We start from the raw sequence: 144,179 nt of genomic DNA, 5'->3' as shown, positions 1-144,179 counted from the left end.
TCTCATCCTGCCGGTGTCAGCTTTGTTCATCATGTTGGTGGTGACAGCTGAGGTGTTGGGTGGCATGGCCCGTGAAGGCTGTACAGCAGACCCACAGCAGCACATCCTACACGAACGGAGTGGAGACCCAGGAGCACTTGTGCTCCTGGGCCATCCTTAAATGTCAATTTTGAATTATCACTCAATCACCCTGGTGGTGGGGGTGTTAATCAGGTTCACCTGACAGACATCACTAGGCAGGAAATGCCTCTAAAAACCAATCAGGACAGGAAAAGCACCGAGTAGTATATAAACCACCTAAACAATGGCGTCTCACCTGGTTTATGTTCTTCACAGAAAGGTTTTATAGTCTTGTAGAGTCTTAAGTGGGGAAAAAATGCCTCAGAACCTCTTTTACAGTATAAAAATATTGACAGTCAGGATATCACATGGTCTTCTGTTTGTAGTAAAGTACTGAGGCCTTTGCTTGAATACTGTGAGATACTATGACAACTTCAGGCTTGATGATTTAACTTTGGAAAGTTTAGTAATCATGTAAGTTAGTAATTTCTTTCTAGCATTAAAATGGGTCTCTTTATAGAGGTGTTAATGCTCCCAGAGTCTTTCCACGTACTTATTGATATGTTATTTTTAAGGGTTTGCTATTGCTACCTTTCTCATAGAGTTCCTGGAAAGACAAGTCTTGTGCATAATGGAGTTCTAAAACATGCACTGGTGTTTCACTTATGTCTGGTGAACTACTAACCATCCTGTTTATTCAAGGCAAACTGGCCAAAATTACTGGGAGGGATCAGAGGGAATAGGGCTACTGTTGTAGCCTTTCTGTGAACAGGGGACCTTTCATACATCCTGCTCTTGAGAAGGTAAACCAGTTCAAACAGGGGGTATTCCTGGAGTTGCTTTAGGAGTATCTTGCCAGAGCCAAGAATTGCCCCAAATGCCAGCCTGCAGCTGCAATGATCAGTCCCTCTAGTATTTTGTAGTTATAAATTGAGTTTTGCCTGTTCCTTTTTGTATAGGAATCCATTAGCTTTAGTACTCCTAAAACTTGGCTGGAACTGATCCATGTGAAATAATCAGAATGTTTAACCAAAATGAGTGAGCTAGTCTGCATCTGAGGGCTTACTGAGTCCTTGGCATTTGGTATATATGACACTTTCTTTAAGGAATCCTCTTGTATCTGCTGTTAATAGGCTTAGGAATTTGGAGCCGTGAGGCAGAGGTAGCATGTTTTTTTTTTCAAGCAACTATTTTAGTGTTCACTTTATTTTGGCTTTATTTTTTGTCCCAGAAAACCTCAGCTTAGATGAAGCATCTGGTTCTCTGTTAAATTTTAATTTTTTTTATTCCGTTCTACAGCTGCACAAACTGAAGCTCAAAGAAACTGAGTGTCTTGCCCAAGGTCAGACTGAGTTGGTGGTTGAGTCAGGAATAGAACTCAATTATGGTATTTAAAAAAAACACAACAATAACATGCAATGGCTGTAATGAGAGGCTTGGAAGAAAGTTGACAGTTTAAAATTGCTGTCAAGTTTCTCTCTTTTCCCTGTTCTTGAGAGAAATCTGGCCTCAGATGACTCAATTTGAAGGGATAAGCTAGTTATGAAGTAAAGCCAGTTTTACTTAACCATCCATATACTAAAACAATTTTGGATAATGGAAGCCTCCATCAGTATGACTTGGGCCCTTTTTAGAACATGCACTGACCCTGAGGAGTAGCTTCTGAAGTGTCTACTCCTGTCCTTTTTCCAGTTGCTTGTGTTGATGCTTAGTTGGAATCTGGCTGTGATGAGCCAAGAGTGGCTGAGAAACTTAGCTGTGGTTTCCTAGTGACAGGAGTCTGGTGAACAAGGATGCATTAAAAAGGATGCAGGAAGGAAGGGAGGAAAGAGGTGCCCAGGGTGATTGAGTGATAATTCCAAAATTGACATTTAAAGTGGTTTTTTCGTTATTGAAGTCCTGGATTAGCTTGAAGAACACCATGCCAAATTCCAAGTTCTGCATACAATGAACTAAAGGAGGTACATACTGCATGAATGTACAGGAGCTCCGTAGTTGATGTTCTTCAACATGCCTGTGCCCTGAAAACTCTTACTCACGCAGTTCATCTTATGAACAGACCCAGGGTCTTCTCAGAGATACTGATAGGAACAGCCTGCGGAACTCCAGAGCGAAGTTAAACTCCACGCTACAAATACTGTGGTTTTTTTCACTGCTTCAACACTAAATATTTATGGAGGACAACCTCTAATCAAAGACTTGTTCATACAGAGCCCTGTTTCTTAGGGGAGCAAGTTTAACAATGACACGTATTGGTCTATTAAAGTGTCAAACTCTACACTCAAAGAATTCACTTGGTCACCTGCAATCTAAGATCAGTTTATGTCAGAGTCAGTTTTTTGCACAAAGGGCTGCTCTTGATCTTTCAGTACAACTTTCTTAGTACAGTTAAGAATTCCCTGCAATGTTATTTTGCTATTAGTTTCTGTGAAGAGAGTTTAAATGTCAAAAAATTTGTATATTCTTACCTAAGATGAGGAAGCAAAATTTATTTTTTTTTTGAGTGCTGTTTTGTCAGTGGAACAAGGAAACTGAGAGATTGATTAGAAAACCTTTGAGAGTGGATTTGATACTGATCATTTGCTGGTTTCTGTCCTCTGCACTGTTAAACTGAAGTCACTCTCAGAAAGTGGTCATGATGTGAAGCCTCACCCATGTCAGTCAAATCTTTGCAAGATACGATCCTAAAAGTTCATTTTTCTAAGAGAAATGTTTGAAATACAGTTAATGCATAAGCAGAGTCATTGCACACAGTTGTGCATGGGATGTTTCGAGTGTGCCCATACATAACTTTGAAGATAGAGAGGAACAACTTAGTGTACAATTACTTACGTTTTTAAGAAGTTGGTCCAGTAAGAGATATTGAAGTCTTCTACTGGTGTTATTGTCATCAAAGCCTTGCAGCTGCCTGCAGCTGTATTTAGGGAAATGCTCTGCAAGGTATTAGCTGGAAAACCAAACTTTAGTCACATTCCTGTCCTGCTTGTTTTCATTATATCTGTTTAGTTTGAGTTCCTGCAGGTGAGGATGAATATTGCACCGTGTTTGGTACATAATTCAGAGTACAGAACTTCACTGCTTTGTATAGGATAGCTAACGGGAGAGGGAGGTTCTCGTTACATCTCTTTGAGATTCACTTGGGAAGGAGGAATAACAAGCATGTAAAGTTAGTGAGGTGTCTATGCTGGAAGGCTTGTGCCAGTCTGTCTCTGTCTGGCCCTTGTGATTGCTGCATTGCACGAGAAAGCCACTTTGGTGTTGGTTCACCAGATTGTTTTCATCTGTGCACGGTAGACATCCATTGTATAAACAAGTTGCCTGAACCATAAAGTGGCATTAAACTCACCAAGGCTTTATGGTCAGTGCACAGCTATGCAACTTGATCTTAATGCTGAATTCATCAGAAAAACTGCCCATGAACCTATGTTTCCAGCAGATGTTTCTGTTTTTTAAGCAGAGACATTATAATCTTTTATTTGTCTTTCATTTCTTTCCATGAAAGCACAGTAGGGACAGTGTTTATCCCTGGTGATCAGATCTGCCAGGTTGCACTCCACCCTTAGACATAATAATTTTGCTGAACGCACAGATCTTTTCTGAAGCTGGTTTTAAAAGGGGGATGGGGAAATAGCCTTAAAAGAATGAGTTTCCCAGGCTCACAAATTCTTGATGAATATAAAATTGTGGATTGTAATACAATGTATTGTCTTTAAGAAAGCAGTGAATGTGATTTGATTTAATTCTACAGAGACTAAGTTGGCAGATATTCAGAAATGTTCAGTCTTTTGCAAATGTAAATTGGTCCGGGTTTATTGTCTTCAGTGGGATTATGATGATTATTTCTGCTGAAATTTTTTTCCAGCTCTTTTCATACTAGGTTAACTACAGATTTGTTGGAGTTGTTCCTGGTTTTACAGCAGTGTTAATGAGATTGGAGTGGGTCTATTGTCCCAATAAGTAAAGTAAATAAAACACTATTGAATGAACTCATAGCCTGTAGATAACGTCACCATCCAGGAAAAATCTTAAGATGATAATAAGGATACTCCTACGTGACAGGCACTTGAGTTTAGCCATGCAAATCCAGTGTAGTTGGAGCCCACAGAACTGGAAATGTGAGATCACTCTTTACAAAATAGGCTGAAAATCTTTAGCTCCTCTTTATGCACTTATATCAAAATCTGGATTTTGAGTGTTCTGTGAGAGGAGCTGGAGACCTGAAGATCTAATAACTTAATTGAAATGATAGGATCAAAGTTAAAGTGGGCTGAAAATCTGGTTGATTTTTGGCTATGGAGCAGATTGGGGAAATAGTTCTTTTGACTGAGAAATCCATAGACAGCTAAAGAATCATACAGTGTAAATTTGGTTTTGTTTCAAGTACAACCTGGTTGCAGCACCTTTGATATCTTGGTTATGCAACAGATGGTTAATTGGATTAAATTATGTCTTCTTGCCAAGACAAATTAGCTGTGGTTAGTTTGAGATGATTTTGAGCATTCAGTAATACCATTGAAAACAATGCATGTTGTTGAGAGACCTTTGAAAAACTATGTGGCAAATTTCAGGGGGTAAATTGGTCAAAATCTGCCAAGGTGCTGTGAGCTCAGAGCTGTTACCTGATCAACCCAGCAGAGATCCAAGAGCTCTGTGGGGCTCCACAAGGCAGCAGGAATGTGTATGTAGGGAGATACATATTTAATTTTATATTTTAGTAAGAACAGTAGCAGCAGCTAGTGTCTACCAACTAATGCAAATTAAAGGATAGATTCTGCTACTACTAATTCTAGTACTACAGTTGTAACACTTGTATTCAGGGTGACCTTATACAGTGTATACAGTGTTTTATGTTGCTTCCTTCTTCTGTTCCTCAGGCTGCAATTCCTCCCTTTTGAAGTGTATTGAGAACTTCTGATTAAAACCGTCAGTGTAATAATTATGCATTAAAATGCTAGTAATAATAACCAACACTTCAGTTCCCTTAAATAGGGCTGCATATGTGAGAGTTTGCAGTTACATCTTCCAAGTCCATAGTTTGAGGTCCTGGCACATCATATCATGTGTTTAAAGGTTCTGATGCCTTCCAGCTTGCACAGATTGATTCAAGAAAGATCAGTTTCCATGAAGGCATCTCAACTTTGTAAGTCAGTTTTCACCAGTATTTGATCCCCACCAGAAACAGTGAGAACAGTTCATCTCTAATCAGACCAGTAGATCTTCAGCCACATCTTTCATACAAAGTTTGAGTCTCTGTTAATTCTTGATCCTCCTTTGTTTCAGGTTTCTCTTTAATATATAGTGCAGATTTGGATTTACTTTCAAGTTTGAGTATTCTTGTCTTCTGACCAGAGCAGGGAGGTTCTGGGCTTCTGCTCAGACTGAGAAATGTTTTCACTGTGGTATGAAAAGAAGACAAGCTTTGTTTCAGTTTTACAGTCTCTTCTCTGTATGCTGCATTTTATTTCCTTCATCTCTTTCCATGCTTACATTTATCCACTGCATCTTTCAGACACTTTCTCTCTGCCTCCCCAAATCCTACCTGGAAAGCCACTACCACCCACGATGTTTACCTGGTGGCTAGTCAGGAGTGATGCAAAACTGAGTTCTTTGGCAGGCATCTTCCTCTGCTTTTGGCCATGTGCAGTACTGTAACAATTTGGCATGGGCAGAACAGTTCAGCACTCAGCAGATGCAAAGGCATTTAGTTGCCCTGACTCACATAGAGCTATGCTGATTTACACCAACTGAAAGCCTGCATTCATCGTTGTTTTTTCCCCCAGTTCCATGCTAGTTTATCAGCTGAGGGTCTATCCAACTGTCTTTCATTGATGCATGGTCATGTCTACTAAGAAAAATGTGATGGTAATGTTATATCCTGTCAGGGACCACTTGTTGTATATGCAAGTGTTCAAAGTCATGTTAGTAGACTTCAAAGGATATACTGCATAATCAGGCAAGCTGCTTGTGAACTGAAGGTAAGATAAATCTTCAGTGGCCTAGTAAGCAAAATAAATAACAGTGTATTGTGCTTACATTTGACTGTCCTCTGTGATTCCTGTTTGCAATGTCTCTTTTAAGCTAAGTACTAAAACAAGCATATTTAGTTAGTTAGAGGGATTTTTCAAAATGCATGAGAATGTACATAAAAATAATGGGCTGAATCTAGTCTTGCCAAGCTGTTCCTTTTGTTTATTCTGTATCACATAAATTTAGCTTGCTAAATGTAAGCATGGTTTCTTTCCCTTCAGAAGTAAATCCCATACCCAGTAACAGGAAAAAGAACTCACAGACTTCTGTGAAGAAATGGCTAATTGTCTTGATCTGGTTTCTTCAATCCTTTTTCTTTTGTACCAGTGCTGGGTCCATTCTGTAAGTTCCTGTCTTTCCTTTAGGTCTTTTGCTTGCTGTGGTGAGGCCTTGCACTTCACTGACTTCAAAGGTCCTCTGACACTTTCCAGTGAAAGCTTCCTGAGAGACTGTAGAAACTATAACAGTTCTCTGTCACTCCCTATCTAATAAATTCATTCAAATAATAGAATAGACCAGTGGCACATCTTTTTTGTCAATAGATTAGACTCCATTGTGCTGTAATCTTTATATTTGTCCCAAATAATTTACAAGTTACAAGGTTTAATGATCATAAAGCACCTGTAGATAAGGATTGCTCAGAACGATCAGAGAATTAAAATTACACAGACTGTGAAAATGCATGAGAACTCAAACATTTCTCTCTTTTCTGTTTATCTTTACTTTCTGTTTGATGCCTCCTACCTGCTTTCCTTTTAAAGACTTGGCTAAAGGGGCAGCTGATGAAAGAAAAGTATATACTTTCTTAAGACAGAATCTGTATCTGGACTCATTGCTATGTTATGTGACCTAGAAGTAGCCAAATCTCAAATCTTTAAGACCAGGTCTTGACTTTGTATGCAAGAGTTACTGTGGAGTAAATTCATCCTTCAGCGTGGGTTGAACTTAGAGTAAATCATGATAGTGCAAAGCATCACTTCCAAAGAATTGATAATATTTAGAAATGAGAATCTGGAGCCTCTTTTTCCTGACTAAATGGCAGAAAGTGTATCTCCTGGGATAAACATATGCTGTTGTACGAGATTTGAAAAAGTCAAAAATGTCATTGCTGTACCTGGTTACAACTTGTTTACACCCTTCCTTAGACCCTATATTTAATTTTAAAGCATCAGACTGTAAACATGAAAGACTGCTATTTGAGTGTGGCAATATGTCCCCTGTCATACGTTTAACATATGTGGTGATATGTCCCTGTGTGTTAGGGATTGCAGAAAGTAGGACATTCTAGCACAAGGAGTAGTATTACTTTAGGATGTTGTGTTCTTAGAATTCAGGAGGTTTAGATATTAGAAGCCAGGATACTGTGGGCTTTTTTCTCCTCTGTAAGATCTTCATTCCACACAATTATATTCACTATTCATAAATGCTTTGTGTAGTGCTGCTTAATGTAGTACCACACTGGCTTTTGTAAAAACTTTTAGTAATCTATTACTAGGCCCAGCTGCATGGGGCAGCTTAAATGTGAATTTGCAAAACTTTTTAGGGGCAAAGGTGATGATTTGCAGCAGGTTTCTAATGTGTCTACTTCAGAAAAATTAGAACTTGGGTTTTAAATGTGACTCCCAAATGCTGCAGCTGTATTACTCAGCACTTGTTAGACCACATATAGAATACTGCATCCAATTTTGGATCCCTCAGTATAAGAAAGGCATTGACAAAATGGAGTTCAGGAGAAGGTCATGAGGATGGTTGGGGGGGCTGGACATATCTCCTGTGAGAAAAAGCTGAGTGTACTCTGCTTGTTCAGCCTGGAGAAGAGAAAGCTCCAGGATGACCAAACAGCAGCCCCCCTGTACTCATGAGGTAACTAGGAAGATGATGCCAGGCCCTTTACAGGGATGCATAGTAAGAGGATGAGAAACAATGGGCACGAGTTGAAACATGAGTCTCAACAAGAGAGGTTCAGACTAACTGTAAGAGAAGCTTTTACGTCACGGGGGACAGTGAAGCAGTGGGACAAGTTTCCTAGAGTTTCTGGAGTTTCCATCCTTGGCAAGATTTTGCATATCCTAGCTGGACAGAGCCCTTGAGCAGCCTGGTTTGCCTTTGTAGCTGACACAGCTTTGAGCAGGAGATAGAACTAGAGACCTCCTAAGCTCCTCTCCAACCTTACCTATCCTACAATCCTGTCTGTTTTGGATAGTAGTTAGTAGTTGTCCTGAGAAAAATGCTTGAGATAGGGCTTGTAGACTTTAAGAAAAGTCTAGCTGTCTAGTCTAATAGCTAGTCTAATAGCTGTTACGCTGATGTTTAATTTTCTCAGGACCAAGCAAAATGCTAGATAAGTTTTGAACAATCTTAATGACTGGGATTCCTTTTCCAATACTTGTTTGGAAAGTGTTCTAGTAGGAGAAACTGACCAATTCAAGACAGGTTTATCTCCCCTCCTTGCTAAAAAAAGGTATTGTCTTATTAACATATCCAATTCTTTCTGCTAGTATAGGTCACCTACAGTCCAACAGCCCAAGATACAAATTCAACTTCATAGCAGATGTGGTGGAAAAGATTGCACCTGCAGTTGTTCACATTGAACTTTTCCTCAGGTAACACTTTCCATTCTTTTTGTTTTAGTTCCATTGTTTAACAAAGGTCTACAAAGTTTTTTCAATGTAGTAATTTTCCTTTTGTATTTGTGATGTTTACAAAATACTCTGAAACATTACAGCAGGCTCATTTATCCAGAGAACCACACATTTGTGTGTTTTGTTCCTGTGCAGTAGATTTTATTGGGTTTACAGTACTTTACATACTGTCTGCCCTGAAATAATTCTATTTCATCATTGAAGGTCTCTTCAGCCTTCACTACCATGTGTTGCTTGTTATATTATCATCTCAGTTTAAATAAATTAAAAAAAATAATCCAGAAGGTAAGATGGAAAAACATAGCTTTTTGTTGCTTATACTACTTTTAATGAGAGGTGATTTTATTTTGGCAGGGAGAGCACTAAGAGGTAGAATGTTGACCAGATGTAACCTATCTAAATACAGAAATTACTTCTGATGGGGGGGAAAAAGTGCTAAATTTGCTGACTAGAACATACCAGTATTCAGTGTACTGAAGCTGGAGCTGAGGTGGCAAGTTCAACATTGAGTGCTCAAAACAACCTAGGAGGCAGGTTTAAATGAGAGTGCTAAAAACAACCTGCTGTCAGAACAAATTACTGCAAATATTACATGTACTCCATTACCTGAATGTCTTTCTACCTGGAGTACTCTGACTTGGCATAGGCCTAAGAATTTGTTGGAGAATTTTTATAGACTTTTTTAATATGCAAAATCAAGAAAATCATGTTTTTGGAGACATAGCTTCATGCACATGGTGACTGGTCTTTTGAGACAATGTTACAGCTGTGTAGATGTTTAAGACCTTTTCCTATGTAGTTAAGATTGTTTGTGCTTTACCTATAAGTAGATGTTTGTCCAGCACTAATCCTGGGCACTAATTGTGATACATCTTCCTGGGATTGGCTCTGATTCTTTACTGCTGAACAGGCCAGAACTTTCCAACAATATCCTAATATGGACCACATCTTGGAAGAAAGAAGAATTTGTGGGCCTTTTCCTCCTTTTCTACCCAGGCACTTTCTGTTCCGCCATCAAATCTAAGGTCATTACTACAGTTGTTCAGAGAGAAAAGTCATAGTACTTTAGACAGTTTATAAAGTTTTTTAACTGTCTGTGTTGCAGAACATGTTGTTTCCCACCAGGTTCTACCCGTTGCTAGTCTTTTTCATTTCTTTCACATTTTTAGTCCTTTTGTCCTCCAAAATAATTTTCCTTTTGGTTTTCTTTTTCCTGCCAGCCTATGCTTGGGCTTCATGATCCTCTTAGACCTCGCTTCTTCCTTTTATGCCTCTGTCCAGCTGCAAGGTTCCTTCTTCTTCCTCTTCCCTTTTCCCAGTAGAGGATCAGTCCATTTGTCAGACCGATTATTTCCTGTCATTGTTTTCTTCTCGTATAAAAACAGCAACTACTGGGATCAGATGGGCTCCTGCTTCTTTTTTGTTTGGTCACTTGGCCTCTGTGTAAGGAAGCCTATAGGCAGAATTGGAAACCAAAGGAAAAGAATCCTGCTGGTTTTCTGTAAACCTCAGTTCCCCACTGACTAAAAGAAGTCACAATTTTCAGTAGAGGATCCGGTTTTTTTGCAATTCTTTTTTAATTTAATTTTTGTAAGGGTTGTAAAATTCACCATCAAATGCTTTGTTATTTCTCAGGGTGAAAGGTGGTAAATGATGTCTAATGCAATCTTCTCTTGTGTTTCCCTTATGACATACAATTACTTGCTTTTTGTACAGGCACCCTCTCTTTGGTCGAAATGTCCCACTTTCCAGTGGATCTGGGTTTATTATGTCTGATTCTGGTTTAATTGTGACCAATGCCCACGTGGTGTCAAGCACCAATGCAATATCAGGGAGACAACAACTGAAAGTGCAGCTACAGGATGGAGATACCTATGAAGCAACCATCAAAGACATTGACAAGAAATCTGACATTGCAACAATAAAGATTCATCCTAAGGTGAGTGGCATAAAGAGATGAATGACTTCATTTGGCAACTCTATTTCAGTTTCGTTTAGTACAGAGCAATTGGCTGGAATATATGTTTAGGGATTGCCTGGAAACATATCTGTGGGAAACAATTTCCAGGCCTAGAAATTTTTCATATCTTAAAATTAAATTACTTTGTATTCTCTGCTAGAAACTGCTAAAAACTAAATAAAAAAAATGCAGCTCATTTCATATGTGGCAAAATTCTGCTATCTTTACCTGAAGACCCAGACTATTTTGGCTAATCCTTCTACCTTTGTGCCAATATGCAAGGACTGCAGGGTGGTGCATAGTGTAGAGAGAGTGGCAGACTGATCAACAGCTGTTTTGTATGCTGTTTTTAGGAGGAGGAGGGAACAATCTGCTGAAAAATGGGGAAATCTCTTTCAGAATCTTGGTGGCTTTTTTTTCCTGGGTGAAATTGCAAGGAACTACTGCTAACTGTTTCTGAAGACAATTTAAAGCAGCAACACTCCTGGCATATGCTTTGGGTATATGATAGTGAGTGGCTCTTCCATTAATGTCATGGAAAGTGTATGTTGCTAACTTGTTGCTAGTTTTTAATCTTCCCAATCAGGTTATTTTCAAGTATAAACTAATGCATATTTCTTTCTTTCATTTAAGAAAAAACTACCAGTGTTGTTACTGGGACAGTCTGCTGACCTGAGACCAGGAGAATTTGTGGTGGCAATTGGAAGTCCATTTGCCTTACAGAACACTGTGACAACAGGTATTGTCAGCACTGCTCAGCGAGATGGCAAAGAACTCGGCCTGCGGGACTCAGACATGGATTACATTCAGACAGATGCTATTATTAATGTAAGTACTAGGCATGTGATGAGTTTCCCTTTACAGTCCTTCTCTACCAATTCAGTATGGAAATGCCTGCTTTGAAAAATGAATCCACTAAATAAAAGCAGCTTTGTTTAAAATCAGTGATAGACTCTTATTTTATATTATAAGAGACTATGCAGTGTCTATAAGATGTGCTGTGAAAGGTATGATGAATAAAACTACCCTCTGTGAGGTTGTCTGTTGAGATACTGCACAGGGCAGACCTTTCTCATTCTGTAGATCTTGTGCAGTAACACATGGTTGTATCAACCAGCAGTAAATCAATACATTTCTCTCTCTGCTTGCTGAGTTGCTCTGGCCAAAGCAAGCTGTAGAACAGAGCCAAAGTTTCTTTCATCTCTATGCATTAGAACCAGATGGAGTAATCAAATTGATACTATCTGCTTCAATTTAGTGACAGGACAACCAGGTAAGAACTTAATTAAAGGGCTGGGTTTTTTTTATTGTTATTCCTCTTTTCCCTCTGCACATCACATACTCCAAGTAGGAATCCAGATGTGAAATAACATAAAGACTGAGATACAGTTTGGAACTAAGTGTCCTAGCACTGTGTGTCATATAGAAGTACATGAAAATAATGACCCTTCAGAGCAACCTGGAGGGACCCAGAGAGCTTAAGTGAAGTCCTTGGGTGTGTATTTAACTTGTGCTGATTCTGAGAAGAGCACTGCATGCATATCTGGAGTAGAAAATAGCCTGAAATGTTATAGTTTAAATCTGTTATACATTGAAAGGAAAATATTTTCAAGATTTATTTGTTGGACTCAATGTCAAATTTGACATGTCGTAACACAGCATTTTACATTACGAAGTGCTTCACAAATGGTTATTGTCACAGATTTGAGAGAAATTGTATAGGGGGATAAAAGAGTGTAATTATTCTTTTGTGCTAAGATATGACATAAAAGTGAACTTTTTCAAAAAGCGTTGTATGATCCAGGAACTGAACCTTTTCAGACATTTAATTAGAATTACTCTCTTCAGTTGTTTAAGGAGACTAGGAAAACTTAGGCAAGATGGGTAACTTGGGAACACACACTGAATTGGTGGCAGAGACAGAATTAGAACATGGAATTCTTGACTTCTTGCTTAAACACATTTTTCAAGCTCAGACTCCTTCCTGGTGTGTACAGTTAGGCATTCACTGCCCTCCAGAGCTAATGGGCAGGTTTAGTCAAGGATAGCAAAGCGTGTCAGATAACACTAGACCAAAGGAAGAGTGTGATAGCAGAGGAGGTGAGGATAATGGCAATATGCTTGAATTGCTTTGCCATCTGAGACCACAAAATGGTGGAATGGAAGATGATCCCTGGCATAAGGATGCTTTGTGCTTAGCTAATACACTGGTTTACTCTTGAGAATGGGAGGAGTTTGAGAGCTGGTCTATTCAGAGCATTCCTGTGGCTCAGCCAAGACTTTCCTGCAGGAATGTGCATGCAGCTGCCTTCTGAGAAATGCTGGGACAGCAGGAACATGGGGCAGGAGAAAACAGGGCCATATGTTCCTAGATGGAGCTATATTGCATGTGCTGTTCTTTCATTATCACATCCTTCAAGCAGAAGACAAGTGAATGAAAGATGATGTGCTGAGGAAGGCCGAAATTCATTTTCTTGGTTCCTTTGTGTCAGTCAGACATAAAAAATCAAGTGTGCAGCCTCTGATCAGTGGAGAGGTACTATATAAGGAACCAATCTGTTTGTTTAAATTTGAAATTTGAAGCTATTTTATAAACTTTGTCTACTTTATTTTCCTGAGAATCTAAGATTTGTGCAGTGCTATCTAAGCATAAACAGTTTGTGTCTCACACTGCTGTCATACATCACTTAGCTTTTGTTTCTTTTGACTGGTAAGTTGCTGCTCTTGGCTGTTCAGCAAACCTGCTTGAAAACTCTGGCCTCACTCAAAAACAAACTTGTTGAGCCAACGAAGATGGACAAGCAACTTCCCCAGCTCATTTCCTGTGGTCCTGTTGCATGTTTCCTTTGAAAGCCATTAGGTATTAGGCAATTTTGGGCTGCTCAGAGCTGCTACATGCTGTCCCTAGAGAGGGTTACATATCTGTGTTTACTAAATCAATCCTTATGTACTAGCTACCTCATAGCAATATGCTGTGATTAAGTATGAAAAAACTGCATTCTTCTCCAGTGGAGAGTGAGAGACTGTCAGGGTTACAAACCAAAGTGATGAATAAAACTGTATGAGCATCTCACTGAAATATAACTTTAAATAACAATTAATTATTTCAAAACCTTGTTCTGACAGTCTTCAGAAGAATCAAAATACTAGTTTTTAGCTATTTAATAACTCTTCTTAAACTTATGATCTAACTTCTTGGAGTGGTAAGTTGTAGATCCTAACTCAAGGCTTGTTTATGAAATGAAAATAATTCTAATGATAAGAGCTGAGGAATGGGTGGGGTAAAACCTAATCTTCTGTGATCAATATTGTGCCCATCAGTGCTGCCTGAGAAATGACCTCCTCTCTTTAATTTACCTACAAACAAAATACTGTTGGAAATTAGAATTGCATTTCCTACAGTGAAGCACTAATTTATTGTTCCCTTATGTCATTTTTATAGTATGGAAACTCTGGAGGACCTCTAGTTAACCTGGTAAGTCCATGTGAATTGGTTTTGTTTGTTGGTTGGTTTGTTTAGTTTCAAGCTAGTTTGAAATAAGTGGGAGAATGTTCTTTTGGAGAGATTCATAGGTCATACCAGCTTCCATTTGTTCAAGCTAATGAAGCCAGTGCAAGCTATGCAAATTAGGTCTCAGTTCATACACCATAGGAAAACATTTCCCCATAGAGCAGAGGAAATTTTACACAGCAGTGAGGAATATGGGACGTGGTATGAGCAGTTATGCTCACACTGTGAAACCTGGGATGCACAACAAAGATGAGACCTAACCTGCACAACTATTTTAAAATAGATGCCTTTAAACCAGCCCTGGTTTTGCAGGTCAGTGAACTGTGGCTGTAGTGGTAGTAGAGAGCACTCTTGCTGAGTGGTCCTTGGATGAACAAACTGTACTGTAATCTCTCTGGCCATCCCAGTTAAATGCAAAATGGATAATGAATCAGAGCCCAGATCCTCCCTTACAAGTAATGTTTATTTCTGGAGCGATTACAACACTCCAAAATTTCTTATGCAAGCTTTTAACGTGAAATGCTAGGCAGTGAGCTGAACCGTGTCACTTCAGAGCAAATTAATTGGGTGTTGTCTCTCAACAGGATGGTGAAGTTATTGGGATTAACACTTTGAAGGTCACAGCTGGAATTTCTTTTGCTATTCCTTCAGACCGTATCATTCAGTTTCTCACAGAGTCACAAGACAAGCAAAGTAAAGGTAAAGTCTGCAAGAAACAATGACATCTTCCAATTATCATCCTGATCCTGGTGAAGTGCCAGAAGACAGGGTTCTGGGGTCCTGTTACTGAAAGAACCAGCATCATTTTACAGTATAGAGCACCACAGACTTGGAAATAGAAAACAATTTCACAGAGGTGGGAGAGATATTTTATTACTGAAACACCCAAGGAGCAGACAGTATCTGTATAAATCTGGGAAATAGGGCCTCTGAGGATAGTGGGGACACAGATGAGTCATCAGTGTCTCAAATGATCTTGAGAACAGATGATGACTTGATGAAGGAGTCTTATTTATTGACCAAGGAAAAAGGAGATTAAGGTGTACTGTGGAGAATAAGGTGAAAACCTTTATAAACACCTGTCCACAGATGGAGTGTAGTGTATGCCTTGTCAGTAGAACCTGATCTTTATTTTAACATGGTCATCTATGTCAGTGCTATTATTATGATAGACTCTCAGACCCTGGTGCAAGAAGGGCTGTGTACTAATTTGTGAAGAAATACATGGGAAGATGGGAGAGAAACAGAAAACAAAAATGGCCTCTGCACCAAAGAGCATATAAATCTAAATATACTGACAACTGCAGTACTTGGGACTTTTTTTATGTGCCTGCATTGTATCTGTCACCCTGTTCTAGGTGTCATAGTAAATGCTGCACAGCTGAAGCTGATCTAATAATGCTGCATGCAGGCCAAATCTTGCTTGCTCTTTTGCTTGCCAATTTATCTCTCCACACCCTGCTACTCATCTTTTATCATGAGCGTTGGCTGCTGCTTCTTCTCTTGAATCTTTTTGCTATTAATCTTGTCTTCTCCTGAGTTCATCCAGTTCCTGATGCCAGGGTTGTTTCCCCACACCATTGTCCTCTGTGTTCTTTCAAATTCTGTTATTTCAGAAACTTCCCTTAGTTAGAGGTTTTAAAGTTATGCATCTCCTTGTATATATGAGACCATCACAATTCTGATGAGTCCCCTCATCTGTGTTTTACTTAATTCCACAAATTATGTTGTTTTCACTGTTGATTTGAGGGGAGTTATGGGAGGTGTAGATGAAAGAAGTTGTTAATTATGTGCTGAAAAGTACATTTCAAATTAGCTGACATAATTTGTTTTTGGCCAAGTCAAAAGGCCTGTTTATTCACCCAGTTTACTTACTGATTGTTGGCTTCTGAAACAAACAGGTCTGTACCATTAGTGGTTACCCTTCAGAACCAAACTTCTCATCCCAAACCAGGGAGGAGCAGTGGCTCACCCTGCAGGAATGGCCTTAGAGGCACAAACACAAGCCTTGAGCAGAAAGCCCACCATCTACCAGTGGGTTCCTGGTAATGGGCTGGAAAGTCAGTGAAGGTTAGAGATGCCACTGAAATCAACCACCTTGCTCCTTCAGGCACCTTTGCCTCTGGAAAATGATGTGCCTGCTGAGCCCAGCTAAGGGCCCAGAGATAACTTTGACTATGGAACCCCAAGAAAAAAACATTGTGGAATATTCAAGTTTATATTGTGATTGTAACGTACAGATTTTTAGGTTTTTTTAATCATTCGCATTATTACCTAATCAAAAGGATTCACACTTTCTCTTAGTGTTGGTGTGACTGTCACTGCAATTTTAATGTGTGGTTTTTGGTTTTTTTTTTTTTTTGGTTGGTTGGTTAGTGTTATTGTTTTTCGTTTGGGTTTTTTTGTTGTTTTTGTTTTTATGTATTTATTTATTTATTTTGCTTCTCTGAATTACCTCGTGTACCTTTAGGCTACAGGCAGAACAGCTGTTTAAAAGTCATTTAAAATCGATGCATCTCTTGATGCATAGAGATATTTTCACCATATATTTGAACCCTAGTTTGTAATTTTTAGGCCTTTACTAATAATTTTCAAGCTTATTGTATATGTGTTATTTCTTGGCATAATGAATTTATAAAGAAGAATTTTGGGAATTTTTTTTATTATGTCTTGTTTTGCTCCAATTATATTGCAGTAGTTTCACTGGAATCTTCCCTTATGGTACAGTTAAGTCATAGGAAGAAGCTTAAGGATATTACCATATTACTCTTAATACCATATTGCCTGAAGATGATAAAATTCCCTTAGGATACCCCTCTTTCCAGATTTACTCTGGAGATCAGATAACTATCAGTTTTATATAAAATATAACTAAATTCTTTAAAGTGCCATCCGTTGTACATTTCTGTAAATATCTGATCTACTAAAGTACAGAAGCAGAGAGGAAGAAAAGGAGAGGATGGCATTTAAATGAAGTATTTGCCCTGACTATTGTTATCTAAAAATTTGATATTACCTAATGCATCCATAATACATAATAATACCTAATGTATTTTCTACCGAAGATTTACCACACTGCATAGAGATTTTGTCTGTTGAATTGTCTGAAAGCCTGTACTAATTTTGAGTTTATCCTCCTTTCATAGTTAGGAATTTCTAAACTAGTGCATGAAGTGTGTCCATCTATATCTCAGTTGTAACCAGCTGTGTATTCTGTCTTTACCTCTGGAAGTAATTTATCCTTAAGCATTGACTGATTCTTTTACTCCAGTGTCTTTTTTTAGTATCTTGTAAAAATTTCTTACTTTCAGTTTTGGCTCTATCATCTATTCCTAGTTTAGACTTGGGCAAAACAGTAAAACTAGAAAGTGTTTAAACTTGTATCCTTTAGAATGGAAGAGAATAAGTTAGCAACTTGGCAAAATATTAAAGAGAAAATTCAGCCTAAGAGGTCAGCCTGGCCTCTTATATTATGTTTGCAGAAAAAGAATAAACCTTGTTTCAGATGGGCAAGGAGAAATGGGGGAGTTCTGCATTGGCCACATCCAACAAATGTTTCTGTGAATTCTCATTTACATCCTCAGGACACTGTGTTAGTTGTGATTGAACTATATGCTTCTCTATGTATTTGGATGATTATTACTGATAATTATTACCAATAATCACAGGGGCTGCTTAGGAAGCTTGCTGAATATGGATTCAGACTACTGATTAAATTCAGCTGTACAGTTCTTATAAAAGGCATACTGCACACAGTTCACATTATAGACTTGAGCTGTCCCCGGTTTCTGTTTGGCAGTGGAATATCATCCATGCTTTCAGGACTGCTCATGCAATCTGCAAGATGAGCTTCGAGTGCAAAAGTAAATAGCAGAGAAACAGGAGTTTCACCTGCCACTTGAATAAAAAGTACAGAATCCATTTCTTCACTTATAAATCTTGGTGAAATCTTGGTGCCACTGAAATCAACTGCAAGGAGGATACTCCTGTGCCACAGTTGCTCTTGCCCATAAGAGTTTGAGTAGATGACCCTTTAGTTTGGATTTATCAGTTCTTTTTGCCATGGTTTATAAGCCATAAACACTCTTGCCTTCAGCTGGTGTTTATCTGTCAGGTTTGTATCTCTACTGTTACAAGATCAATAAATAAAGTTTAACAGTAGAACAGATGTTTTCCATACTGTGGAATAAATCTCTGTAAACAGTGAACCAACTCTAGATACTTGGGGTTAGCTGCTTGTGACTTTCTATTAACACAAAACAGATTTAAGTTTAAACTAGTGGTTGAGGTTGGTTTGATTGACTTTTTACCTTTGGAACTGGTATTTAATCTGACCTGGTGTTTACAAAATTAAATGAGATTTGAGTATCTCTCTCTCTGCTGTGCTCTGCTCCAACTTTAAGCCACAATGGTTTTGCATTTGCTCAACCTGAGTTTTCCAACATACAAACCTTCTTTTAACTATTACTGGGACTGCACACTTGTGATGTACTTCTTAGTACATCAGTTGTAAAACCTCACTTTATTCCTGTTCTCCTAATTATTTTTCGTTCTGCCTCATGATTGCTGCTAAAGTAACTCATAGCTCACAGATGTTAGTTTTACTTTGTGCAACTGCTACTTGCAGTGTGGTAAACTTACTGCAGAGAGAGGGCAGAAGGCCTTTTTGAATTTTAACGCATGAACAGGGGTGAAATAATACCACAAAGATGAAGATAGAATGAGACTTTTAGTTTTGAAGTCTTTAGTTCCTAGATTTATTTTTTTTCCCTAAAGCATTATGTTTACATGTATCATTAGGCACTGGGGAAATAATTCCCTTTGACTCAGCAGCATTTCTGCTGTGGTTTTTCATTCTTGCTGGTTTGTTTCTTCCAAATTAATTTCTTTTGTCCCTTCTTTCATTTTTCATTTTTCTTTCACGGGAACATTCCTGTCTCAGCCCCCAGAGTATCCTTTGTGCTTCTGCGTGTTTCTGTATAACAGAGGCAATGACCAACAGCAAATTGTTTAATGCAGAGAACTGTCATTAGAGAGTCTGTCACTGATGTGCCTTTTGAAGGGCACATTTAATTATCATCATTTAACTATCCACATAGCAGGGGCCAGGGGATTATCTTCAGGTGGGATAATTATCACGTTTGGATATTTTTAAAAAGTGAAAACTTACGTGTATGCCATGCAGACTAGAGAAGCAGTATGAGCTTGTTCATGGCCCTCTTGAGACTTCGATTTTGAGTAATTGGATTTCATGACACTCTCACAATAGCTGATTTGGATCTTAATAGTTTCACTTCAAAATAGAAAGGAGGCAGAACATTTCAGAGGAAAGCAGGGCTGACAGTTACAAATGTAAGATTGTGTAGAGTGTAGTAAATCCAATGTTTAGTAGTCAACATTTTCAGTGACCCTGATGGGAATATTGGACATGCATAAGATTCAGAACTAGTTCCTTTACTTGGGAGTATTTTTCTTGGAAAGAATAAGAGTTAGAGGAGTCCGTGTACATCATCTTTTTCCTCACATGAGAACCTGGAGAAACTCAAAGATCTTGTGAAGCACTTGTGCTGGAACAAGTAAGGGGAAATATTGTTTCATACCGGATGTAACTAAGCACTGGAGCACTCATTTCAGGAAGTCATAAGTAAAAAAATGCATTTTTTTTTTCATAGGACAGCTGTGCAATATTATGACTACTAAAAGCCAACTACAGAAATGTGGTGTTCTGCCTAAAGGAGTGAATTTTCACCATTTAAAATTAGAGTCCTGGCTAATTATAGAGTAGTTTGCATTGGCAGGGACTTTTAAAGGTCATCTAGTCCAACCCCCCTGCAATGGTCAGTGATGCCTTTCACTAGATCAGGTTGCTTAGAGCCCCATCCAGCCTGACCCTGAATGTTTCCAGGGTGGGACATCTACCACTTCTCTGGGCAACATGTTCCATTGTTTTACCACTCTCATCATAAAAAATTTCTTCCTTATATCTGGTCTCTGTCTCCTCGCTTTTAATTTAAAATCATTATTCCTCATCCTGTCACAACGGGCCCTGCTAAAATGTTTGTCCCCATCTCATATAAGTCCCTCTAAGTACTGGAAGGCCTCAGTAAGGTATCTCTGGAACCTTCTCTTCTCCAGGCTGATCAGTGCCAACTCTTTCATCCATTCCTCAAAGCAGAGGTGCTCCAGCCCTCCAAGCCTTTTTGTGATCATTTTGGCTAAGATCTACGTGTTGGGTTTTTTTAAAACTTGCTTTTCATTCTTTGGGGTGAGAATAACAAGCCATTTTGCTTACAATCAGTGTGAGTCTTTAGGTTGTCCTGTCTCAGAAAGGTGGAAATTTAAATTTCTTTAAATCTCATTTCTACATTTTAATGAGAACAGCATATGATTAAATTGTCTTGACAAGTTTCAGATTAAATGGTGGTAGGTTATGAAATTTTCCATTTGCTGAAAACATGTGGTACTAGATCACAGAAATTTCCTGAATTTCTTGAACGAAAAATTCTCACAGAGTGTAAAGAGCTTTTCTCTTACCTTCACTTCCAGGGAGAGGGATTGTCATTCTGTACACCAAGGCTAACCAGAGTTTAAAAAGTAACCTCAGTGTAGATGCTTATGATTTTGTTTAGCTTTGTTAAGCTGATACATCCTGTTTTAATTTTCAGGTATTTTAAGTCATCAGAGTAGTTACTTTTGTCAATGTTTGCCTAAATTTCTTAAATATCCTCTGTGTTACTTTCAGATGGGAAGAAACGTTTTATTGGCATCAGAATGCTGACAATAACACCTGCGTAAGTATCTTAAAATGTATGATCATGCATACAAGATGTGGTCAGTAGTGGCTCAGAACTTCATTCAGCTTTCATTACAAATCTCCAGAGAATCCAGAAGTGGTCATTAGTTTCTAGGAAGTCTGCAAATGTTTTAATGATATTGGTGAAATCTGTGTTCTGAGACTTGAAAATTCTGTAAATACTGATAGTGGTGGATGCCATGTTCATAGCTGAGGGAAATTAGGAAGAGCCTGAACACAGATTTTGGCTCATGATGAGGAGGTCTGGAGTTATACCAGGTTTTATGTGACATTTAAACAAGCTGCTGCTTTCAGGTGACTGTGAGTGCCAATGACAGATCAGCTGACAGGGGGTTAGTTTGGGTTTAGTTTTATCAGTGGATGCCATGTGACATAAGATTTGGTGCCTAACCATTAGCAACTACTTTCCTTCCAGTCAAAATGCTGAACTAAAGCTCCACGCCTCCATGTTAACAAAGCCAGAATATGGACACCCTCCTGCACTTCTTTACTGTCTGTTGTCTCTTACATTGCTTTGTACCTTGCCATTACCGAGATATATTCTGGGATAACAAACGAGGGCTCTTACTGGTGTTCCTTATTCTGGGATAACAAACGAGGGCTCTTACTGGTGTTCCTTCCCAGCAGTAGGCACATTTCCAGTGTGGCAGTTGACTATGAAATTAAACAAGACAATTTCCAGCTGGGTTTGTAGTGGAGCCATTTTTGTTTATCGGGTTACACTCTTGCAATCTTCCCTGAAGGGTCAGATCCTCAGCTGGAATGAATCAGTGTAATGGCATGAACATCAAGGAAGGAAACTCAAAATGTTCCTTTGAGTAATTGTGAAGTGAACACTGTGAGATTTTACGGCTTTTTTGGCATGTAATGAAGCCGTGTAAGGTGTCTGCAGGCCTTTTTATCAGAAAAAGACTACTTCCCTTTGTGTATTTGCTTTAGTCGTTTAATTGTTAGCTTCCTGAGTAGAGTCAAGTGAAGACGAATCTTTGCAGCCATTTTAGTTTGCTTTCCATGTTCAGGACCCCACTTTTTCGTGGCAGATAGCAGAGTAATCCATCCTTGATCTAAACCCTTTTGTTTCTAGAAATGGGTTTTAACCCACGCTATACACAGACCTGAAATGATGTCATCAACTCTGAAATGAAGGGATGTTTGTAGAGCCTTTATTTTGCAGCTGGTTCCTGTCTTCTTTCATTAAAAAGGGATGCACAAACAATTCCTGAAGAAAACTTGAGGAAACTGAAGTTTCCTTGGAAAACTTTCATAGTTCTGATCTATCTGCTGGCTGAAATTATCAAAGGTTCTGTTGTTCCAGACAAATTAGGAACAACTTGCAAAATAAAAGAAGCAAAATAGTTAGCAAATTTCTGCCCCATCACCAGCCTTAACTCTTTGGGCAGAAATGTCTTTTCTCCCTGTACACACCTAGGACAGGGAGTGCTGCTGTCCTTCTGCTCATGTACAGGGCCCTCTGTGCTACTGCTACAGAGAGCAAAAGTCAGGTTGTTGCAGAAGATGTATGAGACCATTAAGTAGTTTTGATTCTCGCAAAATCTATGTAAATTGTTTAAATCCAAATTCAAATGCCCTACATTTTCATCACAGAACAAGGGGCAAACAGTTAATTGTTAAGTCTTTCCTCTTTTATCACAAAAAATTTAAGAATAAATAAATAAAAGTTTTTGAATGCTTCTTCTTGTGTGGTGTAATCAATGACGTTTTCTTCTTTTAGCCTGGTGGAAGAACTGAAGCACAACAATGCTGATTTTCCTGATGTCAGAAGTGGAATTTATGTACATGAAGTTGTTCCAAACTCACCTTCTCATAGGTATGTAGAGCACATTATTTTCTTCACCATGTTTATATCTCCAAATCGATATGAATAAGGTAATATTTCTGTTTATATTTAAGCAATTTCTCATACCAGTCTTGATCTGTATTTAAACAATTAAAAATTGTGCCTTTAGCTTTGAAATATTTGTGCTAAGATTCTACTCACATCTACAAAAGTGAAATATTTCAATATCAGAGCTCTTTAAATCATGAAATTGTTTAGATTGGAAATGACCCTTAAGATCATCAAGTCCAACCGTTAACGCAACACTGTCGAGGCCACCACCCATGTCCCTAATGCCACATCTACACCTCTTTAAATACCTCCAGGGGTGGTGACTCAAGCACTTCCCTGCTCAGTCTCTTCCAGTGCTTGAAAACCCTTTCTGGGAAGAAATATTTCCTAATATCCAATCCAAACCTCCCCTGGTGCAACTTGAGGCACCCCAAAAACCATGGACAAATTTTATTTTTGTAAGGTATACTGAATATTAATAAATAGAAATTTGGATTAAGTTTAAACTGGAGACAGGATAACATTCACATAAGACTGTCAGAGCTGTTATCTGAGACAATACTTCATCTTAGAGGAAGAAACTATTTGACAGAACAGTTGCAAAATAAATAAAATGTATCTAAAAATTATTTTAGGAATTATTAAAAAGATGATAAAGTAACGAAAGCAGCTATTCTGGATTACATTTGAACAGCAAGAGAGAAATAATTTGCCAGTACTTCAGCTGGTGCACTCTACTTCTCTTGAAATTTTGAGAGGAGTTTAATTTCCAATGGTTGAAATAAATACTGGAGACATAAAAGCATGGTCTTGTAAATGGATGAAGTGAGTCAATAATGGATAAAAGTATTTTCTGTTTCTCCTTTGCTGTAATTTTGTGGAAGTCAAAGGGAAAGCGAGACTCATAGTTTTTGCTGTTTCAGAAGGAAATCCTCAATGAAAAAACCCAAAACTGATTTTGTATTTATCAAGTACTACTCGTTATTCTTTTGCAGTCAAAAGGGTAGGATTTCCCTTCAATGGAAACAAAAACAAGTAACAGTTTATCACATCAGCAGAAGAGGTGGTGAATAGCTTTTGTACTTTTTCTCTATGTGGAATACATACTTACTGTCTCTTTCTTCTTGTCTTCGAAGAGGAGGGATCCAGGATGGAGATATTATTGTGAAAGTCAATGGGCGTCCTTTGATGACTTCCAGTGACCTGCAAGAGGCTGTGATGAATGAATCACCTCTACTACTTGAAGTTCGACGAGGAAATGATGACTTGCTATTTAACATTGAGCCTGAAGTTGTCATGTAAATAGAATTGAGGAAGCTCTCACCATAATTAAACTCACGTATTCTGGAACACTAGATACCTCCTTTACAGCTACAGTAATTATACTTCCTGTTGACTAATGACAAGGTGGACTTACTTAATTGCCTGAGCCATTTCTGTACATAGTAGCTAGAATGACTTAAGCGATGCCTTTTATAGAAGACTTAAATTTCAAAGAGACTTAAGAACTGTCTTCTGGGGAGGAGGAGAAAACCAAATTTTGGATAGCTGGTAGAAATGGGGCCCACTTCCAGTTCCTTCAGGTTCAGAGCAGGTTCAGTTCTGCATTTTGAAAGACCAAAATACTACTGGAAGTGAGGAAGCACAAGAAAGGGAAAATTATTCTAAAACTACAGTCATGGCTGCAGCAGACCCAAGCTATTGCAATGCATAATTGAGCTAATTTTTTTTTCTATGTAACTTTTTTAATGTGAACCTATTGGCAAAGCTTGTATTTGTTCTTAGTGCTTCTGTGCTCCATGTCAATGCAGGTAGATTAAATCTGTAAATATCGAAAGGAACAAAAATGGTATCAGGCTATAGAGTGTTACACCTAGGTCATGCAATTTTGGGATATAGTAAATGATTCTTATAGAATTAATGCCTTATTATATATAAATCAAAACGATGTGCTGAACAAAATTAAGTTTGAGAAAGTGCACAGTTTTTTTAAGAATTTGATACAAACTACTTTTGCATTTTACTGGTAAGCTTTGCTGTAAAGTTGTTACACTACTTTTGGCTTAGACCGTGTATGTTTCTACTGTAAGGAGATTAAAGTTTACACAAATATTGTATTGGTGCAAACCTCTTTTTAAACAAGTCAGTCTTTCCTGTCTCTTCTGTCTGACTGGAATAGATTCTCCCAAGAGAACATTTTCTCGCAGAAAATTGGGTCCTGATGTTGTGACAGCCCTTTGCATCCTGTGATATAATTATGCTGCCCTTATTTAGACTATGTTTAGAAATGCTTTGCACACAAGTCATTTATTTACACGTTTTTCCATATTTATGAATTGTGCTTTGATGTCACTTAGAGAGTATCTAGCTGGGATGCTGTTGTCCTCAGTTCTGCCTGTACGTGACAAGAAGCAGAAAGGAAGAACTACAGAGCATGTGAGACTTTTGAGTAATAAACCCAGGAGAGAAATTGCTAAGAGCTACATCCAAATCTCCTAGGTACCCTAAACCAAACAACTCTATTCTTCCTTACTGAATATTGCTACAGTTCCCCTAGAGGCAGAAGAGCATTTCTTTCTGGAGCATTTTCTACAGCAAGTTGTGCTTTTGTGCTTTCTAGGTTTGGGTCTAGTGTCTTTGTTATGCTCTGCTGCCCCAAAGATTAATTCCTTTTTGCATCAAGAACCTTCCCTTTTGGTTGCCATCATGTCTAGATTTTCTGGTTCTACCAACTGACTTGTGTGTAACCAGCCTTGCCTCTTTGTGTTTCTATGATGCCAGACATGCAGAAAAGAGCAATCTGTTCATTCCTTGCTGGCTGACTCTTGACTGCAATGATGCAGTTCAAAGGTTGATGGGGTATCCTTTTAAAAATTAATAGTGTTTCCATCCATCACATTATTGCCTGTGCCTGTACTAATGGCATCACCCCTTGCTGTTACTAAACAAAGAGCTGTTTTCATCCCTAAGGTGCTTAGTTGTACCTGTTGAATATTCCAACTCATTTCTGTTAGTATACAACCTCAGCATCCAGGCTTGCGAAAAGCATACAAGTGTTCTGAACTTAGGATACCTGTAGCACGCAGAAGGATCCTGTCATGGCTAAAGTCAAGCCTAACCATCCATGTGTGCCATGCTAGTACCGACATTTTACAGCTTGTGAGAGGTGTTTGTTTGTGACCACTGAATAATAGTAAAGAATTTATAGTATTTCTGAGTGTATTGCTAATTTTTCAGATTTTGGCCAAGAAGTTGTTTGGTAGGAAGACCCACAGGGTGATCAGCTTCTTTTATTGAAGAGACACTTTTTGGCTTCCAGATAACATGTTGCTGATTTTGAAATAAATTGCATAACAACTTTTATTACAGCAAGACTAGATAGAGACTGGAAGTGACATAGCAGTATTAAAAATTGAATACACTGTTGTTGGTGCTGGCTAACTGCCTTGGCCTTTTAATCAGGTCACTGTGTGTGGGGAGAAAGGCTGTTTCCTTACTCAACAAAAAATGTTGCATTCTACCAACAGTTTCTGTTTTTTCTAAGCTGTTTCCGAAAACCTTGTGGAACTCACACATCACATCTAATGCTCTGCAAGTGCCATGGCATTGTAGCAAGATTTCACTCTGAGGTAACGAAGGTCAGATGAGGTTCTTGTAAAAAGCAAGCATTGTCATTCCCTTTGGCTGCAAGAGCATCTGTATCATTTCATCTGTGGTGTGACCCTTGTCTGCTGAGACACGAGTAGACTTTATTAATTGCCACTTGTCCCCCTAACATCAGCCAGAACTGCAAAGGGTAATTACTCAAAGATAGAGTCAGCACCTACTGATGCCAGCAGTTAGCGGTAAGTTTATGACCCAACTTTGATATCTCTGTTTCTTGGCTAAAAGAAGGTAAGATGGCAGTCAGTGTCCCTTTAAAACAAAATGTTCTGGCAGCCTTTCTGTTATAAGCAATTACTGGCTGTGTCTCTCAGGACGAAAAATAAAAAAAGGAAAAAAGTATGATCTTCATCCCTCAAAGGAACTGGACTGGCAGCTACAGCTTTTCCAAGTCAAAGTTGGGTCATTGTCCTCGTTACTTCTGCTAGGCCTAATCAGCAAAATAAGGAATGAGAGAGAGAGAGAGAGAGAGAGACACCAGCGGCAATACAACAGATATGAGTATTTCAGGATGCTTCTATGCTGCAGCCCAGCAAGATCTGCAGTGGGAGCTGCACAGCCCCACCAGCAAACTAACCCCTGTGGGTGAGCTCCTTCTCACCTGTCCTGCTCATCTGTGCCTGCAGTGGGGCTGAGAAAGTTAAGGACAACTTCTCAGGCTCAATGTTCAGTACAAAAAAGGAATGAGAACACACCATGCACAATAAAGTACCATTCACAAACGGAGATCGTACCTGTTAGGAAGACAAGGTACAGGTGGGACAGAAAGCAAGAAAACAGCATAGAATAAGAAAATAATGATATCCTTAGGAGAAAAAAAAAAAAAGGGTTAGGTCAGTTGCTTTCTTTCCTATAACTAAATGGGCATGACACTGGGCCAGACTGCTGTGCAGCTGTCAGGTACTTGCAGACCCCTTTCTGCAAGAGATGGCATCTTATAACTCTGCCCTCAGAGCAGTATAAAATGGGTAACTGTGGCAATGGATTTCCCATATGTAGGATGGAAGAAGTCCTGTCAGAGATGGACTAGTGAAGAAAAAGAAAACAGCTCAAATGTTATAGAAACAGAAGTTTTTAATGTGGTTTAAACAGGTTTTAAAATGGCTCTTGCTTTTCTGCAGAGTCATTGCTCCCTTTTCCTGACACCCCCTGTGAGGGACTTGTCTCCCATACAGGAGTGTCCTGGGAAGATGTCCTGAGGTGTTTCTTATTGGTCCTTGTTAACCCCTTCCTATTGGCTGTTGACTTTTTACCTGATTGGTTTTTTTCTATGTGACCCTGAACTTGTGATTTGTCCCCTTTTGACCCTCCTAAAAGCCTTATAAACCCCTACCCCACAATAAACTTCCTCTTTCATCCGTCCCTCCCTGGTGGTCTGTGAGCTCCTTACGGGGTCATTGGGCCATGTGGCAGGGGCAGGGGGGAAGAGCATTCACCTTCCAGGTAATGGGCTGGCACCCAGAGCCTGAAGGTCTCCCCCTCCCACTAATCCGTCGTAGGTAACATCCCAAAACACCAGTGATTCTCCCCAAGAAGAACCAGTAATGGAGAGAGAGCCTTTAGAATGCAGTCAGTGTGGCACATACCTTGTCATCTCCCCGGAGCCCCACATAGCAGCTCCTGTGGCTGATTGATTGTGACTCTCTGTTCCCCAGTATATGAGTGCTCTAACACATTTTTACCTCTGATATCAGTTAAAAAATGTCACTTGAAAGAGAGAGGCACTTTCTACTTGCAAGCAAGGAAAAACAAGGGAATTCCTTTATAGGGTATCCTGTACCTCTCAAGGAACTGGGCATGAAATGAGGTGCGTGAGTCTCAGGGCTTGCAAAGACTCATGCTTTTACACTTGCTCGTGTGCAAGCTGGTGATTTGCAGGCTATGGCTGCTGTGTTGTCCAGAGCACTCTCATGGTCTAGCAGTTTTGCCTGCTGCAGCTCCAGGAACTTTGGCCTGTGGAGATCTTAAAAGTTTTGAAAAGACAGCAGAAATAAAAGTTATGGGGAACCTCAGTGGTCACACAGAAGATGAGTGCATGGCAGCTCTTCTGCGCAACGTGCTCCCTGCTTGCTGTTCTGTATGTTCTGCATGTTCTGCACAACCACACAGCAGCCAGCAGTCCCTCCTTTCTGCACATCTTCTGGGACTGCCTCTGCACCAGCTATTCCATGAAAAGCTCTTCCCCACAGCATCTGCTGCAGGGGTTATTATTAATGCACCTCTGCATTTTGCCCTCAGCAGCAGCTGCTCTTTTTGCTCTTCTCCTATGGCTTTGCACCAGCTATTCCATACCACTGAATATCCCAGACAGTGGTCTTACACTCTTTTAAGTTTGTTTTGACTGCTTGTTTCTTGCTTGAGGCTTTGTTGGTTTAGCAGAAATCAGGAGGAAGGAGGAATTTATTTTTTTTTGTCTCCCAAGCTCTGAAGTCTGGAGTGCTGTGCTGAGCATTTCAAGTCCATAGCAAAATACTAGGGCAGTGGGTTGATGAAAAGTTTATTTAACCACAAGACACTGAAGTATATAGAAGGTGATGCTGCTTGTTTAGGCACCACCAGCCAGAAATTGGTGTTCAAAGACATACAAGGCTGAGGGCTTACCCCAAAGTGGGTGTGTATGGACAGTATGGGTATGCTTTCTGCACCCACATACAGGACTGAAGTCTGAGGATTGCTTTGAAGTAGGAAGAAGACTTAACAAGGGAAGGGAAAGGGAGTTTAGCATTTTTTTTTTTTTTATTCCTCTTATTTACTTGGCTTTCTGTAATCTTCATTTAAGTGGACATGCCCAGGGAAAGCCTCCAGGTCTGTGTTTATTCTGATCCTTATTCCCACAGTAGCAGATTATTTTTGCAACTTTGGTGTTCTGCAAATAGTAGATTTGGTCTTTTATCCAGGCTTTCCCAGAGCTAGTGTCGGCACAACAGTTTGATGGAGCTTTGCTGTAGAAGAACTTTCCAGGTTGATACCATGGGCTGTAAAACAAGGCAGAAAGAAAAACCACCGCCAATTAAGACAGAACTGCTTAGAAGACCTTGCTGGCTGGTCCAATTCTCTGTCTTCTACCAAACGTTAGAGACAATGTTATATTTAATTTTTCTACTCAAAAGTGGACAACATTATATTCACTAGCAGTGAACTAATGCTTGGGGAGAACAGAGCATGGATAGAGGAGAGGAACTTCAGACTGCGGCAGTCACAAACCAAAAAAAAAAAAAGAGGAAAAATATATTTGTTTTTTCTCTTTTGATTTTTATCCTCTGGGGAGAAAGGTCAGACAGTGCAGGTCTGCCACTCGTTCTCCCTTCTTTTTTCCTTCCCTCTCTGTCAGAAGGCTCCCCCAGAGACTGTGAGAATATGTCAATATTCAACAGCATTTCCCCTATAAAGATCTCTGGAGAATAACAGAAGCAACTACTTGCTCTTTCTTTCTTCAACAAACACTGGCCAGGCCTTCACAAACAGCCAACTGAGGCATAGTCAGGAAAAAACAAGTTCTTAAAGGAAGCAGTCGCCAAGGAAAATAACTGGGCAGCATGAGGGTTTTGGTGACGCAGCTGCACAGCTGCGAAGTTCAATGACTTCTCAGTTGCCTCCATCTGAAGTTGTGCTCTGCTATGAAATGATCTTCTACCTCTGTTACTATAAATAGCCAGGCATGATGATTTGCTGCTTGAAATCTCAGGAACAGCTTGGGAAAAAACAAAACCAAACCTTAACAACTAACCCAACACACAACAAGAAAACAAAAAGCCTTCAAGCTTCTTCTCAGTAAGATGATAAATGTCAAAGAGAGACTGAAGCTAGAGAGTATGGTGCTAATGCTTTTTTTGACGACAATTTTCTAACATCTCTTGGTCAAGAGGATGTGCAGCACTACAACAGTAGTGCCATCTGTTCTGTTCTTCTGTGGGAAGAAGTTCCCCTCAGGGTTGGTGTCATGTAGACTGCTGATCATTTCATCTAAGCTACATGGCCAGATGTTCCTTAGCATCAGGGGAAAGAAACAATAGCTTTCCTCTTCTCACAAAGTAGCGGTTCAAAACAAGTCCAAAAAGTTGTACCCTAAAAATATTTACTATGAAGCCTCTTTCCTGTGAAGAGGCCTCTGATAACCTGAACTGATGTACATGTCTGCACTGTACAAATCTGAAGTTAGGTGAGACCGACTTGCAACCCTACAATCTTAAGCCAGATTCAGAATAATACAGGGTTTCACCTTTGGTTACTAGTTAAAGTTCAGTCCTAATTCCGAAGGAGTGAAATGAGAAATCTCAACTTTGTTCCTTGTCCAGGAGAAGTAAACCAGAAAATTCTGTGACAATGGGAGAAATGTACTTTATGAGTTTAGTAATATGTGATATTTCATGGTATCATGTAGGTTTGTCTACATGAGCACAGGATGGGTTTTCAATTGAAGGTAGCAAAATGTTGGATCCTGCCTTGGTCAGGTGTTCAGCTCACTACACCATGACATGCCCACCAAAGCCACCTGGCAAAAGTTATCCTATCAGAATTTGAAACACATTAATTACATTTGCCTTTCTAGGTGTTTTACTTCTAAAGCTGTTTCACCTCTAAAGCTGTTTCTTTCCTGTCTATAAATTCAGATGCAAGGAACATAGGAAAATACACGTAAACCAACAGAAATGCTCCCAAATACCTTTTTTATGTAAATAAAAGTACCTGAGCTTGGAAGTCTGGCATGTTGGTAGTCTGTGGTTGGACACCAGCACTCTGTTTCCCTCTGAAAGTTATGCATGTCACCTACTGAAAACTCTATATCCCTCTGGAAAACTAGCTATTGCTTACATTTGGGGCATAAAGCTGCCAGTTGTGCCTCTACAGAAAGACTTCAACATCTGAAATATGTTACTCCTCTGGGATTAAATATTGCCATTCTGGTATACTAAAATATTGCCATTTTGGCCCATAAATCTTACATTGAAATCCGAATTTAGGGAAAAGCAGAGAAATTTTTGTGGTGGTTTAAGGGAGTTCTGATGCTTTGAAAAGCCCTTTACAGCTTCTCAGTGGTTTGGGATGTCAGATGTTATATGAAGAGGAGAAATCAGTGGGCAGAATCTGAGAAAGTGATGAGAGGTGCAATGATGAATATATGCCGTTGTTTGGTGCATTATCCCCAAAAGATCTGTACATATGGTCTAAGTTTTTTCTGGGTTTGTTGCCGTAAATTTTCTCAGTGCTCCTGATATTTTTTAAGGAATAGTTGTCTGACATTGCTGTTCAATATCTTTAGTGTTATTGGCATGAGGCTACACAACCACAAACAGAAATCAAATGTAGTATGAGGGAGCTCAATGGGGCTTTTGGGGTTTGTGTTTTTTGTCTTGTTTTGTTTGGGTTTTGTTTGTTTGTTTGTTTTGGGGGTTGTGTGTTTTGGTTTTGCTGGTTTTTGTTGTAGCAGCAGCTGCAGGAAAAGATAGACACAGCATTAAATTCTGACAAATGGAAATTGAGCAGCCTCTGAAAGCAGCCTGGCAAACTTCTGTATATCACCACTACCCTTTAGAATAAAGCAAGCTTTTCTACAGCTTATTTAAAGTAATAACGTAATTTAATATTCGTGTTGAAAAGAAAAACAGTAATCTTTACACATTTTTCATTGGTAGGCATTATAGATTTGCTTCTCATTGGAACAGTATTTGAAAAACTTGCTTTTGAAACTGGTTTGGGGTAGATTTTTGTGATTCTGCTGGCTGCTGCAGGCCAGTCATACATTTGCCTCTTTATGTAACTGTGAAGGCTGTGAGAGTTTGCAGCACTTGCTATTAATTACAGTAGCAGGGGAGAAGTTATATCCCCCTGCTTGCTGATGGCAGAGCTTCTTTATTCACCTCCATCCGACCAGGTTTGAGAATGTTTCCTTTTTTCCAGAAAACTTTGATTCTTGTTTAAAGTCACCCACATTCCTCTTCTAACATGTAAAAAATTACTGCAGTTATAGTCCTGTTCAGTTCAATGAGCTTTGGACGATAAATGCAAAGAGATTTTTAGGCTTCGGGTAGTCAGGGAGGTAGCAAGTTATGCAGTTAGAAAAATCTTAGATTTTGAACAAAAGCAACTCTTGGCACAGTTTTTCATTTTGCATTTGCAACACGGGTTTATAGTCACAGATGTACCTTCTGTGAAACCAAGCCTCTGTGGCCTTTTTTATCTTTAGAGAAAAAAAAAGAAAGGAGAAGTCAAAGAGTGAAAAATGAGCTCCCCACCATCCCACTTTCTCTATTAGCACGGAGGAAAATGAAGGAGAAGAGAAAAGCAATCATGGCCTGAAGCTCAGTTTGCTCTTCCTGGGGTTAGGAGTAGTTAGATGATGCAGAGGTTTATTTAACAGTCTATATCTTTACACAGTCCCATTCCCATGGCATTTGAGGTCCAGATTCTCCAGAAGATCTAGGTGGTATGCCATGAATACCTTATAGATTACATGATTCGCTGTGTGTGGCTTATGGGCACTATATTTCCTGGAGACTGACCATAAGACAAAATTTATGTGCGTGTGGCAGCATCTGACACCACAGCACTGGTTTATGTCCTGATTTAGGGGAGAAGATGTCAGAATGTAAACATCTTTCTTGGAGCAAAGATTTCCCTCAAGTTCGTCTCGATGCTTCCAATTACAGTGACACATTTTGAGACTCATTTATCTTCCTACAAACAGAGCAGCAGCTCAGACAGAAAGAAAATAAAATGTTTTACATCTCAGAGCAAATAGAGAAGGTAAAGCAAGAGGTGACAATTTTATTTCACATATTATAAAGCACAGAAATTTGTTATCAAGTCGATTCTATATCTGAATCCTAGACTCTATGCGAGTGGTAGGTAAAGAAATCCCACCAACACCTGGCAAACAGACGACAACAATCACAAGCGTATTTTGATATTGTACACGATTAGCTAAGTTTTTAATGGCAGCTATACGGTAATAATAATTTAAAAAATGTATTTTCACTCTGTAGTAAGCATCTTAAGCTAAAATCACAGCATTTTGAGAATCTGCTTCATACCCAGCTGTTAAATTTATGCAAAATAGGAAAGTTCTGCATGAAATTAAGGCTAACTGCTTAGAAATGTGTAGCAGAAGTCTTTCTGCTGTTGGAACCAAAAAATGCTCTGCTTGTTGTCACTGATAATTCTCCACCTCTAGTTGTGCCAACATAAACAAATAGAAAGTCATATTGATTGTAACATTGTACACACAGTAGGTTTGGTTTAGGTTGAAATTTTCCCCTAGAAACAGAATTTTCCCTGAGAAATAGTGTGCTATTTTACTTTCTTGTGTGTGTGTGTGTGTGTGTGTGTGTGTGTGTGTGTGTGTGTGTGTGTGTGTGTGTGTGTGTGTGTGTATGCAGAGATTAGGAGGATTAGAAAAGGGGGGTGTTAGTGGCATAGAGGGTGTTTTGGGTTAAACCCAAGACTTAATCCCATGGCTGTAGCAATAGTATTTTGAAAAATCATTTTTCAGCTGCTATGGTAAATGTTTCTAAAAACAGAGGAGAGGTTTATAGTCTGTTACAACAATGAATCAAAATAACTCTGCTCATTTTCCATGCTAAGTCTCAAGAGCCTTGGTAAAACACCATGCTGGTTCATTCGAAACAGGAGAGTGATTGACAACGTAATGCAACTAAAAACCTGAAAGTGAAAACAGGTAGATTAGTTATCCATTAAATTAATAATCATCTGCTTTTCAGTTCCAGACACTGGAGCTGCATCTGCTTAACAAATAAAGTGTCTGTGGGTCCAGCACAAGTACACCATAGAAACCTAGGGCCTGATCCTAAAACCTGGGAAGTAAAAAATATTCTTGAAGTTAAGCACATGATTAATACATTAGTGAACACTGAGATCTGGTCCATGCTGGAATTCTCATGTTGCAAATACTAAAAAATCCCTCCAAATCTCTGTAACTGAGTGATCATGATCTGCCAGTGTATTTCATCTGCCATTAGTAGCAAGTCCATAGTAGCCCTGATCTCATGAGTGATGAAGACAATAGCATACACACCTAATTCACTCCAGGTTATAGATACCATAAAACATACACCATGCATTCATTTTTTATGTGCATATGCAGTCTGTACAAATACAAGATACAAAAAGTAGAAATTTATGTAAATTAGAATATAGAAATTGTAGAAGTATTCACCAGGGAAATCAAAGATCAAATATTAATTTTGTGGCTATCAGACATTAGAAAATCTGGTTCTGAGAACTTCAGAAGAGTTGTCCTTATCCTTGATCAGTTAAAAGCACTGCTGGAAATATTGACATTAATGCAGAAAACAGTGTCTAACAGATATTTGCTTCTGTGATTAGTACAGACGTATTGTTTAATGAGATAGTACCAAATGTGACAGTCAGTTCATATGATAATGATGAAATACTTTACAGTTCAACAGTAGTTCAGGATAAAGTTAGACAACTGTGTCTAGAACTAGGGCTTTTTGTTTCCTTTCTTTTTCCTTTTCCCTTTTTATTATTTTCTTTCTTTTTATTTCTTTTTCTTATTTTATCATGAGGTTCAAATAACTTTTAGCTGTTTTGAAAACTGTCTAAACTGTCTAATAGTTAATGTCATCTTTCTGTAAAACTTAGAACTGTGGTGATGCTTCATGAATTGCTCCAAGTGACACTGGAAGATCCCTGACAATTTCAAGGGCTTCTAATTGATGAACATATAAATAAGCATCGAAGCATGGATTTTGATGCAATTTTTAAGACAGACTAATAACTTTGCAGCTGAAAAAATGAACTGAACTTGTAAATTATAAATTTCTGGAATTAAGAGGATGATTTTGATTGCAGTTTGTGCAAACCACAGGAAGGGGAATCACGTGGCAGTTAGAGAGTGAGGGAGGAGGTGGCCATGGTAAAGAAGCACATTTATACAGATAAAATGTTTTCTGCAACTTTTTTGAAAAGTAAGGGGTTTGATGTTTAGATCTATTGCAGACTGTGATCACTGCTGGACTAGTTGCTCAACTCTGCTTCAGTTCCTGCATCCATTAGGTGTAACTGGTAACAATGCTAACATGAAGCACCCTGAGAGCTTAGAAAAATAAGATTATGCTATCAAATTGCAAATACTGTCTCTACTTGATTGAAAACAATGAGATTGAATGAGCTTGTGTGGTCTGCAAGAAGACAGATGTCTAAATGGACATTGCCTCCTCTCTGATGTTCAGTCCCTTCACTGAAACCTTAGCTCATGGCTGTGAATATGAGCTTTTATAGATGTCTGAATTTAGTGTCTCAGCAGGATAAAGACAACATACCCAATTAGTGAAGGTATTGTCTCTAAGCATCTTAACGTTTAATTTGGAGTGATTTTTTCAGCTGACAGTTTAAATTTCAATGATATTTTTTTTTAAATCCTGGTAAGTTACCTTCCATTCTCTAACATGTTTTGTTTTTCTGCCTTAAATTCATACTCTGTTTTCCCTTTACCAGAAAGAATCAATGTTAGTAGCATTTCTTTTTTTTCTATATGTATGTATGTTTTCTTTGTGTGTCAAGTCTAAACTAGAAAATTCTCATAAGTTTTTAATATTCTTATAATCTAAAGACAGAAGAGTAAATATAAAATTAAAGTATCCCTTAGGACGTTTCTTATCTAACTTTCATAAGCAAGTGCCATGCTTTTTATCACTGGAAAAACTTAAAGCTGACATGTTAAACAAGGTAAATTCAGCCTTGCCGGAAGATCTTCCACTTGCTTATACCTTTTGGGATGAAATTTCCAGGGTTTGAGTCAAAACACAGAGAAGTTAAAGGGCAAGGATGCTCTCCACTTTTTATAGGACTTGGAGGAAAAAATCACATATGGATTCCAATGGGGAACACTTTGTGAACTGTTACCTGCTGCTCTCTTAATTATACAATACAAAAAACTTGGAGTAACTTATGAAAGATAGTTGCATTAGTACTTAGACATCTGGGCTCGTGAATTCGATTTGTTGCCTTCCAAGTCGACAAGTAACAAGTGAGGGCACGTTCTTGGGGTTGGAACTAGATGGTCTTTAAAGTCCCTTCCAATCCAAACCATTCTAGGATTCTATGAGTTACCCATAAGCTGTATCCAGTGCTTGAAAGGTGATGTATCTACCAAATTGTGTTCAACCAGGTAGGAGTGAGCCCATGGTCAGCAGCTGGTGGGCCTGACACACGGTGCTGTGGAGTAATGCGTTAGTGTGCAAAAATTGGGCCTGTGTTGGCAGATCTTGTCTGCACAACCGCAGCAAATATTTGTCTGACAAGGTTGTCCTTTCAGAAAACAGCTTCCATTGTCAGCCAGCTACAAAGTAACTTCACATTACAACAGCCAGGGACAGGAAAAATCTGCATAAACATCTTTTCACATTAACAGTGTTTTGATTCTGGAATATCTGAAACCTCTGAGGGCTGTTGGAGTGTTCGAGCTATGAAAACCAGCTTTTAAGGTGTGCTAGAAGTGGCTAACTACAAGTCACCTGTCAGCCTCCTCATAAATCTGTTAGAAAGCAGAATATGCGTAGACTGGCTGACATTCTCTATTTTTATGCATGGAATAATATAGCAGCAGGTGATTTTAATATAAGGCAAGTAATTTGTGCACATTATACAGTATAAACTCATCAGGCAGCTATTTTGATACTGGCAAGACTTCTGAGCAAGCCAGTATTGAGGAGGAAAACAGAAGACAAGATTTATGCAGTTTTCTTTTATTCCTCAAGATGCAAGAAAGCATCTAGCCTTTCTGCTAGTAAAGTGTTTAGAAGGCCCATTAGCGATCATACCAATGATGTATGTTTTATGCTTCACCAGTTAGATCAAGTTGTCAAATTAAATAATCTCTAGCTTTGTTATCCTATCTTTCCACTCCTACCCATTGCTTTTTGCCAAATAGTTGCAGCAGACAAGCTTGGGTAAATGTCAGGCAAAGAAAGGCAGGATTTATGAACAGAAAAATCTGAGAAATTCTAACTTTTTAACAAGAGTAGCTACATTGTTATTACCTACATTAAATATTGTAAATCAGAGGAGAGGGATTTCGTGAGGCAAGATTTATTTATTTGCTTATAATGAAATAAAGGTAAACAAAAAAACTTCTTTATAGGATAGAAAACAGTATTTTCCAAAAAATAAACTTTCATTTTTAGTAAAAAAATGCCATTATCTGATAAATGCTGATTTTATTTTCAGTGGTGACACTGAGAAGCAATATGAAAAAGGCAAAGAGTAAATCCAGACACCAGTCTCACTTCCATATTTGTTGCAAGTACAGATAAGGTCCTAGTCTTTGTGATTATTTGCAAGCTGTTGAGAATTGGACTAAGAGCAACAAAGCCCTTTTGCATTCATCATGAAACAGCTATAATTTTATGCGAAGGAGTGACCTGGATTTGAGCCAAGTGGCCACCTGGAAAATATACAGCCAGTTTTAGGATCTGTATAAATTACTAAGTTGACTCCTTCCGAAGAAACAAAGCTAAAAGTATTCAGATCCCTTTTAAACATTACAAGAAGTAAATTGCAGATACATCAAACCAAATGGACGACAGTCTAGTTCTGGCCTGGTCCAACCTGTCCTGTCCTGTTCTGTCCTGTCCTGTCCTATCCTATCCTATCCTATCCTATCCTATCCTATCCTATCCTATCCTATTCTATCCTATCCTGTCCTGTCCTGTCCTGTCCTGTCCTGTCCTGTCCTGTCCTATCCTGTCCTGTCCTGTCCTGTCCTGTCCTATCCTAGTCAGAGTTGTACCCAAGTTTTCACTGAAGAGATGGGCAACAGTATTTTGCACTAGCATTTCCTAAATGATGAAGGTTTTTTAGACTATAGATAGCCAATGCTGCTGTCAAAGTGAGAAATATGAAGTCACAAGCACCTGTGATTACTTGAAAGAGTAACAGAGCACACAGTTCCATAGAAACAGCCTGGATGTCATGTTAATTTTTTCTTGGGTTAGTGAAGGGGTATCTCAAGAATCAAAATAATAACCTCTTATTCAAAATACCAGATCCAACATATAATTAGAATAAGATGCAAGAGAAAAATCTGGTCCCAGCCTCTAATACTGTGAGAGCATGTCAGTCAACCTCCAGTGTATAAACACAGAACTAACAAAATTATATTTTCAATACTAATGCTGCAGCAGGTTAAAATTTGAATCAACACCAAAGCCAGTTTCATAAAGTTTGTTATAGAGCTGGAAGTATTGATAGAAACATTCAACTTTAGTGATTGCTCCTAGCCTCATAGTGTGGAGATGCATTTTTTGATACACAATGAAATTATTCTCATGACCTGTCTTGCAATAATATCCTGTTGTTCAAACAGGAATTGAATATGAAATAGATATATCTTTTTAACTCCAAAAATTGTGGCAACTGTTTCTTTACAGCAGATATTTTGTTCCTCTTGGATAATCTCCAAATTAGAGGTGGTCCATTATAAGAATGCTTTTTAAAATCTTTGACTGAAAACTGAAAAAGTAACCCATAACATCATAGCCTTGAATCTTAAGTCTGTACTTACTTCTGCAATTAGGTCAGATCTTTTTCCAGTTCCTTTTCTAAATCCATTTATGGTGATACAGAAGGTCGTATGGCCAATAATGGAAGTTTAAGAAGGCTCCAACAGAATAGCTTTAATCTGATCCTCAATAGTGTGTAATAAAATTCTATCCTTTAGTGAAGAGTTCGCAGATCTCAGAAAAGAACCTTTACACCCCTACTTTCCAGTTCCAAATAAAGTTGTCACAGTACTGATAAGACTATTATTAGGATTTTCCTTTCTGGGGCATAAATGAATTCAAATCACTTTTTGAAAACTAGGCATCTGACTGCTGCATGTACCACAGTGACTTGGGTCTTCTTTCCTACTGCAGACTGGAACTGCTTCAGGAAAGCAACTGACCTTACTCTGTGTGTGTGCAGCCTGTACCCCAGCTCCTACTGAACTCTAAATAAGTGCGTTGACTCACACACTCACCCTGACTTAGCCTGAGATAGTGATTTAATAGATTTCCACAAAGCTTCGAGAATTTAGTCTGAGATTTTTTGCGTGTCTGGCATACGGCTTAACACACAAGCAAAAGTGTGGGAATACATTTTTTTGCCTACTTCTCCCTCATCAATAGTAAAAGACTTCATCTGTAAAATTGGCCAGAGTGTAACAGTGGAGCCACAGAAACAGAAGTCAATGAACGTAGGTAGTCATGAACTGAGCAGTTCTTGGATCAGTCCTACACCTTACCTGGAAACCCTCATCTCCATCTCAGCTTCCTTGATCTTCTGTTGAAGGCCTTATGGCAGTGTGGGCTCTGAGCAGTATCTGTCAGTCTGCCCCATACAGCAGATGTGCTGCACTCAGCCATGTGCTTACTTGTTAAGAGCAAGAAGGGACAGCAATTTCTTCAATTCTGTACATACTGGAACATGAATGCTGTGGAAAGGGGTTTTTTTGTTGGTTGTGTTTTTCCATATCTTCTAGTTCTTCCTTTCCACACAGGAGAAGGATTTAGTTCCATTCAGACTAGTTGACCTTTAAGCTCTCAACAGATCCCTTTCATGAATTACAAGAAATACGTTAGCTAATTGCACTGGAAATAAGAATAGGAAAAACTGGTATTTCTTACTCAGTGGTCTGTGAATGCTGTGTTATTCCTGCCCCAAGGGGAAAATCAAAAATCTCATTGGATTATGTTACGAGAACTGGGGTCTGAGAAGATATCTCAAGTAAGTTTTAACTGAGATTAAGTACTGAGGTCCAGTATTGCAATGTTGAAATGTCTCTCCTCAAGTGCCATCAATGCTGAGAAACATCTAAATTCCAAAGATGTACAACCTACAGCTGTCTATCCTATGTCAATGCAATTGTGATGAGACTTAGTATACAATACATCAAAATCTATGTAGGATGTCAGAGTCACTGCTCCAAGCTTGCTCTTGCAGCTGTTCTTGAAAAAGTGCTGTGCTAGGGTATTTTCTGACTTCTTGTTGTATTTTCCTCTTTAAAAAAGACCCAAACAACAAAAACCTGTTTAGGAGCCAATATACCCTTTCAATACAGCATACTTGTGACTATGACACTTGCCCAAGAAATGTGGAATCAGGCTTTGATTGCATTCATTGGTTAAGGGAATTCAAACTAACATCTCTCACCCCCTAATAAATTGGCTTAACTAAACCTCTGTCAGAGAATATGGCAAAAACTATTCTTATGTGAAAAAGGGGTTTAAGAGTTTCTGAACAAGGGCGTAGTAAGACGCACAACCTTAGCTTAGTTGACAGAGTGAGCTAGGCTTGGTCCTTGGGTCTTAGTGAATGTTATCCAAAGATAGTTTTAAATGGGATGCTCCTTGGGTGCTTGGGGCCTAGTACAGAGTTCTGAACTCATCTCTGGGAGCAAGTACTGCAGAGCAGGTCACCTGGACAAAAAGTCCCTGTGTTATTGTCAGCTTTAGACCTTTTTTTCCATCCACATGATTTTTTTTTTTAATTTGTGCTTAGTTATTGGCCATTTTTAGAGATCTTTCTCCAAGAACAGTGGAAGTGAGCCCTGAATGGAACAAAGTCTTAAATCAATGTGAAACACTTTCAGAAAGAGGTGGTATATACACATCCTTTCTTCTTTGTGGGTGGCTCCAGAGAATAATGATCCTACTTCTTATACAGAGGTAAAAGGGCAAGACAGGGGAAAAAATCTGACCCAACTGTAAGCAGCTCAGAGGGAGGAGTGTAATGCAAACAGTTCTATAAGATGGAAGTCACTTTATTGAAAGCAGCTGGCAGGCAGAGAAATAGGATATTTTGGCACCATCAGAACCTTTATCAAAACTTAGCCATGTAAGGTTGCATTGGTTGTTATTTATAGCATCAGCTTAGAGGGGGTATGGAAATTATACCAGGAACCTCATTAGTATCAGCATGAGAGCCATGGCCAATCTTTCTGCTCTAGTGATTGTATTCATTCCATAATACAGATAGAGCAGGCAGCCAGGGAGAAATCTACTCTGTAGCTTTAAGCCTTATTATGGAGGAAATGTAAAAATGGAGAGGAACTGCAATACTGACCAGGCGAGACCTTTCTTTACCTGCCTTTTCTAGACTGACATATACTGCCACCCCCCCACCTTCCTCTCCAAAGGAAAGCAGATTTCTTTTTCCTTCAGAAATTAAGCCTTTGGAAAGGGAAAAGTTTCTAGAGATAAAGCTTTAAAAATCTGTTATTTTTTTTGTCAGAGGAGAGTTTACTATAGAGTGCAGTCAAGGAATGGCGTATACCATTAGCAGATGTACAAGTTACCTACTGTGTGGCAAAATCTGGCATAAAATGATTTTAATTGTAAACCTCATATCCCTTTGAGAACTTGTCAGTCTTTCAGGCCCTCATTTTCTTTAACTAGGTCACCTGATAGTGAGCCAAGTCAGAGAGATGATTGATTGATTTTTTTAAACCAAGATGCTGGCAATTGCTAATATTGCCTGTATAATACAAATACCACTATAGGTGTCACAGATTTAACTTACCCCTAATTTTCAGGTGGTCTGTATGTGCTATGGACTCATTTGAATGTTTGCTATACTCATGGGCTGTGCTTCAAAAGGCCCTTCAGGTCTAAACAGCTGGTGTCCCACTACCTCCTGTCAAAGGAAAAGCTAAAAGAGACTTGGTTTTCAAAGGATTTGAAGGACTGGTATGTATATTTGAGGGCTTTGGTACTTAGCCTGTTTGCAGACTGTGTCATCAGAAAATTAGAGAAGGGACAGACTGAACTTGAGGAGTCTCAGTCTGTATAAAGAGCAGAGCTGCAAAAATGGTATTGAAAAGAAAAATCATGGCTTGAAGTATAGAATTTTCCCTATGTGCTTGCTACTGCTTATTGCCTGCGTTTAATAACATATCCAGATTTTTAAAATCCGAACTCTTTTGTAATCTGACTTTATTCTACTAGTTTTATATCAGGTAGACTGAATGGAAAAAGACATGCAAGAACACTATATTTTGAAATTCTGCATTCCTATGGGAGTCTGTTAATTTTCAAGGGTTGTAGTCCAGGCTCTAACTGAACAACTGGGATTGAAGTTAACAATCTGATACTTTTAAGTATTGTACCTTAGCTGAATTGGATTTAAAGTTGTTTTTTTAATCAAGGTTTATTTTGCATTCTGTATCGGCCTTAATTGTTTCGTTTACTAGACTCTTTATTGATAGTAAGCCAAGAGATAAAGTGCAAATGAAATACAACCATGTCATTGAAACATCTGATTTAACTTGTCTCTCCAGTTTGGTGCAGTCATTCCTAGTTGCTTTACCTCTGAACTTTTCTTCTCTGTGAATTAATTACCCAGGAAAACTTATCCTGACAGCCTCACTCATATCTAGAGTTCTATTACATTCAACCAGTGTATCCTTCCAAATTTTTTTCTCTCAGTCTGAATCACAGTTTAGTACATTTTCTTGTCTTATGGTTTAGACATTATAGGAAAATCCAAAATATATAAGCCTTGGATATGCTATTTTTGGGTGTGATTTTTATATGCAAATTTGTTTTCTCCTTTTTAATAACATTTTAACCTGATCTGTCCTTTGCAGCAATTCCCTTTGAGTCTTTGTAAGGGCTAATTAGATCTACTACAACAAATGTATATCTGAATTGGCACTTTAAAATTTATTCTTCTTAATTCTTTCCCCTTATTGTTAAAAATCAGATGGAGTAACATCACTTATTTTCAGCAGACTGAATGGTATCTTTTTGGTCATTGCCAGTGCAGAGATCCTTCTGCATCATTTGTCTACAACATTGCTTCCTCTCCTGGACATTATTACATTTGCAGACAAACTTGAGAATTCCTAGTACTCATTTTTACTGAGAAATTACCTGCAGTGTTCATTTGTCTGTAACTCTGAAAGAATGCCTTTTATTCCCTAGTAGTGCTTTATGGTGTTGCACTTAAGATTGGGCTTCTGCAATCAGAAATTTCCAACTGCCCAAAGACTTTTTAAACTTACTCTTTTGTAAGCTGTCAATAGGTGACTGAAGTCATGTAATCTAGTGTTTTCTGGGCCACAACTGTTGAAAAGGGAATCACCCTCTTATTCTCAAAGAGCTATTAAATAATGAGAGAGGATTGAGTGGTTTCTGGTGACTGCACTTGAAGTGTAGCAGACAGACATTAAACATCCTGTGCCTCCCATTTACATAAACATTGGTTTGGAAATCACTAGGGTCAGTAGTCTTCAAAATCCTCAGTAACCACCTGGCTACCATTAGGAATTCGACATTAGAAGCCCAACTTCAGGGCATGAGTGAGATGTGGGTTCAGGTTTGTGCCTAGGCTATAAGCAGCACCTGAGCTGGAAGCCAAAGGGATGCTCTTCCCACAGCACTTGATAAGGGCAGAGGGAGGGGAGCAGAACATCAAAAGGACCAATAACAAGGATCAACAGAAGTGTACTTGGACCTTTTAAGTCATCACTTCTTTTAGTTCCTCAAAAATTTAGACGGAATACAGAACCACAAAAGAAAGGTTTCTGTTTTTCAGAAGAAAATTATGTTTCCTATATGAATGCTTCTAAAGCCTCCATAAGACATTATGTGTGACATAATTAAGGATATTCCTTACACCTAGTACCTGTACCAAAGTAATAAAAAAGCAGCATTCTCCACTGACTCTATGGGAAATGAGAGCTTCCTAAGGAAGATGCCAATGGCTGAGATATGAATGTCTCCCTTTGTCTGTTGTTGGGTATCCATTCAAGTGTGGCCAGGGAGAGCGCAGCATTATTATTAGGAGTTAGGGATATGAAATAATTTTAAATATTATGTAGAGATTCCCACAGAGATAATGGCAGTCAAGGAGAGAATTTGATAAAGTAGGAAAGGGAGAAAATGCTATTAGGCAGATTGGAAATCTGGGGTAATGTGGTGAAAAGAAACAGTCTGAAGAGCAGAGAAGTGTCTGGCAAATATTATATAACTGAAATTAGTCTGGCCAGCATTGGGTAGAGAAGAGCCAAAACCCAGAGCAGGCTCTGGTAAGGACCGCCCAGAAAGAAGAACTGGAATGGAAAAAATTTGTGAAACACTTTCCAACTGTCCCAAATTCCTTTGTCAGTAATGTGAAGTGCTCTTTACAGATTGCCTTGGATGGGGTTGGAGGTGGTGAGGTAGTGTCTAAGCTTTAGCATGTACCTAGCAGCTTTCATGCGTGCGCAAGTTGAATTAGTGGAGAGTTGAGCCCCCAGTATTTCTGCAGAGGAAAAAAAGAAATTCTATTTAATTGCTGAATTTTTCCCAGTTTGCCTACCAACACTAAGCCATTGTAAGAATATTCAGCTCATTGTCTCCAGAAAAAGTACTACTAGTGGAGCAGCTGTGGTGTTTCAGTGAAGCATCTAAAATTAAATCGCATGAAGCCATTTAATTTCTTATTTTCCTATTCCAGTAAAACCTATTTTCTGGTTCAAAAACATCTTGAGTGCCCTCAGCTTTTCATGACCTACATTCCATGCATTAGATAGTCTCGCCCTGCCTCCCCATCAGTGACAGACACCCAAGGACAAAATGTCAATAATATTTTCCCAGAAATAACGATGATGCATGTCTGAGTCAGGGAGAGAAAAACCAAAGGGTGTATAAACAATACAAGCCCAGAAAGAAGAAAATGATGTAAGAGAATCTGACAGAATTTGTTGTTTTCATAATTTTACATAAACACTCGCTATATTCAATATCAAAGTGGTGTTATTTGCCTTTCAAAGTGTTGGAGTGAAATAGCTGTTGTTTTGCCATTTTAAAGATATTGCTAAATTAGGAATCTTATTTTTTCCTATGATTCTCAATTGTGTAAAAGGGCAATTATTTTGAACTTGTATAGTTCAAATTTGTGATGACGCAATTCTAATTTTTTGCCTGGATACTTATTAATGACGTCTATTAGCATGACATATGAGTGTTTTAATTATATATTAGGTATATATTCATGAAACATTTCTGAGTAGTGTTATTACTGAAGTTTTGAAGTAGAGACACATAGAAATTTGAAGACAACCCAGAGCAACAAACAATGTAGTAGGCTGAAGCTGATGACAGCCAGAAAATACGAAGACTTCTGAAACATCTCAGCCTCCTTTTCTGTCTTGATCCATATGATTAAGATGTCATACTTTGGAACATGTAACTTTCTTGATTTTATGAGATTAAAGAATGGGTTAAAAACCAAATGGGTTTTGTGGGGCGTGGGTAATCTGTTGGGTTTTTTTGAACAAAAAGCCAGATAATAGAATGGATCATAGAATGGATTGACTTGGAAGGCACCATCAAGATCATCTTGTTTAAATCATCCTGCCACAGGCAGGGATTCCTTTCGCTACACCAGGTTGCTCAAAGCTCCATCTAACCTGAACACTTCCAGGGATGGGGCATCCACAACTTCTCTGCACAACCTGTTCCAACGTCTCACCACCCTCACAGTAAAGAATTTCTTCCAGACACCTAATCTAAACCTACTCTCCTTCAGCTTAAAGCTTTTCTGCCTTGTCCTGTGCACGCTCTTTTAAATAGTCTCTCTCAACCATTCTTGTAGGTTCCCTTCAAGTACCAGAAGGCTGCAATTAGGTCGCTCCAAAGCCTTCTCTTTCCGGGCTGAATAATCCCAATTCTCTTAGAGTTTCCTCATAGCCAACACGTCAGTGATGGACTTTAGAAGGTACAGAAAGAACAGAAAAGGTTCTTTTAACAAAGTATGCTATAATTTGAGTAACCAGTAACATCTTATAAAGAAATAGGGTAGGAACAGGGCAAATAATCAGTGATTACCACCAAAACATCCCCATGTGACTTAGGGAATTTAAGCTTTGCGTTGTATTTTTTCATCATTCTGTGACAACTGATGTAGCTGAGGGAATCTTAAATAGAAATTTCATTTTTTGTGGTAAGAGACTTGTAACATTTAGGACAATAATTGGAAAATGTTGATGTGTGTGATAATGTTTGTCTTTGTAATCCCATTCACACTAAGGAGAAGTGATTATAGATTGAGGTAGTTCATCCGCTTGTATTAGCAAATCAGTTGCACGGATTTCAGCAGAATATGCTGTGTGGCTTCAGTGGCTGGATGAAAAATTATTTAATCGGAATTGCAAAGTGCAATGCTCCAGCCAGTGTTTTTCTGTTACTCCGTTACAGAGGGCCTTTATGCACCTATTTCTGTGTCCAAAAGAGTTGGTGTTCAGATTCTGTACTGTGTTTTGTAAACATTCTGCTTGTCACACTGTAAATTGTTTTTCTACTTTGAGGGTAAGTCTATGGGCTCTGGGTGTTTTGAATAGGCCAATGAACTGAGATACCAAATTTTGTTACATAAAGAGAGAAGAAATTTAATGATATGAATCTAGCCCATAGGTCTCTAACTTGGTTTCCTAAGAGAACTTTGATTCACCAGCATTTTTGATTCATTGACCCTTGGAGTGCAAATAATAAGTTTGCATGAAGTACACAGGCTCCCTTTGAAGAGCAAGGGGAAAATTAGACATCTTGGAAAATACATAACACATGTATTAAGCAAGGAAAAGATTAATGTTAACCAACAGGAAATACTAAGAATGGAGTTTTTATGTGTTATGAATACTATCCCTCTCCAGAGCATAGACTCTGGATTCAAGCCTATAGAATGGTGTATCCATACATTTTTAGAACTCAGAGGGTCTTCTGTGGCTGGAGATTTACATCTGTTTTTTTGAAAGAGTAATGCTTGTGCTTTTCTTTAAAAATAGGACTCCTAAAGACAAAAGTGGTTCCTTTGTTTTATATGAGTCTTAAGATTTAAGCACTTACCAGGGAAAGAGCTGGTCCAGATAGGCACTGACTGAGGGGCATTCACCCATGCTGTTCACATCAGTGCTCTGGCCTCCTGGTCTGTGCTGTGGAGAACTCTCCACTCTGCCAAAAGGAATTCAAGGTCCAAAAGGGAACAAAGCCAAGAAGGGGTATGCAAACTTGTGGCTAGTGTGGAAGAGGGAGTCTTGAGTTTTGTTCTGTTCTAGGACAGCTAAAATTCACACTGAAAATTCTTTGAACAGAATGTGGAACTGAGTTTTTGATGATGCTAAATGAAAAGGAAAGCTTTGCTGGTGCTGGTATGACACAAAATAAGACTGCACAAAGTCAGAGGCCAAGCCAAATAGTGGAAAAAACAGTGACTGACTCTTTCTAACCTCAACTGTAGGTGAAATAGCACCTTAGGTTTTTCCAACCACAAGGAAATCTCTGGTTTTTTTTGGTTTAGTATACAAAATTCAGAAAAAGCATCCAGAATGGTTTGTAATTTTCTACTTGGGCTTCAAAAATAAAGAACAGAACACTGAACGGAACTGTGGGCATTTTAAATTCTGGTACCCAGAATAACATTTCTTATACCCAGAAGAAAGATAATGAAATCTGACGTGATAAAAAAAATAATACACAGGGAGCATTTCATATTTTAGGGAATTATCTGTGTTGGCACATGAACTATCTTTTAAGACCTCACAGACAAATTTAGAGACCAAAATCAGGCTCTGAAATCTTAGGAAATAATTCTTTGAACCCAAGCATTTTCATTCCATGGGTATCATGAAGCATTCTCCATAAGCCCACTGCATCATCCTAGTACCAATGAATTACCAAAGGTCTATTTATTATTTTTCTACTGAATACTGATTTTTGGGCTATTCAAATTCTTTCATTCCTCCTTGTGTTCTGGGACATGTTCTAGCTGGAAATTACTCTAATTATGAGTTAGAAGCTCTTTGTCTATTTCAGTCACATCTGAGCATTTTGCAGCAAAAAGTCACCAGAATTCAAACTGATATGGAAGAGACATTTTTAGGCACTTCATCTGGTGATGATGTAGTCATCGGGACATTAAATACACCAGAGGAAAAATAATCAACATTTGGGTATAGAGGGCAGTGCCATCTTAACTACAGTGCCCATTTCTGACTAGGCCTGGTTTCCTATTTTTATGTAAAAGAAATAGAGGTATTTCATCATATGTCATTGCTGAACACAGCGGGGTGCTGTGAGGCAGTTAAATAATTTATAGCAGAAATAAATTGACATAATTTATAGAGACCAGCTGTGAAGAAGAGAAATGCACATAGATCACCAATGGGTTTCACAGCTACTATCTGGCAACAGCAAAGGATGAGGCTTAGGAGGCTGGGTATACATTACAAGCTAAAAAAAGTATGTTATGACTCTTAACTTGTCACTTCATGTCTCACCTTCTCCAACATGTTCCTATGACTGCATTGATTCTCCTGGGCTTCTTATTCCAAGTAATTAATCCAGGCCCAGTTCCCATCCTCCAGCAAAGGTTTAAATCTTTGTTCACTCATTTTCAGTGTCATTCCCTTCACTGGTCTGTCTTTGTCCTCTATTCAATTCTCGATAGACCACCTTTCCTCTCTACTTTCTCACATCTAAGTTCATGTTTCAGCTGCATTTTTATTGCCTGGTTTCTGTACCAAAATGTCTGTGTCTCAGAGAGGTGGGAATTTGGAAGAGACAGATGCCCTAATTCTCATTTTGAAAGACCAGCACTACAGGAGACATGAGAAGCTTAAAACTATTCAGTGAGGACAGAATTGGTACTGTTTAGCTTTTAAAACAGAGACTGTTTCTTCTGAGCTCATTTTATCTATGATTTCATAGGAGTTTATCTCATAAAACTTTGTCTAGATTTAGTAGAAAGCAGTGAAAGCATGTTTCATGTAAAAAAGCATAATTTTCACTATATTTCCAGTATGTGTTGTAGCATAGGCTTCCAGCTTCTCCAAGAAAATGTCTCTGTACTTTTAACATTGCAAAAAATGTTCAGTTCTCCTGTTGGTTTTTTTCTTGAAGAAAGCTGAACAGTTGCACAACTTTGGCTGATACTTGCTAGTAAAATTCAGCCTAAGGCAAAATTTTGTGAGCAACATGTAAAATTGCAGCCCAAACCATTCAGATCTGGCAAAGCTATAAGCTGTTAAATGGAGAGTCTTGTAAGTGGAAGTGTCAGTAATGTTTAACAGTAGGCAGTGCTACCAACTCCACCTATAAGATATCTTAAATCTTCTATTAGGTCTATACATTAGATCATGCTACAAGTAATAAAACAGTAACAAACATGTTTTTATCAAACTTGAAATGTCATAAAAGGCTTTGCAGCTTTTAGCTGATGTATAAATGTAGATTGTGATCTCGCAGTATATCCTAAGCGGAGGCAGAAGTCAATGCTTTTCAGTTGTGGTGTCAGTATTCCCACAACAGTGTGTTGGCAGAGCTTCACTACCTTGATCTGCTACATAAAATTTCTGTGGGAGTTCCTGTGCTCTGCAGTTCATGGCCTGAAATCTCTGCTCAGTTGTTCTAAGGACCAAGTCCTGCTGAAGTCAACTTTCCCTGAGAGAGTATTGAGCAATAACTGGACAAGGACCTCTGTGTGTAGAAATGTTTTTACTGTAATGCTACCCATGTTGTGTAGCTATTGTGATGTTTTTATGATAAGGGAGAGCGGGATCAGAGTGTACACACGGAGGAGGGAGTAAGGGAGCAGCTCAATACTTAACATCTAGCAGACCTAAATTCCTTCTCAGTTGCTGGAAAGCAGCTGTTAAAGGGATTAAAAGGAAGAAGAAAGAACACAGTTGCTTTAGAAAAGTAGACCCACTAATTTCTTCCAGAGTTTATATTGAATCTGTGGTGAGCAAGGAAATGGAGAATGGAATGAAATGTCAGGGATCAAAATAAAAAAAGAAAAGAGTTGGAACAAAGAGAATTAAATGTCTTGAAATGCCCATACTTTAACCCAGCTGTCATAGCTACCACAACTTCCTCTTTGTAAATCATGATAAACGAAGGTACCCTTCCAACTCTCATTGCTCCAGGCCTAAAGGAGCCGTATATAAAGTTTTTTCTTCCACCAACTTTATCTAATCCCCAACCCTCTCAGGAATTCCTAATGATTTCTTCTCTCATGTACCTTTTCCCTCTCTACCTTATGTCCTTGAGTAACAATTTTGGTTGCTTTATAAGAATTTATTTTGCCTGCCCGAGGCTCCTATATTACTCCTGTTATCGTATTGTACAGAGACAGCTGTAAGCACCAGCTATAAGATCACAGCAGAAGTATCAGTTTATTGAATCAAAATGTGTCTGATGAAATTTTGTGGTCGAGATGCCCTGGAGTGAGATGACAACTAGGGGTTAGCAACCGAGACAGTTGCTCTTCTTTGCCTCTTGCCACTGCTGTGGGTTTATTCTGCAGAATCAGAGACAGAAAATGAAAGAACGCTCCAGCACCAGCCTTTGCTGATAATTATTTTCCTTCCTGAAGAAGCTGATTACTGTATTTTACACCACCTAAAAGACTGTCAGTGTGCTTATTCTCCAGTGTGCAATGATGCTCAGAGGAACTCAGAGGAAAGAAAGAATGAAGAATAATATTAAATAGAATGTTTGCTAGATAAGTCAGTGTTACTTTTACCTATATTCCTTATTGTCTTTAAGAAATTATGAGAGATTTCTAATTGCATTTGATGGAAATAATAATTTCTACCACTTCATTGCTCTTCAGATGCTCTTCTGTGGGGTAATGGGTTGTTTGCCCCACTGCAGAGGAGGCTTTTACTTATCCAGATTCAGAGTTCCTGCATACATGAATCAGATTTTCAATTGCCTCTTAACAGTAAAGAGAAAGGTGGAAAGAAATTAAGCAGAGGTGAATTATCAGCAGTGGAGAAGCTTAACTACCTCTCTGACTGATGATTACAGAGTGAGCCTTCTGAGAGCAAACACTATTTTAAAAGAAACTTTTGAAAAAGAGGAGGATGTAGTCCTTAGGGTACAACGGAACTGCATTGAATATATCAAGGATGATCATACTAGACTAATTCCCACTCAGAATGCCAACTTTCCTGAAGGTATTTAGAAGACAAATACCAACAGAAATGAACTATGTTTCTAATAATGTAGATGAATGGAGCCCAGGCTTATGAATTCTTGAGGAAAATGAATAAAGACAATTTCACGCCGGCTTCTTGGCATAATGATAAAATAGAAGGTCTGTACTGCTGGACTGAAAAGGAATATGACTATTCCTGAAATCTACAGTCATCTCTTCAACCTGTCGGGCCTATTTCCCCTGTTCTTGCTGTGCTGGGAATGCTGGTTCTTAACACTCCTTGGGCTTGTGTTCCCTCAAAGTGACATCTCTGGTAAAATGGATTGGCAGGATTAATACACAATAGGAATTCAGGATATTTGCTGAATCTGGACTTTATAATAGCATGGCATGGAGTTTCATTTCAGAAATGAATTAAAAAGGAGTAGGATAACTACACTTTCAAGTAGGCTGGCAAGCAGACAGGGGACCATAAATCAAGGTTAATGATAATGGCAATGCTCCAGTTTGGAAGGGAAGATGAACATAAGGAGTATTGCAAGAATTGGTGCTAGGCCCAGCTTTGCTAAAAGCCATTATTTATTATGTTAATGGAAACTAAAGAACACTGAAGTCAGAGCCTTTGCCAAAATCTATGGAAGATGGAGAAGACATCTTGCCTAGCTTCAGCTGAGTACTACTTGCTGAGAACATTTTAGTTTTCTAAATTATCTTGGAAAAAAAAAAAAAAGAAGATAAAAAGGTACCTCAAAAAGTGGCAAGTCTAAGAGGAAGGATGTACTGTCTAGAAGCACGTTTTTATATATTTGGGAAAAGTCCAGATGAGTATAGTAGTCACATCACTGAAGTACTTTCAGGATGAATAAATACTATTAAATCTGGAAAAAGGTTAAATTATGTTCCCCACTGGATTTTCTTTGAACTGAGATATACAGCTGGATAATGATATTTTGAAATCTTAGTGTCAATAAAGAAATTTTGACAGAAATCAAGAAGTAAAAAATCAGCTTTTAACATTTAATAGTCCCAGAATCAAGGGTTTTCATTCTTCATATGTAAAATTCAGATAAGTATTAAATAATTTAGTTACAAGAAAGAAATATGTGTTGAATTTGAAGAGTAACAATGTTGAATGAGAAGTCAATGGATTACTTTAACGAAATTAAAAAAAACAAACCCTTTGGCCAAATTATGAGTAAGAAAACCTGCTAAAAGTATTTATTTAAAGATGAAAACAACCAGGGGAGTGATAGCCCAAGGGGTATGAGTAAGCAGAATGAACTCGGTGTAAGCTGAATATTAAAATTATTGCTTAATACTGAACTTCTTCAGACTCAGAATTTTTTTGCCAGAAAGAAGATGGAAGCCCAATAACATCAGAGTTGTGCTTTTGATGTTGTTGGTTTTGTTATTTTTAGCTAGTTTTACAAAACAATTGGTGCCCACTGTGGAATGTGTTCTTATGTTACCGATGGCGTGGGCAAATCAGAAGTGAAGTGAAATATGAAAGTGGCTCTCTAAAGACAGAAGAAAAGAATGTCTATCAATGGTATTGTAGTAAGTTTTTATCACACCTAAGAAAAAGTGAATAAGAATGAAATCAACACACTAATTCAATGGTTGGGTCCTTTCCCTGCAAGATGCAAATATGCTCTTCTAATTTTACCGCATTTAGGAGCTGTGCATCCTATTTCTACTGTATCCGTAGTACTTGGACAAGGTATTTAAACAGGGCTTACAGCAAGCACTGGAACACAAGTCTGCTTTCATAAAGGAATACCTCAAACTGAAAAAAAGAAGGGTAATCTCTTGGCCTAGTGAATTTTTTATAACTCCAGGGGAAGGCTGGCTGTCTAGAAGGGTGCATGAAGTCATCCTCCAACAGTTCTGCGTTTAGATCCCATTCCTAGGACATGTGTCTTTAATATTCCTTGGGCTAAGAAAACAATTGGATATAGGAGTTTCACAGGCTGCTTGAGTGCTCTGCCCACTGTGTTAACAGATGACAAACCAACACTACAACTGCCAAAACCTTTGCTGGCACTTCCATGAAGAACCTTGCTTGGTAGACATGCCGTACAAATCTTTAGTTTATAAGAGTGATAGAATAGTCACAGCCTTCTGAAGTAACTGATGTGCTGGACTTTTCTGCACTGTCAGTGCTATAGTATATGTGGCTGGTCCTGACCAGGTACGTAAGTTACTGGTGAAAATGAAGACATTGGGAGGCCACCATTTTGCAGTTACACAGCCTGTGTCACATTTCTCACTTTATACTGGTGATTCTGAAAAACATAATGTGCTGACAGCAGAATCTGCCTGGAAACTGACTGGAAAAAACAGTCACACAGGCAATAAAAGCTCCAGAGCTGACTCAGGAAGCAGACGTGGAGGACTGGTATCTCTGCAGGCTGCCTACTTGCACTACATCACCTGTGTTAGTAATCCTGAAGTAGTGATTGTCTGGAAACAATTTACTTTAACTATATTCAGGAGTTCTGGAGCCCATTTCTACCTGCCCAAAAGCAATTCCCTACACTGCAAGTAGTCCATTAAAAAACAGAGAATTCCTGTTCAGAGTTTAAAAAAAAGAGGCTTTTGCTTTTTGCAGCTCTATTTGGATTTTTATTGACTGAACGTAGCAGACTATTATTTCACTTGTCATGTAAAAACGCACAAGCCATGAATGACATCAGTGTCAGAGATAAAAAGGAAAGGCCAAGGTCTGCAAAGGAGCTTAAGGTACTTAAGTCCAGAACATAGATCCTTGGACTTTTTTTCATACCTTTCAAAGAAATGGAATTCCCATCAGTGCAGATTTCTAGATGTCTACATTTCTGGTGTTAGTAATATGGATTTCCTAAAAAATCCTGATAGCAGATCAGTATGTAAGTCCTCTCAGGGTTCCTAGGCTCCACACGTTTTCTCAGTCTTCCTCGTGATGTCCCTGTCCCTTGGGGCATGCTCTCGGGATGTGTTTCTGTCCTGCCTGGAGCAAAGCTGGGAGAAGGAGGTGAAACTTTGACAGAACAGTGATTAAGACATTCCATGGATGAAAATTTTTCCAGTGTCTGGTTTGGCCCTGGTGATTTTGCTGAGATCTGTGTTTTCTGTGTGGGTCACTGAAGACCCTCCTGTCTGTAGCTCCCCTCAGTTTTGGGTGAACACCTTCTACAGAAGAAAAAGTGCATGTCTAAGTGCCTGCCAGTCTGTCAGGAGAGGATCCAAACCATCAGGCTGTTGATAGACAGACTGACTTTGTTTCTCTTGAGGTTTCTCAATGGATTATTTCACTGTGCAGAAGCTGTTGAATAATCATTGGATTCTAGAGGAAAGTGGTGAAAAGTGTCTTTGTTATCATTGGTAAGACACTGTGCCCAGTTTATGGGCAACACAAATCTGGCTTCCCTGCCTAGATGAGTGTTGTGCTCGTGTGGATATTTGGCAGCGAGGGAGATCAGCATCATAGCTAAAGGTGCTTTGTGAGAAAAGTGCTGGGCTAAGCTGGGGCCTCATTCTAGGCAAAAGTTGTCCTGGTTCCTAAGAAAGGGTATCAAACCCCCATACTTTCAGGGATGTAACAAGCACTCCATAGAACTATGATGGAATAGAAAGCAGAAGACCTGGTCTAGGTTCTCTAAAGTTTGGGAAGTTTCAGATCATGGGCCTCTAACCACCAGAAGAGGGGCAACACTAAGCCGAGTTAAAGTACCCACACAGTATCTTGTGATGCGGAAAAATATTGAGTCTCTGAGGAGACACGAGAAGGCCATAACTTTTAATGGGAGAATGGATGCCTGAGTGGCAAACACATGAAAACCATCAGGAACACTGTAGAAAGAGTTTTCTTGTTTCTGAACTAGGTATACCATTTCCTATCTGCATCATAGGTCAGTCCAGGATGGATGTTTAACAAGCTCTTATGCAGGCTTAGATAGCACTTGATAGCTTCGAAATGCTGCAAATAGCCCTGCCACTGTCTGCAGGGTGTGTTGAAAGTGAGGCTGAAAAAGTGGGAATCGAAACAGCATTCTTGGTGTGGGTGCATCTACTTGTCACCAGCTATTGGCAAGGTGGGTGCTGTGTCAGAGTTGTGCCTGCTGTCAAGTCTGCATTTTGAGACAATGTGTTCTTGCCTCAGATCTTCAGATCTTCCTGACGTTTCGTGTAGTTACTAAGGGTAAAAAATGTATCTTTTTTAAAATTTTATTTAAAGACTTGTTGTCTGGCTCAAACCAGATCTTTAATTTTCTGAACACTTGCTAGTATCTACGTGGACTACTGTTAAAATAAAAATCCATTTGCTTCTCTTTAAGTAATGCCGCTCAAATATGGTCTCTGCAAACTGCAATTTCCATTTAACGCTTGAACTAGACCTCATGAAATTAGATGCTGAGAAAGATTTACGAGTCACCGAGGCTCAAGCTAATGTGCTGATAGCTGTGGAATTTTAGATGTTTAAATACAAGTACTCACAGCTGCAGCAGGAATTTCCTAATTTGCCAAGAGCCCTTAGAAAATAACCCTCCAAAACGGTAATTTAAGGTTTAAATTATATGCGCACACTTGATTTTTATACAATTTTATATAGTCCTAACAAACAATAAAAAATAATTGTGGAGTCATCTTAATATGCAGAATTACTTTTGAGCGTGGAGCAAGCAAGCAAGAGTGAGATGGACCTTTCTGACTGCTCTGCCCCTGGGTATTCTCCTTGGTGCGTACTCCTTATGGCACCTGGTCTGCAGAATAGGTGCTAAAACCTCCAAAGTCCTCTGGGAAGTCTCTTACTGACTTACATTTGACTGAGACTTTCCTCAGCTTCTAAGCACAGCATACAGAGCCTAACAGACCAGCTCCTGCCTTGAATACTCATTTGAAAATTTCGGTGATGTTAAGTGAATATTTTACTTAGGTAGAGGCTGCAACACCAATTTCATTATTAAAAATAATGGAGGATTTGGTGTAATGGAAAGCTGATTTACGAATATGTCACATGCCAAATCCAACTTTCAGGTTTCTTGGTTCACTTAATGTTGTTTCAAGATGTTAAATGGACCATACACTATGTTGTTTTCTGTAGGAAAGATAGAGTACAATACACTTTTACAGGTTTCACCCTTAAGTAAGTGTTCAGAAGAAGGATAAAAAGCTATTTGAGAAGACAGATGATACTTATAATCATGTAGCTCTTAAGAGTGTTATTATTTTTCCAGTGTATATATGCTGGCATAATGCTGCTTTGGACACAGCTATGAATGTATATTAATAAAATTTTTTTACCAGTATAATTCCTTCCCTGGCCAAAAGCAGCTATAGAAGTGTAAGCATATGTATGCAAGCACAACTATGTTTATACCATTACCAACCTCAGTTGAAGTCTTTTGTCTAGGCAAGCCCAAGCCCTTCAACTCTTCAGAGAACACCAAAATGGCACCAACCTTAATGTTTAGAGATTTGACCCCTTTTTGTGAACAAATAATAAATCACTTTACTCCTCTGTGTTTGGGGAATAGTCCTTAAGCGAACATGTTTAAAGAGTTGTCCTGCTTCCAACTGAGGCACTGGAAACATTTGATTTTTTTGCGGTGTCTTTCAAAAGATAGTTGTGTCAAGCATGCCAAGTGTTTGATGTTGGTATTCTGACAGGAGGACTTAGAAATGTATTGTTTGTGCTGGTTCTGGATAACACAAACATTTCCATGCTTTGATGAATCCTTGATGTTGTAGGTCTTTAGGGGAAAGAGAACAACAATATCAAACTTCAGCCAAGGCATTTCCATTATATTTCAGTTGCAGTCAGAAATCCAGCTGCAGGGTAATCGTAGAATCCTAGAATGGTATGGGTTGGAAGGGACCTCAAAGATCATCTAGTTTTACCCCCCTGCAGTGGGCAGGGACATCTTCCACTAGACCAGGTTGCTCACCCCCCACCCCAACCTGGCCTTGAACATTTCCAGGGATGGGGCATCCACAAATTCTCTTGGCAACCTGTGCCAGTGCCTCACTTCTCTTGCAGTAAAGAATTTCTTCCTTTTATCCAGTCCAATCCGATCCGATCCAATCCAATCCAATCCAATCCAATCCAATCCAATCCAATCCAGTCCAATCCAATCCAATCCAATCCCCTCTTTCAGTTTAAAGCCATCCCGTTTGTCCTTTTGCTACATGCCCTTGTCAAAGGTCCCTCTCCAGCTCTCTTGTACCCCCTTTAGGTACCGGAAGGCTGCTATAAGCTCTACCTGAAGCCTTCTTTTCTCCAACTCTCCCAGCCTGTCTTTATAAGAGAGGTACTTCAGCCCTCTGATCACAACCTGGATGTGGACTGGCTAACTCACACCTGGGCTGGTGGTGAATAACACCCTATGAGAGAGCATTGTAAACCTAGTAGTACTTCTGTGCCAATACATGGGGTTAATCTAGGACTAGAAGCAACAGCTTTGTGTCCACATTGGTAAAGGTTAGTGAATATTAGTGAAGATATTAGTGAAGAGATGCAACACAGAAACATTTCAGAATGATCTGTTGATCAAGCTGGCTGCCTATCCATCCATGGCAGTATTTGCAACTCATGTGATCCACTAATTGTTAAGGGAAGTTGACTGTGAATGCATTTACTGGTGAAGAAATACATTTTCCAAAGTAGTGGAAATTTTACTCTTAATAGAGCAAATGATCTTAATTCTGTGTCCAGAAGTGAATATCAGTTAGATGCAAATCCAGCTAATTGCTTTTTAATTTTTTTGGTCATTGGAGAAGACAAAAAGGCAATGCTTTTGAAGGCATGACCTGAAGTTCGTTGAAGTCCGTAGATGCTTCTCTGTTGTTGTTCATGGGCTCTTTCTCCATCCTCTAAGTGAGTTTGTATATGCAGTGCCTCAGCCTCCATGACTCATTATATTGCTCAGATGTCACACTGAGATGGAATGAATGTGATATCAGTTTAGGAGAATAAAAATCATTAGATAATTGTTCCAAGGAACAACCTATCATAAAATGAGGTTATGTGTTTTCAGTTAATCCTACTGTAGCCAGTCAGTACGTGTCATTCCGAGAAGATAGAGTTGAGCTAGGATGATTTCCAGTTCACTCTGTGTTTTTGGGAATTCGCTGCAACAAATGAATACTCAGTCTCTCCTAGGAGAAGAAGGAGCCTACTAGACATCACTGGGTGTGTGAAACAAATATCTTCCAAGGGATCAGCAATATCAGATGCTATTTGAGTGCTGATAAAACAAGGCACAGGCAGTTCAGAACAGGCCAGAATAAATTTTGTACTTTGCTAAACAAATGTCTTTGCAAGTGCAAAGTCAGCAGTCAGTAAAAGCTTGTGGTCACAAGAAAGTTGTGAGTTTTGTTTTCCCTTGTTCCTTTTTTTTCTTCTGAATTGCTTTTACTAAGAGGATCTTTGATATTTCCTAGAAGACTCTTCTCTTTCTCTTGCTATTTTAAGAGGTATGCTGCTGCAAAAATATTGCTGTGCCAAGCCATCTCCTGCAGTGTCAAACTTCTCTTCATTTTCAATGTTTTAAAAATAGTTATATATTTAAATATTCTCTAGCACTGAAGAACTGAACAATTCCCATTATGCTTCATATTGAACCATATGTATGTGACATAGGGCTATATAGGGCTTTATATTTTATTCATTAATTTAGTTTGAGAGAGTAGCTGTTTGATATGCAGCCAATTCTACCTTCTAAAGTCCTTCTAATCAAATGGGATAACCTTCTGATATAAATATTTAATTAAAAAAATCTCCACACTTGTGTTAATTTTTATTCAGTATTGTAAGTTTCAAATTATTTTACATACATGAAGGAACTGAGGTTACTCTCATGTAAACACTAAGACATTAACATTTATCTTCTACCTCCTAGTCAGCTTGTGTAAACATGCTCCAACACAGTAAGTGGTTTAATGTTTAGGACTGAGTTTGGATATATGACAATGCTGTGTCTGCTCCTCTAATAGATTCAAGCCCATATTTAACAGAGTAGCTAAACTGAGGCTGAATTTTCAAACTCCCTATTGAGTTTACAAAACTTTGGCCATAGCAAGGAGAGCAGTGTGGCATTGCCTGCCTTTTAGGGCCTGGGGTCCAGCCTCTGGGGTCTGTGGCTGTGCAGGCATCACTGTGTTGGTTAAAGGCTCTTGTGTCCAGGACAGGGCTGCAGATGGTGTGTGCTGGGCTGGCACCACAGAGCGGGCCTTGTGGAGGGTGACATGTGCCCAGTGCCACAGCCAGGTACCAGGAACCACTGAGCACTGGAGTCCTTACACACAGCCTTTCTTGGGAGCTGCACCACGGCCACTGGAATTCGCTGACATCCTGTTCAGGTGCATCATCTGGACCTGTGTCCTGAGCACAGACACTTGCTTTTCAAAGGCTCAACTCAGAGATGACTTTTAAAGAACAGTTGGAGGGAGAGAAGGTTAAGCCAACACCGGCCTCTTAGGTCATATCCTGATGACTACAGATTGTGCTTGGAAATGAGAAAAGTGGGCTGATTGTCTTTTTTTTTTTTTTAATTTGTGTGAGGGTTTTCAATTAGTCCTGCAGCCTTTAGAGGACTCCTGGCTGGGCTTTGCCTCACGCTGTTGTGTTGAGGCAAGAATAGGTGTGCATGTGGGAGACTTTACAGAGAAAGCAAGCTACCAGTAAAACTTAGCTGTTTCCAGGATTAACAACAGCTGAATGAGAGATTTCCACATAACACTTAAGAACTTAGATTACTAGCCAGTTATAGCTGACTCTAGCCCCTGTGCCTGACTTTTTCTCTCTACTGAGGATATATACCTCCCTCCTTGTACCTCAAAGAGGGGTTTAATATCTATTTTGTATTACCTCATCCCTTCCATCTTCCCACCAGTAGGTGACTTCTCCTGGGAGAAGTACTTAGGATTTTGTGTGGTCCAGTTCTGAAAGACTTTGGACACAAGAAACAGCTTCTTTCCTTTTGGGACTGCTTCACATCCTACCTCATTTTAGGGGTAGAAATAGTATTCCAGTTTAAATTTTCCTTTTTCCTAACTTCATCCTATGAGAGCCTGTTTAATTGTACCAGGCAAGGAACCAATTTAGTTCAGCCAAACTGGTGCTGGCTAAGTTCAGGTTTGATGAGTCTAACTTCCCTTCAGCTTGGAAAAGCACCATGCACGTGACAGAGTGGTAAAGCAAAGACATTCCTCTGCTAGTGTTGAGTGGTTTTTCTGACACCTGGACACCTTCACACCTTGGCATGAGCCTGAGGGAAAACGGACGGTCTGGGCCCATATCGCCACTGTCCATCCAGATTTTCCATCAGTTTGATTTCTTTTTCTACAAGCTGCTAAAAATGCTGGTTTTTCTATTTAAAACAAAATAAAACTAAACCCCTCTGTTTTTCAGACCACTGTTCTTTACCACAAGTGGGACTGAATCATATTTCTTCATTTCCCCTTCCTGTTTCACTTCCGCAATCCAGGCTACAGGTAAATTTGAAATGCTCTGTGGCAGGGCACATATGCTGAACGTTTTGAAAGGATTCTGGAAAGAAGTTTAGAATTTATTAGAAGATGGAAACACTTCTGTTTCTAATGTGCAATTAGGGAATTGCAAATCTGTCCTGAAAATCCAAATAGTCAGGATAAAAACATCCAACAGCCTAATACCCCTAGTAACATCCAGACCTGGCATTTAAGTTAAACATCTCTCTCTTTCAAGGTGTGATCCTTTTCACTCTCCCCTTCATGGCCACAAAGCAACGTTTAATGCAATGTGCCCACTGAGAAAATCAACTCCTTCTGCTCTACTAAGGATTCACTCCCTTCTCTTCTACTGTTCCAAAAATCAGGGAAAGCTTGCTTAAGATCTGACACTTGTCTTTGTAAAAGAAGTTGTTTAACAGGAGTTGGGCAAGTTTGGATTTTTTCCAGAGCAGTTCCTAGTGCTGCAGCTGTGAGGGTCCTGTAAGAACACCAGCCTGAATCATTTACTTACTGTCCTTTGCCACTGCTTTATCTGTGAGCAAACTAAAAACAAAGATGAATTATGAGGCTCCAAGTAACTATGTTGAGTGGAGCATTTGAGACGATGGTGTGTATTTAACAAGAAATGTTTTACAATTGAAACAGAAATAGTAGGAGCTAAACATAGACTTTTAAATTCATTTGGAATCTGGAGTTGGCAGTTTTGTCTTTACGGTATTTGTATGATTTCCTTATTTGAACCAACATGAAGTGCTGCTTTTTTTTTTTTAGAATACAAGCATTTCAGTGATCCAATATTTTTGGCACACATCAGAATGGAATATCTGGTAATTACAAGTCAAAATTTAAAATCAGATTTTTTTCCCCTTACAAAAGGTTCCTGTGAAGATGTCAAACTAGGCATTAGTGAACCCTCAAAGGGTGACAGCAGGAAGCAATACGTTTCTGTGCAATCTATTATTTTTATTTAATCTTGATGAAAAAGACCAGAGTGGTGTTACTTTCACTCTGATTGCAGAGATACATGAGTTACTTCCTTCTACACTAATCATAAGCTGGAAGTGCTCAGATACACCTGAGTCTGGTGTGCACTATTTTATTGCTGCCATTGCTGCCAAATTGAACAAATAAACATAAACATGCCAAGCTAGAAAGTCCTCTTGTGTGATTTCCCCCTTGAAACCCTCCTGCAGAAATCACTGCACACTTCCCCAGAAATTGTGGGTGTTCTCAAAATTCTTCTGGGTAAATGGAAAGCAGTCTCCTTTTCTGTAGGGCAGCACAGTCAACAAAAAGCAAGAGCACTTTGGGTTGCCATTGCCCATGGATACCTGGCTATTCTGAGCAGTACAGTGTGTGGCAGAAAAGCAACCAGGGTAATAAAAAGCAAAACACTAAGGTTTCTTAGTCTTTAAATTGGCCAGTAAATAGGCAGTAAGCCATCATGAATGGTTCTGTTGCTGAACTGTAGCTGCCTATAAGTTAGGAGTCTGATCTCAGCTAATTGTCTCCCTCTAGGACTGGGGAGAAAAAGGATTTGTCCCACCATAACACATGATTAATACTATCTGTTAGAAGTGTGCCACTCTACTGGTTACTGAAAAATCCTGGATGCCAGTTCAAAGTCAAAGAATCCTATTTTAAGAATAGAATTATGCACAAAAACTGAAAAATCAGTGTTGGCCAATAATTAACTTGAAAGAGTTCCTTTAGGAGAGATTTTTTACAACTTTTTGTTTCCAAAACAAATCATTTGGCTAAAAATAACAACACTGCTTCAGTTCAATCTCAACAGAAATAAACAAACAAAGAAAATATTTTTCATTAAAAAGAGCAATTACTGCATGACAGGATATAACTTTCTACCACATCCAATTTCTAGCTGCAGACTTTCTGAAAATGCACCAACAGCCCAGTGGTAGAAGTGGTATTGTTGAATGAGCTCTCTGTTGACAGAGCTTTCCTATGACAGCAAGTCTCATCTTCACCTCTCCATCAGGTCTGCCAGGGGGTGAGTTCAGAATTAAGTCAGGAGGGGCAAAGACATCACAACATCATATTTCAGCCCTGCAAAAAAACAAAGAGCACATACTTGGCAGCACTGTAATTTCTATGGTTACTTATGAATAACAGCACAGCTGGGGAACTGTTGCTACAAGCCACTAGCAGAGATCATTTGAGAGATCACACTTAAGAAGATCCATTAAAAAAGCACTGGGTTTTTTTTCAGGAATAATAAAACTGAGGACTGTAGGTTGTACTCTTTACATTAGTTTCAAGTGGACTATCCTGTGAGTCATAAATTTGCCCTCGTTACTGTCGTTGTTTAGAAAGCAAGAAGAGGAAGGATGACTCTTTATTTAAGACACCAACCAGGACTGATTTTTTCTGGACAAAATCTTGACCGGGAACATGATTTACTTGGATTTTGTTGGTCTCAGATGTTGATGTCTCCCTTGCTAATGCAGGCCAATGCTTCATGCAGCTTGGAGAGACTTTTTGGCCAAGGAGACCTGTATCAAGGCTTCTCTTTCTACCAAGGGGACAGTAATACAATTTTCCAGCAAAGTCTGGAACAAATAATTGAGTAACCCTGACTCAGAATGGTTTGGAAGCTCTGACACAGACTTCCTGTGTGACCTGGGTGAAATGGCTGGTTTGTGTTTTCAGTTTTGTTTGTATTTCCTTTCTTAGCTGTTAGGACAGCAGTCATGAAGCCCTGGTAACTTCATTGCAATACAATATATCTTTAAATAGTTGATGGAACAGATTTTAAAAGCCTTTTGGACAAGGAAAGTCTATTTCTTTGTTTTACACAGTGCCCTATTCAGAAGGGAAGGCAAAATTCATCCTTCTTTTTGCTTGCCATACACTAACTATGGGCTCCTCTGAAGAAACTCCATTCCTGAAACAGCCAGGGATAACAAAGACTTTAAGAACTTATTTTACTTTTGCAAGTTCAAAGAAGTAGTATGTTGTCAAGGGATGGAACAACTGTTATTTTATATGCTTATGGGTAGAATTGTAAAAGATGCCGTTAAAAATACAAAATAACTACTAAGCATAGAATCACAGAATAATAGAATCATAGAATGGTTTGGCTTGGAAGGGACCTTAGAGATCACCTAGTTCCAACCCCCTTGCCATGGGCAGGGATGTCACCCACTGGGTCAAGTTGCTGAATTAATGCCCTGAACCTGTGAGTTGACCCACAGAAATGCACTGCTGCATCAATGCAAATGTTGTGTTTTGACATTTTATTCAGTGGAATGCAGGATTAGTATCAGAAAAGACAAATGAAGTCCATGTAAGCCCTTTTGCAAGACTTTTTTCTGCATACTGTCCCTACACAGAGTGGAATAAGCACATCATCCCAAATGAAGCCACTGACATCAGTAGGGTTTCACCTGGGACAGATTTGGCCTACTTTTCCTAATTGCATCATTACCCTCAAGCTATGCTGAACAATTCATTAGTGGCAGACAGCTGAATTTCTGAAAGTGTGTGTAACCTAACTCTAACCACCACACAGTAGAAACTACTCTCAGTAGCTCCTCTGGCCAACCAAGGACATCATGAAATTGAACAAATAAACATAAACAAAAAATGTTTTTCAATTTGCTGTCCATCTGGAGTGCTGGATATTTTTCCAACTCTGAAACTGAGGCATGTTTGCACATTATTAAAGGCAATCCTCTTTACCTTCTGCCATCTCTGATGACCTCAATGAATTTAAGAGCATTCCTATAGATTAGAGGTTTCCCTTTTCACCACTTTCAAAGAATAAGCCAATATGCCATGGGTCACTTAATTTTTGAAATTGGTTGCTTAAATCTTTTTTTGTTTTATCTAAGGGCCAAAGTATGATTTCGATTTTTATTCTTTCTTCCGGAATGCATGGTTTCACCTGCAGGTTAAATTCCTACAAATAATGAGGCAATGCCGGGCACGGCTCCTGGCTGAGGGGGGCTGAGCTGCTGGAGCAGTGGCTGGGCTGGGGTGGCAGGGACAGCCAGCTCTCCACTGCAGCTCCCAGGCCATTCCCCATGGGAGGTGTCTGCATGCTGCTGCCCTGTCGAGGAGTCGAGGAGAGCTGAAGAGCATCGAGGTCACTACCAGACACGGCTTGAATTGTGCCAGCTGGCTGGAGAACCTGACAGCCTCTCTGGACTTGCTTGATTTACCAGCAGAGGCTTAACCTCGGAGTCTGCTGAGGCACCTTTCACTGGCAGGTACACGCTGGATTCCTTTTTCACTCTTGCCTATTACACCGCTTAAGGAGGAATGGTATTTCTTCATCTCTCTTGTGTTAGACTCTGGATAAACAGGATGTTTCCTACAGAACTTGTCATTTGACTGATGTGTCTAATATGCAGTGTAGGACATAATTAAATAAATATCCCCCCATCCAAAAAATCTTAGTTCTTGGCTAAAGTTTCATTTCTTGAGACAAAAAAATTACCTAAACTGTAATGTTGTTATTAGTCCCATCTTCTTGCTCTCTCTCTGATTCATGATCGTATTTTTTCTCAGTAATGGTGCTTCACGGGTGGAGGGACCATCACTCCATTATGGATACACTTCCTTCTCCCCATGATGGCTGGAAATGGTAGAGGTTGTAGGTAAATAATCACAGGCTTTTTTCTGGATCTCACCAGAGCCATTTGGGTGCAAGTGCAGCAGATATGGGGATATGTGAACGTAGACTTACAGATATCTGCCCTAGCAAATATTCCAGTCAGGAAGTGAATACTTTTGTTGGTGTCTGCAGAAAATGGGGTTCACCTCACCCCACACACTTTTGAAATAACTGTTATGAATTGTACCCTGCAAGTGTCTGTTTCTATTCATATAAAGGCATTCAAGATGAGCCCCTCAGCTGCACCATTCAGTCGATGTCTAATGTCAGGAGAGGCTGGTTCAGACACCAAGCCCCTGTGTTGAGTGCAGATCTAGATGAAGGGCTGCTCAGCTCATAGCCTGATGAAGTATTGCAGATTGTGATTTCCTCATGCAGGTACTATTTACAGAGCAAAAATCTGTGATCAAATCTGTTTCTCCTACATGTCCTTCCCCACCCCAGTGTACTGCCTTTTGGCCAATATCCAGCTCGCAAACTGAGCCCAAGTTTTCTTCCCACCCTACCTGACTTGAATTTGAGGAAGACCTACATGTTCCAGCCGCAAAATCAGCATTTTCCAAGTCTTCCAAGAGTTGGGTTTGTGCCCAGAGAAGCACACTGGGGAGTGTATTTGTGAATATTCCTGGTAGATGCTGACTAACATGCACCTGCTGCTCAAACAGGTCCCAGTCAACATACTGGTTGTGGTCTGGGTTTGATATTGTCTCAGATGTGCTGATTCAGCAGAGCCTCTCCCGTTGCACGCTGGAGCCATCCTCGCCTTTCTTCTGGAACTGAGTCCAGACCTTATCAAATCTAATAGCATAGAGTTCCCAGGAAAACAAATCATCCTCTGTGAATCACCTCATAAGACAGGCACTTCACTGTCCTCCACTTCTGGTGATCTACAGAGGTTTTGTGTAAATAAAGGAACTGAATCATCTTTTTCACAAATATTTAACTTGACCTAGTCTATAAAAAGGGAAAAGACCAGAAAAAGGTTTTTATAAACATACTGTCCATGTCCAGTTTGTTCTGCTTTAGCAAAGTGTAGCCAAAGACTAGAGAGATGTTGATCAGTACTTAGTAGAAAGTTTACATATATAGAGAAACTTATATGTACCAGTCTGTTCCTTATATAGATAGCAGTGCATTCTTGCATTCTGGGTATCTACATGCTGGTCAAACAGTTAAATTTTATGGGTAAAGAAAAGTCCATTAAAGCCTAAATTAAGGAGACAGCAGCCTCAAATTTAGTGGAGGCCATGAGCAAGTAAGTTTGAAGGCAGCTACTGCACAGCCAAGTGCTGTAAATTGCTAGCAACAATCCCTAGCAAAATTCCCTAGCAAACTTTCTGTGGTGCAGCTTTATGACCAAATGTTATCTCTTCATTTAACTAGTGGAATAAATTACAAGTAAAAGTTAATTTGACTCTTTGTTGCATATCTTCTTTATTTCTATTTCTTTACTTTACCTCTCCAAAGAATAAAATTGCTTGTGCAAAAGAAGTTTCTCACTTGCTCTGATTCCAGGAATAAAGACAAATCAAGCTCTGATGCTGTCCTTCACCTCCTGCCTGTCCATCAAACCAGCTGCTACAAGTCCAGTCTTTTTAACACTTCTCTGCATTTAGTACTACTTGTCTAATTTTTAAGCTCTCAAGCAGTGTGTTACTTTAAAGGTGATTAATGAAAGTAGCAAACCAATATCAGATTGAGACTGTTAGAACTTTTCTTTTAAACACAAAAAGTATCCAGGTTGGTGAATATAAACTGACAGCACTTTCGGTTGCGGTAACTGGGGGACACCCTGGTCACTGAAGATGTGATGCAACTGTGCAGTTGACCACACTCTCCTGCTCAGCTTCAGCCAAGGAAATCATGGCAGGTTTTGTGCTGGGGGTTTGAGAAGCATGGAAGTGGTGGGGATCCACGTACCAAGTCTAAACTTCTACTGTTTGAGCAGTAGCTTTGCTTCTGACCCCTTGGGGTGCATGCAGGCCTGGTTGCAACAGGAGGGACTCCAAAGCTATTCAGAAATAAGTAGTGAAGACTCTTGCCTGGGAAGTGCATCTCAAACTGCTCATGCTCAGAGGGAGCTGGATGCTGTCTTCACCTTTCCAGAGCCAGTACTGTGCAGGAGAGTGTCACCTCCTTGCCGGCAGCATGGGTATAAAGGCTCAACCTCACCTACAAAGGGGTCTCTGGACTCTGCAGTCTCTTGGGTGTCCATTCCCATCCTGAATTAGGGATGGAGAGAGGAACAGGGGTTTGGATGTGTCTGTCTGCAGGCTGGCTCCTATCATCAAGCCCTGCACCTCTCTTGTTCATAACATATACATCTGCTTATATTTGTGCTTTTGCATATGAAACCTTTTCCACGCATAGTTGTGCCAAGCAGTTTTGAGTAATGTGATTGCAGTGAGTTAGTTTAGCACTTCAAAAATAAAGTACAAATGAATATTGGTATGTTTAAAAGGTGCATTGGACAGTTTAGATTGGGACAGCAAATGCTCATCCCACTAAAAGCAGACTTCTTTCTATAACTATTTAGAGCAAATGTGTTTGTCTTGGTGTGCAAAATGGCTAAAAGATTTTAGGGACCCTATAATAATTATATATAGTTCAAGGAGATAAGTAGAATAGAAACTACGCTTTTCAGAACTCAAGAAATTGTAGCATGCAGCAATGGCAATTTGGCACAGAGCTTACACAATAGATTTCATTTTTTCTTAACAGAACAATAATTGAAAACTGACTTAGCCCCTTAAATAAACCAATGACAGCTGGGAAAATCAGCAGATTGGCCCTTTGTGCCTGTTTATAGTAGATCTTGGCAACAAGATAGTTGATGTAGTCTCTATAGGATACAGTTATTATGTCTTCCAGATGTGCTTGACCTTTATCTTGGATAAAAAAGCATCTTGCCATAGAAACTATCAATTTATATACTCTTAGCCCAAGTCATCAGCTGCTTTAAGATGCTGAAAAACTCCTCTTGTGGTGGTTATGCTTCCATTGCCATTCAGTACAGACATCTAACCTGTGAGAGCTTAGATTTTTTCAAATGTGATTACATAATTTAGCTCAATGTGCCTGTACAAATCCTCCTATTAGGAAGATCTGTAATAGGATGAGGGTTGCTCTGTACTTGCAGAGGGACATTTAGGAGGCCCTTCCTTAGCTAGCTACTCACAGTGGGTGGAAGTAGAAAGAAAAATGGCAATGACTTCTTCCTGGGTTGACTTATTATTTATTTATATGTACAGGATGATGCTACTGTTGTCTCTGGTTCTTTGGGGAAACTATAGCAAACACAGTGCCTAGTGAAGAGTTAAGCTACAAACAGATTAATGCTCACATGCCAGGCAGTTGAGAAGGGCACAGGCCACCTCATACCTACTGACTCCAGGGGACAATGGCACTCCTGTGTCAATGCAAATTGTTCCATTGGCAAAATCCCAGAGCCAGGAAAGGAAGAAAAGGAGCCTCTGACTATAAATGCAGTTGAATCAAAGAAGGGTTTTCAGTGTGTTAATTTGACCATGCCAAAAAGTACAGTGGCATTTGGAGTGGTAGAAGAACAGACTGAATGTCATACATCAATGTTTATGGGGAGGAGAAGAGGGGACATAGTGGAGAAGAGGAAAATAGGGAAAACAGGTAGAGTGCCGTGGGATGAGAGGGGAGCTATGGGCATCAGGTTGAAAAGGATTTGTTTGGATGTAAAATAAAACAAGACAAGATGTCAAGTGTCTTGTGCTTGATGTCACATGCTCAAGTCTCTGGGCTAGTAGCTGAAGAGCCATGGCTCCCTGACTCCAATGGTTGTCTGGTATCTCTGTAGTTTGGTTAACCCTATAGTGACTGAACTACTTGTTTTTCTGTTTCATATAGATCGGACATGAGAACCCCTGACATGGAATACAGGTTCAGTGCAGGAATCCAGGCTGACACACTAACTCAAGGAGCTACACATCCTGGTGAGTGCATTTCAGACCACCTCAGTGCAAGTACTCCTTTAACCAACACATGAACCAAAATGTTTTGGTCCTCTGCACCCAGGCAGGCTTAGAGGTGTGTGCTTGTCACCTAATCTGAGGCATAATGTTCCCACAGGACCACCTCATTACACGACTTTGCGTACAGGTGCCTCGTGTTGGGAATTTAGAGGGTTGGAGTGGAGTGTGACAGGATGGATTAAGGTTACAGCAGAAGAAACCCAACTGAAAGAAAGACTAGAGCCAAGCTGCATGAGCTGTTGGCCACTAGTATGGTCCACTGACAAGGTAAGACTCTATCCTCTTACCTTGCTGTAGGACAGGAAGGTAAGCTTATAGAAAGGAAGGAGTATACAAATGATGGAGGGAAGAGACAAGAAAGGGGCTGAACAACAACCTTCTGTCATGTCCACATTTCACCAAAGCTTCTGAGATTCTTTAACACAACAATAAGCCAGTTCCAAGGAAGAAGGAAGATTCTGGAACATGATTTCTGGAATGGTATGTAGCACTGTTTCTGCAGCTGATTTTATGAGAAATTGTTTGTGGGAAATTGAAAAAGAAACAAACCCACAGTAATTGTTCAAATTGGACCAAAATTACAGACAAATAAAAATCTTGATTTTCAGCCTTTGTATCTGTCTTCTGGCTCTTCTACCAAGACAAAAATGCCAGCTGGCAGCAGATGGATGGTGCTTTCTGAGATGTTGTTTCCTGGAGATAGGAATATTTTTAAGAGAGGTGGTAGGCAAGGCAGGACTTTGCTTCATCATACTGAACTGCTGGTGTAATGCTGTTGGAGGGCATTACTGAGTTTTGCAAAGTGGCAACTCTAAACAGGGCTTTCTTCCTGTGTTCTGCAGAACTCTCTGAAAAGAATGAATTCTGTCTATAAATCCCTGTTTCTTTCACTACTGAGGAAGACATAATGGTACACATGCCAATTTATCCATATTTAGGACTTTAATAAATTCACAGCATCTTTAAATCATGAGGCAAATCAAGGAAGGCAGTAAAGCAATATGGTAAAATGTATTTCATTAAAATGACCAAAATGTTGAAATAACCAAAAAAAATAAAAATAGAATTTGACAAGTGGGAGGAGGAAACAGCTGCATCAGTTGTTACTTTGCTGTGTAAACAATTTAATGCAATTATAAATCTGCTTCTGGTCATGCTGTGCTACAAGTAAGAAGGTTTTTGCATACACTGTTCCTCTGCTTTCATCAGAAGCCCTTCTCTTGAATCTCAGGCTGTTTTGGTAAGTTGGTAACACACGGTAAGCTGTGCTTGTGGGCTGCAGATGTTTCAGCCTGAGCCTCTGCAGATGCTCTACTTGTCTGGACTGCTGGGAATGGGCAGGTGCTGTCAAACCCTGTGGCTGGGGCTGTGGGGTTCAGGCCATGCCTTAGGCTTTATGCTTCTGCCAGGAGGAAGACCACAGCTTGTCTTTTTAGTACTCCCCTTGTGACTCTTACAAAATGCACACCTGTGTTGCTCAGATTTAACCCATACCTGTGATCTTTGCCAGATTTAACCAGCTTTACACCCCATCACTCACAAACCTCATGAAGTTTGAAGACAAAGAAAAAAGACATTTCCCAAACAGTTAGTCCAGCAGAAGATGCATGAATGTGGCCTGCCCCATGCTATGGCTCAGCTAGAGGAGGCTTTTAAGGAGCTGTTATCCTGAGTCTTCTGCCCCTAGATTCCTGCATGCACAGCATCAGCCAGTGCAGACCCCTGTTGCTGTGGAAGCAGCTTCCTACACATGGGGGGCTGCCCACTGCTTCTTTCAGCTTTATAAACAGAAAACCTTTGGCTCAGAGACCACTGCTTACTATGGACTATTCAGTGTTGGGCTTTTTTTGTGTGGTTTAAATGCTGACTTGCTTGCAGTGCCACACACACACAGTGTAACCTGCATGAGGCAGGGCAGAGTTTGCATAGGTGTACATGTAAGGAAGTTCATAAGGAAGGGGTTTAGACAGAGTTTGCCTTCAAGATCTGGAAACAGTACAGTGCAATAATTTAAAACACATTACTTCAGTAATCAGAGAGGGTGTATGCATCAAAATAGAGTTTGCATGAAACTTAAAGCTTTTCAAAGCATTTATAGTTTACATAGCTATATGTTATTTCACAGGCAGTCTAATAGTTCTGAGTATTCTCATAGCAACCACAGATCAACAAATGATTTCCCTAGGTTCTTTAGGCATACCACTGCCATTAGATCCTCTGATTTTTAATTAAAAGGAAATATTTCTAAGCATCTTGAGGTAATTAAAATTGTGATATCTTCTGTAGGATGCATTTGTTAAAATAGCAGCAATTCCCCTACATGATATTATTACTCAAAAATATAACTGCAGCTTCATTAGACCAAATTAGATTAACCAAATTTTTTAATATAAACCTAAAAGGTAAATTGTGCTCACAGTTCTGCTGTATTTCTTGAATTAAGTAAGAGAATTCCCTCTCCCACACTTTACAGTGTAACCTTTGATATGATGGGTCTTATTAACTTTTACTATAATTCAAATATACCATATCACAAATAGCTTCTTATTATCTCTTTACCACTCATAATGCTGTGATAATGTTATGACTCTGTGTTAAAAAAAAATTATACATGCACATCTAGATTTACACACTTATTTCTGGATGAATTCTGACTGAAAGAAGTAGCAACCAGAAGAATAATTTGAGTAAAAAAATTTGCTTAAAAATTGTTTAATTTGCATCTGAACACACATCTGCATGGCTTGAGTTTTGTAAACAAGTTTATATCTGTGTGTGTATGAAATCTGTATATGGAAACGTTGCAACATGTTGCAATGAACCACTGGATTTTAGAAGCATTTTACAGAATAATATTATTCTAGGTGTTGCCTAGATACATATGGAAGCAAAAAATAACTGAACAAAAATTGCAACAGATGTAATTGAATACTGGTTTAAGGAGAGACTTCCACTGTGGATGAAAACTCATCGTCAGTCAGTTTGGTCCTTAACTCCAAACTTTAAAACTCCTTTGAGTTTTCTGTAAAAACTATTGACTTCCCTCTCATGCAGTAAAACTTACTTATAGAAGTATGGACCCATTATTTCCTTTTCTCTATCTTTGGCAAATGCACTTCTGTCCTTCTAATTTCCATGCCAAACACAAGAGATTATTTGCACTTTCTCTTAGCACAGGACCTTGGCATTGTCCCTTGCTTTCTGTGTCTCTCCACTGTCTTCAATATTAGATTAAGGGTAAAGTCTCAGTCTTCACTCTCAAGATTCATCATAATCTAATCTTAATTTTGAAATCCCTCATTTACTGATACAATGTTTACTCCAGCCTCCATGATGCCATTCTGGATGCCAAGTACTGGCTGCCATTTTTGTCATAAGCTTCCTTTCCAAATTAGGAAGGTCTCAGAAAATTTTGGCTAAAAATGGCAAATGAGACATTGAGATTGCTGCACATAATGCTATCCAGTACTGACATATTGATTTGTTCATAGTGCATTATTTCCTTTCTTCTATTTAAATTGCAACAGTTTGGAAATACATTTGTGAGAGTCCAGTTGTGTACAGCATTTAGGATGGTGGGACCCTAGGCTGTGATTTCATCTGTCACACATTACAAGCCCTCTCCCTCTCTCCACCAAGAATCTACAAAAACATGATGAAAATATACTAGATTTCTAAAATAGCAGCTATGCCTACCTTTTCCAGTATATTAATCATAACTTAACCTGTATTGAAGAAAATTTGAGATGTAAGGACTAATACAGTTACAGTTAATCTTGTCTTGAAGAACAGCATTTGAGCAGATGACATCTTGAGTCACCTCAACTCATATGATGTGGGACATGTCTGAAAGAGTCTGTATAGGACCTCTTAATTGTTTTTCTTGGTTACATTTCTGAATGTGAATTTGAATACACATGAGAGAATCATTCTGGTCATTCAGAGGTAACATGATGGTTCTGAGAAATGGTGAGACACACCTCACTACTAATAATGATGCTACCATATTCCTCCCAACTAAAACAAGCTGTGATCAGTCATGTTGCAGATTGAACTTCTAAGGAATGTACTTTTTGTAGAAGTTTTTTGCTCTCTACCCTCAACTGAAGCAAAATACAGCATTAGTCTTTCAATTCTGAGCTTTCTTAGGTCAAAATTAAAAAAAAAGAAAATATTTTTTTTCTTTAAACATATAAAATCCTGTCTTGTGAGATTATCTGGTGAACCAAGTTTTGGATAATATTATTACGGGAGAAGTCAAGCAAACAGAAACATGACTCAAACAGTTTATTGCCAGGACTATTTCTTAACAAAGAGGAAAATCATATCTGGTTGCACATGGAATCCTCCCACAATGAACAGGGAGCTTGGCAACAGAAATAAAACTGCAAATGCTCCAACTTCTGTTGTTGAACTGGCCTCACAGCTGAAGGACAGAGCAAAGACACTAGAAATTTGGACACCGAGGAGGAGAAACCATAACAGAGTTAAGTAATGCTGTGCCTGTTGCCTTGCTTGTCAAAACAGACAACTGGGTAGTTAGAAAGGTAAAATTTTCTTTAATTCTCCCTCCCCACCAAAAGAACCCAAATGAAACCCAAAACAAAAAGTGAGCCAAAAACACAGAGGGAAATTCCCTGAACACATGTAGCCAGGATGGACAGTGCAGGCTCAGAACATGTTTTTCTGCTCAGGTAAAGTGCAACAGGACAGCACTGCACCACCTCCAAAGTATCGGTGATGGTCGTGGGGCTACCCCGGAACAGAGCCCACCAGTGAAAGCAAAGAGTGGCTCTGACTGGGTCTGTGCCAATGGATTGTGCCTTGGATGAACGACGCTGAGTGCGACTGAGTGCCGTGAAAAAAAATACATGGTTTTCATCCGCCGTGGAGCACAGCTCAACCATGCAAATATTTACATATTGAGCAAAGAACTGGGCTGCTGCTTGCTGAGTGTCTGAGCCACTTGTGTGTTTCTCCCACTGCCCCACACTTCTGGCTGTGGAACTCACCCACAGATTCAGGACTGGAACAGGATATGCTGTTCTGTGGAGCTGGAAGACATTCCTTTAATAAGAATTTGTAAGGAGATCAAAACAAGCACAGAAACCCAATTCCACCCTATATGTGTCAAAAATAAATTTACAACAGGGAATACTCCCCAGGAGATATGTTTTTCCTGGCTTCTCCCTCACACCAGTGAAATACAGCCAGTGCTCAGTCCTGGACTTTGCAAACACTCATCATTGATAAACGAGATGGAAAAAGCCAAGTGTTTGTGTGGGCTTAAAAAATTCATTATTTAATGACGCTCAGAGAAGTACGTTTTTGGAGGGTAGTTCATATGGCACCAGCTGTTCTGATTTAAAGGATTTTGGTACAGTGTGTAACAAAACCAGAGACTGTAGTTTGGTCATCCCAAATACTGTTTATATGCACAAACTTTCCTTCAAAGTAAACCATCTCCTTAAATCTCTCCTCAGTGATGGGATAAAAATTATATTTGACGTACAACATTTTGTTCCACTTTGGACAAGCTGGTAAAACTGTAATTGCATCATATTTTAAGTTCCCCTTTGACACGCTAAACACTGAGTTTGTTCAGTTTCCTCTTGTACCACACTTTTCTCCAGCTTTGAAGTCAATATTGTCCTCCTTTTTGCAGGTTTGTACCTGTAAGGAAGCAGGAGCCTGGCATCTGGTTTCTCTGAGCACAGGTAAGTACTCACAGAAATTCTCTTTTTTCGTGACACTGTTTCTGTTTTTCAGGCAGGCTGGCATTTTGCATTTGGCTTTTTAGCAACAGGACTGGACAATACTCTGATCATAACAAAGTTATGAGGATCTTGCATTTTCTTACTCTTCCTTTGACACTCCTGTAGTATTTAGAAAAATTGCAGTTCTCTTCTAAATACATAAATGAAGGTCAGGTGTTGATGAGAGCAATCAGCCAGTGCAGAGCATTCACCTTCTCTCTGCTCTGTCTGACCTCGGATGACAAAAATCTCTCTTTATCCCTATATTTTTGAAGGTGCTGTTGCATACTTGGTTCAGCAATACCAGCCTAGTTTAAACTTATTAAGCATTTCAGATTATCTTTTTTCTTGCCTTTATTTGCCAGTCCACCAATTCTGCACATTTTAATAAAAGAGATTTTATAATTATTTCCATCTTGCTGAGGAAAATAATAAGCAGTGGCACGTCTAGGATTATCCTTAATAACATTCCTAAAACACATATAATGAGTTCTCCACTGATGGCTTCCTGAGATCTTGTCAGTCAGAAAGTTCCTAACCCAAGTCAAGTGTGTTTGCCCATAGAATGTTGATTTCTTTATTCTTGATGTCATGTGACTCTAAATAAGGTGTGTTAGAGGAAAATGTCTATGCTGCATGACACATACATTCAAAAAACAGAGTTTGAGAATACCTGGGATGAAATCAGGTTTGTCTGATAAAATGTATTTTCTGTAAAATTTCTGACTGATATTTTTTGTATTACTGTATGCTAATTATTTTATTAATTGAATCCCCCTTTAGTTTTTCCATTATTTTGCTTCTGACAGAGTCAAGTTCACCACTTTTTTGTCCTTTAAAAATATTGGTATAATATCCGGCAAACTCTAATCTAGTGGAATTTCTTTGATACAGAATATAACAGAAATGAGTATGATTAGACCAGTCAAGTCTTCCTAGTAAAGTCTTCACCATCTTTTGTTATATGGGTCTGCTGATTATAAAGTGTTTACCACAGTATGTGTTGCTTAACACCCGCCTGGGTTACTAAGGGACTGAAAAGTATTTCCTCACATCCCAGTGATAAAAGCATGTAAATATAGTCAGAACCACTTCTTGAGTACTTCTTTTGCCTCATTATAAACAATTTTGTCATCACTGCTCATGTTTTTGCCATAGTAAATGATGTCTCTCTACAGACTCTTGTTTTGATTTTTACATTTTACAAAAACAACATATCACACTGTTAAAAGAGGTTTCCTTCTCAGGCAATGTTTGTTTGCCCATTGCTTATGGACAGGCTGCCTCCAAAAAAACAGGTGATAAGGCCAATGCAGTATATGCTGTACAGCACACTGGCAGGATAGTTGCTTTTCTCTGGATGCCTTAGAAGGTGACCTGGCCCAGGTGTCACATCCCTATCACAGTCATGGGTCTGGACAAACTCCAGCTTCATGTTGGTCCTTTCATGGGATGTTTTCCAACTCCTGGTTATCTCTCCATGGCAAATATGCAGCAGGTAACTGCCCTTCTAAACAAAATTGACATTATGAATTGAGGCATTTTTTTCTAGCAAAGAATATGTAATTCAAATATATTCTTTGCTTAAAATGAGGAATAACCATTTTATAATTTGGCAAAAATGAGTATTTAGCAAACCTATGAGTATAGACAAGATCACAAGTGAAACCAGTTGGGGAGGGTTCTCTGGAGGAGGATGGAAGAACACGGGCAGGTGAAGACAGCTATTGCCCAATGACAATTTTGACAGTCTTTGGAGAGTGCTGCAAATCTCAGTACATGCTGGATACTAAAGTGGACTGTAGTTGCCAAACAAAAAATGTAAAAAATGTGTAAATTTTCTTCAGTAAATCCACTGGGAATTATTCTAGCCACACACTTGCTGGTCTATTCTTTGACAAACACAGTGAAGAAATTCCTGATGGAACTCGCATTTATTCAAGAGAGATTCGTGCTGTGGGAATGCTGAATGAATGCAACCAGGCTGCAAATGTTTGAGAAAAACACCAAGGCAAGGTAGTCAGCAGAACTGTTGTTCTCAGCAAAGCTGTGTTCACCTCTCCCTCTGCCTCTGAAAGGGACTGATGTGAAATGCTCTGCTTGCATTTGATAAATCTGTGATTTGACTTGCTTAGAGATGAACGAAGCTTTCTGCTTCTGTTCCCACTGACAGTGCTGGGGGCAGCCCGCTGTGATCACAGCTGACCTTCACTTGGCTGAATCTCCTGCCTCAGATTATACTATCACATGGGTGTCTCATGCAGCGAGCTCCCCTCTGCTCACGGTGCTCCTTAGGCCAGTGAACCGAGCTAAAATGATCTGGAGCCTTACTCTGATCTCAGGCTAATGAGAATTGGGAATAACAAAACATAGTTGAGGCCCATGAAGGTACAGTGCTACAAGAGGACACACAGGCCTCTGTGATGTCCATATGGCTGCATCTGAGAGGGAGACTGGTCATGCTGGTAGCATGTGCTTGTATGAAGTCACCTCTCTGCTTTGAAAACACATTAAGTCAGTAAAGAAAATATATGAATAAAGGCAAACAGAAGAGGAACTTGTAACCCTGCAGAATGTGTGATAAATCATTTAATACAGTGGGAAAGAGGCTTTCAGACAGAAATAGTAGTGTATGAGCCTACTTATCTTTGCAGGAAACAGGCACCTCTGGGAAACCTGCATCCACAGAACTGCATCTGTAAAGATGGCAGAGCTTCCACCTGACTCCCCAAGCATTTCTCCTGACACCATTACTCCTACAGAGGTGATGTGAAATATTCATGTATTTATCTTGCCACATTAGCAAGCATTCAGTGTCCTAATGCACATGACAAATTAATGTTTTTTGCTAGAACCTTTTTGCTTTGAGTCACATCAGCAGAAATAGCTCATCATAGAAGAAACCAGTTTGAAATACCCTTGGCAGTAATCCACTGTCCAGGAGAGAAGCATGGCACAGGGCACCGGGGAAGCAGAATGTTAGGGCTCTTTCAGGCCTGCTTGGATTCAAATTTCTGGTGCCTTCATGTGGCAGCTTAAAAGGACAGATTCCTGTGGCCAAATTGCTTTGGACTGAAGCTATTTGACAGCCTTTGACCCAGCTCCCCAGACAAGTTAAAATGACACATCCAACTTTATTTGGCATTTGAAGTGGAAGGGAAATGGCTTTTCTGTTCTGCGGGAAGCCTCTCTTATTTAATGTTCTACAAAGAGGAAGAAACTGCATATAATAATGACATCTTGTGGTAGTTGTTGAATTATTGTCCTATGATTTAGTAGATAATTGGATGCCAAATTTCATGACGTCTCTCTCCCTCTGTGCTGAAGCTCTGCAAATTCAGACTCACAATTTCTGTTGCTCTGAGAAGCTGGATGTAGAAGACCTCTGGAACCTTTGGCTTATTGTTGACTTCAGAGGAAAAGGATATTTTGATCATTTGATTACAAATGTCTGGCAAAACACACAGTTCAGAAATTCATAGTCATAACTGATGAAAGAATGGTTATCCAGCTACTCATACAGAAAATACTAGTTTTTATAATGTTGAGGGCAGAGTGGCTCTCCACATCCATAAGCAGGAGGAACCTGCTTATGCTGCACCATGGCTTTGTAGTGGGTGTGGGAGTAAATGGTGACAGCCTCTGCTGGCAGCACGTAAACGTGACAGTTGCTGAACACCTGTACTGAGCTTGCAAACAGTCTTGGTGAGAGATGTGTGGTGTTTTAGAGTAAATCCCTAAGGCCTCACAGTACCCCTGCTCTGCTCCTACTTACTTCAGCTTTGGAGTGCACGTCTCTAACTCCTGCCATTAACTGTGTGGGTATCCAAGGACCACATGAAGCTCTAAGCTTACTGCAAGCTGTGTGACAGTTCATATTTAGGGTCCATAAACATGCTATTTAACTGAGTATCCTATTTTCTCTGCCCATAATCATGTTCTTGCTGATGTAGTCTCTGCAGTGCTTGCCCTAGTTGAAGTTAGAAGCTTTTCAGAACAAACAGCACTTCTCCTGCCAGTTTGTACAGTCCTTATCAGTATGGAGGAGCTCAGCTTTTATCAGGGAGTTTGGCTGTTGACAAAATAGTCATAATAAATAAGATTTGTGGGAACAACTTAGGGGTACATTTTTACAGGGTGTCTGTTTATCCTGTTTTGTGTTCTGGCCTCACTAGGTCTTCAGTTCTGTGGTACTGTGACACAGTTTTGTTTTGGGGTTATTTTGAGGATGAAGGTGGCTTAAGCTATATGTCAAGCACTTTTGTGTTTCTTCTGGGCTACCAAGGCCTCATAAATAGACTTACAGTTTATATGCAAGATTCACACAAACCTCTGTCTCCCAGCTGTGAGGAAGGAGGCAGGAAAAGACCACGTCACTTATGAAGAACTCAGAGGTGATGGTGAAATCACACACAAGTGAGGCAGTGAAATAATGCTGCTGATCAGCATTGATAGTACAGAATGCGGAGTGACAGATCACTGCTACTACATTTAATGTAGTAGGGCTTCTCTTCCCCATTTTCCTTTTTCACTGTCAGAGATCCTGGTGTTTATATTGGATATTGGGTGTAATGTGCTCTGCCTGTTTTCTTCAGCTCTGCACCAACGCAAGAAGGAGACACTTGCTGGATTCCCTACTGACATAGAAAATTGTTAAAGATAATCATGACACTCCGTGATTCCATAATATCTAATGACATGTGTTTAGCTGTATTGATCTATTTTTTTTCATGGGATGATGCCACCTATTGGACGTTATTAAGAGAGGCAAAACAGCTCAAAGAAAATAAATACTTCATACTGGGCTGAATTTTCAGCAAACGTTATACTTTCCTACAGTTCAATAGCAAGAAAAAGAGCTGCTACTGGGACATCCTGAATTATGGTACCTCATTAAAAGAGAAGAAGGAATAGAAGCAGAAAAAATATAGACAACACTGACTATCTCTGGAAAGGAAAAAGAAGTCCAGAAAAAAAATACAGGTAAAGTTTAACAAGATAGTTTTTATCTGTTTTTCCAATGGGTCTATAAATGACAGTCGCAGAATTTTGGTTTTTCGTTTGATTTTTTTTTAACTGAAGTGTGTTGATGGTGATCATTTTTAATCGACCTTGAACTTGTAGTGGTAAAATTACTAATATCTAAGATTGAGAGGTCTGGCTAAGAAGCTATCTTTACTAAAAGAACGTCCTTTCAGCTAAAAGCTAAATCTGTGATTGTTTCCAACTTCCCAAGTCTGAGCTAAGATAAAAAAGGTGTGTCACTAGTCAGAGCCATTTTTTCACATTGCTGTTATTTACTGTTTGACTCCTTAGAACTGTGGTAGTTAGCAAGCTCTCTAAGGAGTCCCATGCCTCCAGGGATGGATACCTGGTTTTAACATTGAAATGATTGCTTTTCCTTACCTCTTCCTTTCTTTTTTCTGAAACAGTACCTAGGTTGGTTCTCTGCAATCTGAGAACAGGAGAGCAGAGGGGAAGATGCTCTCTGAATGTTCTCTTACTATATTCATAGTTAATACAGCTTCTGTCTGACCTGTCCTAAATTTTTTTTTTTTCACTTTTGTCAGTTTATTCATAATCCCTGATGGGAAATGTTTTTTAATTATTTACCTTCTGTAAGGTAAGTAATGACAAGAGATTGATTGGAAAATTTCTTTAATATAAACTTTACAAAGCAGCAATCATAATGAATCTTCATTTTTTTGCATTTAATTGAGTAAATATGTATAGTGTGCAGATTTGTTGCTCTTGCTCCTGTCATTACTATGTTAACAGTCCCTGAGACCAAGTTGGACTTGATTTCAAAGTTACTTTAAAACTTGGCACTTCTCAATGAAAATCTCTTCCATTTCCAGTGTTTGACATATGTTCTCTATTCCTCTTGATGTTTGAAATGAAATATCCATCTCAGGCCCATCCAGACTCTTACAAGTTGTTTGGTTTACAATCTTGACTTCAGCCTGCCTGAAACAGGTTTATTAATACATAATTCTGCCCACCATGAAGGTCTGTTCAGAACTTTGTTGCCTTGAAGGATCTCTCCCCACATATTTTTATATAACTGCAAAATAATAATAATAATAAAATGATTAATGCATACAGAAGAAACAAACAAAGCTTCTGCAAGATAAATTATCTAACTTATTGGTTGAAATGAGATTGTGATTGAGTTTTTAGACAACAAATGTGAATAATTATGTAGAGGCAAGAATAAACACAAAGATAAAGCACAAAATTTCAAAGTACTGTAAACATCAGATTTCTGTGTAAATCATTTAGACCATCCTTGGCATAAGAAGAGGAAACCAATAATCTTTACTAGTTCTTGTTTTCAATTTGATGAGTTGTATTGTCAAAGGTAGAAATTCAGAAACAAAGTTATATTAAGCTAATTTTTGTTCTGTCCAAACCTGATACCAGAAGGCTGTATCTGAAAACACTCATGCATGTCTGTTGTTACCTTAGTTTCAACACATTTCTGGAGAGTTCCAGAACTTCTCTTCTAGATGTGAACTTGTCCAATTTAAGCATAAGAAAATCTTCTCTCAGAAGCATATTGCTAAGTTATCATCAATTTGCAATTTTATGTGGAAGAGTTAAAAAAAAAGTCTATGGGAAGTAAATTTTGCGAAAGTGTAATTTTAGCAGTACTTCTTATTTCATAATTGACTGAAGCTTAAAACTTTAAATAACATTCCAGAAAGATGAGGAAAGGAAGGCCATATTTTCAGCAGTAAGATAGAGTACAGTACAATAAAATATTAACATAGTGTAAAAGCAGTCAGGAAGGTAAAGTGAAAAGTCTTTCTTCTACATTGAAAGATAGGTTGGTCCTATACATTTGTGATGATTTAATTAGCAATGAAATATATTTAATATTAAATATATTTTACCTTGATTATAGTGTTAACTTTTTATTCCATTCTATGTGAGTTAATATTGTCCAACAATTTTTAATTAATGTTGAATTAAATGTGGCAATAACTTCACATATTTAAGTGGCGATTGTCAAAACTTCTACATGGAAATGATGTCCACACCATGAAAGTTCCTTTTAAAGAGAATCTGAATTCTTCTTTCGTGCTTAAAGCTGCCCATAACAAATCTTGAAACTTTTCTTCTGCTCTGACGAGTAGATCTGAGGCTCATAGTGCAAGGCACTCCACTGCAGCACAGCATAGCTCACCTCGACTTAAATTCATTTTCCTGTTATACTTGGATAATCTATTCTTTACCATACTGTAATTTTTACTAAAATGTTTGTATTGGTTTTTAGAAGCTGCAAAGATAGCAATGAACAGGGAATTAAATATAGACAGCCAGGAGACAAGGAGCTTTATCGAGTATTTTCTCTAAGTGAGGGATTGGCAGCCTTTTTCAGATTTCAGTTGAAAATATTTACATAAATTGAAAACCACAGACTTACAGGCAGTTCAGAAAACCTTCCTGGATTCCATAGAGCATGGTTGAATATCACTGATTGAAATTATTTTCTCAATATGGTTCAATGAATTTATAAAAAAATAATACACAAGGAAGCCAGTAGTGTTTAGAGTCCCATGTGCATAATTAATATATTATACTCATAATATTAATCTCTAATATAAATAAGTCTCTGTGCCTTCTGCATTTGTATGAGCTAAGAGCTAGCCAAATCCATCACATGACAGCTTGATCAGCTAAGAAATCTCCCTCTGACTGTTAGAAAGGGGATAGTATTCTAGGAATGGATGACTGAGTATTTGCACCATATTTTATATTTCTGCCTATAGCGTCTGTTCACAGCTTCTGTTAGAGACAGAATAATACGTGAAAACGGGCTTTTGGCCAATACACATAGTCTTAACTTTCTTATGTTCCTTCTCTAAAGAGATACCTTTGGAGCTTCCATCCCAAAAACCTACAGAAATGGAAACAAGGTTTCCAGTGATGATTACAGCCCTCAGTTGAGATGGTTGGATAGGTAGAGAAAGTCTTTCCTCCTGTATTTGTAAAGACTGCATTAACAAAGTAATTATTGTGTTAGGTCAGCCTCTGGTTGGAAACATCTGGGCTGCCTTCTGTATTCCTTGATTACCATGGAAACGATGGACAACTTTATATTGGAAAAGAATATTGGAAAGCATCAAGTACTTGACTCAGCAATCCTGACAAGCATCCTGGCAGTGTCCCCAGGCTAGCGATAGTCTACAGTATCTATCCACACTAAACCAAACCACTGTAACTGTGACACCAGTCTCTACAAAATAGTTATCCCACAGCTTGGCCCTGCTGAGTAGGTTTGGCCAGTAAACAAGAATTCTGGTTTGCTGAGACTTTGGAATGAAATATGGATCTTGAAATGTGTCAAGAAAAAAAAAAGGCAGAGAGGGACCACGACCTTGTACACCAACTCCATGGTGCACCCACATCCCAAGTCCTGCTTGTAGGTCTGGTTATGACACCTCAGAAAGGATATGGCAGAAGCAGAAAATACACAGAGAAAGAAAACAAGGTCTGTCAGAGGAACGAAAAGGCTCCCATAGATAGCAACTGTATATGGACTGGGACTAGGAAGCATTTTTTCGCAATACTCATAATTAAGCTGCAGAAATTATTGTGTGACGGAAACCAAAAGACAGCTGAATTTGAAAATAGATGGAAAAAATGGAGGATAGACACATCCATGGCTATGAAACAGTGATACAAATACAACCTACAGTATGAGATATCTCTTAAACCACCACCCGCCAGCAGTTCAGACACCAGGGAAAGAACACCTCAATGTTTCATCTGTTTCATACAATGTGCTGCTTGGCCACCCTTCTCTGTCAGTTACAGAGTATTCTGTAAACTGAATCCAGTGTGGCCATTCTCATGCTCTTAACTCTTGCTTTGTGTAACTATACCAAAAATTTCTCTCAGTCTTTTTTTTTTTGTGTGTGTTCAGTGCACAGGTGCCTACAAGAGCAAGCTAGAGCAATACTTCACAAGCTTATCTCCAGCAAATGCAAAATGTCATTTTCTGCTGACATCAACCTAACTCTGCTAGGAGTTTCCACTGAAAAAGTGATTTTCTTTTCTTTTGTACCTGTGAAGTATCTTGAATATGTTAAGGCTATTTACAGGCAATAATCCTCTTAATCATTAAACTTACAAATTTAACAATGGGTTTTCTTACCTCTCCACTAGCTTTACCAATGGGAGAATTGAGAATGAAGTCGGGAGGAGCGAAGACATCAACCAGGGCAATGGCATCATCTTTCAACTGTTTAAAAATAAAAGATATAACACTTGGCAACTTCTGTAGTTGTCTATGGCTACCTGTGAACTACAGAGCAACATAAAGAATATTTTCATAATGTATCAGCTATTGATAATTTAAGGGAAATCCATAATAAGTAGCCTAGTTTTATTTTGCCTTTTTTCACTCCCAGAGTAACTGTCAAAGGAGACTATATTTTAAATGTTTTCCTCCTTTACTTATGGAGTGGGTTTAAAACACATTTTAACAAATATGGTGCTGTTTGCACACATAAACACATATATTTTTGAACTTTAAAAATGTAATGTCCATCTTCTTCTTTGAAATTTTGCTGACCTGCAAAGAATATATTCCAGTTTGGAAAGCTTTTGTGCTAAGAAAAAAAATTCACAAGCTAACATTATAATGAAATAAGTAGAACTGGACTGAAATATTTCACTGGCTTTCCAATGAAGATTGCAAGGCCACAAATGCTGTGGTGTTATTTTGTAGGATATATTGTTTTCTGTTTATGGGTAAATAAATTAGGACTAGATTCAGGGTCGATGAGTTGCTAAACTTTACAGAAAATTATTCAGAAATTATTAATGTAGTATTGTGCTCATTTACCCCTTGAAGTACAGAATAAGTGATATATTGCCTTTTTAGTATTTGCATGTTATATTATTTAATCACAACAAACAGGCTTACCCTGTAGCAGAGCTCCAGAATAGCATTCTGAATAAGTCTACCAGGTCGTTCACCTGAAGCATAGCCACCTGCAAACACATTCACAGAGAAGCTGATACCAGTTAAGATTACACTGACACAAACTTTTTACAAAAACGACTAAATAGATTCACTCATGTAACCGAATTGAAAGTCTTTCATTAATGAGTTGGCTGCAAAACTTTTATTCTAAGATATGTAGAGCCTTTTGCAGTAACAAGCTACACTAACTAGTAACAAGCACCTTGTTGTTTATCCCCTATCCTCTCCCCCAAGCACTGGATCACAGCAAAACTTGTGATCCCTCCATTACCTCTGAGCTAACAGGGAACCTTTTGGTTATTTGTCATTCCAGGTCCCTGCTCCTGAAAATTTGGTCAAGAATGATTGTTTTGTGTTAGACAAGCAGTAAGAAAACGCTCTAACATAAATCCTAATTAGGATTCTCTCCCCCTGCCAAGTTAGGACTTTTATGAACTGACATGCACAGTATATTCAGGAGCTGATCTCACCTTGGTAGAGCATAGCCAGGTGTTTACTTAAAGACCAGAGTCCATAGAGAGCACAGAGATTCTTCAGCACTGGCTGCAGTGCAGGTGGAATGCTGGGGTCACGAGTGTAGTCATGATACCGCTGTAAGACTGTTTGTTCAATGAAGGCAATGGCTAAGGATCGACAGTAGTACACCTTAGGAAGTAGAAAAAGGACACTGAGTATCAACATACAAAGAACTAATCCTCAGCTGGTGCAGAATGGCATTGCTCTGGTCAGGTTAGTAGAGTTCTGCTGATTTAGATCTGATGATTTAGCATGAGCTTAAAGAAATTCTAAGAGGAAAAGTCAGGAGAAGACACTTTCTACAACATCTGTGTAAAGGTTAGTCATGAGATATCTCATGAAATGCCTCTTAGAAATAAGATTGTATGCCTATTACCAGTGTAATTTGGCCGCTGCACACAGACTTTATAGGATCAAGTAGCTACATCAGAGAGAAGACAATGCAAAATCAGGTTTGCTGATTTTAGGATCATTAATAAACACATATAATGCTTAAGAATATTTATATTTATTTAATATTATGCAGAGTTTTATAAAGAGGATAAAATCTTCCTATTGAAATCATATTATAGTCTCTTCAAATAACAAATAAAAATCTAATCATGTCAGCTTGAGTGGATTCTTTTTATGGATGGCAACAGATTGCAACACATGTTGCAATCACACAACAGCTACAGGGTGGACAAGGGATTGAACCCAGCCAGTACCAGTTTAGGAAGGGCAGGTCCTGTCTGACCAACCTGATCTCCTTTTATGATCAGGTGACCTGCATGGTGGGTGAGGGGAAAGCTGTGGACGTTTTCTATCTGGACTTCAGCAAAGTCTTTGACACCGTCTCTCATGGCATTCTCCTGGAAAAGCTGGCAGCCCACGGCTTGGACAGGGGCACTCTCTGCACTTAAGAACTGGCTGGATAGCTGGTGGTGCTGAATGGTGCTGCATCCAGTTGGCAGCTGGTCACTAGTGGTGTCCCCCAGGGATCAGTGTTGGGCCCAGTTCTATTTAATATCTTTACTGATGATCTGGATGAGGGGATTGAGTGTACCATTAGCAAATTTGCAGATGACACCAGGCTGGGGAGCAGTGTTGATCTGCTGGAAGGCAGGAGGGCTCTGCAGAGGGACCTGGACAAGCTGGAGAGATGCTCTGATTCCAACAAGATGAGGTTCAGCAAGGCCAAGTGCCAGGTCCTGCACTTTGGCCACAACAACCCCATGCAGGGCTACAGGCTGGGGACAGAGTGGCTGGAGAGCAGCCAGGCAGAAAGGGAGCTGGGAGTTTGGATTGACAGGAAGCTGAACATGAGCCAGCAGTGTGCCCAGGTGGCCAAGAAGGCCAATGGCATCATGGCCTGGATCAGGAACAGTGTGGCCAGCAGGACCAGGGAAGTGATTCTGCCCCTGTACTCAGCACTGGTGAGGCCACACCTGGAGTGGTGTGTCCAGTTCTGGGCCCCTCAGTTCAGGAAGGATATTGAGGTGCTGGAGCAGGTCCAGAGAAGGGCAACGAGGCTGGTGAACGGACTAGAGCACAAGTTCTATGGGGAGAGGCTGAGGGAGCTGGGGCTGTTTAGCCTGGAGAAGAGGAGGCTCAGGGGAGATTTCATCACTCTCTACAACCACCTGAAAGGAGGTTGGAGCCAGGTGGGCATCAGTCTCTTCTCCCAGGCAACCAGCAGTAGGACAAGAAGGCACAATCTTAAGCTCTGCCAGGGGAGATTTAGGTTGGATATTAGGAAGAAATTTTTTACGGAGACAATAATCAGACACTGGAATGGGCTGCCCAGGGAGGTGGTGGATTCACTATCCCTGGAGGTTTTTAAGATGAGACTGGAGGTGGCACTTAGTGTCATGGTCTAGTAACCATGGCAGTGTTGGATCAAGGGTTGGACTTGATGATCTTGGAGGTCTTTTCCAACACGGTTGATTCTACGATTCCATGGTTTTCAACTAATCCTTGTCGACTGTCCCATGAGAAAGACAAGTCACCAGTTACTGTTAATGCAGAGTATAAGGAATATTTGTCTATATTTATATACTTCACCTTTGCTATAATGTGGCATATATCCTGTAATGAAATACACAGCTGACTGAAAACATTGTAGCTAGTGAACAGGAAGGGAATATGAAACCATTGCTATTCTGGCTGATTTGTTGCAATGCTGTTAACACGTGTTTGGTTTTAGCCCATTTGTTAAGGGTTGAGGTTTTTCTTCTTCTTTTTTTTTAATTTAGAATTAGTTGATTAGCTGTTTTTTTTTCTTTTACATATTTGCAATATCCTTACATCTAAATCCACTGCAACATTTAAAAATATATCATATAACCGTCTCCATCAACAGCTGTCCAGTGGCATACTTATGTCCAAGCTCAGATACAAGTATAAATGGCAAACCACACATCTATTCTCTGCAGGATTAGGGAGGACTTCCCCCTTACTACAAGGTCTTTTTAGATATGAATGTCAATTCCCTACTCAGAATGAAGTAAGTCTTAACATCACAAATGAAACATTAAAAATGATTTCCCTGTTATTCTCCTCTATAATTCTATTTCCCTCTTTACCGTTGTTTGCACTACTGTATTGTTTCTATAAATCTACCTCCAAAACAAAATAACCAAGGGATATGCCAGGAATCTCTTCCAGATCCCCTATAGCATGAACAAATATTATGTATTAGTCAGCCATTGGGCTGACAGAAAACTGTTTCTTCATGCCCAGAAAGTTTTAAATCAAATACGTACATGTCTTCAAAGCACAGCTTGTAAATCATTTTCAGATGTTTTTGAGGCATGCTATTTAAAATAAAAAATTCTGCTGTCCTGAGGAGGAGTTGTAGGGAGAAAATAAAACTAATGACCTAAAGTATATCAATGCCTATCTCAAAAGAAATTGTGTGCCTGACTATCTTTGGATTTTAGCACATCTGAACATAAAAGAGAAAAGAACCTTCACACTTCTGAGCAAACCACTCTCTCTAATGCACTGGCCCCAGCATCAGCCTCCCCAAGTCCTGGCCCACTGACAGCAAATCAGACTTGAATTTCCGGCAATTCCCATTCTGAGTTTGACCCTGAAGACTTTCTCTAATAAGCTGCTTCTAGGGTAAAAAACAGGAAAGATTTTCTTCACTCTACCAGTTGTCTCACACAGATCATCCCCTGTTGAAGCTAGGCTGGCTCTTTTTAGTTGTAGAGTTGAATATTCCTTCTCAATGGTTTCTAACGAGCTTTGCAGATAAGGTGAATGACACTGACCATTTTCAGGGAACTGATCTTTCTAAGTGACAAATGACGAGTGCTCTTTCTTTGGGTATGAGCCAGTTTTTCTCATGGAGGTAACAGAGGAATCTGGTGAACTTGGGGATATGCACTGAAATCTGGAGTTAAGCCATTCCTAGCTGTTAAAACCCTCTGGTGAGAGAGTGGATCTGCTGTATGTAAATTGTCAATGTTTCCTTTTCAGGTTCCAATGCTGTCAGTCTGGTATCCTTCATGAGTACTTTGCCCTATAGGAATTGGAGATGAAAAAGACCTATTAGGTCATCCAGTTTACCTACCTGCCAGAGCAAGATTCTTTCCTACAGTATGTATTTGGCCACAAGAGCAGATGGAGAAGTAATAATCAGATGCTGCAGTAGATTTAATACTGGCAGATTTAGTCTTCAGAAGTTGTGCTATCAAAATTACAGACAGCATGCAGCACATGCCTGCAACTTTTCTGAAGGGAAATATATCCTGAAAGACTTCTGCTGACAGTAACTGTTCTGCTATCATGTTCTATGCCAAGAACATGGACAGGTATTAAGTTTTATTAGTTATTTGACTTGCTGCTTTATGGTTTTGAGGAAATTGTACTTCATGACAAAAGCAATAAAGCTAACAGGAACTGAAAAACTTGCATGAAAACAAATAAATAAAATAAGAAAGATTAATAAGTATTACCTGACAGTTGTTTTTTGCCTCAAAATCACTTAGCCCAGCCTGCTTTTCCTTACACAGTTTTAGGTCACTTTCTCGGAGCAGGTAGCAAACCAGCCATTTATAAGCTGCTAAAGGAACTGTGAAAAAGAGAGAAGTAAAATTCTTAACATTCACATTTATAATGCAAGAAGTCACATGCAAATTCTACTGCAGTCCTAGTTTTTGTTACTTGAGATGAAAAGTGAAAGTGTTAATTAACTGACATGTTAATTGACGTGACACTTCGTCCATTACTGTAAATACAATAAATATCTGGGGACCACAGTCAAATTGTAACTGTACAGTGAATACACACCACACCTGACCATGCACTAGTTCATACTGACCCAAAGTTAGAAGACAAGGCTCAGTTTAGACTTCTGACTTGAATAAATTTTTTAGCTTGCTAATTTTTCTCATATTAACACTTAGGTCTGCAAGGTACACAGTCTCGTCTGAGCATACAAGAAGACAAGACAGTCCACATTTAATGGAAGCTTGACTTGCAACATTGCAAAGATGGCTGAATGTAATCACATTTAAATGAACAGCTTTGTACATAATTGTGTCATATTTTAAGAACAGGCTGGAACTATTAAGGTAAAAAGTAATTCAGCATAAAGTCCTTGCCTGAATCCTACTTGCTTGTTTCTTAGCTTAAGATTTAGTGTAGACTATGATTTAGGCAATTGGGAGTGTTTACATGCCGCCTAAATTTTGGCAACTAAATTAACAGTCCAGTTTCTAACAGAATGGATCAATAAACGGATTGAGATTTTTTTAAAAAACTATAGTCTGTTTCAGTAGGTATTAAAAGAGATGAGAGAACATGTGCTTACATATCAGTTTGTGCATCTTGGAGACATATAGGAAACAAGAAAGCAAGCAGTTGTTTCAAACTAGTCTTTTTCTTATAAGCCTTTATGTTTTGAAATTATTTAGATTTCACCCTGCAGCTATTATGATACTATCTTACTTGGTACTGTGCATCACTATCTGAAGTTCAGCTTTTCTGTAATTATTTGAGCACTGAAGTGGTTATTGAATTATAGGAATCAACTTGATTGCTCCTTATATATCAAGGCTGGAGTTTCTTCCCCCATTATGTTCTCAGTTATACAGATTCACTTAAGCTCTGTGTCCTTTTGCTCTCTCATTATCTGCTCACTTGATAATTTTTGCCTCCAAGGGCCAATCTGAGCTCACAGTGATACACAAATGGGAGCGGCTTCTAATGTCATACTTGATTTGATTACACCAGACTAAACCAGGAAAACTGCAGGGAATTTTCTCTTTACCATTACTCGTTTTTCTCTATACAACCATAAGCAACTGTCAAAGCCAGAGAAAATTAATGCCTTTTCAACATATTTCTAAATCACTTGTGTGGTTTTCTAAAAGAAGATGTTTTAGCGATAGAAGGTAGTGGCAATCAATGGCCTTAAAACTGGAAAACAGCAATACAGTGGCAAACCCCCTAAATCACAGATATTACTTTATAGACACAGAAATGGAAGAAAAATATCTGATGCTATCCTCCATTCCAGAACTGAGGCTGGGGACAATAGAACCTACTTTGAAATGCAAACTATGTTCTTAGTAAATTGAAATGCATGTAATACAAAGTAAGTCAGCAAATATGACAAATATCTAATAAATAGCAGAGGCCAAATCTCAAATCTCTGGATTGTCTCCTTTGGAAAGGAATTTAAGATTCTAGAATCAGTTTAACAACAGCAGAAGGCTACCTGAGGAGTCCATGCAATCTTCAACAGTAATAGCTGTGAATTTCCAGCCAAGGATATGATGGTAGTCTTGCAAAACGTTTACTGTTCCCAAAGGGGATTCAAAAGGAGCTTTATCTGAAACACCAAAAGAAATAAAAATGATATATAAGAAAAGAAATCAGACTTTTTGGAACTAAAAGCCTATTACAAAGCCATGCATACACTCGACAGGCCAGATGAAATTAGACCATAATATTTATTTTATTATGGCCTAGTTCAGCCAAAAGAGGACTGGTGGACAAGTGTGGAAAAACCAGACATCACTGCCTGTAATTATGCCCCATAAGATTCAATTCCAATTGCTGAGTTTTCCAGCTCTGTAAGATGCTAGTGAAACTCACTGCTGGAAAACTGAAACAAAATCTTGAGAACTACAAAATGTAGTGATGGATATTGCTACCAAGTTAGGTGATATGAGCTGTTTTAAGTACCATAAACAGACTTACGATGACTTTACCAATACAGAATCACAGAATGGGGTGGTTGGAAGGGACCTTAAAGATCATCTAGTTCCAACCCTCCCATCCTGGACAGGGACACCTTCCACTGGACCAACGTGCTCAGAGCCCCATCCAACCTGGCCTCGAACATTTCCAGGGATGGGGCATCCACAACTCCTCTGCACAGCATGTTCCAGTGTCTCACGACCCTTGCAGGGAAGAATTTCTTCCTAACATCTAATCTAAATCTCTCATCTTTTAGTTTAAAAACATTCCCCTTAGTCATATAACTATCTGCCCATGTAAAAGTAGCTCTCCCTCTTTTTTATAAGTATTGGAAGTCCACAATGAGGTCTCCCTGGAGCCTTCCCTTCTCTGGGCTGAACAAACCCAACTCTCTCAGCCTCTCTTCACAGCAGAGGTGCTTCAGTCCTCTTGAGCATCTTGGTGGCCTCCTTTGGACCCTCTCTAACAGGACCAAATCCTTCTTGTTCTTAGGACCCCAGAACCGGATGCAGTACTGAGGTAATACCATTGAACTAAATTGCACTTCTCAGGGAGTAAGATACGACTTAACCTGACTAGGGATGGCAAAACATCTAGCTGGTTTCTGCAAGATTTAGGAGAAAGAATATTTCTTGCAGCATATCTGTGTATTATGAATGTACCATATGACAGAGTCTGTAGAACATTATTTATGCTCCACAGAATGACTACATGACTGTCAAATGCTTTCAGTATGAAATTACCTCCTAATTCCATTAGCTACACACTGTTGGGTCCAGTATAAGATTCCACACTGAAAACTTACCTCTTATGCAGTTCATCCAGCTCATTAAGTAGTTGCTGGTTTGCTGAAGGAGGACGTTGTTATCTCCCTCATATGTGCAGTTTGGATCATTGTCATTTCGGATTTCACCCAGACGATTCACTTAATAAGAACAAGTGCATAATTTAATATATTGCAATGTACTAGTGGAAGCTAAGACAGATTAAATAATTATTTTGTGACAAAACACAAGAGAGTTTTCTGTTCCTGTATGTAAAACTACTGTGATGAACAGAGGAGCTTGAAAGTTCACTGTTTAGTTTGTGAAAGTGAACATACTGTAAAGATTTTAGAAAAGTGTGGCACTCATCTTACAAGGGGAATTTTCATCTATAAAGTCTGCATCTTTGTTTTTGAAACTGAGACTGAATTGCTTGTATAGTCTGTCCAAATGCTGGTGCAGATCCTGTACAGGTTTAGGGGTTTTTTTTGTGGTAACAGGAATGACATAAACTTTAAAAATATGGATAAAAGGAAAAAATACTTTCTAAACATATTGCTAAAATGCAGACATCATGATAGAATAGCAGTTGAAGAAAACATCAACATAACTGTTCTCTCTCTGATCAGTGTATGCAGTAGACTGTAACTTACTGGCAAGGTAACCATGCCCTCCACAAGCTTCTCGGCACTCCTGAGCTGCCTGCTGAGCAGTCCAAGATGCCAGTGGTTTGCTGGCAGCAGATAAAGCATGAATCTCACGTCCCAAATCAGCCTTTGTGAAAAACAAGTTATAAGTGAGTAATAACTTTCACACAAAGTAAGTCTGTGACTGGTTAAAGCCATATATCTGTGTACTGCTTTATAATGAACAGTAACTGGCAATACAAGCATAAAATTTTCTGAGATCTGTGTAAGCATATTTTTTGGTACCACAGAAAAATCCTGACACAACTGAAGAACTTTCAGCACCAACTTTCTTACACGACACAGGAATAATTCGTGCCAGGTAATGGGCACATGGGTACATCTCAGCTCAGCTGTGACAGCTGGCATGGCATTGAACTGCTTCTCAATCTTTCCCTCCCAGAAATGGAGAGGCAGGTGATCTGAAGGTGGACCATCCAGAGAAAGCTTCATTCCCTCTGTGACACAAGCACTACCTCTCTCTCCCTGGTCAGTAAGGGGGTATTTATAAAATTTATTGCCTTGCACAGTTTTCACTGATCTTTTAAGCACCTGTTTTGTAAGGAATAGGAAAACTTAAATGTACATCCTTGGTTTCCAGAGAGCAGAGTAGTCTGCATTTACACTAACTCTGCTGACCCTCCTTTGCAAACGTGTTTGGAACTCCACTTTCTGGAGACAGTGGCTTGATACAACCAAGGCTTATTCAAGAGTGACTCCCTGGTTGCTTTTGTTTGTTTGTTTATTTAAGATCTCCTGTCAAACAAAAGGAATTCAAAAGGATTACATTCTTAACATTTTCAACAATGTTTATTCTTATCATGTTTTTTTTCCTGAGAGTCACTGTTTCGCCTAAGATTAGTAACTGCACTGCAGACCTCCAGAGATGAAGTATCAGACAAAAAAATGAAACAGATTCTCCTGTGGTCTGTGCAAAGAGGAGAAATTAGAATACCCAGAAATTAGTACAAAAATCTTTCATGAGCTTCATTTTAGCTGAAAAAAACCTGAGTGTTTAAGTAAGATCTGAGCAATTCACAGCCAGTGTGTAGGCCCTAACAATTTGTATTGTCAATATTTGTAAAAATAAATAAAATTTATATGCTATAAAAAACCCCATACTGCTGTTATTTTGATTAAGAATCAGTCCTTGCACAGAAATGATAGATTAAACTATTTCCTCTGTAAAGGGGTGACTTTCCAATGGGCTGATTGCGGATGAGCAATTCAGCATTGACTCAAAAGTCTTAACTTTTTTCTCTAAAAATATACATCTCAATGCAAGGATTTGAACTGCAAAGTCAAGCCAGACTCAAGGCTTGTGCAGGAATTAAGAATAGCAACATTTCAGAAAGTCTTGATATATGTTCCCTACAGAATCATTTACAACAGTTATAAGCTGAATTTGCACCCTCATAACATATTTATGATAAAAAATTCAGCAAGAAAACATAACTTTTAATCCCACAGGAATCAATAAAACTTTAATCACTTCATCAAAACTAATTTTAATGCTTTTCTAAATGCAACTTTAATCAGAACTTTGTAGCCTCATATTTCTGAGACATTGCTCCATCATTCTTGATGGCAACATAGCCTAAGACTTCTAAGTAGGTCTTTCATTTAAGTTTCCAGTTTATTATAGTTAGAGCTCAGTGAAAAAGAAATGTGTAAATATCTCACCTGTCTCTGATTCCTTTGCTGTGTCAACACACCTGCAGAAAACTCCACGTAGTTCTCAAACAGGGACTTGGAGAAATAATCTAAGGCATATGCAGCGGCCAGGTAAGGAAAAAGACGCCATTGCTAGAAAAAAAAATAAACTGATTTGATCACAAATTGATATATGTTTTTAATACTTATTGTATTGAACTAACCCATTAATTTTTACTGTGTTCAAATTGGAAACTGTTTAATGGAGAACTTAACAATAACTGTCTATTAACATAACTAATTGTACCTACATACAAGTTACAGTTATGTTATTCTAGTTCTTGCATTTCATGACTTTGTGAAAAACATTCTGTTAAACTAGTGCAAAAGTTCACTGAAGCTTTGGGGACCAATGACATATTTTTTACCCTGTGTTTATAAAATGTCTGGCATGCCAGGGCCAGTCATGATTCATATGTTTCTTCAGTAATAACATGACAGAGGTTGTAACCATTTCACTTGCTTGTTTGTTGCTGAATGTATATTAGTGCTGGTTACATTCTGTGAAAAAAAAACAAACAAGGGCTGAGAACCAGAGAAAAAAGGATCTTTGCTGCTCCATGCAACTCGGGGGCTTGTGAAGGAAAAGCTTAGAAAGCTTTTGTGATAAAGGAAGAAGGGAACAAAATTTTCAGCAAGAGCCCACAGAACAGGTCAAAACAGAGAAAAATTGAGAGACTCAAAGAATAATGGGAAGCAGATCCCGGCTTATTCAGAAGTGGTGGAAAGAAGGCAGCTTTCACTAGTTTGTGGAAACCCATGAACTCTTTCAACATTGCAAGACTAAGTGCAAACCTGGAAAAAAGCACCCACATTGCAAGGACAAACTGGGCAGGTTTGTTTTCAGCACTTCTTATATATTAACTTTTGTCATTCAGCAGATCTGAGTTTTCTCTGTTTCCCAGTTACTCCACCATACTCTTGTTCTATTTTTTCAGAGCAAAAAGTTGCTTTCACCTGCATAAACTGCAGACAAACATTAATTATATTCCCCTCCAAATCAGTACTATCTTGAGACTTCTCCACAATGGATGTCATTGATTTTTATAATTTTAAAGCATAAAGACTAAAAAGAGAAAACTAGAGTAACAGCAAAAGAAGCACTAAAATTTTCCAAAGAAATACTAGTTCCTACATGTGCAGTACTTTCACATATGCATATGAGACAGTCTTTCTCTGAAAAGGTTACTATTTAGAAGACAAAATTTTCTAGGTACTTCAGAAACATGAATATTTTTGGTTTTGCTATTCCAAGAACTTATGTCAAAAGCCTGATCGTGCCAGGAGAAGGTCTTGAGCTGGGAATGAACCCCCACAGCTGCACTAGAATGATGCTTCAGATGATACAGACAACTTTAATTTCGCTAACTGCAGTGTTACTGTGGTGATCTACAGTAGTTCTGAATCTGCATTTCATTATATAAAAGTCCACAGATGTGAATTCCAAAGTATTTACCTGTGTTTGGTATTCAAGGACAGGTATTTCTTCATCCTCAGTTGGTCCAAACTGGCGGCGAGTTGCTGAGAAGCGAATGGCTATTGCCAAGGCAAGCTTTAAATTGGTCGTGGACATTGCTGTGATCATAATCCTGCCACTGGACAAGGTTCCCAGAGCTGCACTAAAACGCTCTTTAACATCCTGAATGAATAGAAGGCACAGATGGAATGGTGAGGCTAACATTTCATTTACAGTCCCCATGAAGATGCAACTTTGGTAGCGTGATTAGAAGCACAGAGGATTGGCCAGTTTTGTTTCTTGACTTATTCGGAAAAGGCTTTCAGGCAAGATTCAGAGTAGTCTTGCCTGAACGTGGTCAAACTCTAAACTCTTTGAGATCAGTGGGGTAGCTCAAAGAGCACTAAGTTCAGTAAAATCAGTCAGGTGAGACATCTCTGAAACAGAATTACAAAAATGGCATTCATATCTCATGTGAAATTGTCAACAGCCTTATTTAGGTTTAGGTCTCCAGTACCTCCCAACATAAGAGGCCCATGCTCTGTCTCCTAATCTACTTATATTTTGTATATTTAATAAACTGTATAAACGAAACAAAACCTTGTTTCATACCTTGACTGAACTTGAGTACTTCCCCTCAGCTGTGACATCTCCAGCTATATTCAGTATGTTTTCTTTAGGTATCCTGACATTGTGGAACATGGCAAATCTGTTTAAACAAATACACAGTGTAAAATCTACATCGTCCGAGGTATTTGCATTACAGAAAAATGTCACAAAGACAGGATTGCACAATGATCTCAGGCATGTCAGTGAACTGAAAACTGTGCCCATCAAGCCAGGTAAATTATTTTAGGAGAGTATGCCCGGGACAATGAAGGCCTTCAAACTCAAGAGTAGCACAAGAAATTCACGAAGGGAGGTTAGTTGTTGTAATTCATCTGGTTTTTTGGGTTTGCTTTAAAAGGATGATGCCTACAAAACCAAAACACACACTTCATTGACTCTAGGAGACCATTTCAGCAGCTTCAGAAGTAAATTAGTAAAAAAGTAATGGAAGGATGACCAATGTATTCTATCTGAAGGAAGGGACAAGAAAAGTCACTTATTAGAGAACTTATACACAAGCAGTTTGACAGGTACTTTCACCAACACCTCAGACACTTGAACTGAATTCTCAGTCTGCATGAGCCTAGGTAAGTTACTTAGCTTCATATCTCAGCTGTCAAAAAATTTCAGAAGATGAACAACTTCCTTCTCCTGCCTAGAAGCTGACTGGACCATTCTGACTCCTAATAATTCCCTGCCACTAAGAATTCTGCTGAAGTATATGCTTTACTGAAGCATATACTTGTTGTTTAGTCCAGTCTGGAGATTGCTTTGGAATAGAGACACTATATATTTTTATGAGTCTAAAATATAGATCTGGGAGGATCATTCATGCTATTGCAAAACAAATGAGGACATAGCTGCAATAGTGCTCTGAGGAGGAACCAAATGGAAATTTTTCCTTTGTTTAAACTCAGATTAGGAATTCTGTTCCCTGGAATGTGGCATCTTAAAAAGGAAGACTGGGACAACATTTTCTAAATTGTGGCACCCTAGCAACAATAAAGAGGGAAGTTGTTAGAATAGGAAGAATGTCCTGAGTATTCATATTGGTCAGAAAGAAAGTGTCTGAACTGTTTCACCCAAATGGGCAGTAGAACTTGGCACAATAGCAGTAGTATCAACTCCATTCACAAATATGTCACTATCTAATAGCACTTGAAAAGCTGTATTTGTAATCAAAGAAAATTCCTTTTCCCTGCCAATACAGGCTGATCTATTTAATAAGGCTCACGAGAGCCAGGTCTTTCACATTAATAAATTACATAAGGGCTGCATTGCTGCATGTGCTGTTAAATTATGAGTTGTTTCCAAGGAAACGTATCTGCATACGGAATTTATTCAGCCTTAGAGATATACGGTATTTTCGGACTTAGACACAGAGAAAGGCGTGCTATCCTAACCAAGGACCAGCTGCTTACTGGCCTTAACAGTCTTAATAAGTGCTTTGTTAAGTGCCAGTTTCTCTGAGACAACACTACTTCATAACCAAAAAAAATTCAGAACTTCCAGAAAGCTGATTTTCATATTTTTTAATATTTTCTCATATCACTGAAAATAAAAAAAATCTCATTCACGAAAGATCTTTTGGGTAAATTCGCATTCTCTGCTCCCTATATCCCAAACAGAATCACAATTAAAACTATAACCAGCAGTATTTTTAAGCAATAGCATGCAACTTAGACAGAACTTGAGCTTTTAAATTATTACTACTCATTACTTTAATTACAGGAGAGTGCGCATGGCAAGGTTTAGGTCCCTGGTTTAGCGCTTTCTGTTCATAGTTGCTGTACATCCATAGAATTTCAAGAAGGTGTTTCCTCCTAGGACCTTACAATCCAAGCATAAGGCAGGAAGCTACAAATGTGTTCAAACAAGCAGTTTAGCTGACACTAACTACTGAAGAATACTTTCTTGACAGGATACCTGCCAGTCACAGTACACTGGCAGCTATTCAATGGCATTTTTTTTACAAGCCATTAGAGCAAATATGAATTTTAAGAAGGAATCAGTGATAAAAGTAAGGGTGTCTCTTGGATGTTTATAAAGGATCCCTCCCAGGCAGGAAAAGATGCATGGAAGAAAGCAGTATTATTTTAAAAAGCTACCACATGGTGATAAAAACTGGAATTATAAACCAGATTAAAGGAAGAGTTGACCTAATAGAGAGACAATACGATCTTCGTGGCATAGATTAGGAAGAAATTTCAAAGGGTTCCAGTTCTTGAGCCTTCTCTTTGCAAATACCTATTTGGAACACGCTTAGCCTTGTGTGTGATGAATGGTAAGATCCATGGTAGTGATCATAGAATCATTAAGGATGGAAAAGACCTCCAAGATTGAGTCCAATCATTAACCCAGCACCACCGTGTTTACCATGTTCCCAAGTGTGACATCCACATGCTTTTTGAATACTTCCAGGGATAGTGATTCCCTGGTCAGACTGTTCCAATGCCTGAACACTGTTTCAGTGAAGAAATTTTTCCCAATATCTAACCTAAAGCACCCTTAGTGCAACTTGAGCCCATTTCCTTTTGTCCTGTCACTTGTTGTTTGATAGGTAACGACAATGAATAAGATGGTAAATTATCCAGTTGCTTTTTACACTGTAGTGATTTGTTCAATTCATTCAGCAAAGTTGTGCAATTGCAGAGAATTGTTTATATTGACGTGTGCTTGAGATTCAGGAGTTCATAAAAAGCAAATTCAAATCTGCTACTATGTAAATCCACATACCAATAACCTACTTTTAGGAAATTCAAGCCTACTCATACTGAACATGTGACAGATGAGTGCCAAACAAAACAGCTCTCAAAATGACCTAAACAGTTTTACCCACTTTCACCTGTTGTGATGCAATCCCAAACAGTTAAATCTAGAGGAAATCTTTTGTTGGAAAGAGTGAAAAACATTTAAGAGAGTTTTATTATATCTGTCTGACATAAATATAATGAAGCTAATTCTGTACCACATAAAAGATGGCTAAGAATTACTATAATTAAAATCTACATGTATACCCTTCTTAAATAATTTTTCTCACAGGTAGTGAACCAGAATACTGAATTTCCTATTGTTATATAATAACCTATTTTCTTAAAATCAAAATGAATTCAAATAACAGGTTTTGAAAGTTTAGATTTTTTTCCCTTGATATTATCCATTACAGATACATTATTTACTTCTTTTCCTGCAAGTTGCTATAAGATATACAGATACACATATAAGATGGCAAAGACTTTAAGAAGCAAAAGAGTGGCAGAACTAGCAATTAAAAATCACACAGAAAATTCCTATGTGTAAAGAAATAAGATATTTTGCCTATAAGCACCAGTGTTGAAAATAAATGCAGAACCTTACAGGACTAGGCGTTTAGGCGACCTTGTGAGATCGCTGCCAACTGCTGCTATGCTCCTTCTCCAAGAACTTTGCTGTTGGGAATTGTTAGACATACTGGCCAATTTGAACTTGATATTGGAACATATTAAAAATAAATAGTAAGATTTAATGAAGTCAATGATCACGTTTCTAATGGTTATTAACCTAGAAAGCATAGACTTGGCCCACATCTGTCAACGCATTTAGGGGAAAAATCTCCGTAAAGAATTGAAGGAATATCTTACAATAATGGAACTGTATACACAGTCATGGGGATTTCATGTACCAGCAAGTTTGGAAAAGGGCTAAATTTCACACAGTGATGACAAGACCAGAGGTTTGAAAGCTGCCCTACTTAGGGCCTCTTCAGTATAGCAAACAGCATGACTGAGATTAAGACCTCTCAGCAAGACAGACGGACAGCTGTCACTTGAACCACATATTTTAACACAGGTAAAAACTGTATCACACAGATTTCTACCTTGACTAGCTGAGCAGAGTAAAGTGCTATTCCAATAGTAGCATTCTTGTTTGGGTTCTCTGGCCAGTAGCTTAGGGAACATTTCAAGCTAAATTAATCTTACTGACTTTAAATCATGCAATAGTAATTCAGCTGGTGTGCAGCAATGCTGATAAAAGAGGAGCAGCTGGAAAAGCTACGAGTTCCTTTTGCCAGTACTAAATTAATAAGCTGTTACCTATAGTACAAATCACTCAAACATGCTTTGGTGAATTTTAGACTCACTAAAATGCCTTTTCTGCCAGCTTTTGTTACTGACTACGTTAGAGATGGTGCAAGGACACCAGTCAGACTTTCAGCCAGAAGCAGAAAACAGGTGAATGGTATTGGAAGGCTGTGAGTTAAGTGATCTCACGGCTGTTTATGAGATACAACGAACCTTGGGAAGAATAACATTTCAGAGGTTCGGTGAAAAACTTTCAGAAGGAAAGAAAATAGCCAGATATTCCAGACTGAAATTCACAGAAAGGTTAGAGTTGAAAAGAGTTACAGAGAAACTGGGGAAAACTGCAAGGCAGTATTGTAGCTCTAGTTTCTACAATGAAGTCTCTAATCTAAGAATGCAGCTCTGTACAGTAATGCTGAATAGCATTGATAAAACAACATAGCATTTTATAGGGCTCCTAATCCTACCTTAATAGACTTCATGAACACAAACAGACCCACTCATTCTAAAGTTCTTACAGATTAAGTGCCAGTCTTGCAAGGAGCTCTGGATGTGCAGACTCCTGCAACTGTGGAGAGCTGAGAGAGTTCTGCTAAGGAAGAAAAAAGGTTGTTTGAGGGTCGCTGCAGATGCGAGGCTGTATTTCTGTGCATGATAAAACAAATATGTGACCAGACCTGAATCTACTTTTCCCCTATTAGCACCACCAAGGGCCTTTCAGTGTGAATCAGAGATGGCTATAGAACTGTGAGGCACATGAACATGACAAAGATGAGGGGATACGGCAGCACTCTCCAGCTGTGTGACTACATCTTAGTAACCTGCACAGCACTGTAGGTACCCATATAGTGTCTAACCTTGACTACAACAAAAATCACTGCTTTGACTTAAGCTGAAAACATGTAAGATGTGTTTGCAAACTACTTGGTTTTAACCATGAAAGTAGCACTTTACACAAGGATTGAAGTATTGATGCTATATTCAGATAACGTAAATACAGGCACAGGCATTTTTAACATTTATTTTTCTTTTACAGCCATTTCATCATTATTGCAATTGTCTGTGACTTAGGTCAGAGGCTGTAAGTCAATAAAAATGTTAAACAAGCCCAAACTTGTTTATTTGGGAAGCAAGACTGATTTCTACACTTGATTTCTTATTCATATTTCTGTGCTGTCCCTTTCTCTGTACTGAAACAGCCACTCCTGAGGCCTTGCAGTGAACCACACATGACAAATGATCTGGTTGAAGACAGCTAAAATTGTCTGGTGGTTTTTTTCAGGTAGTTCCAGTTCCCTAGCTGAGTCCCCTACAAAGCTACATAAAAGTTCATCCCAGCACAAAGAAAAAGGCAGTATGGGAGCAGAAGCAAACAACCAAAAAAGCTGATTACAGATATTATCTTCACCAAACTACTGCTTCAGATTGAAAGATGAAGCTCCAAAGACTATTTAGACTTCAACCATGCATTACAGCTCCTATTTTCCTAGTGAAATAACTGCAACCATTGCAAAATCTAAATGAGAGTTAAGAGGATAAACACTAGGAGACAAAGACCTTTTGAAGGACTAGATTTTCATTTGTTCTACCCTAAAACTAGCAGTAGCAGAATCATAATGTATTATTGGAAGTCATACTGAAGTAGTAACAAAGAAAAAAATATGAATTAACCATTTAAAATCGTCTGTAAAGGTTTGGAGGTTATGTGATGTATGCCATCTTTGTCAATATACAAGGAATTGTACTGAGGGCTTTCAGAGTCTGCTAATTCTTTCTAGAAGGGGTTCTTTTACACCATTTACTGCATTTCTACCCAATAAATCCCCTCTACCCATTTTCTCTTGGATATTTTGTTTTGTTTTCAGCATCCGGAAAACTAAATCTGGCCTCACTGATTACTACAGAATATGCTGAACATCTTAGCATGTTGTATACCTGCAGCCAGACATAACTGTACATGAAACCTTGTTAAACAGCTAATAAAAACCACCAGTTTTCCAAAGTGCATTATTATAATGAGACCCAGTTAACAATTCTTCTTCTCCCAGAAAAATTGTTTTCTCCCCTACAAAAAATTCAGCTAACATGACAGCTTCATTTTACTAGTTCTTCCTTTATCATAAGTTTTGTTTGCTCATCAAACTGTATACATGGTATCAGTGGATAGAGCTGCACGAGTTCAGAACACATTTTATAAAGAGAAGCATAGTAAGCACCGCTTCAGAAACACAATTATAGCTGATTTTCACCTTCCCCAGGTAGATTCAGATGGGCATCATTTCCATCTCTGGAGAGGGGTAAGAAGCAACTTGTTGCTAGTTACAAATGGACATGAAATTGGTTCACCACCAGCCCAGTGTCAATCAATTACTGATGCACACTGCAGTAATGGTACTTTTGGTAATGTTACATTAGCCAAGGGAGACAGAAAAAAACCCCAAAAACAAACCCCTCCCACAATATAGGAAAGAAACAGAAATGCACATCAGCATTTACCCAATATGTGTGTGTCACACACACTTCCATTATACCTTTTATTGCAAAGCCCCTGAAATCCCAAATACCCAGGGATTTTTTCAGTGGTTGTTTTTTTCCCCTCAGCTACTTCTGTTTTGGGTTTGCAGTGAACAGCATATTTCAAAGACTAGTGCCAGAGCACTAGCAACAGGTGGACATATTATCATAAAATAAAGACTGAAGCACTTGCAACCCCTGGTGGCAGTCTTGATTATCATTTTGGTAACAAAACACAAAACCAATCTAAACTCTCCATAAGAAAATCTGGAGTTCTATTTTTACCCATTTATGCATTGATTACATGAATTGTTGCAAATTTCCAAGAGAAAGAAAAATATTTAAAAATATTTTACAGTGATTTTGTCTTTTTTTTTGTCAGGATAGTGAAGTTACAAAGAACTGTAAACCCCATGTGATTTTTGGACACTTGAATTATGAAACTACGAGAATTATTTGGAAAGACAGACTGAGAAATGGACTTACACTATGAAAATTCCACATTACTTATGAAATTCTTTCTGTTACTAGAAACATTACACTCTGCATTAGCAGGAAAACAGCTTTCAGTCAAACAACCCAAGAGATTAATTGTTTTCCAAAGCCAGAAGAGACAACTACAATCTCCTACCCTGTTCTCTTACATAGCATAAATCAGTGGCATTTTCCAAGGAGGCTCTGGAATTTCTTCCCTGTGACCTTCATTAGTGTTCAGGAATTTAACTCTCTGTATTCATATTGAAAATCATTAGCATAAATTTCTTGAAGCACAGGAAGAAAATCAAACATCTCTGAGATGTCAGACTCTGATCTTCACTCTGACCACATATCCTGAGTGTAACTACATGAAAATAGACCTGATTGACTAAGTGTTTATAGTAGTTGAACCAGGCTTCAAATATACATTCAGAAAACCTGGCAATGCATGCAGTAGAGACTAACACCTGTAGTCAAGGCATAAGGGAATGTTTTCCCATCTCCACATACAACAGGCTTCTACACTGCAGGCTGTACTTTCTCTGGGATAAGCTAGGATATAAGATTACTAAACAGATAAGGAGAACACCTTGACAAGGCAGTGTCTGGTGAAATGTCTCTCTGACAACAGTCCATTTTCTGGGGTGGCACAGCACCTACAAACAAATGTAGAACTCTGAAGCAACTCCCTCTCCAGTCCCCATCCAGACCTTCGTGTGCCTCTGAGAAGCAATGTCTAAAAGTCCTGACATTTTTGACATTTCAGTGTGAGCAGGAAGGTCACAAAACAAAAATTAGTTCTCTAGTTCTTGTGAACAATTCTGGTTTCTTGCCTCAGAGCTCTCCAAATAGCTGAGGTAGTTCAGGAACACAGGCTCCTGGAGTTGTTAGCTGTATAAAGGGTATCTATTGGTAACCTTGGGCTCTCTTGTTCTTCTGTCTTAATCTGCAGGAGTTGTCTTAAGCTTTCTAATGCAGGGACTGTCTTAATGCATACTTAAGAGACACAGATCCATGACTTGGGCTCTTTAGGCACTGCTGTTAGAAGAAAATATTATTTTTTTAAATAAATACAGGCAAAGGAAACAAGAAGATTAGAATGATTAGAAAATATGACTGCTTTAAATGACATATGATGTCATAACTAAGATAAGGGACTCCACCTGACATTAAGATATCTCATTGATATCTCTTATTTACATTTTATTATGTGGATTATAATTTTAGCTTATTCGGTTATCAATATTTTAAGAAATGCTCTATTTTTCCCAGTAGATTAAAGGGAAAAAAGGATTCAAAACTAGATAAATTTTGAATTAATGTAAAAAGCACACAGTTCTTCCTTGTGCTGCACATAAAACTATGCTGCATGTTAAGAATGAACAGCAGTATTTGAACATTTCTACAGAAATATGTAGCTGAAGTACATTTAGATTGCTCAGGCCCATGTTACTGTGCCATCTGGTGGTTACTAGTTCGTAATGCAGAAGCAGGCAAAAACATGCCCCCAAACCCAAACCTCCCTCTTCTCCAGGCTTTTTCTCACATTTTTCCTCTATAAAACTTAATTTTCTTTTTTTTTTAATTTTTTTTTTTTTGTATTTATTTCTTCTGTGTCTTCAGGAAACAGAGAATCAATGAGATTGAGCTACATAAACACAAATTTCAGTGCTATTTTTGCCACTACAGCATATCTGGGATAAAAAGAAGAGGCTGCTACAGGCAACAAAATACAGAAGAAGACCAGTGACCTTCTGGAAAGACAGCCAAAGGCTGTCTTTAGGATGTCTATCCTTTACTGCAATGGTATGTTATGAAGGACAATACATATATCTGTAATGAAATTAATCTACAGAAAGAGGTAAATTTAAGGCATAAAGCAGTGACACTCCTCCTTGTTATTTTAAGTTTCTGTCTTTACACAGAGCTATGTAACTAATACAGGAGTTTAAATAGTAATTTTTACATATTGACCATTTTAATGCAGAAATCTACTTCTATTTCCTCACTGTCTCTCCTCCCCATCAGACTCCTTTGGTTAGTAAAGGAGAGACATGGTAAGGCCATTGAAGCCCATGACTAAAAAATGGAGCTCAGGTATTTTTTATTTCACACAGAGAATACAGAAAAAAAAATAAAACAAGCCTTCTCCTTCTCTTCCGCAGCGACCAGGATTAGTCCAGAAATCTCACTGTTTAAAAAAGATACAGAGTTTCTCTACTGGGCCTTATTAATCTTACATCTTTACTAACAATACTGAGGAAAACAATTAGCCTTCTTGTGAGCTGGAGATCAACAGAGAAAGTAATTATGGCCTTACACCCAGATGGGTGCAGAGTTTGATAAAGTTCTTTACTCAGAACTTACTGGAATGACTTTGTTGGTTTTTTTTAATTATTACTGTTGCAGAGCGTGTGACTGAAACACTGCTTCAGGATATTCACAGAATACTAGGGACAATTCACATTTTAAAAAGTTAGAAAAGCTGAAAGACTATGTATATTTAGATAGAAAATACTGAAATTCAACATTTTTCAGTCTGGGTCTTGTTTTAATTTTTTTGAGAAATACCAACAGTTTAAAACCACTTGCCAATATCTAAGAAGTGAAGACCAAACTGACACAGGCAGACATTTGCACCACTACATTGTGATATAACTGAGAATGTTTCCTCCTTCAAATGGATTGACTTACCCATTATCCAACCCATTCTGCCCAATTTTCTTTCCTATGTCCCCTACCATCACACCTGGCATTGGTAGGAGAGTTTTTGTATCTCGAATCTGTATAGAAGCGAAACAAAACATTATTTCAGTTGTGGAACAATGAGAGTTATTGCCTGAACTTTTCAAACAATGAAAATATTTTTAACTTGTACTCTCTTATTAATGCTAAAGAAAGCTCTGTTTCTTCCAAGCTCGTAATCCTGGATATAGCTTGTACTTAACCAGGATATAGATCTTTTAACGAAAATTACTTTGGCAATGAGACTAATTACACAACTGTGTTAAATATGCCTTAACACTAATGACTGCTGTCATCAGACTAGTACTGAAATTTTCTTCAGGTGTACACTGGCACAGTAGGAATCAATGACACTTTTATGTAACAATCACCCTTGAAATATTCCCCAATTCTGTAATAAATTCTGTTCAGTCTGAAACTAGTCCATTTTATTATGTACAAGTTTTCTACTGCACTGCCATATTTCCTGATGCCTTTAACTCTAGAAACCGATTTCTGTGGCAGAAGCTTGCACATTTCATACAAATCAGCCCGTAGCACTGGCAGACATAAATCACCTTAAGCCTCATGCAAGACTTTCAGGACTTCATATAACATAGGTGAGTTCTAACTATATAAGTACCATGATCATCTGGACACTTTTTAGCTCTTCGGTATTTTTCAGAATTCTTTGCAGAAAACTGACAATCTAAAACTGGCTGTACAACCATCGCAAAATCAGCGAACACTTGAAAACTTGTTACAATTGCAATAAACTGTGACGGCATGAAATAAACAATCTGCAGGTCAGACAGAAATAAAGCACAACAGAAAGTCTTTAATTCGAACCCACAAAAGAAAAAAAGGACTGGCAATATCTCTACCCTACCTGTACGAGAAAAGAATGCAATCCTTGGCACTGTCCATCAGGAGTATAGAGCTGGGCGTACAAAACTGCGTGAGTGGCATGTTTTCCCATATTACCAACCCAAAACTTTGCAGCTTCAAAGTCAGGTGTATTGATGATAAATTCCTATAGCCAGGAAAGAAAAAAAAAAAAAATTATATACATCATAAAATTCAGCACACAGGTATTTTGGGTTGGTTTTTTTTTCATTACCCTGGTAATGCTTTGAAAACCTTCATTAACTGCCAGGATTTTATTCTGTAATGCACTCCAACAAGCAACGTCTCTTACTGTATTCAACTTTGGAGAGTTAGGACAAAAATTACAGTTTATAAAGTTCATTACTTCACCATAAAGCCTGAAATTCACCCTTTTTACTTGCTCATTTAAGCACCTAAAAAAAATAAAGCAGACTGACAGACTCAGAAGCATTTCCTAGACCTTGGCTTAAACTGAGCTGTGAGCTCAAGTGAGGGACCGTGAGGGCTGTTCCAACTGTGAGGGCTGAAGCCTATGCAGGGACCACCTCCTCCTTACACAGTTTTGTACAGAATGAAAGCCTGGCTAACAGTGTGAAAGGCAGCACACTTCCCAGTTTGGACAAATGGGGGATCACAAGTCGTCAGAACTCTGAAGAATACTTGCATCCTGAAATCTAGACATCGCATGCTTTCTGGATGTAAAAGAAACCTGAACTCAGGAGCTTCATGATCTGATCAAATAATTAGTCATTTCAGTCACTTTTACTGCAGTGCACTCATCACCAGCTTAAAACTCAATTTATTTAAATGGAACTTCTCATGCTGCTGGTCTCACAAGTTTGGTTTGTTTGTGGTTTTTTTTCTGGAAAGAGATCTAATTGTCCATGTTGCATAAATGCTAACTGAACTGCTTGTATGTGAAAAAATACAGACTGAAATGTTGTCCTACTGCAGAATATAAAATCTTACATTTCAAATCTATGATTCTCATTTCTCATTACTGAACCCACTTCATGATATGCCATTGTTTGTTTGCAGCAACAGTGCTCAGTTCTGTATATTACAGTGCAATAATGCCACAGTCTTTGGGGGGGATGAGAGTACCTTCTTGGGACATTAAATAATACACTTTAAATTCTACGTGTCATGAACCAAGCATGTAGATGACAAAGAGTGAGAAAAAGTTGTAAAAGCCTTCTTTCAACTTCTATTTTCTTCTCTATTAATGTAAACCTATGATGAATTCTAATCATTTACCAAGAAAATCCTAGGACAATGAATTTATTTCTGCAGTAGTGTTGATAGTAAGCACTATTCTAATGGAAAAACCAGTTTATTCTTTTCTTCTTTGGGTCTGTTTGACAGTCTTCTTATATCTTTTTTTGTCTTTCTCATCCTAGGAAATAATCCTTGTATAAGATAATCTTTGTATAAAAAGCCTTAATATTTAAAGACAAAAGACAGTTTAATCTGCACATTCAACTATTCCTTAAGAGACACAACAAAGGAAAAGGCTTCTATCCTTATTTCATATCACAACCAGAAGAGAAAACAAGAAAACAGGAATCATTATTGTTTAACAATAAACAATGGGTTTAAGAATTTATAATAACGTAAATGTTTCACAACTTTTTTTAAATTTGAACTTGATTCTTTCTTGTTAATCAGAAGAAATCCCTGAATCACTCTGTTCTGTTAGTGAATAATAGAGCTTAACATTGTCAAACAGTACTCGTGTGCATTAAGGACTAACCTGAGTGTTCCGATCAAATGTGGCAGTAGTTCGTATGGCTTTGGTATTAGTTCCATGGCTGAGCTCAGTCAGAGCAAAACATCCAAAAATCTAAACAAGGAGATACAAGGCACAGTTCAAGAACACCTTATTACAGTAGTTAAAACTGCAAGACTTTCAAATGATTGCAATAAAGAGTAACAAAAGAAGCTCAGTTTGGGTGCACTCAGTATATTTATCTTGCAATATCAAAGAGGGTCTGGCCAGACAATGAACGCTGCCCACATGGCCTAGACTGGAAAAACTCCAATGTAGGACTGGAACCTCCTGTATCAGACAGGCTGCACTTATTCTGCAGGATACTCAGTCCTGAGTCTCCACTGGACTCCATCTGGCATTAAAACATTATTATTTTCCATTTTAGAGCATCTGAATGGAATTTTTATGGCATCATGGTAAGGGTATGGACATCCTGGTAGGATACTCTCAAATGAGTGGAGAGAGACTAAGCTGGTATAGTGTCATTTGTACTGCCTTCTGGAAGAAGTCCCCACACTTTGTCTGCATGTTAACTTGGACAGTCTAAAAGAGATCCAGGAAGTGGTTTAGCAGCCAGTAGTGAGGATGGTCAGAGCTCAGTGCTTGAATCTGCCCCAGGGTCTTTTCTTTTGCTATTTAGAAGTACTTAGGCACGTACAAAGATAGAAATAACAAAAAGCTTCAAGTGGTGACACGGTTCCGAAGGTGCCCACTTCTCACAAGTTATTTTAAAAAATTACCTCCATTCTATAAGCTTGTTTCAAAATGTGTGCAAACCTCTTATAAGCACTCATGATTGCACCTGGAAATATCTGTAAAAACAGAGAATTATGAATTAAATCAGTGGCCCGTGATGGAAAGCACAAATTGCACATGATTTGTAACAGTGATGGACACTAAAGAGACCAGGGAAAGTGGGCTGTACAGTAAACTACACTTAGATTATAGCTGGGAGAGGTAAGGCAGGATTTCATCTTGTCAAGGCCCCTTTAGAGAAGACTAAACTTATCACAGCTCTAAAATGTTCAAGCCTCCATTGCAAATGCTTAAAAATGCTTTCTACCTGTCCTTAATGATGGCCTCTTGACTAAAGCAAAACCTAAAGACAATTCCAGTTCATTTTCCCGCAAATGGATTAGGAACTGTTTTCCTAGATGGATATTCACATAACAAAATATAATTCCTGGATCCCCCTCTTTCATCTGAATAGTAATAATTAATTAATTCAACTGATATTATTTGACCAGCTATGTTGAGTATCCTGAGAGACTCATCTGGGAAGCAACTGATTAATAGAATCCAGCCACTGATGTCAGTGAGAAACTTTACACTGGTTTCCATTCCTTCTGGATTCTGACCTTAATCAAGACCACTGGGGTTTAGGCAAGGGAGTTTCTGATACCTGATACTTCTAAACAGCTGAAGTTTAATTCATCATTGAAAATAAAGGACTAGAGAAGGATATAACTTTAATAAAATAGGCATAAAGCAACAAAATTACAATATTAGAAGTTACTGAAATTCAAATATACACCTCTATACCCCTTGACTTGTACTTACACCGCTATGTATGACAAATTGGAGACATGGAGACCAATCATACATTCCTAGACAGAGCACCATATTAAAGAACTTTAATGGGTTCTCTATGATCTCTTGCTGAGGAATAAAATCATACTCAAAGAGCCTTTTACAGCGCAGAAATGTCAGCTCTTGATATTTCTCACGGCACAAATCTTCTCCAGGATGACGTGCAAAGAGAGGATCACTTTCCAGAGCAGAGAAGATTCTGTTCTTGAAGGCAAAAAAAATGACATGAGAATGTTAATTTAAAAGCATTAAAAAACCCAGTTAATTCTTCTAGGATAATACGGGGCCTCAAACTACAATAATTTGATAAAAGGTGTAAATTTATAAAGCAAAAACTCCAGAGGATTGAAAAATATATTTAAATGGTCTGCCATTATATATGAAAGCTCATGAAGCTAAATTTTATGAGAGCTCCTTCATCATGAAGTAATAATGATTCACTGATTCGCTCTGAATGTACGAGAACAGTATGGTAAAACTTACTTGCTTTTTATAACAGCTTTGTTATTTCAATATATGGAGCTGCTGGCAGGATCTAAAGGGCAACATCCCTCAACGTGAGGACAAAGGTAAAACTCCAGGGGTTACATTCGGTTAGAAATATGCCATGATGGTAAAGCCATTAAGCTATGACAACTGCTCTGTTCCCAGACGAAAGCAGAAATGTACTCCATTTAATGGAACCATCATATGCAGCCACTCAGTACAGGAATGTGCAACTTTTAATGTTTTAATCTGGATCTTTTTTTCCATTAGATAATATACTATGGCACTTTCTTACCTCAGATCTGTGTCTTCGAGATATCCACATCTTAACTGTCTTTCATGTAATTTAGAAAAAAAAAAATTGCAGTGCCTTAGGCAAAATCTTTTAAAATGTTTTTGAAGTCCTTTCCTTCTCTCTGAAGAGAATGACACAATAAGAAGGAAGAAAACCAGACTCCTTGTACTTTCCTTTGAAAAGCAGGGTCATTACTTCCCCCTGGATGCACAACACTATATGTCCACACAGCTTTGAAACTCCCTCAGACACAGAGCACTTGTGTTCTTTCTATGCTCTTACACGTACCAGTCAGATGCAGAAAAAGGCCTTTTGATTTCTCTGATTTACCTGCTAATAATTATGGTGAACATTCAAAATTAGCTTAAATCCATATAACTTTACACCACCTTCAAAAAAGCTAGCTCTTTCTCCTCTTACATCTCCAAGTCATGCATTTCCACACCATCTTTTGTGCCTCAGTTAATCTCTTTTTTTCGGTAGGGTTAGCTTTCAGCGAGGTAGACATGTTAATCTGCCCAACTGCAACACCACATAAGCATTAATGTAAGCACAGAAGGTTGTAGGAAATTATGTCAGGTGAAAGACAGACAGAAATACTATGTTTGACAGTGGCTTGAACTTAGCTCCACTTAAGTGCCTTGCAAAACCATGGGATAAATGACTTAATGCAAACAGTAAAGAAATATGGTAGAATATAGTTCTTTCTCAGTTTGAAATGAACACTAAAGTTCTGTAATGTAGCACCTGCTGGTCTCTCCTATACTGATGTTTAGTAATTAAATGAGCCTTATGAGACAGCAAAGTAGGTTGCTTAAAAGTTCATCTCTGTTCTGAAAACTGGATAAGGAAGCCCAATTTCTTCATGCTCCCTGTTTACTGAGTATTATTAACTACCCTTCCTTTGAAAATTACATACTTGCTTCTACTGATATCTCCAGAAGTAAAACACGTTTACAGTTCTTGCAAAGTTTACCTTTAGTTGGATGATATCTTCTCCATCTAGTAACACTGCCATCTCTTTCCAGTTGAAGGAAGCTTTCTTACGGTATCTGCAAAGCGGCCCTTTAGGTAAATCTGGGAGCAAACTGTCCCACGAATTTTGGTTGCCAGTGGCTTCTTTCTGTTTCAGTGTGGATGCCATTGTTGGCTAAACTGCAATCAAATGAGAAAAGATCAATCACGAACTGAAGTTGATTTTTAATAATAAAAAGAAATCAAAAGGGTTGTTAATTAAATCCATAGACTTCTTTAAATGTATGAGTACAGCAGAGCAGAGCCAACTAAAAGCTCGTCCTTCGCTTCTTCTGATTCAACTGACTTGATACAAAGTAAGAAAAAATGCCTTTGATCAAATGTAAATGAATGACATTGTCTTTGTTACTAAAACATGAGCTAAATATGAAACAGGGACACTATTGGTTAATATTGTGTAGTAAGAAAGGGGTCAATAAAAGACCCAGGCAAGAAAATACCATGTCTTAAATAACAAAAGCAGTAAGGCCCCACAAAGTCTGCTGGCACCTTGCTGTGTGCATCTATGGGTCATGCAAGAGCACTGCAAAACTGCACAGGTGCTGCAGGATTTCTTTACCAGTAAGTACAATCGCACTGGTTTAGGAGAGAAGGAACACCTCTGTTTTCCTTAGAACCTGGCCTAAAGGAGTAAAGGCTGATAGCTCTGCTGCTTACAGTAGCTGGTGTCAGAGGGCCCTCTGCTGCTCATGGCACACCAAGCAATTCCTGCCACCAGGCAGGCAGCAGAGATCTCTCTCATACTTGTAAAGTGCAAAAAGTAAAGTGCAAGAATCTAGCCGTGTTCTAACAAGGAAACTGGCTGGAAAGCAATTCAAAGGTACAGGTAGGACATCCAGGTGCAGGGCTGTCCAAGTCCATATGGACTTTGAACATAAAGTACAGAAGCCACTAGTTCAGTCATATGCTTTTTCCATCACATTTTTTCTCTCATCATCTTGATATATCTCTTTGCTACAGCTTCAACCTCATCCTTTCATGGAGGACATCCCCTAGTTGTGGACAGTACAAACATAGCAGAAGAGGACTGCAGGATAGTATTTCTGCATGTGACTTCCAAATCAGCTTTAAGAAGGTGCAGCTCCAGTACTGAACAATAGGTTTGGAAAGAAACGAGAGGTGGGGGGGAAAAAAGGGCAATGAGAAAGTGTTTCAACCTGCAGCCAAATAAATAGGTATACCACTTTTAACTGGAAAACAGGTAAATCAGGCAGAAGTTCAAGGCTTCTGACTCATAACAGAGAAAAAGATTATGTTGAAATATTGCAGGTACTGCATCTAACTTTATTGACATTGCAAATCAGTGAGATTGCCCATATGAGAAAAAAATAATAAAAAAAGGATCCTGTACTTAAATCCGACCTTACACAATGTTTTAGTATAATCTGGCCCCAAGCAAACAGTTTCAAAACTAACTAGGAAACCAAAACAGGTGGTTACAATAGGAAAGTAACAAAGGACTGCCCTAAAGAACACCCTCGGTGTTAAGTTCAGCCTTGTCCTGATATGTCGAAATGCGTGTGCAGTTGGCAGTAAAAACCACGTTATTTTCAATTTGCCAAGAGCGGCTGCAGTTTCACCGCGAAATGCTGAGTTGGCAACCTTTTTCTGCGGAAAGTGCTCCTGCTGGTAATTCAAATTCATGACCGGACAACAACAGCGGGTCACAAATCACGAGGGGAAACGTCAGTTTGCAGGGCGGTATCGTCGATTACCTTGTGTAACAACGACACAGCTCAGACACTTGGTAGTGTCAAGAATAATGATGCTGTACCCTTATTCTGTGAGATTACATCAGCAGTGTTTATTTTATTTTATAGCGGCTCTGCATTTCCGAACGAGCTGCCGAGGGCAGTCGCCCAGAGAAAGACAACCCCGGGGAGGGTAAAGGCAGGGCACGAACCACTTCTGCGGGAGCCCTTTGAGGGTTCACTGCACAGCCACTACTTGAACTGCCTAAATTCACGGCAGGGCCTCGCTTCTGCTCAGAGGAAGCAGAAAGAGACTAAGTTTTGTGTACGAAATGTACACAAAATGTATCGAGACGTTTCCTTGAAGAGACGGACAGCTGGGACTGTCAGAGTTCCCGGTCTGGAGTCCGCTCTCAAGAAGGCTGTGACAGCGACACAGACCTTCCCCAAACAGTGCTACAAATGCAGTGACGACCCTGCAGCCTCACTCGCTGCCGGCAGCTCAGGGTTCCCCGTGTTTCCAGCCGCAGCGGGGTCTCTCCCCGCACCCTTCACGGCGCTCGGCGCCTCAAAGCCACAGCCCGGGGAGAGCTACGTACCTGGAACCGCCGCCGTCCCCGCCTCGGGAACTGACGGGAGCAGCCTGCGACGCGCTCCGCCTCCTCCTCCCGCGGCGCGGCGGCGGCAGCGGGCGGTGGATGGGGCCGGTGGGGACAGCGGCCTTGCGGGACCCCGGCGGGGCCGCGCTGCCCCGCGGCTTCTGGGCGGCCGTGCGCGTGTGGCTGGAGAAGCCGCAGGTGGCCAACAGGCGGCTGTGCGGGGCCGCCGTGGAGGCGGAGGGGACGGTGACGCTCGGGGAGGCCGGGGAGGCACCTCTATCCCTCGCCGCCGTGGGCGGTGGGCAGGAGGGGCGAGCGGGGGCCGCGGAGCTGGGCCGGCTGTGGAGGGAGGTGCGGGGCCAGCTGTGTCTGCCGCCGCCCCTCAGGCCCTGGGGCGGGCCGGGCGAGCTCCGAGCCCTGCTGAGGACGCTGCTGCCCCGGGGGCGCCCGCCCGCCCCGCCGGCCCGGGAGCTGGTGGTCCAAGGTGAGCGGAGCCCGGCGCAGAGGGGGCGGGATGGGGGGTCAGGGGCTGCGGCTGCCGCAGACCCCGTCAGAGATTGTCTGGCAGATGGGATAAATACCACTTTTCTCCCCCCCTTTATCTTCTGTTTTTATCTTTTGTTGTTATGCTGGGAAGAGGCAGCAGTTTGAAACGCAAATTAACAGGGGTCGAACACCTGCAGGACTCTCGAGCTCCCGTCATGAGAAAGCTGCCCACACACAAACGCTGCTTGTAGTGCAAACCTAATTACCGGCTTGTAAGGACTGATGATAGTGTTGGAAAATGAATCATGGAATCATAGAATCAACTCGGTTGGAAAAGACCTCTGAGATCATGAAGTCCAACCCTTGATCCAACCCTGCCGTGGTTACTAGACCATGGCACTAAGTGCCACATCCAGTCTCATCTGAAAAACTTCCAGGGACGGTGAAACCACTACTTCCCTGGGCAGCTCATTCCAATGTCTGATTATTCTCTCTGTAAAAAATTTCTTCCTAGTATCCAACCTAAACTTCCCCTGGCACAGCTTAAGACCATGCTCTCTTGTCCTACTGCTGGTTGCCTGGGAGAAGAGACTGATGTCCACCTGGCTCCAGCCTCCTTTCAGGGAGTTGGAGAGAGTGATGAGGTCTCCCCTGAGCCTCCTCTTCTCCAGGCTAAACAACCCCAGCTCCCTCAGCCTCTCCCCATAGGACTTGTGCTCAAGTCCCTTCACCTGCCTGGCCAAGTTTAACTGTTTGTATCAACTTTCTTGTTGTTTACTGTTGCTTAAAAATGAAGCTGGAGTTGTCTTGTTTGTGGGTTTTTTTCCCTTTGTTTTGTTCTGACACTGTATGACAGTACTGTGGTGCAGTAAATCCTACTAATGTAAACAAAGTTTTAAAAGATAGAGGTTGACATCTCCTTTAAGATAAATTTTGGAAAAACCTGTTGATATGGATTAAATTCTAGTAGTAATGTTTTGAAAAGAATCAGAATTCCAGAAAAAATTAAATTTACCATTTAGAAAGACCTATAGTCATATATGGGTGACAGCTGGTTTTGGATGCTCTTGTGGCCTGTTTCTTGCTGCCTTAAAAAAATAGGGAAATTTAAAAAAAAGTCTGTGTTGCAACTTTAATTTTTTTTTTGATGTTAAAAGAAGGTGTTCCTGAGCTATGTCTAGAGAGCCTATCTGTAAGAATTTTTTTTTAATTAATATGTTTAAAATGAAAAAATGTCAGGGATGGGATTGCTAAAGATAGGACAAGACAGCAAGACTTAATGTTTCCTCTAGTGCTAATTATTCTTTCTTGTTGCACTCAGAAAATTTTGGAGCCCCTTGAAAATTGGTTGTGTAGCCAATATAGCATTTGTAGTTGCCAGAATGTTTGTTTTAATGGTAATTGAAAAACCATTTGCAAAACTGAGAACTTAATAAGTTGTTCAGAGGAAATCGCCCTGCATAAACAATAGCTAAAAAGATTTTTGCAACTAGTTTATAAAGCAATAGTGCATACACACTGCAAGATATATGGAATATAATGAATGCTTTTAGATTCACTTTTTCAAAATCTCTAGTGTTTGGAATCCATCAGTAATGTGGTTGCTGAACATCACTCAGTGTAGTAATATCATACATGTACCTTAACCTAAAAACAGGTCTTCCCAGGCAATCTTCCTTCAGAGATATGAGTTACTAATTTAGGGATAAATGTGTTTTTCACAGTGCTTAGTCTAGGAACTCAAACTGGGAAAGCTGCATGATGCCAAAAGGGAAACACAGCTATGCTTAATTATAATCATGCAATAGATCCTGTGTTTGCACATGGCAAAATTGATAGATATTTTTAATATTGTTGATTACTTTTTAATATTGCACCAATTGTTTATCTAATACTGCAGTGATATGTAAGTCTCTGTTTAACTGGAGTTGCTTCCCAGGATTTTGGATTTACTGTGGGATATGGGAAAGCAGCAGTTTTGTGCTAGAAAAGTTTAATTGGCTAGCTTTTACTTTATTAAAATAATTGGGTTAAAATAAAATGAATACTCTTACTGGACAGCCTTAGATATTTTGAAAATATCATGAAACAGAATACTAAATGTTGAGAATTCAAACCATCCAGTTTTTGGATGTCAGGCACACTGAGAAATGGATTTATGCTTAGCATTGTGGTTTTTCCTGTGTTGTCCTAGATCTTTTGTCTCATTTAACATAGTAAGGAGACAAAAGTTCATCTTGGTGTGAACTAGGATGGAATAATATACCGCTGTTTGCATATCTTTTCAGATGTTTACAACGGAACTGTGACCTTTCTGCCTTTGGAGGAAAACCGTGAAGGAAAATGCCTGATTAAGAAGTGCAATATTTATCAAATTCAACTTAGACACATAAAAGATGAGGAATGGTAAGTGCTGGGACTGAGAGGGAAAGCAAACAGTGAGTTATTGCAAGAGTTACACAATGGCTCAGTATTGATACATAGGCAATTTGTTTTATGTAATTTCCTGCTTGATTGGTAAATTACAGTACTGTTGTCATCTGAGTGCATAGTGTTCTGTAAAAAGAAACATCTACAATACCCAAAGTAACACAAAGTTGTTTCAACTCTGAATGTATACATTGACTGTAGCTGTGTGTGGTCTAGAAAAAAATATGCCTATTCTGGTCATGAGAAATTAACTATACCTGTGAAAAAGGTCAGGTTCTGGGGGTGTTAGTAGGGCTGAGGTCAAATTGGAGTTGCTGTGAACCCACTGAGCTTCAGTCACTGAAAGGTGACATAACAGCTTGGTCCTGAGCATCTGAGGATGTAGCTCTAATGAAACCTGAATAAAATTAGAGAAGATGAAATAATGGATTGTGCCAATGGATGTATTTTTCTTCTAAATTTTCCTTTTCTTTTTCTCAAGAATTTCATAAACTGACTTTTGCTACTTAGTGTTTGGCTATCTTGTTAAAGCTGATTGTTCATCATATGTGAGTCCTCATTCATTGTGTTAAATGCAGCATGGACTCTCATGTACAGTGTTTGAATTGGCAGATAATGAGCTAACAAAATTCAACGGAGATTGTTAACCCATTATTCAGTAACTTCATTGATTTATTTTCCTTTTAGTTTTGTAAATTATGTATTTCCTTATTCTCCTGTCTAATTTTATATCTCTGTTTGATTTGCCGATTTCTCCACTTAATCATTTTTTTCTCCCTCTCTGAGGTAGCTAAAATAATGAAATACACTGTATTTATTCAAAATTGTTTATTTGTTTGTTTGAAGGTCTGTGTCTGTTGTAGCTCCATTTCCAGAGGATTGGTTTTCAGATGGAATTGCATACCCCAAACGAGCGTGGCTTGGAAATGAACTTTTGTCCAAACTGGCTAAATGGTCTGTGGAGCAAAAGCCCAGTGAGTTTAAAAGTACACTCTCACTCATTTCTGTAGCAAAGTACAGCAAAGTGTATCAAGACCTCAAAGAAAAATACAAAGAAATGGTAAAGGTAAATTTAGCAATACATACAGTAATAATGTCTTTTCATAACTTTTTTCATTGTTTGTGTAGTGAAGCTGCTTTTGTCACTAAATAAATTCAGTATTTGGAAGAACTTGAAAACAAGATTTAGAGACAAATTCACAACATTTATTTGGAGGACTTAGACATTTTTGAGAATGTATCTCTTGTTTTAAAAAGTAAGCAGTAGGTCAGTGGAATAAATACTAAGTCACCCACATTAAAAGGCACAAAAAAAGCACTTGAAAGCCTGAAAGACTGTAAACAGCATTGGTTAGCAAGTAAGTTAATTTTCCTATTCCTCTTCTGAAATTTGTATGATATCTTAGTATGTGTTATATATGTGTTTGATAAAACATATTGTGAAAATGTTGGAAGGTTTTGCTCTTGATATTTCTGTACTAACAGAAATATATACTTGAGAGGAGAATTGGTTTTTTAGGTAAGTCAGTAGTTCAGGCTTTAGATCTGCAGTAGAATTAGTGTGGAGTTGAGCATTTCAGTCTTTGTTTCAATTCCTTGTTTAGAAAATAATACTTGGGGATAATACTTGAGCTTTCTGACTTCCTACTTCAGATTTTGATTCTTTGTGTTCTGTTGTGCCAGGGTAATTCAATGTCTGTTACCTTGTGAAAAGAAATCTGTAAATATTCATGTTAACAGTGTTGCACAGGAAAAATATAAGCATTTTTCTCCTGAGAGAGTTAAGCAGAACATACACGATCTATTACAGAACAGATGCAGCAGTTTACTCATGACCTGCACATATGGAACCATAATGTTCTTGGAAACTTTATTGTTTGGATGAGAACATTCTTTACACCATCATTCTTTTGTGTGACTCACAAAATCAGAGAGTCTTTATTTACATTCTTTGTGTATATTTTTAATGAGGTTAAAATACAAAAGTCGTGAGGTGCAGAAACCTATTGAAGTGGATGAGTGCATGAGTGTCCAGATTGCTGTAACTGAGCACTTTTTTTAGTTATTTCAGATGATGCAGAAAATAAACTTTCTGCATTTTTTTCTCTGTTTTTTTTCCTGAAGGTGTGGCCTGAAGTGACAGATCCTGAGAAATTTGTTTATGAAGATGTTGGCATTGCCACTTACTTGCTGGTAGGAAATTGCTTTGCCTAATAATGTTCTATAAGGTTCTATTTCCTAATAATAGAACCTCTCTAAAGAAAATCAGTTTAGAAGGAAACAAGAGATTCTTTGTAAAGATATGGTAAAGATTTGCAGTCTTCTGTCGCAGAAAATTGATGATCTACACAGACAAGATGTATTTATTTCTAAGTGATAAAGCAAAAAGAACTGATGTAGAAGTGGTTGGTTGGACCAACTGGAGATCAGGAGTGATTGTTTTATATGTTTTTCTATCACTTGTTAATTTTATGCTAAAGGTTTTTCAACTGCTATGCCTTTCCCTGATAAAATTTCAGCTCAAATCCCATCTTCAAATGTAATAAGGCCAACTATAGATGCTGGGAATGCTTGGTGCAGTTTTCTAAGACACCTACATACTAGATTCTGTGAAAATTCTGCTACCTGCAGTCACTAGAAACTTCAGTTTTATAAAAAGCATCAAAATGGGTCACTATATAGGCACATAAATATTTTTTACTGCCATCCAGAGTGTGTTAAGAGCATGTCTACCTTGAACTCTACCTCTGGAGTCTATTTAAATCAGTATTTGTAAGTAAGTTAAGTCATTTACAGAACTTCCTAACGGCTAATTAATTTTGATAATTGACTGTTTAACCCCTTAGAGCCTTAGACACTGGCTTGTGGAAAGAGCTGTGTAATAGACTCATCTTTACCATTTTTACCACTGTGTTAATATTAGATGTTGTAAATTAGGAATTGTAGCCACAAGAAATTTCTTTAGCGATAGCATTTTTATGCACGTGAATGTTGTAAACATGAATGTTTACAGTGATAACGTATGTTAGCTGATGTAGCAGTGGTTTTTAAAAAGTTATTGAATTCATCCAACATACAGTTTATATAAATGAAAACTTGAACTATGATATTATTAACGTAACCTCCTTACTAAATGTTCAGGTATCTATATGATGTTATAGAATAACTCATTATTTAGAAGTACATTAAACAAGTGGTTGAGAGTAGTTGGTTGAAAGTAGGTCCAGTGTCAAGTTGTTATGGATTTATGGTGTCTACATGTGACCCCATTTTACTCTGCAATCACCTGTGTCTAGGGGCATGACCAAAGCAGTAGATGTTCAGTTTGTATTGGGAGAAACTCTGGAGGAATTGGAGGATAGGTACAGTCTACGTAGGAGATGATTAGGGGTTTCTGGGATACTGCTTAAGTGCCAAAGTGCAATGATTGGTAAATTTAAAAACATAAACATAGCCTGATAATCTCATGGATTATCTTCATCTTCTTTCCCTCTAGCAAAACTGATATATTCGCAAGAGGCAATGTTACAAATATTAATTTTCATAGTTAAATATTCTTGAAGATCTTTGTTAGTTGTAGTGAATAATGAGAGAGCAGAGTTGATGAGTGTGTGCTCTGTAACTTCTCATTGAAGGAAAAAAGTTTGACAGTGATAGAGATTAATTCATGTTCTGCAGAGAAATATCCAGTTGTTAATTATGAATTACATACCTATGTAGAAGTAACTACTAATGTATGGAGCAGGGACTAGAATTTGGGTGAAAGCTTTGGGGTCCCTGTAGCTGATGCAGAATTTGGGGCATCTGACTTGCTTGGTAACACTGTTGCTTTGTTCAGTAGAAAAGGAGGTTACGTTTGCCGATATATCACCAACTGATTACAAAGAACATTTTGGTTATTTTCAGCTTTGCCACCACAAATACAGTGGATAAAAACGCCTCCGGGGTCTTACCTGCAGAGACATTGTTGAAGTTTACTGGATACTTCCCTTGCTTCCCACTGTTCTTCTCTTGCACCCGTTGTTTTAGCAACTTTACATTTATGCTCATTCTAGCCCAGAGTTGTATAGCCCTGATTAATTTCAACTTCTAGTGACTCAGGAGGGAGTGGAGGATGTGCTTAGCACTTAGAAACTGATATTTTGCAACATAATTCTTGCCCCTCTCCATAAACAGTTTCAATGTTTTTCTAATTTTTATTTTTTTTTCTCTAAAGTTATTTTATCTGTGAGTACAGGGATTATTTTCTGTCACATCTGCATTCCCAGCTTTCTCCTTTAATTTCCAATAACCTTTTGCTTCTTCTTTCAGGGAAACTTGAGAGCAGAAATCTAAAATATTTTGTTTTCTTGCCTTAGATTCTTTGGGAAGAAGAAAGAAAGGAAAAAGGGTTGACTAAGAAACAGTCATTTGTAGATCTTGGATGTGGAAATGGTCTACTGGTTCACATTCTAAACAATGAAGGGGTAAATAGAATGCTTTTTAAAATAATGATTAAAAACTAGAGATAGTCAATATTCTTATTATGATTTCCTTTTATCTGGCATGCAAATAGCCAAAATATAGTCAATTTATCTCACTAAAATAGGATTTTGTCACTCCAGTTACCAAGAGAAAATCCTAGCAGAGCTTTAGAAACCTTTTATTTATTATCTGTTTTTATTAGTACATTTTGTGTCAGTTCAAGGCTGTTTTTTCTGAGGTAAGAAACTAAGGAGGGGAAATTAAAAATAATGGTCTAATTTAGTTTTACTATAGAAAAAAGCAAAGAGTAATGTGGAATGTTGACATGGAGATTCTCTCTCACAACATGGTGTTCATGAACTTATTTTTGAATTGAATTCTACTTGCAGTGTCCTGAAGATGTTTTTCTATATCTTTAAAAACAATCCTGACATCTGTTAATTGAAAATGCCTAACAACATGCTGTGCTTTTGGGAATGAAAATGTGGCAATACCCATAGTTTCTTGATGCGTAGTTTCTGACACAACAACAAAAATAGGTCAGTGAGACTAAACAAAACCGAGTGAAGTTGAGTCTGTCTGTTTCAGAGAATTGCATTTTCCACTTTGTAAAGGAAATTAATATCTCCTATTAGATCAATAAATTTCATTGGCGGGAAAAATTGGTCCTAGTTCTCCCAGCACAAGCTTTCTATTGTGTGGCCAGAAAAATTGTGTCTATTGCAAGGTGCTATTTTCCCTGTAGATGTTTCTTTACATTCATCATTAGTTCATCACTGCTGGAGTGCTGACAAACATTGACTGTCAAAAAAGTCATGTATGAGAGTTTTGTGAGACTTTTTTAGTAATTGATTTTGGTTAGTTCTGCACAAGGTTCTTGAAGTTCAAATACTTACGCATTCTTCATTTCTTGCTTTAGTTTCCAGTCTATTTCCTCTTCTCTTCAATTCACACAGGAAAAAATGTGTTTGGACTTTGATAGTTGAAAGGTAGTTCTCCACTAAGGACAGCTTAGAGTAGCACTCTTCTCTGAGCCCTGTGGGAGCTACAGTAGTACTCACCTTATAAAAGGTTTTGATATTTTAAAAACAAACAAAAAATGATAGCTCTGCTTCTACATTTGTAGAGATCCAGATTTTCAAGAGCAGTCTCAGTAGGTGTGCTCTGGTAAAATTTTTAACCAGATATATTCTTAAGGTTTCCCTTTATATTTTGAAGGTAAAGAAGGGATTAAAAGTATTCAGCTTCTTCTTGAAATGACAAAGTGGCGTTTCATTATGTGTCTTAAATTTTATCATGAATGAAATAATCACTGTTAATATGTACATTTAGTGAGCCTGTTTGACAATTTCTGTTAAAAGTAGTACTTGAAATGACACTTTTTGTTGTTCAAATATTTCAGCATTCAGGTAGAGGAATTGATGTGAGGAGAAGAAAAATATGGGACATGTATGGACCAGAAACTCATTTAGAGGTATTATGCAAATGTATGTCAGTCTTACTGTTTTGTAAATTTATTCTTTTGTTCGTTGCTTCAGGTTGTATTGATGCAAATATAATGAAGCATATTGGGTTACAGGCAGTTGTCTAAAGTGACCCAATGGTTTGGTATGATGCCATCCATGTACAGAGGGGCTGTGAAGTAAGTTGTAAAGGGAATTATGAGAGCAATACGGTGTCGTACCCTTGCATATTTGCAACTTGCTTATTTTCAGCTGGGAAGACTAACATGATTTCTTACTGCATGTACAGACATGCACACTATGAAACAAGCTTTGATTTTGCTGACAGATCAATATTAAGCAGCTTTATTTGCACCACTGTACCTCATAAAAGATAATAATATCGAAAATTATGAGTGTCTTTTTCTTGAAAGTGATGACCTTCCAGTACTGTGTGCTGTTTTGGTGACAAAATTGTTGTCGAACCTCAAAGGAGCCAATATAAAAGCCTTCAAAAATGAACAGGAAAATGAGTCTGAAAGAGGGATTATATTTCAAGTTCCGTATTAGCATTTTTATGAGAACAGGAACAAGTTGAGCACAGGAACATTCACTTTGACTCCAGGCGTTCTTGGTCTGACACTCATTAAAGTGTGGTGCCAATGAACAGTTTCCCTTTGGAAGTGAGGTGTTCCTGGTTTTTTTGTTCTCTAGACTCTAAAATTTCTCACTGTGTTCTCTCAAAAATTGTCAGCTTCCAATACAGTAAAATAATTCCCCACCTGCAGTTTTTCTCTAATAGTTTTGTTTAAAGTTAAATTTGATATAACTTTGGATGCTAAAAACTTACACTAAATCAACAAAAGAGCAGCAGTTTACACAGATGGGAGGTGAAGCTTTTGCAGTGCACAATGTTGTGTTGCCTTCTCTTTGCCACCCCACCATTTTGGGTAATGATTGCCAAAACTGCCATGTTCTTTTGCTGCAGTCTGCAAACAGATCTTACTGAAATGCCTCAAGAAACAATCCAAAACATCAAGCTGTGGAGCTCCTTTGTACCTGTTACACTACATTAAGTCACATCTGGCAATGCCAAACAGTGTCTTCTCTTTTCCTGTGTGTTACATGTTCCTTTTCTTGCCCAGACAGAAACAAAGAAACTGTAAAAATATAACAAAATATGCATATGAGGAAAGTGCAGGTTTATGCTGGAAGGTGTTATACAATGAGCAGGAAGGGTAGAATGATTTTGCAAGGCTCCTGTAGCCATAGGAGTCACAGAAGGAGAAAGCACCTGCTCGCGGCTGGTTGTTACCTTGAAGCGTATTTTGTTTTGATCTTTACATAAAGCATGAGTTGCAGGATGGATATTGCCATCTGTAACATTTAGTACAGAACTAGCAATATAAAGGAGTGTAACAGGTGTCACTCTGTATTGCCAAACTGCTGTCAGGTAGGGTGAATACAAATTTGATTATGGGTGACTGTCAAAATGTGGAGTATGGCACTGATAATTCATGCTGTGCCTAAAATGAGTGATCAAAACTGAAATGTAAAGTATGAGTAATTTGTTCAATCAACCTTAAGAAAACACTTACCCAAGACTTGGTTTAACATCTAGTAACCTGCCAGAGAGAAATTTGTTACATTCATTATCTAGAAATGTATATACATAACTAAAAATGATCAGAGATGTAGTTTTTAAAGTGAACAATAATCACCATATTGATCCTTAAGGAGGAATTGAAATGTAACCAGAGATAGCCTGAAATTTCTGAAATTCCTTAATAAGAGATTTGGGTTTGTTTTTTGTTTGGTTTTGTTTTTAAAATTCCTGTGCAGGTACTACTTTAAATATACATGTGAATTTTAAGCTTGTAAAGCATATATTTTCTATATAGAAAAAGAGTATAAGCATAATTTTCAGAACTTTTCCTGAAGGTCTGTGGAAATTCAGATCTAAAACTTGTTTCAAATCTGCCCAATAATTAAGATTCATACATGTTTTCAGGAAAGAGTGTGTACTTCCATGGTACTAATAACTTTAAGTACTTTCTTTGCCGAAGTTAGTTTATGGTGAGAAAACATGTTTGTGAGGCACAAACATTAAAGGCATTCCAGAACTTTTGAGATTTAACCTGTATAAAGAATTCATCCTGTTTGTTTTATTTTGGGGGGTTTGTTTGTTTGTTATTGTTTGTGGGTTTTTTTGGTTTTTGTTTGGGTTTTGTTTAAGAATGTCAGGATAGGATATTCTTGAGTTTATTCTGTGGGTCAGTATTGTGGCAGGAAGACTTCTTTGCTGTTGTCTTCTCAATTCATATATATTGGATTTCCATTAGGCAAAATACTATTCCAAAGGTCACCAAAGAAGCATTCTTTTTGTAACCTATTGTTTCCTAATTTTGCTCCTGGTTTAACATGTATCATAAGGTGATCTTGACACAACTTGGAAGGGAGTGGAATGGCAACATAGACAAGAGGAGTAAGTGTTAGGCTGGATTAGGTTTATTGTATGTGAAAGCATGTGAAGAGTGTTGTTTTGTATGTTAGGATTTGATTTGGGAAGCATCTGTGAAAGAGAAGATAACAGTGCAGCTGTGTTCTGATTAATTGCTGTGTGAGTCCTAGGGACTGTAAAACATAGCAAATTAAGTGACTTCCTGAAAAATTGAGTCCAGACACACATGTAACAGAAGGAGATTGGCAAGAAATCGTAATCCAGCATATGATATTTGTTTATAGATATTTAGGGTGCCACATATCTTAATCATAGTTGTTATTCCACTCCTTTTCTGACCAATGTTTTGTGGGTATTTGTTGCTAAATTACTTCTGTGTAGCTATAAAAAATTACTACCTAGCAAAAATTCATGTTGAGGAAAACATTGGTGTCTGTGATTCTCATTCACCTTGTATTTGGCAGCTAATATTTTATATTGTTTGCATAATGCTTTACTAACAAATAAAATGCTTTAAAGAAACCTGTAATAGAATTCACTTAATGTGTTGTTTTGTGTTTTAGGAATCTACAATCATGCCAGGTGACAGTCACCTCTTTCCAGACACTGACTGGCTCATAGGAAACCATTCAGATGAATTAACACCATGGATACCCGTAATTGCAGCTAGGTATTTGTGGAGGAAGGGGAGTGAGAGGGAAGGAATTTAAAAAACCCAAACAAGCAAAAGGAAACAAACAACCCCCTCAGAATTACCTATGTGGACTTGGTAAAAACTGTCACTTTTGCTGCCACACCTTGCAAGACTCACTTCTTTTGATGACAGTTTATTATTTTTACAAAGTGTTTCTCTTCCCATGGAGAAGCAATAGAATTCAGTGCAGCATTTTGTTTTTGAAGTTCAAAAACTTCATATATGTGAATCTTTTGTTGGTTTTTGTTGTTTTTGTGGTTTTTTTCTGTAAATAAGAGCTTATGGTTCTGCCTTCCCTTGAACTGTTCCTCTCTTTACAACCAGCAGCAGTAGTTTACTGTCTAGAAATTTAGTTCTGCTAACCAGGTTGGCACAGTAATTTGCTACAGCAAATACGTTATGAAATAGTATTTTTGATCTACTGAAAGAGGAAGTTATAAGTATTATTGCATGAAGCTCTGTCACGTAATAAAAATTTTTATTACTGCTTTTATCTGATAGTTTATTTGTTAAATTTTTGTGTCTTCTGAAATAACATCAGCAGTTTTTTATCCTCCTTGTAGGTCTTCCTATTCATGTTGCTACTTTGTGCTGCCCTGTTGTTTCTTTGATTTCCATGGAAAATACAGCCGAAGACAAAGCAAGAAAACTCAGTACAGAGAATATTTAGATTTTATTGCCCAAGTGGGATTTGTATGCGGCTTTCATGTAGAAGAAGATTGCCTTAGAATTCCATCAACAAAAAGGGTAATTTTGGACTCTGTAGAGCTTTGCCTTTTTTTTTTCTTTTTTTTTTTTTTTTTAAATCTGCTGGCTGTTTGAAGCATGTGGATGTTTGTTCATTGTTATTGTACGATCAGACCATAGTCAGCTGCATTACTTGATACAATATGCTCTGAAGAGAGACTGAAAATGCTCCCTGTTTTCTTGGGTATTCTGCTCTTAATGTCATAGGTACAAACCTAAAAACAGGAAGGAATGGAAGGTTTCGTGATTTTTTCTTATACCACTATGTGGATGGAAAACTTAAAAAACCTGCCTGTCATGTTTATTTGTACTTAATTTGTACTTAATTTTGCAGTTTTTCATATCCAGTGAAATTCAAAGTGAAATGTTCTCAGATAGGAAGAGGTGTCCAGCTTTAACTTTGTAAATAATCTGAGGGTCAGGAAAATTACTTTTGCTCTGTGATTGTATAGCATGATTGATTTGTTTACTGTATTTTTTTCCGTGGCACCAGTATTCAAAAACTAGAATTAAAAGTGCCTCAGATGTTAATGAGCATTGTGTTTGCATTGGTATCTCCTGTAGGCAGTGAGAAACCTGCAGAAACATGAAAAGGTTGGGGGGCTGTGTGTAAGTTTGAGACTCTGTGTAGTGATTTACCTTTTTCTACTAAAATAGGTAAGCCTGATTGGAAAAAATAGGACCTATCCACCTACAGAATCTGCTCTGATTGACAAGCAGATAACACAGTTTATTAACGATCGTCGGACCTGTACTGGGATCACGTGTGACAGAAGAGTTGGATTTAACCATAAGGACCACTGTGATGGTGTGTGTGAAGAAGCAGGCTCAGAACTTCCTGCAGATGAGACTGAGACAGTTGGTACCACTTGGATGCCTGGATTTCAACCCAGAGAAAAAGTGGAACAAATCAGAAACTGTGCTTCCCTCCCTCGTGAGTTTGTAGATGAAGTGGTTCTCAATGTGGCAAACTTACTGTTAAATGCAACCCCCCAAAAATCATGTTCAAATATGCAGGGTGGAAATATGAATACCTGGAATCAAGGAGGTGAGGTTGTCTTTCCTTTACACTATCTTTTGCTGGTGGAACATGTCTTTTCCAATGAATTCATATATTTGTAAATTCAGTAAGTGAAATAGATTTTAGGAAATACCAAAACAGGTACAGTAGCAATCGAAGGTGCTTTTTTCTGCTGTTTTATTGCACATAGAAGAATATTAGGAAATTGGTGTGAGGCTTTTATTCTGGTTTACACTTAAATAGTGTTAGAGAATCCATTTTTATTGAAACACACCAAAGTAAACCCCAGAACTCTTCCCATTTTCCAGAACAAAACACTGCATCTGTCTGGGGAGAATATTAAGTTTTTGAATATTCACATGATAATTAGCTGTAATTCTGTAAGAATTATGTAAGAAGTGCTTTGAAATACCATTGGGTTACAATGATTAGGAATTCTTAGTTTAGTCTTACAAACAAAAAGAATAGAAGTTGCTGTTAATTTTATGACCAGTCAGTTAGTCCATACTATTATCATCTTCCATTTTCCTGTTTTTATTATTTCCTTTTTGTAGTTTATCATGTTAAAGTTACTAAAGATCCTTTGAGTTATTCTCTCTTCTAACTACATGCCTATAAACAGTGCTTATTGCGATGAGGGCTACATGCTACTGTACAAAAAGCAGGACAAATTAGAAGTGTCTTACTGTGGAAATTCTGTCTTGAGTTCTGTAGAATGAAAGCTGCTATTTTACAGACAATGTACATGTAAAATATTTGTCATACCTGATATTGCAAGAACAAAGTTGCTGCAGCACTGGTAGATAATTCTTACATTCTGCTCATAATCATTACCCAGTATATAAGTTAAATTTTCTTAAGGTTTTATATATGTAAATTTTTAATGTTTACACCATTTTTATTGCAGAAAGCCTTTCTTTGAAAGAAGTGGCAGAACACTTAAATAAAGAGACATTAAAAAGGCTAAAGAGCGAATATGGAGGCCTGCAGACACTACTGAAGAACAATCATCAAGTATTTGAAGGTAAAGAAGTTTTGGGTTTTGCTTTTCTGTAATCATTTATTTTATCCCCTCTTTATGCAACTAAACTTAACTGAAAAATTACTATGGTGGTGACTTTTTAACTGCTTTTTGTACCTCTGTGGAAAACTGAATATTCTTTATGTGCCCATCTATCAACAAAATCTTCTAGACTGACTGGATCTGAAAAGACAGCCCTTTTGTTAAAGTGGCTAATTTGATGCTATTCTTTGACTTGGAGCATTTTTATTTTTCCTATGAAATATTGATGATTTTGGGGCTGTCAAATACACAGCATGTTCACTGAAGCATTTAATTCAGACAGACTGGCCTTACTAATCCCCACAGTGTAAATGGTGACGTGAAATAAAACTAGCCTCCATGAGAACCTGTAACTGTGAGCTTAATGTGTTCATGTAGCCTATGGTAGCATGGCAGAAAGAACTCAGTGGCAAGTGTCTGGTTGACTGGGTTTGCTCATAGCAGGTTTTTTTGGTTTTTTGGGTTTTTTTCCCCCCTGCTGTAATATGATGGTGGTGTGTTTTGTGCGGTTGTTTTGTTGTTAGGGGTTTTTTGTTAGTGTGAAGTTTTGCAGAAGTAAAAGTGTAGCTTTGTGTTCAAGGTCTTTGTCAGTATTAAAGCTGCTTCAAATTTCAAAATGCATTAAGTCCCAACGGTTCTAGCTCAGCTGTAAAATATTGATCAACTAATCCGTGGCAAGTAATCTTGAGTATACAATCTAGTTGCTGCCAGTGGCTAACTTTGCTAAGTTTAGTATCCACTAAGGAGTTCTGTACACTTGGCAATTATAAAATGTGAATCCATACTGAAATACTTTTGAATTACCATCTGTTAAAAAGAGTTGATCACACTGTGTTCATTAAGTGTTTAAATTTGATTCCTATCATTAGGAATGGGTGAAATAGATTTACAACCTGTTACATGGAATAAGCATTTAAATTTGCATGGATGCTTTTTGCATATTATCTCTGAAGAGAGACTAGGATTAAGGCCAGATCTTTCTCAGTAGTTTACATCACATGGATACTCCCCAGGGCTTCAGTAGAGACCATTTGATTCTTTCCCTCAGGTGCATGTCACCATAGCAAGAGGCTTTTATCAGCAGGTGGTCTGGAAGGATATTGCTCATGCCCAGGAGGACAAAGAAGAACATGACTACAGCTCTTTTGTCATCTTTACTGAATTATTTTTCTTTTAAAACATGAAAGACAGATGCACACACACGCACATGCACAGACACGCAAAAAAGGGACTTGCGAGCAATTGATCTGTGACTGTTTCTTTTGGTCAGGCATCCTGTCCAATACAGGATTGATTTTCTAGGGAAAAATTATGCTTGATCATATACAGCACTATATCTGCTCATTTTTTTTTCTTTCGTTTAGAGAGGTTTTAAAGCTTGTCCGCTTCTCGATTGGCTTTGTGTGAGTTCACATCTGTCTGTGTATCACAGGGAAACCAGGAGGGATGAATTCGTCCAGGCCTGAATGTGTGATACTCAGCTTTCACTGACTGGACTTGTTACCTTTTGAATAGCAATTATCAGACTACAGAATGACATTGATTAACTGTTCCAAGCTACAAGGGTGTGATACAGAAGGTGTGATTGAAGCAGAATATGAAAATAGAGCACGGCAACTTAGAAGTGGCAGATTCTCCCCTCCTCATTTTTGCTGTTGTTTTTCATCTGTCCTTACTTCCTCCTTTCATCTGTTTTTTGTTCCTGCCTTCCTGACTTACTTTTATTCCCTTTTGTTTACACATATAAGGACTTGACAGAGGTTCCCAAGTGTGTGTGTGTGTGTGTGTGTGTGTGTGTGTGCAGTTTATGGTCCTAACACAGCAAATGATTTTTTAAAAAACCCCTGAAGTGCTGAATCTTTATTAACAAATGATAATGTGCTATTGATTCCTTTGAAGGATTAGACTTGTCTTCTCTTTGGTGCAGCGTGTTTTTGGGTCAATGAACTGTGTAGTGAAATTGGTAGAAGACTCTTGCTGATAGTCACATTTTTAATGTAGAGTCATAAAGTTCTGAGCACTAGAAGAATTACAGTTCTTGAAGTTGAAACTTCATCAGGGCTTGTAATCTGAATTCAGAGGATTTTAGTCTAAATGATTCTGCTGTATTTAAAACGAACAAACCAACTTTTACAAAGACAATGCAAAGGTGCCTCAAACTGTTCAGCATCACATTAAAACACCTCTCAAGTAAAACCATCAGTTGTTCCTTATGCTGTGTCTATAGTCTTGGTTTGTTGTGCACTTCTTTCTGTTTCTGTACAAATGGCTCATTTGGTTTTGCCTACCTATAGGCAAATTTTTAGAATACACGTGTATTTTATTCACAGAATGTCACTGCAGTATTTTCCAGTTTAATTCCCATGGCTGTCTATTAACAGCTGCATTTTTGTTTGTTTTTAAATCTTAGTTCTGAATGGGAGAGTTCACATTCGTGACTGGAGAAAAGAGAAACCATCAAGTAAAACTAAACCTGAAGCGAAACGTCGCCTTTCAGCTGAAGCATTTAAAACACGTCTCTGTTGGTTTTTCATTCATCATCCTGATGGTTGTTCTTTGCCTTCTGAATCTTGCCCATATGCTCATGGAACTGAGGAGCTAAGGCAGTCTCAGATAATTAAAAAGAAAAAACATATACAGTAATAAAATGTTGCCACTTACGTTCAAGCTTGTGTACTCCACTGAATCTAGGATTGGCGTTGGGACTGCATAGTGTGTGAAGATCTGTACAATATGAAGGGGTTTTCCACATGCCTATGCATCTTATTTTGCAGTTGGTTTACAAATTCTCCCATGTTTCTAAATCTTTATTTTTTTATGGAAAAGGTATAGTAAAGAATGTCTCTACGTTTGGATTTGCCATGGCTTGTCTAGCACGTGCTTGTATAAGGATAAAATTTAAAAGCTTAATTTCCTAGGAAACTCTTCGTGATCCTCAGTCAGATCAAAAGCACATGATGCAGCGTTTTCAAACCCTGAAAATTAGCTAGTTTGTTCCATGTTTTTAAGGAGTGTTAAGGAAACTTTTCTCTCTGACTATCCAGGAGCTACTCTGGCAGTCACACCCACATCACCTGGGCTGGGACCAAAGCCACCTTACCTCCCTACACACCCCACACTCACACAATCAGACCAGGTTTCCCACTGGCTCTGCCTCAGGTTTCCCAGAGCAGAGTCTCAGACCTTGCAATCCTTAAAGTAGTTTAATCTTGGTGCAGTAACAAAATAACTGCTCAAGCTCCTGCCTCCAAGGAGGGACCCTGAACAAAGGAAACCCAGGGCTTTTATAACCTCACAGTCTGAGCTACAAGTCCCCTGCCGTGTCTCATCGACTCCTGCCGTGTCTGTGAGTGTCTGGTCCCCTGGCTGGTGCCACAGCTCCCTGTGCCCTTGGTCATGCCAAGGGTTGGCAGTTCATGGCCTTTTGCCTTGGAGCTCCTGCCACCCAGAGCTCCACCTGCAGCCTCTACTGCAGCTGCAAAGGGAGCTACCTGCACTGAGTGTATTCCTTAACAGGAGGACTTAGAGTTTCTTATGACTCAGTGGCCCTTGGAAGTCAGAAATTAGGGAGATTTCACTCTTTCCTGACTTGCCAGCTTCCTCTCCATGTTACCATGTAGTAATACCATATAATATGCTTGCTTTCTTGGTCAGACCCTAGTCCTTTCCTTGCTTTTTATATTGATTCAAAGTGCTTGTTGGTTTGAAGAACAACTTTCTGGGAAGCTATTGTGGAAGACTTCAGATGTAGGTGTAGGTTTTTAGGGCTTTATAGGCCACACTGTCATAGATTCACAGAATGGTTTGTGTAAGAAGGAAATTTTAGGACCATCTAGTTCCAAACCCCCCTGCTGTGGGCAGGAACATCTTCCACTAGACCAAATTGCTCAAAGCCCCATCCAACCTGGCCTTTTGCTCTAACAGTAGAAAATGTATTTAATAATATTGGTGAGGTTTCTGTTTATCAAGTAACAAAGGAATGTCTTGGCACCCTGAGCAGGTTATGATTTTCTTTGGTAGGCTATTATTTTCTTTAAAAGGTTAAATTTTTAAAGTTAAATGCATATCCAAAGGAAGATAATGAAGCTGGTGAAGGGTCTAGAGAAAAAGTCCACTGAGGAGCAGCTGAGGGAACTGGGTTTTTTTAGCCTGGAGAAAAAAAGACACAGGGGGACCTTATTACTCTCTACAACCACCTGAAAGGAGGTTTTAGCCAGATAGGTATTGGTCTCTTCTCCCAAGTAACAAGTGATAGGATAAAAGAAACTGGCCTCAAGTTGCACCATGGGAGGTTTATATTGGATATTAGGAAAAATTTCTTCAGCAAAAGGCTTGTCAAACATTGGAACAGGCTGCACAGGGAAAGGGTGGAGTCATTCCACCATGCCTGAGGTATTTAAAAAATATGTAGATGATGCACTTAGGGACTTAGTTTGGTGGTGAACTTGGCAGTTCTCGGTTAATGGATGGACTTGATGATCTTAAAGGTCTTTTCCAACGTACTTCTATGATTCTGTGAACTTATCATTGATCCTAATTATTACTCAGTGACAGTCATTAAACTGGGATAATAGTGCATATCTGTCAAGTGCTAGGTACTTGTAAAGTTCAGTATCTGCGGTACAAACTCTGGAACAAGGAATCATGTTGGCTCTGGCCCAGTTTGAATACTGATAGTGTGGGAACTCTGCTCTGATTTACTGAGACAAACTTTAATTTCAAAGCCTACTAAAGAAAGGGCAAGATAAAAATGAGAAGTTACTAAAGAAGAAATATGGAAATGAGAGCGATGACACAGAAAGTGTCAGGACAGAGAGGTGTAGGGGTAAGAGTGAATAAGCCATGTGAGAACTCTATGAGAGCTCAGGCAGTCTGAAAAAGAAAGGAAGGAAATAGTTGAAGACAAAGCAGGTGAAAAATTAAAGATGACACTGGAACCACGTTTCAAAACTGTTCCAAAGCTACTTTTCTCACACCCTGACTTCGAGCCAACAGGTTGCAGTCCACTGGATGCAGAAGAAGCTGTCTAAATCTACTGATAGGGTGGGAGCAAAGAACTGACTGAAGTTTTGTATGTTCTCCCTTCTGCCTTTACCTTTCTGTTCTGATCCTGGAAGAAGCAGCTCTTGCTGGATCACCTTGACCCTGATAATTGCAGCCTTGCTCATGGATCATATACAATGTTATCCCATGTGCCATGTAGTGCAGCTACCTGGCCTCCCTCTAACACCAGTTCTGTGGTGGGCTCTGAGCATTCCCCCCTGGCTCTGGTCCACAGTGTTGTAAATCAAGTCCTGAGTTTAGCCCTAATCAATGCTGTGTTACAAACAGTACAGGATTCGCACATTTAAAAAAAAAAAAATACACATACCCTGAGGTGAATTACATCCTAAGGGGCAAGTTGAATGGAGTTCAGTGAAGGTTGTTGGACTAAGGGAAAGAGTGGTGTAAGCCAGGTAAATTGCAACTCTTGCAAAGCAGGGCAGCACGGTAAGGGGACACAGCTGATAGTGTAGTTACTGTTGTAAGAATCAGAAAAACATTTTGCTTATTGAGAGGACAAGAGTTGAGGAAAGACATGAAATTGTTTAAACTTGAATGTAATCAAGTGATGATGTTGCCTGTGTTAGTCTTTGTTTGGCTACAAGCAGAGTAAGAAGAATTCCTCAAGATGCTTATTTATTGTGGTAAACATCCTGATATGTTTGATGAGGAGGAGGCTCCTGTAAAATTAAGTTCATGCTATCTCCAGATGGAAATTGTTTCCAGATGGTGCAAAGGGGAAAAACAGACTTTCAGTTCTTTTTCAGTCATTGATGTCTTCCCTGATAATTCACCTTAGGGTAGGATGTGTTTAATTTGGAATGGGTGATTTCCTGAGTTCACCTGTGGAGCTTCTCAGATGGTCTCGGGAGAATTCAGGGTTAAGAAGCTGGAAGAAGGTTGGCTTGGGGTTTTTTTGCCCTCCTTCTTTCCAATAAAGAGGAATAAAATATGTGCTTGACTCACTGAAGTTGCAAATATACAAATTATAAGATTAGTGAATTAGTTATAAAACTACCTTTTTTATTATTTCTGCAATGCTGTGATAACTAGCATAGCTACTGTTACTGTAGCACACTGTGTCCTCTCTATACCATTGTTTCTGAACTCACCAGCATGCAGCTCTGTCACAGATGTGTGCTGGCTGTTCCCCTTCATGTCTGACATCACTGCAGGTGGCAAGCCAACCAGAAAATCTCAAGTGATTACAGAAACCTCCCTGTTGCCTGGAGAAGTGGTAAGAGAACATTTTTGCATCCAAATGCCAACCTTATATAATTCCGCATTTAAATGTGAAGGTAACTGCTGAAGATATAAAATAGCTCTATTTTATCTAAATTCTCTATCTTGTTGCTTTCTGTGCGATCCACAGAAACTGAATGCCTTAAAATGGCATTAATAAAATAATTCAGTTTTGGTAATGGAAGAAATACTATATGGAGTAATAACTTTAGCTCTTGATGAAAAAGCTCTTGATCCACAAGGAATTCATGCATAAGGTCTCAGTTGTTCAGTTGATGCTGTCATTTTGCTCCTTAGTTTTTTGTTATCACTATCCATGAGTTAATTCAGTTTTATTTTAAACCTATTTTACAGAGGGTAAATACTTGTGTAGATATCTCACAAGAGTGAGAATATAAAGAGAAATTAGATGTCACATCAGAAATGCTGGAGACTAAAGATTTTGTCTTTCCATCTGTAGATGAGCTACAGTTTCATTCAGGCTATAGAAATATTCTGAATTAAATAACAAAGAAATCTGTGTTTACCTTCTCCCTTAAACCTCAGTAAAGGACTGAGTTTATTTGCTCATATGATCCCTAAAGCTGAAAACAAATTGCAGGTCTATATTGTTACTTATGGAGTATCTCTGTATAGCCTCAGAACAGTTGATTTTTTTTGATACATTTCTAACCAGAAAATTTTCTCAGTGGGTGTCATTTGGATTGTCTGTTTATCATACTACTGTCAGTACTTCAATTACTAGCCTAGATTTAGAGCAATTTCTAGAGGAAGTCTTACAGCTTGCTGACAGTAAATACAGGTTTCTAGGTATGTTTTGTAACAAAACTAGGCTTTTTCTTGTGGGTTTTGGGGCTTGTTTGCTCAGATTTTAAGTTTTAGATGATATTTAAAGAATAGTTTATGCTTGTTGAACTTCTTGGCGTTTGCACAAGCCACATCTCAGGCCTAGTAAAGTACCTTCCCCCTCTTTATCTTTGGAGAGCTTACCGTGTTTTTATGAGCTGGAATCTAGCTTTATATAAATTAGGCAAGAGTGAGCAATCAATAGCTTTGCTTAGGAACCATAATGGCAAATATTTCACAATCAACAGCAGTGAAATATAAAATGTGTAAAAGTCCTACCGAGTGACAGCTAAAACAAATACTGAGACAGGTGTACACTGAAGTGTCTAAATGTTTAACAGCAACTGAAGTCAGACATTATGTTTTGTTATTGCTAGTAACTTCTGTTTATATCCTTGAAAGTGTTATTTTCATACAAAAATTGCAATTTATTGGGAATTCCCACAGAGCGTAAAGCCAACATTTTACCGCAAGGAATACCTTTCACAATCAACATCTGCTGCTGTTCTATTGTGCTGGACCTGTGAGTAGCATCTCATGATTTTTCTCCAAGGTGTTGGCACATTCCTCCCGTGGAAGTCCAGTGTGGCAGCGCTGTATATACGTGGCAATGGTTTCATGGCTGTGTGCTGAGGGCAGATTTTAGTGAACACTGTTATTTGGACCTTCTGAGTGTATGTGTTAGTGCTCATTTACCACCTCATAAACACTGCTTTAAGCCACTTCTAACCAGGTGCTGCTACAAACAATACTGCTGGATGAAAGCTGCTTAACAATTGCAACCCAGCTCCTTTCTTCCCTCTGCAATTTTGTTATAAGAGGCTATAACAGGTCTAAGTAGGTGAGTGTAGCCTCGGATTCCTTTGTGGCAGGAGCGTCATGGCAAATTTTTGTTCAGAGATCAGTGGATCCATCTGCATGAGTTTCTCGGGGAGCCAGCCTGTGCTTCACTCACAGCTGTGTATCCAGCCTTTCCCAGGTATGTGGTGCTGTGGATGGATGCCCAGGGGGCAGGCACTGACTGCTGGAGCTCAGTGCACCTGCCATGCTATGAGAACACCCTCCTTCAGGCTGTCAGTCAGTCTTGCTGTCTGACAGCAAGCCAGACACTGTACATAAAATCCAAACATCCTTCTCCTAGAAAGCCTGCCCTGAATTTTGAATACTTAGGTATTTGGTTCTCTAGGGTAGCAATCAGGAAACCGCCCACACTGCTAATTAATATCATGAGTGGGATGTATACAGAGATACAACTGGTGTGAAATTAGAGCCTTTTGCTTTGCTTTGTCTGTTTTGTGTTAGTAGTTTTTAATCCAGTCAAAAAACATGGAACTGGGAGAGGAAGGGAAAATTGCTTGCTGTTTTCTTGGGTACAGAATATGGAGAGAGTGGAGGTTTTTCAAGTTGCCTGTCTTTTTCCAGTACATTTCTCTTTTTTCATTTCCTTTGAATGTGTAGCCTTCCTAGGGCCATTGCTTTTACTCTGCAGCAGCACCATGGTGTATTTTCACTGGCCTTTGGTGCATCATGAGGAAATCCATCCAGTACATTGCTATCCTTATCCCTTATCCCTGTTATGCTGTGGAACAGTATAGACATGATTTTTTTTTTTTGTCCTCTATTTTATTTGATGTTTGTTTTGGCAGCTTATTTCAGAGACTTTAAATCCCATAGTGAACACATCACCTGTTAGCAACGATTTGATAGTGCTGTGAACATAAATATGAATTTAGCCCGGCAGTCATATTCTTTCTTGTGTTTGGAATCTAAGCAGATAGGGAATGCTTTCAAGTGAGGGAAATCTCTTTTCTGAAAAGCTTTAATGGTCAGGTATTTTGCATTGTTTTAATTATTTATTTTTTTTTACTGGAATGCCTTATCAGACCTCACTTCTACAAGTAACAAAACTGCAGAACAAATTTATTAATGGCCCATGGAAGTACCCCGGCGTGAGGGCAGAATCACTTCAGTTGGGTATTTTCCTATTACAGGATATGTCGGTGCTGTGCTGCTTTTCAGCATGGCCAGTAGGTGGGGAAAGGGACAAGGCAGCAAAGAGACAACTGCAGCAGCAGCTGCGAATCCCTGAGTTCAGCGGGTCCCGGGGCTGCCTCCCAGCTGGGGAATCGAGGCTGGTTGACTGCGTTCCGTTTCATCAGATGTTGTAGACCATTAGTTCTTGCATCTTTCTTCCAGAGTATTCCTGAATTTTTCCCTTTAAAAGATAAACTGCATTTATTTCTTTCCAGGATCTTCCTTCTGTTATCATCATGAGTAACTGAAGTATATTACTAAGTGAAGTAACTGAAGTACACTACAAGTAAGTGGTGTTATTTTTATAATTGCCCTGATTAGATGAAAGAGACTAGATTATTTCAAACCATTTCTTGGCAAGCTGAAATGCAAGTTATTAATAAGAAGCTGGGTATTTAATGTTGCATCTTTTTTTTTTCCCTCTGAAACATTGCTTTATTTTTTAAAAATGCCTGTGGTGTTCTAGGTCTTACAGTAGATGGGAAGACTTTTTGCCAACTTTCCTCTTCTGGTAAGTTCGTAGGTCCTTAATTGACCTGATGCCTCCTGATAAATAGAGTGCTGTCACAGTCTTTATTTTCAAAGGCTGCTTGGAATCTCTGTACCTGTAGTGGCCAAAACAACAAATCAGGAAAATACTGCACAGTGGTGCAAATTAGTATTGCCAGGGGTCCCTGTGTGGAGAAGTGTCTTTATGGTGCAGTTAAGTGCCTTTCTGAGCTCTTTCTTTTTTTTTTTTTGCTCTGTCAAGTTTTGGAGGTAAAATCACCATTATGATAGGAAAAGGTGTTTTAAAGATATTTATGAACTTCATGCCATCAAAAGAGTAGTATGAAACTAAATGAGTAACTAACTCCAAGTGTCTCAGTACAAATAACAGGTGTGCCAGTTTGCTTAGGGATGTTTAGCAAAAAAGGGTGATCAGCAAAATGTTGGCTGAGCACAGCCAGTTACCTTCCCCAAAGTGTGTCTCAGGCATGTAATTACTGGATAAAAGGTCTTGTCATCTTTCTTGCTCTTTGCCACCAGATATTTAACATCAATTTACATCTGACAAAGAGCTTGCAAAGCTGATTGGCGTAGTGTCTCAGTCACTGAAACACTCCCTCTGTTTAAACATTGATGCTTTCCTCAGAAAATATTTGTTCTTTGGATTTATATAGGGAGGTCCTTCAGTTTGTACTACGATAGTCTGTTTATTTCTTTGACAATGCTGTGTCATATTATAATGCTTCTAAGCCTTTGGAAAGGTCCACAGAGAGAATTAAGAAGCATTAGTGTGATGGTGAAAGTGAAAGAAAATAGGTGGTGTTGGTGTTGGCTACCATAAGAGCAGCCAACCAAGCAGTAACAGCCCCTCCCCTGGGCAACTGGAAAAGGAATTTACATGGACGGCAGTTTAGCAAGAGACTTTTGGGTAGAGAGATTCTAACTTTAATAATAGGAAGAAATCCTCTAAGACAGTATAAATGGCACTTAGAGGTCATGAAAGAAAGTTTCAGTGCTGATCTACCATGTCACTGTCAACCTGGAGGCAAGTCCAGTGCATCTGGGCTGGAATCTGCCCCTCAGTCATCACTTTGACCACAGGGCAAAGGTACCTCTGCAGCTGGACAGGAAGCCCCACCACTCCCATCCCTCATTTCTTTACAAACAGATTCTGGTGTTATAGAAAAAGAAAAAAAAAAAAGGGCCTTTATTGAGACAAAAGCCATGAATTTTTTTCTGTTAACTTCTTTAAGATAAAGGATCAAACCTTGTTGCAGGTTCAGGTTCCTCTGAACACCTTTGCTGCCGTTACTCATCTGTCGCAGCACTGCATCCACCTCTGTACTTCAGTAGATTATGGGCTTAATTTTGGAAAATCCAGATGAATTTTGTAATTTTGTCAACAGGCAATCAGCTTTGGCTGCAAATACTGTTCTCAAATGCATGCACTTAATGGGAAATGGCTTTTTATGTGTGTTTCCTCCACAAATGGTGATTGTAAAAGTTTAATCAGTGGTGGAAGAGAATCTGGCAGCTTCACACCGTTCTGGTGAATAGGGGACTGATGTTTCTGGTGAAAGAAACAGGTTATACCCCACTACTTCTTTGAAGTACTTTCTTCTCTGGATCATTGTCAGACCTTCTGTAGAGTCAGAAGAAGTTTGCTCTCAGGAACTAATTTCTGCCAAGCACTGTAACATTTTACGGATAGCAGTGTCTACATCTGTGGGGAGTGAAATGGGGAATCAGCTGTACATTCTTGACAGAGAAACCTATAGGTTGCATTTCCTTCTCCAAGTGGGTGTGGAAGAGAAAGGGAGGTAAGATAAATCCCAGTAGGTGAGCACAGCAAAAAGTTTTTAAAGAGAATGAAAAGCAGGATTGTACTTGTATTCCTTGGATCTTTCAGAAAGAATTACTGCCTACGTTGCACAGTGTATGTCCACAGGAGTAGTTCTGGTTGCTGGCTGGCTGACACTGAAAACAGACTGCACCTTTTGTTACTGAATATGCCAACCATTTCTGCATTTGCCCCGAACAAGTGGAAGGTGTTTAGGCAGATATGAGATCCGTGTGTGCTCAGTTCTTTTTAAGATTTTTTTTAGCATAAGTCAAGCAGCTTTGAACAATTCTCCTTTGACTCATTAACTATCAAAGGGCAATGTAGATGGGAGGCATAAAACTGTTTCTTTCAGAAAAGAGATGTATAGCTGCACTATAATCTTCCTCCATGTGAAAGCATCCTTCACATGAATCCAGGCTTATACATAAGCAAGCACTGTCACATTACATGACATATTTATAATAAGATAGAGAAATATATAGAGAACAATTCAGTTCAATGTGAAATACCATTTGAGATATCATTGTCTCATTTCTTGGTATCTCACCAAGTCTCCAAATTCTGGCCCAGGGGACTATAGGGCCTATGGAGGCCCCTCCATTAGGTCCTTTTTCATTTCTTGTGTGATTGTATCACCTATCCTCGGATATCTCAATTGATTGAAGATACTTATGCTTAGACTAATGAATTAAGATCATATAGATGAAAATAGCATGAAGTTTGTTCCTAGCTGGTTAAAATGCAACTTCTAGAGGCAGATTAAGCCTGAAGGATACATTGAGATTCCTTATTCACAAGGTGCTGATTTTAGAATCCTAATCTGTAATTTTTTATAAAATGTGGATGATGGAATAAAGGTTATGCTTATTACATTTTCAGACTATGCCACACGGAAGATACCGTGAGTATTTTGGTGTGGATGTTGGTAAATAAGTGCTTAAAATGGAGAAGGTAAGGACTTTTAATGTCACTTTTGACAACTGTATTAATAACAAGAATGAATAATGATCAGTAGGGATGAGCAAAAATGGGTGAATGACTAATTAAATGTGTGCTTTTTCATGAGATGGTTGAAATCACTGTGTGTGTGAATACTCAGGACAGAAGCAGGATTAGTACATAGAAACATAAGTTGGAAAAGACATTAAAGATCATTGATTCCAACCATGTTCAAAACTAAAACATATTATGTAATAGGCTTATAATACACAATGCAGTGTTATGTATATTATGAAAGAGGAAACTAAATTTTAAAATCTTTGGGTCTGAGCTTTTGGTACAGTGTGTCCTAAGGTGGCTGTATAGCCAGCAGTATACCAGTGTTGTGCTACTTCTTACATTCCTTGAATGAAATTATTTTGATGCAGAACTGAGCTTGGAGCTAAAAAGGACAGTTTCTGGCTAGTAGGAGGCAGTTCCTGGAGAAAGAATGAAAGGGAGAGACACGATTTTAATTCAAAATTGTCTTGATTAGTTGCATAAGTGATTTGAAATCAGTGAGATGAAATTTAGTAAATTCAGGTGCATCAGGGAGATATGTGTTTGTAGGCAAGGAGGGAGCATTAGTAATATAACATGAAGAGCTACTGACTGGGTGAAGATCACAAACCTAACAGAGATTTGCAAAAGAGGGATAAATTTAATTCTGGGATTTATGAACACAAAGATGATGCATGGCAAATAGGAAGTAAGACTACAGGTGAAGTAGAAGGTCTGGTTCTGTACACCATGATTTAAAAAAGAAGGCTGCAGGAGATCCATAAAAATTATTAGATATTTAAAGATCAAAGGGCATGATCTTCAGGTGATATAAATCACTTCAGGCTCAGTAACTCCCGAAGAACTAATCTGATTCACACCAGCTGAGGAGTTGATTAAATGACTTATTTTTTAAATTTTCTTTCTAATCTAACCTTAATGGTGGCAATTTACATTAACTTCTCAGTGACATCAAGTTTTTCCCCAGGGCTTACAGGAAAGAATTATTTGAGTGTCATAATTTAACTCTCTCTCTTATTTCATTTTTATTTTAAACTGTACTGTAGATTTTTTTCAGTTTCTATTTTAGCATTATTTAAAAATGAACACAGATAAAATGGGGAAAAGGAAGTACTTTTTAAATACAGGGCACAATTAACCTCTGAACTCTACTGTCCCTTGATATCATTGCTGCCAGAAGCTTAATAGGATCAAAAAAGGGTAGTAGATAATGAGAAAATCTCCTGATGTATCAGAGGACATTAAAATAAAAAAGACTTCAGGGGAAAAAAAAAAAGGATGAAAAGCTACACACATCAGGACATAAGACAGCCTTCATATATCTGGATGGGGGAAGCTTGTTTCTCAAAGAGCATGTTGCCCTTAGTGGACTTGTCTGTCTTTGAAATATCTCCTGTTACCCCTCATCAGATGGGGATATAGAAGCAGGTGGACTCAGCTTTCAATGAGTCTGGCAATCCTGTTTTTTCC

The 144,179-nt window shown here is 38.7% G+C and overlaps 3 protein-coding genes and 1 long non-coding RNA gene across 4 annotated transcripts in view; 3 read left to right on the top strand and 1 right to left on the bottom strand.

Annotated features, from left to right (window-relative positions):
- The window catches only part of HTRA3 (HtrA serine peptidase 3), a 26,173-nt gene extending 1,193 nt beyond the window's left edge, over positions 1–24,980 (top strand). The window contains exons 2-9 of the mRNA XM_032686787.1: positions 8,591–8,690; positions 10,446–10,668; positions 11,323–11,517; positions 14,132–14,164; positions 14,785–14,899; positions 20,943–20,991; positions 22,747–22,842; positions 24,000–24,980. Of these exons, the coding sequence (XP_032542678.1) occupies positions 8,591–8,690; positions 10,446–10,668; positions 11,323–11,517; positions 14,132–14,164; positions 14,785–14,899; positions 20,943–20,991; positions 22,747–22,842; positions 24,000–24,165 (977 nt within the window). The 3' untranslated portion in view covers positions 24,166–24,980. The remainder of the gene's footprint in view (positions 1–8,590; positions 8,691–10,445; positions 10,669–11,322; positions 11,518–14,131; positions 14,165–14,784; positions 14,900–20,942; positions 20,992–22,746; positions 22,843–23,999) is intronic.
- A 36,728-nt stretch (positions 24,981–61,708) lies between these two features.
- LOC116785482 lies at positions 61,709–64,937 on the top strand. Its single transcript, XR_004356558.1, has 3 exons — positions 61,709–61,766; positions 62,822–62,950; positions 64,853–64,937. It is a non-coding gene; the product is annotated as an uncharacterized LOC116785482 (long non-coding RNA).
- A 16,042-nt stretch (positions 64,938–80,979) lies between these two features.
- ACOX3 (acyl-CoA oxidase 3, pristanoyl) lies at positions 80,980–115,525 on the bottom strand. The gene is made up of 18 exons (XM_032686076.1): positions 115,406–115,525; positions 113,057–113,235; positions 111,270–111,503; positions 110,450–110,521; positions 109,692–109,781; positions 107,940–108,083; positions 107,021–107,109; positions 97,278–97,374; positions 96,666–96,848; positions 95,180–95,302; positions 93,464–93,584; positions 92,852–92,971; positions 91,562–91,675; positions 89,796–89,911; positions 85,806–85,980; positions 85,276–85,343; positions 84,502–84,588; positions 80,980–81,402 (listed from the first exon to the last, which is right to left on the bottom strand). The coding sequence occupies exons 2-18, from the start codon at positions 113,222–113,224 to the stop codon at positions 81,283–81,285; spliced, it is 2,121 nt and encodes a 706-aa protein (XP_032541967.1). The 5' UTR covers positions 113,225–113,235; positions 115,406–115,525; the 3' UTR covers positions 80,980–81,282.
- TRMT44 (tRNA methyltransferase 44 homolog) lies at positions 115,496–133,072 on the top strand. The gene is made up of 11 exons (XM_032686078.1): positions 115,496–115,889; positions 118,180–118,297; positions 119,168–119,387; positions 120,446–120,514; positions 122,680–122,787; positions 124,188–124,259; positions 127,252–127,358; positions 127,946–128,129; positions 128,787–129,177; positions 130,058–130,174; positions 132,624–133,072. The coding sequence occupies exons 1-11, from the start codon at positions 115,505–115,507 to the stop codon at positions 132,854–132,856; spliced, it is 2,004 nt and encodes a 667-aa protein (XP_032541969.1). The 5' UTR covers positions 115,496–115,504; the 3' UTR covers positions 132,857–133,072.
- Positions 133,073–144,179: the final 11,107 nt, after the last annotated feature.

Source organism: Chiroxiphia lanceolata, chromosome 4, assembly GCF_009829145.1.
Source record: "Chiroxiphia lanceolata isolate bChiLan1 chromosome 4, bChiLan1.pri, whole genome shotgun sequence".
In the NCBI taxonomy this organism is placed as follows: Eukaryota; Metazoa; Chordata; class Aves; order Passeriformes; family Pipridae; genus Chiroxiphia; species Chiroxiphia lanceolata.
Note: the sequence above shows the minus strand (reverse complement) of the source record. Positions and strands in the feature narration are given on the sequence as shown.

Bases quoted from the DNA above. Each gene is read 5' to 3' on its own strand.
- TRMT44 (XM_032686078.1), top strand. From the start codon at position 115,505: ATGGGGCCGGTGGGGACAGCGGCCTTGCGGGACCCCGGCGGGGCCGCG. The intron at 120,515-122,679 runs GTAGGAAATTGC...TTCTTGCCTTAG, and splicing joins GCATTGCCACTTACTTGCTG to ATTCTTTGGGAAGAAGAAAG. The intron at 127,359-127,945 runs GTATTTGTGGAG...TCCTCCTTGTAG, and splicing joins ATACCCGTAATTGCAGCTAG to GTCTTCCTATTCATGTTGCT.
- ACOX3 (XM_032686076.1), bottom strand. From the start codon at position 113,224: ATGGCATCCACACTGAAACAGAAAGAAGCCACTGGCAACCAAAATTCG. The intron at 97,375-107,020 runs GTAAGTCAATCC...TTGTTTAAACAG, and splicing joins CAGAATGGGTTGGATAATGG to ATTTGCCATGTTCCACAATG. The intron at 93,585-95,179 runs GTGAGATATTTA...TTTTTCACAAAG, and splicing joins AGCAAAGGAATCAGAGACAG to GCTGATTTGGGACGTGAGAT.